Source organism: Phoenix dactylifera, chromosome 8 (assembly GCF_051530095.1).
Source record: "Phoenix dactylifera cultivar Ajwa chromosome 8, Ajwa_hap1_PhDact_Kaust_v1.1, whole genome shotgun sequence".
NCBI classification, from domain to species: domain Eukaryota; kingdom Viridiplantae; phylum Streptophyta; class Magnoliopsida; order Arecales; family Arecaceae; genus Phoenix; species Phoenix dactylifera.
In genome coordinates, this window is record NC_143197.1 from 29,810,497 (window position 1) to 29,952,107 (window position 141,611).

The window sequence follows — 141,611 nt, forward strand, 5'->3', positions numbered from 1 at the left end:
TTCTGGTCGAGATAGAGTTAGCTGGAGAAAATTTCAGAAAAATAAGAAAAAATAAAATACAAATGAATCCGAGAGCTTCCATGTTAGCCCGATTTCCATATATTACCGGTTTTGAAATTTATCAATGCCTTCTAAAATCCCCAGCTTAACTTGTCAACTAGATGACGGCACATGTCTTGCGAAATCAATAGTCAATCAAATTTTCAAATAATTAGCACAATTAGTTATGGTTTGATTGGATCTCAGTATGCCTGAAAAAAAAATATGTGGTGTCAAAGTTACTTCTCATATAGCCACAACAAGGCTACCAATTTTCAAACATTTCTTTGGATGAATTTGAAGTATTGTTAAAATTTCGTTTCCTCCTGGCCCTACATGAAAATATAGAGCAACATGACTCGTACTTTCAGCCTCTTCTTTTCAAAATGTGCTACGAGGGAAGACGGCCAAATGGAGATGTTCAACTTTTAAGGCAACATTGTTTTGCAAATAAAGTAGCCTGCTTTAGATGTTCGGTCACAATCCTTCAGGAACTTAAAGAAAGGTCTGAACAGATTTTTTTTTTTTTTTTTGGTTGCATACCACTTTCTCCCGTCTCCACCGACACCTGCACTAAAGAAAGCAACCTCTTAGTTGCCATCAATTGAGATCACCAAGCAGCCAACGATCCAGCCCTCTTAGTCGTTTATCACTAAAATTTCTTTTCATACTAAAAGGTTTTTTTTCCTGGCAGAAACACCACCATGTTTCTTAAATAGCCAAATAATTCCAATTAGCTTAAAGGATTGGATGGATGACATAATTTTATCTAATAAAGAAAAGAAAATTTTCATCATGCATTTCTATAATGATCAAGGACTTCACTTAGAAAAACTAGCCAAGGAGGTGTTATTCGGTTTCTTTGACAGCGTATAAATATCTAAAATCTACTCAATGCATATAGCATGAGTTCATGCACTACGTCTCCAAAAACTACTCTGTACTATAATATTGGATGGCCCTTCCTTTCTGACTTTCTGCACTGTAATATTGGATGGCCCTCCACTCGGATCCGGCGGCGCACGCGCGAATGGCGAAACGAGGCGGCCGCGGCTGCAACCCCCCTACCACCCCGTCGGGGCGTCGGCGCAAAGCCCACCTTGGGGAGGATAACCGAAGGCAACGAGGGACGATGCATGCACATATCCGAGCAATACCGAGAGGGTCGGGGGGAAGACCGAGAGGCAAGGGGGGTTTAAAGTACTGAGGGAAGTTGCAAAAGAGGCCCGCTACAGCAAAAATTAGTTTTTCCGACTCTTTTCTGCCGACGCAAGAATAGCGTCGGCAATTTTGTGAGCGCGTAAAAATTTGTCGACGCTTGTTAGTAGCGTTGATGGAGATGAAACTAAGACGACCTTAGATAGCATCGTGAAAAGTAAATTGTAAGACAATGCTTCTAAGCATAATCGAACGCTAAAGAGAAACATCGGCGGAATCCTACTCGCTAAACATCCCACTTAACACTAATTTTTTTCTTAAAACTCTGGCTAGATAATGCTTAAAAGTGTCGTCGAACGCCAACCCAGGCCCAGACGATGGGTGAAGCCCGTGGTGTCCGATAACGCTTATAAGTGTCGTCAGACACCATCCCAGTCGCCCCTCTTATAAAACGCCGCGACCCTAGAACCCTGGAAACCCTAGCCGGAAGCTCCCCAACCCCTCTCTCCCTTCTTCTCTCCATCTTGGAGAGAAAATCCCTAGATACCGCCATCTCCAAGCTCTGGATTTGTCCAGGCAAAAATTTTACCAGATTTGTCTTGCACTCAGGATCCCCTTCTCGTGTTGGTGTCTATGTTTTCCCAACCTAGGTTTTTGATTCTCGAGTCATCTTTCTCTATTTGTTTGATCGATTCTAGTATCAGAGGTTTTGGGGTTATATGTCCTGGTTTTAATGTTATATGTCATGCATGTCTGAATTCTTTTCAGAAAGCTCTGTAATTTTTTCAGCCGACGCTCTACCTCCCAACTGATCCCAAAGAAATTCCAAGATCTCTGTTCTCTTCGGTTCCACATTCGAAAGATCGGCACTCGTGGTTCGAAAAGCGATCGAAGAATCTGATGAGATGGCGAGCCCAAAGAGGACTAGGGGGACGTTGCATTCCCCATCGCCGTAAGCTTGTCTACAACGGAGGGCATCGTTGCAGTCCCCATCGCCAAACCCCTTGCCGGAAAGAAGCTCGGAAGCTTGTCCGAAGTAGGCCGTTTGCCCACTTATATGTTTTTTTTATTTTTTTACTATTTTTTGTATTTTTGTGGCATTCATCTCTAATCCTATCCATTTTGTTAAAAAAAATATATTCATCTCTAATCCACACTGTAAGCTTCGGCAGACTTCCGTTTTTTCTCGATGCTTTTCAAAAACGTTGGCAAAATTTTTTTTTTACCCCCACCTACTTAACACTTTTGCGACGCTTTTAGAAGCGTTAGCGCCAAAATTACCGATGCTTATAAGCATCGATAGAGGCTCTAAAAAGCGTCGGAAAAAACTAGATTTTTTGTAGTTACATCTGCACAGACCTTCACATACTCTTGTAATTTAAGCCTTGATGTTCTTACCAAGCTAAAGATTCAAATTTAATTAAACTAATTACAAACACCATAATCAACCAATGGTTAGTCCTAATGGACCCGTGAAGCAATATCCTCTAGTCTATATAGGCTATAAGCCTAGTTTTTGATACCATTTATAACAACCCAGAACCTCGTTTTTTTAACCAAAAAATTGTTATTTGAATTTTTTGGTTTTGCATAAGTATCCAAAATTTATCTAGTGCATAGCAGACGTGGGACTAAACACATACCTACATACATCTTGATAGTTGTTTTGTTAATCTCCATCCTCAATACTACGATCATTTCCAATAAATAAGTCTCCTGTATGAGTATTTTGTTTCAGAATGGTCAATAAAATTTTTTTATTATCAAAGTAGAATTTCTAGTGAGGACTCTAGCAAATTAGTGACCTTGCTTGCATAATTCTCATTCTATTACTTAATTTGTTCTTTAGACAAAAAATTCTCCAACCACTTCACAAGGTTAGTTCATCAATCGCTACCCCCTTGTGTTCCTTCTTTTACGCTTGCAAACTCTTTCGAAACAAATGAGATGATTCTTTTTCTTTACAACTGTCTTGCCCCTTCCGCGGGCGCAATTTACTATCAAGCTGTCCTCTAAAAATGACAATCTTCAATTCCACACTAAACATCTTCTATCAGTAACAAATTAAGATTTCTAATTCATTTACAAAACTTTCAAGTGAAAACTCCCCTTTTTTTTTCCCGGATCATTTTCGTATCACCTTCATCCATTTCCAAGTATGCAGGAATTTTCTCCTATAATTATCATTTTTCCATAAACTTAATTTTGTGTTTTCTTTCCTTTTTTTTTTTGCTAAGAATTTCTTCCTTCAAAATCCTAACCAGTTTTGCTTATCATCAGTTATGCTGGTACCACTATTCTTTCATGTTAAGCGGGCCAATCTCAAAATTTTCTAATTAATTCAACTGAATTGTCAAAATATTTTTAGTTCCACTCTTATATTTGTATGTTTATATGGTAAAATTAGAAACTCCAAAATTGTCAACATACAATATAATTTAGTTCCACCAATCTACCAATACTTAGCCACATTTAGTCTTGAGACTTTATCTTACGCCTTGATTTTTTTTTCTTTTCTGTTTTATTGTTTAGAGAAAAGGTGATAAAAGAAAGTTCCAGGAAAGAGAAAGTACTATTTTTAAAATATCTCTGAAATTTGAATAATTTCTTAAAAAAAACTGTTGGACCACATGATTTTCCTTTTTTCGGAATTAATGTATTACCGAGGGGAGTTAACTTTCAAATGTCTTACAATGTTTTACCAAAATAATTAGAATATGTTGATAGCATGTGTGTAAATATTGCAATATCTATCACATAATTGTTCAAGTTAACATGTGTCAGACTCTTTCAAAAAAACAAAGTACTCTAAAGTGGTGAACTCAAGAGTGGAGGCAGCTAGGAAGCGCAATTTTTGATATCTCGATCACTTGGTGGAGTTGAGTGCAACCTGGACTGAAGTTAGTCATACTTGGTATGTGTTAAGGGCCAACGTTATTATGCAAAAGAGTGACTCAGCCACTATAGTTGGTTGGATCCCGAGGTGCCCTAGAAAGATAGGAGGTATGGCCGGCAATACCATCACCTTCGGGGCGAGGCATATCTATAAGAAGGTGAATGGAGTTGTAGGGGTGCAAATGGGTCAGGTCGGGTTATGAGTGACCTCAACCCAATCTGGTTTCTTATTCGGATCCTAATTTTAGACCCATACCCAACCCAATAGAAGATCAGGTCGAATCCACCACGACAATTTTGGACCCAACGGATCATTCAGGTTGGGTCAGGTCCATGTATAACCCGGACCCAATCCAAAAAATTTGGATCTGCTTCGAATTAACCCAAAATTGTCCAAATTTCAAATGGGTCGGGTTGGATCGGATCTGAATGCAGTAAATCCAGATCTGACCTAGAAAATAGAAAAAAATTAATTTTAAGATTCGATCTGGCCCTATGGGTCCTTCAAAATAAGTCAGGTTGGATTTAATTAAGTAGGTCGGGTTGGGTCACGGATCAATACGAGCCATTTGCAGTCTTATATGGAGCTGCAGAATAGATAGTTGCTTTCTTCGTGGTAGATTACTTGAGTGGTATTTTTTGACCGGTAAAGCGGAGTTGCCTCGGGTACCTCGAGTTGAATTTTGATTTTTTTTTGAACATATTCATAACAGTTTCGTGAGCTGTCCATTTGTAGCAAGTAAAAAAAAAACACCAGGCCAAGTGTTGTCGCCCATAGAAGTGTCACGACAATGCGTACGTTAAGAAACTTTTTCTTTTTTTTCGGTGAAGGTTCAGAACCTTGCTTGCGGAGAGCATGTTGTAGTGCACTGCCGCACTACTATTTCATGCTTGCTCTCTTCCTAATTTTGAGGGGAGGGGTTGACGCCACAACACATGCTATACTTCCATAAGGAGGTTATGTTGTACTCCATTGATAGAATATTATCAGTGAAATCCTTTTGCATTTGACTTCTTCCTCTTCTTCATTAAAAAAAAAAAAGGTTTTCTTTATTACTTTTGCAGTTTTTGCATGCCAAGCTTTTGATAGTTCCTTGTAAGTTTCCATTACAGCAGTTGGTTGTTCATGGTTCTCAAAATGTCTTGAGAAATGTCCTTTCAAAAACTGTGAGAAATGTTCACCAGCCTTAATATTCAGTTGAGCATGCCATTCTATCCAATTCTTCAATGCTAATGCCATGTTCATTGGGTTCTTACTAATTATCAAGTTCATCAGATTGATCTTTGTGAGCATAATTTTAGCAATCACGTAACAACCTGCATTGCTCATAATATTTTTTTTTGTTATAATGATCCTATATCGACATATATTATTATTATTTTGTTAGCATGATCTTATTAAAGTGATTTTAGGAATCAAGTAATAATCTATATCACCCATAATATTTTTTTTTTGTTAGTATGATCTTATATCAGCCTATATTATTTTTCTTATATAAAGTCTGTACACAAGTATATATAACCCTGATATGTACCAAATGTGATAGAGCAGAGAAATAAAATTAATTTTCTCTCTCTTTTTCTTTTGTTTTTCTCTTATTTTGCAAGTATTTCAACATCGTATAGAAGTCACCGATCACTTAATTTGCTATTGCCATCTCTTCCATCTTTGCTATGGTCATCGTTACCATGTTTAGAAGCTTTGAAAACTTCTATTGCCGATTTATCGATCTCTATTTTCTGGTGAATCTACCCCTGAAGATCTTTTGTTTTTTGGTGGATTCGTAGATTTTCTGTTTTCTTGTAGATCCTCTATTTACTAGTGAACCAACATTCGAAGATCCCATTTCTAGTAGATTTGCATATCTTCTATTTCCGATAAATTAATATCCGAAAATCCTTTATTTTCTAATGGATTCGCAGCTCTTCTCACTATTTTTCTTTATAGTTTCAGATCTTCGGTCGTCTCTCCTCATCATCGCTCGGCTCCTTTCTATCCGTCTCTTATTTTATTTGCTGCCTCGGGCTCCTTCACTATCCAGTTCAAGATCTCTTACACCTCTTTCATAGTACATCCGTCTACGAGGATCGTCAACCTTCGGTTGCCTTTTCTCTAAGTTCTATTTTTACTGCAACTATCGTCTTTTATATGTATTCTCATTGTTACATCATCAGATAAGTCAATCAGCCACATCGACAGATACATCAGTCTATTATGTCAATTAGACACATTGATAAATATACCACTTTGCTATATTAGTCAGTCATATCAGTGGACGCATTAGTCCACTACGTTAGTTAGCTACGTCAACATTGCCAAAAACACATCAGTTTGTTGTGTTAGCTTCCTAATATGTTGCATTAGTTTCTAAGATGCTATGTCAGCTTTTGTTCTACCATATCAAATTCAGTATTGTCACATCAGCTTAACATATCGATTTGGCATATCGACTTATGAGTTGTTATGTTAACTCCTAATCTGCTACTAAGCTGCTATAACAGCTCGTGCTCTGCCACATCATGCTCTTTGCACCACGTCAGCTTTTGATCTACCACCATGTCAGCTTCTAAACTGCTATATCAGCTCTTAGTCTATCATGTCGGCTTTTGAACTACTACTTCGGCTCTTGATCTAGTACATCAGTTTATGGGTATTTTCATGGTCTAGTTTTCAAACTCAAATTAGCACCTATAGTACCATCTCGAGTTTGAGGGAGGAGGTATTAGCATAATTTTAAGGATCACCTAACAACCTACATCATCCATAATATTTATTCTTTATTTACGTGATCCTATATCAACATATATTATTTTTCTTTGTTAGCATGATCTTATTAAAGTCATTTTAGGAATCACATAATAATCTGTACCCTCCATAATATTTTTTTTTTGTTAGCGTGATCCTATATCAACCTATATTCTTTTTCTTATATGAAGTCTATACAAGAGTATATATAACCTCTAATATGTACTGAATATAATGGAACAGAGAAATAAATTATTTCTCTTTTTCTTTTGTTTTCTTCTTCTTCTGCAGATATTTTAAAACCTCTCTTTCTTGTTCTCCTATCATACTCTTGGTGTTTGTTTTTCCTCACCTTCTATTCTCCATTTGAAAAGCATGACCTCTTCTATTGTTATTTACAATCCTAATGCTGATATAACGCTATCATTCTTTCTCCACCACTCAGATAACTCAGGCATGGTCCTACTCTTTACTGTTATTAGTTTATCAGAAGCAACAAATTGATGATTTAGACCATATATACAATAGCAATTAATCTGCTGTCAAAATTTTCTGGTGGTGCATGCTGAATCCTTGATCTTAGTATCATCTACAATGTCCATCTCCCATATTTGAAGTCCCTAGGTATAGAGACATTCTTCTGGGAGAGCAAGTTAAAGTAGACATCCAAGATTGTAATTTTTTGAAAAAAGTAAAATTTTAAATTTGATATGAAAATATTATTCTTCCTTGTTTTTTGGATAAGAATGTTTCATCTTATCTTATGACTTTGCTAATTCTTAAGAAGTGATCAGTCCCCGAAAGTAAACCCGTTGCCGGGTCTTTCTGTTCCCAAGCCTCCATTCTAATATACACCATGCATGAGAAAACACGATCATGCTAATTAAGATAAAGCTGCTCTTACCAAGAAAATATTAAGATGAAGCTGTCCTGTGCTGGTTTCCTAGCTAGGCTTCAAACATTTAATTTTCTGCTAATTAATTGACCCAAACTTACCCGGAAAATGGCTGGATCACCACTAATTCATTTGTAACATTGTGCACACTAGTAAGTTGTGAATTCTTTGAATAATAATTTAAAGAAACGAAGCTACTCCATTAAAATTAACGATCCGTACATCATGCACAATCATTATTTCAGCTTTAAGTCTGCCTTTCTCTTGCTTTATTATTGAGTAAAGTCATATCTATACCTCCAATTAGCACCTATAATGAGCTCCAGACAGGCGTTGGTTGCGGCAGTGATTGCAAGGCAACTGAAATAAAGCATGACCTATAACAACATATACATGATGAACTAGTGAGATGAGATGATATTGGAGATGTTACTCTTCAGCTATTGTAGTTGCTATTTTTTAAGCATTGAATTGGCTAGAACCTACTTCAATAATATCTTTCGTCATATCATCACCTCAAATATCTATTAGTTTGTATCTCTCTTCTGATCCAAGCCAGTTATACTCATTTTAAGCAAATATCTAGTTCACTTAATAGATCCTCCAATTAACTAATTTCTCTAGTCATGACCTTGGAACACGAATTGCGTTAGCAATAGCTAGAGGTTTCTGTGCACACAATATTCTAGAAAAGGGCATCTTAAATTAGATTATTTAGTGTTCACTTCGGATGCTCCAACCTTGTCTAATGTAATGTAATGACTTCGACTTCCATGTTTAATATAACCGCCATCTGCTTGGGATCAGTAACCTTCCATGATAAGTTAAATTTATAATTCCGACAATGAAGAGAACATACACTTTAATAGACTTCCTTTGAGTTCAGACAAAGCATCCGTATACCTTAGCATGGCATCTCATCACCTGAAGAAAGTTAACAAGTTCATAGCATGACCCCACCATTTATTCCTTAAATTTTTGTGCACTGGACACCTAGAAAAGCGCACCGATCCATCTTCACTTCCTTTTAATTAAGCTTTAGTCATGCTCAGTACAATATTATACTGAACCAAATTGCCCACAAAGAGTATTCGTTTTGCTGGAGAATTACACGTGGTCAGTGGATTGAACTAACGCCACTCTAGCTACTAATGCCTTCGGTTCCACAATTCACCCATGCACCCACCGTCTTGTATATCTGCAATTAATCTTAATCAAAGACCTAATTCAACAACGTTCTTTCAAACAAAAATAATTCAAAGCTCCACGGATTTGCATGAATGTCTCCCTGGCCAGTTTTCAACAATATTCATGCATGCACTAATTTCTTAAGGGGACGTACACACATCATACGTATCACTTGTAAAAAGATAATTAAGAACAGTCTACAAACACCACCAATAAAATATCCTTATTAAACGTCCGAACATTTTAGAAGTCTTCATCTCCTCATGCAAGTAAATGAGTTCAGGGACCATCTTTTTATAGGACCAGAAACTCAGCAACTACAATTAAGTTTTAGCCTCATTTAGCTTTGAATGATTTTAACTGATGGCACGAGTACTTGTTGATTAATATCACCCGATATATATATATATATATATATATATATATATATATATATATATATATATAGCATGTGAAGGAGACCTGCCCGTAGCTGATGCATTTAGAAGTTCTGGAAGATGTGCCATAGGTCAAGCCATGACAAACTAATTCTTTATATAAGCTAAGCTAACAATGAAATGAAATGCTGGATATCCCCTACACAACATCAACAATTACCATTCTTTAAGACATAGAACTCTATTTAAATAAAATTTCAAGTAAATCCAAACCACTTAATATGTTAAACATAACAGGTAGCTAAAATTAATATTTCATATCAAGTTGATAGATTTGATCAGTTGAGACAAAAGCATCATGATTGGTGCAGGGTCAAATTAATTTTCTAGAACTTTGAGAAGGAACAAGAACGAGGCTTCTTCCATTAATTGGATTCAGATCTCAGATCCAAAAGAATCCATATCTATATGCCGTGAGGACCTTAAAGATGTTGACCACGGCAAACACAAAAGCTTACCGTGAAGATGTTTGACCCCAATCATCAGACTCCCAAATGGCTACCCTATTTAAGCTTACCTGTAGATGGTTCCACCAAAGCCAATGGCACATCCTCCTTCTGCTTATATTCCAAAAATGTCCCTTGGTGATCAGCAGATCTTGTCATCTAGCCTCAAAAATAAGATGTCTTGCCCTACACTGCTACACAAGACAAGAACTGCACCCTAATCAGGCCTGGCTAAAGAATGGATTAGAATAAAGAAGGGAATGTCAGCAAACCAATACTAATAGCAACCACTGAAGAAGAATACCAAGGCAGTACCCTCTGAGCATATATTTTTGAGCCAGGGTACCTTCCTAGATTATAATAAACTAATAGAATAAGAAAGAAAATCACTATATTATCAACCCAATCAAATGAAAAGAATAATGCTCATTATTAATATGAAGTGCTGTTGGATTCCTATCGTTATTAAATCTCATTAACTAATCAATATATATTAATGTCCACCAAAAACTAATATATATTAGCTCTCTACGTTGCTTAAACTAAGCAATAAGGCAGAACCAAATTGTACAGGAATCACCATACCATTAATAATAACAAGTGAAGACTTGAAAATAAACTAATCAAGTACTGGGTTATTCTTCAATGTCATTGCCTCTTTTAACAAAAATATGGCATCAAGGGAGACCTTAAGCAACGCAGCATAACTTATCTTTGGATTAGGGTAAATATGTGCGAGTTGGTTCAAGTTCTGGAACAGTGGAAAGAGCTTGAGATAGGGTGGCGAGGAAGGATGCTGGGGTATTTTAAATGGCAGCGGCGTCGCATACGTGGACGCAAATTCCTCGGTAATATTTAAGTATATATTTCTTTCAAGACGAAGATCCACGTAATAATTTTCCCGGAGGGGAGTTTGGATATGACTAGACGGTGCGGTGCGGTGCAGTGCAGTGGTGCCCCTCTTCTTCCTCTCGACATTTATGAATACCAACACAAAACTTCGCCTACCCCACAAACCAGAAGCCCTTTGAATGGAAAATCATATTAAATATTAAAATTATCACCTTTTAATTGCCAGTCGCGGCACAGTCCTGGCTGACGAGATTTGGAGGGGCCATGCCAAGACAAAGAACTTGATTCATCCCTCCTCAGTGCGGGACGCTGTGGACCGAAGCTTACATGGCCTGACTGCGTCAGAAAGAGGGAGAGAGAGAGAGAGAGAGAGAGGGTGTTCACTATTATTCTTGTGATACGGGCTATTCCACACCCTGCAGGGCTCGCCATCACAGGAATCAGTGGGGAAAGTGGGAAAGAGGAGCTGGAGATCGGAAATAAAGAAGTCCGGTTCAACAATAGCAGGATAAAAGAAGGGGGGAAATAGGTGAGAGAAAAGGACGTAAAATTATTTCCTTGTAATAAAGTTTTTTTTAAAAAAAAACCAGCTACAAGTCACTTTCATTGGGGTCGCCATAATCATAGATATTACTAAATAAATTAAAGTATGGAAAAAAAAAAAAAAAAAGACCAGTGCTTTAGAGAGAGAGAGAGAGGGAGAGAGAGATCTAGCGGCAGAGAAGGGCAGAGAGGTGAAAGGAGGAGGGAAAGAGCAAGAAGGACTAATGCTGCCATGGTGGCAGACTGGGAGAGAGCTCAGAGTAGAAGAGTGGGCGAGGGGTGAGTCAAAGGGTGGGGGGACGCACGTGTGGGGAAAGGCCTCGCGGTCCGGAAGCTCGCAGCCGATCCGTCAGGGGACCAGTGATTTGTTTGTAATGTGCGCCGCCGTCAGCGTAGTTAAGGAAAGGAAAAGCCGGAATGAGGGAAGGATTTGACCATATGAGCTCTAGAAGAAGTTTTAAAAAGTTGAGCTCACACTTCGAACCCCCTAGCTCTTAGGGAATGTGGGAACAAATACAAGAGGAACTCGTGGGCTACATTTCATTGGAAGGGGGAAATTTGATATCACTCTAATCTTTGGAAGTATACTACTGGGAAGGTGATTGCATGTCTTGAGGTGTCATCGTGAGATCAGATAAGAGGAGCCTGAAGATGGTGTCTCAAGTGTTCTCAAGAAAATAAAAAAAAAGGAACAAAGGAAAAGAATAAGATGTTGATTAAAGTAGGATGATGAGATCACAATTATATTAATGGGGACTATAGTGACAAGCAGAAAATTGGAAACGTAAAACAGTTCATCTTAAACTGTGTGCTGAAAAGAAGGGAAAGAAGAAGGAGAGGAATAACAATGTTTGAATATTAGAAAGAAGTAAATGACTTGAGCAATATAAAACTGTATAAAAGAGAGGCACCACAACTTATCCCGTTACGCTGAGCTGAGAGATCAAAGGTGGTTTCTCTTATATGGTACACAAATGATAAATTTATATGACAAATATTTATCCTGTATGTGAAGAAAAGCTTACAAAAATTTAACTCATGGTAAACCATCTATCCAATTAATTTCCCATCAAAATCAGCAGGAAGGAGAAGCCGTTATCGATTATATATTCATATCGTTAAGTTCTCTTCTACTTGAACCACATCAACCACACATCAAAACTCAAAGCAAAAGACAATCAAACAAATCGCCAATTAATTAAACTCACCATTCATCACTTGAAAGAAAGAAATAGAGAGATAGAAAAGAGAGAGATTTTAACTCTCTTCTTTTTCTGGAAATCCTTCCCCACGGCCTCTTCGCAAGTATCGATCGAGAGAATCGCCAATAGCAATAACAATAAAACTCCTATCTTACTAAACCTGCTTCAATAATAACGAAAAACAAGAGCAAGAAAAAGAGAGTGAGGAGGATCTATACTCAAGAAGAAGAAGTGCCACCCGGCGGAGCATCGGATCCCTCTCCGCCCACCGAACCACTCCCCGCCGCGGCAGCGGCAGCGGCAGCAGCAGCAGCAGCGGAAGAAGAAGATGAAGACTCTCCTGCTCCAGAAGTCTGTCCGCTCCCGGCGGCCGAGGCGGGGGGCTGGCGCTTCCGCTTCTTCTTCTCGTAGGGGACGCCGCGAGCCTTGGCCTGGCTTTCGCGGACCTCGCGGAGGTAGATGCGGACGGCGCGGGCGGCGAAGGGGTTCGCCTCGGGCCGGCCGCCGCTCTCCTCGTAGGCCGCTCGCAGGCGGCCAATCAGAGCGTCGAGGGAGCCCCAGGCCTGCTTTAAAGGGCAAGCGCAGGGGCCCGGCGGGTTGGGTTGGCCGAAGAAGGTGCACCCGGCGTTGTGGACCTTGGTCTTCCCGAACTGGTCCAGGTACCGCAGGAATTCGATCACGTGGGCGCCGCTGCAGCGCGCCAGCGTCAGCGGCGGCTTGTGGTTGCGCAGGTACTGCAGGAACGTGTTCCAGTCCCGTCGCTTCTGTGACTCGTACCTGCTCGGCGGCGCCGGGGCCGGGGCCGGGGCAGGGGCCGGAGGGGGGTGACCCGATCCCGGGGTCGGCTCACCCCGGGGGGAGGAGGAGGAGCCCTGCCCCGCACCCGAGTGGCCAGGGGTCGACTCCATGCACTTCTTTCTCCTCTTCTAGCTACTCTTCTTCTTCTTTGGCTTCTCTGTTACCTTTTTTCGCAGAGCTTGTTTCCTTTGCTTGCACTTCTTCTCTTCCTCGATCCCTGCGGAGGGAGGAAGGGGTGTGGGGGCGGAGAGAGAGAGAGAGAGAGAGAGAGAGAGAGAGGAGAGCTGAAGAGAGAATGGAAGAAGGAAGAAGGGTGGTTTGGATGGGACGTTAAAAGGGAAATGTAAGCAAGGAGGGCGACGGAGTAGAGGGGGACGGAGGGAGTGAATGGGAGGAGGAGGGTTCACGTGGTGGCCCCCGGTCTTCGACGTGACTCGGATAGATGGTTACGGGTGTGCTGCACTGTGATGCGGAACAAGAGTAAATGCACTGGGTCTAAATGTGATACAGCTGGAATTTGATATTCATGCTCTGATGATTTAATGAACCCTAATTAACCCGGATAAGTTGGTTTAGCAAATCTTCAAATCCATGAGTATCTAACCTAAATAAGAGGTATAAATGCTGGAAAGAGCCTAAATAGAATTAGTTAGAGAGGTCCTGATATGTTTTGCACTGTTATCAAGAGTTGAACAACTTCCCTATCATGGCATATATCTTGAATGGATGGCTATCATTCAACATGCAGTGCACCATGTTTGCCAATAAATATGCTGCATTTGGTTCTAAGTATGAACGTTAGCAGTCCATCTTCAAGACGAATAATGTGGCGGCTATTCAAAATTGTACAATTTTTTGATGTGCAAAATATACACCACAAAGATCCGAATCCCAAATAAACCATGCTGATGCCACAAATGTCTTAATCATTTTTCTAATTAAAATAAGTTATATTTTTGGCTTATCCAAAATCATAAACCTTACGTCCTTTTCATTTTGATCCAATCTATACCTTGGATTATATGGTAGGGCAATTATGAAAATGACTACATTTATGATTTTTTTTATCATTTTAGCATATAACTTATGTACTAGGATCTATATCATGGTTACAGCTGTATCGATAGAATATATTTTATTAAGCAATAAATTATTTCTAAATTCATAAAATTGTTGTTCATGTACTGCTTGTATGAACTCTGCATCACCTTGAACTTAAACATCTCTATAATTTATATGGATCGATTGCTAAGCTATATCTTTTGATTTAATAAAAAGCTTTTTTCAATTAATTATTTTCCTCTTTGCCATTACAATATCCCTATCTAAATCTAATATGTAAGTTAGATGATATATATTTATACACATAATTAAAATATCATTATAACAATTCTAAAGAATAGTTTTTAAAAATATGTCTTCAAAATTAAATTTGAAGCCTCCAGTATTTTAAGTTTAGTAAATATGTCTCTAATTGGTCCATTACATATTCATCATTGCTGCACCACTCAAGGAAAATCAAGATTCCTCTAAAATCAAAATTCAATGCAATACTCCAAGTTTGGTAACCAAAGTATTTTATTTTGCAATATGATAGATGCCTTTGCTATTACAATTTTTGTTGCGTATAATTATAATACAAAAGCCAACAGCCAATGCTACATGTTGGTTCTGTTTCAATAGCATCATTACACTCAAAAATGCTGTCTATAATAAATATTCTTAAAGATTGAAATGAAAGCAATTTGCCTACCTAAAAAACAATAAATTGCACGATATGACACATCTTTATTTGATTAATGTTTTAACCATGATGGTGTTGGTCAACAAGGTTTGCGTTGCTTCAAACTCAAACAAACCCTTGTCTATCAGAGGAGTCATGTATTTCGAGTTAAATGACAAGCTAATACAAGTGCCTCAAGTTGGATGGTTCAATATAATATCATTCATAGTTATGGAAGTTAAAAACATACTAACAAATCATCTTGAGATTACAAATTTCCACAAATATTATAACAATTATATTTTAAATTGAAATATAAAATTCTCAGAAATGTCAAGTAGTTGATTTCTTTTTAAGCAGTATATTAGTTATCATAGCATAGGGAAAATCTTTACCAATTTAAACTTAGATCATATTGTATCTCACCAACTTAACAATCAATAAGCTCTATAACTCTATCCATTTCAATGAATTTCTACGTGCCTCCATTGTGTTCCTAACATATGCCATGCATGCACATGCCAAATGATTTTAATTTAAATTGGATATCTTCAAAAATATTATTATTCACATGCACGTAATACAACAGTGAATACATGCAACTTAAGTTAGCGGATAATATGTTGGTTAATAATATGGCACTTTAAACTGCTCGCGTAAATAGTTTTCTTTCATGATCTAGGGAACCGCGCGCCCGAGTTTTAGCCAGTGTTTCGCCCATGCATGGGGCGAATGTGCAGCTACCACTGCATCCAAAGCTGTCGATTTGCCTCTACACAGTCAATACGAGATATCTACTGATATCACCTTTGCCTTTTCCTTTCCGTAGTTCGCTTTCTTTCACCCATTTGTCAAAGCAAATCTCCAAGCACTATCCTTTCTTTTGCTGTTTTCATTATCGCTGGTCAAGAAAAGATGTGCACTTCCGCTTAAGATACTTTTAATTAATCAAGCTGGAATTAGAAAGACAAGACAAGTACCGGCTTTAATTAATCTGGCTGCATATGTATTCTCTAGCCGCCTTAACGCTTTTCCATGCAGCTAAATCGACAAGGAAAACAATAGCATTCGCACGTGCAAGGAGAGAGCAACAGGACTCGCACAGATTTGCTGGAATATTATACGTCGGAGAAACTACGGTATGTAGATCTTGGGCATGCATGCAATTCGTAGAAGCCCCCTCTATGTTTTCCAACTTGAATAAGTTCAAAAACTGCTCTCTTCTTTCTTATTAATATTTTTCTTTTGGTTGATGGCAATGTAGACGCTTATTGACATGAATAGTGGATAAAGTTCTACCTCGAAAAGATAATGGCGGATAAAACTTTTTCTTTATCTGGGATGGGTGTCGGCTGGCCGGAGTTGCATTCATGCGCTACCTACGAGGCATAGAGCTCGAGCGTCAGGTTCTCGGTCATGTCCGAAATCCCCACACTAGGTTTCAAACGCCTGGTCTCATCAAAAGAGTTCAGATTGCCTTTCCTTGTTGCTTTTCCTTCTTATCTATATAAAAAACAATGGTATGACCGCAGGAGTGCTGCTATCCTTTTCCTAAGTTGAACTTAAAATATCTCTCTTGCACAAACATGAACTCCTACCAAGCGCATGCTTCGATCCAAAGATTTCATGTGCCTTATGTGTAAGAGTTAAATAGACAGAGAGAGAGAGACAGTATGGAAAAGAAATAGAATTCATTTATTTGAAAAAAAAATAGAATGCCTCAATGTGCGTTATGCGTTAGGCTTTTTTATTTTATATAGAGAAAATTCTTGATTATGAAATATGTCAAAGGACCATTGATATGAATATCAGTTTTTTAATTAAATGTCATATAATTGGGTTTTGATATTTAAAATTAGTGAATGATGCATATTCTAGTTAAGACATAGATGACTCTATTGAATTTAACCCCTTTTTTTCTATAAATCCTTAAATAGAATTATGGAAACAGAGTTTGTCATGGATTATGAAATTCAACAATATGGCATTCATGCATGGATGAAGTTAATTTATTTTCTTTTCTCTATTATCTATTTTATATATATGGAGACTCAACTTGTGCAAATCTCTTAATTCACCATATAGGTACCTATATTAATAATACTAGAATTAATATGCTTGATCAACATTAAAATTTATTTCTTAATATGCAACAAATATTAATGGCATTAATGTGCTCGAGCATCATTAAAGCATATTACCTAATATGCAATAGAAATTTAGTAATTGAAGCATTCTACTTATTATAATTTGTTATATTGTTAAATGGGATTCCAAAAATAATTGGAAAAGGGAAAAAATACGATCCGCAAGATTGGTATTATTGATGGAAATTTCTGCATGAAAGACCTTGTGCAAAGTTCTTCGTATTATTGATGAGAGTTTCTATTCGGCCATCATTAAAGTTTCTTACTTAACGTGCAATAAAAATTTAGCTATTGAAACATATATGCTACTTATTATAATTTATTATATTATTAGATTGCATTTTAAGAATAGTTGGAAAAAAAGAAAAAAAAGTTGTACTCTATCTGCAATACCAATATTAATTACACCAAAATTAATGATAGAAGTTTTTATTCGACCAACATTAAAATTTATTGCTTAGTATGCCAAAGAAATTTGATAAACCTTCTATTTATTATAATTTATTATATTATTATGTATTTCGGAACAATTAGAAAAAAGATGAAAAAAACTATATCACACGCAGGTTATATACTAGTTTGTAAATAATAACCAAAACTAATTTGCTAATTCCATCAATTAATTAACAATGTCAAGCCATGCATTTTGGTCAAACTATTCTATTTTTTTTTCTTTTCACTTGTAGCATGTTTGAGGAGTTATTGAGAAATATAATAGAAGTGCCACCACCAAGGAGCGTTAACTTATATTAGATAGTATTATCCTCTCATATCAGAGGCTAGAGATTTGATTCTGAGTAGCATCGGTCCTCATATCAGACTCCTTCACCTCCACTTAAAAATTCTTGTTCTCTGATAAGGTTCTTTTTGCGCTGGCTTCTCTTCTTCAAAAAAAATTGACAGGAGTGAATGCCCCCCACTGGGGTTAGAATCAACCGGACCACTCTCAAATAAAAAGAGATGCAACCAACTAACCATACCTAAGCAATTGAATATTTGTGCCATATAAAACTATTTCTTCAATGTGCAATTGTCTGCTATAATTTTTTGTGATTGATTTTCCTGACTACGACCGAATGCTCTTCTATTTTTTATTGGGCTCAAAGCAATTAAAGAGTATTCATTTCGTCAGGGTATGGCAATTCTTATTTCTTTACTAAAACCTTGTAGGAATATATTTGACGTCATTTTCACCTTAATCTAGGCATCCAAATGAAGAGTGCAAAGCCATAAAAAATGGCCTTCACTCGCATGTATTTTGACTTGCTGCATGAAAGAAATATATAGGCTGCTACTTTTTCTCCAATCTCAACTATTCGAATCGTTGGCAGTCTCCAAGGTCGAATGAGCACCGATTGGCTCAAAAAATCAATCCGGAAGGAGTCAAATTAATATACAGCCAAGAAACGGCCAGTACATAAAAATCTACTAAGTATAAGTTTGCATGCAATTCTTTTTACAATATGAACGCGTACACTGTGAAGTTTGTAGATAATTCATTCACTGGTACAGAAGATTCAAATTTATTATAGAGACATGGATCATTTGGTCTGCTTCATGGACCACATGCATGGCATGCACTTAACTTCTTTTTTGGTTAACAAAAGTTGTAGTTCTCCTAAAATAAATATAAATCATGAAAATAATGATAAAAAATAGAAAACCTGTAGGAGATATATCCCAAGCCCTATATCAAATTTTGTCTTCAACTCTAGCCGGTATTTTTGAAAAATAAAGTTTTTACTTTGACTAACCCATGTTATGGTCCAATTAAAGGAATTTGCCTTGGGTCGCTATGCGTGTCAAACCACTTAAAGTTGATATAGTATCGTAGGTCTTGAAAAGCTACCAGCAATTAAAAAAATAAGATGGCTCAAATTTTGAACAAACAAGTTATGGTCTTTGGAGTTTTTATATGTAATTTAATTTTAATGCGACAAATCTTGCTTTTGGATTCTGTTTAGATCTATTTGTAGTAGTCAAGCTAATTTATATCAAGTATGGTTATTCTCTTGGACCAAATCCTAAACTTTTATATAAAACCCCCTTAATCAACATTAAATTTAAAAAAAAAAAACAAAAGCACCATTTTCAAAAGAAAATCAGTAAAAATGACCAATACTAGTATCTTAAAGTGAAATTTGAAACTTTGCATTTAATGCATGAAAGAAAGAGATGATCAATATTTCTAATGCAATGTTCTTGTGTCATACAAAAGATTGAGAAATTAAAAAAAAAAAAAAATCTTTGCATTTTGGTTTTATTGTTAGAAGTAGCAAGCATCTAAGGTTATTTTAATCTTCCATATTTGTTTGCCTTCCTATCTGTTATGGTGGACTGCGAAATGGCTCGGCTCTAAGTTTACTGAGATTAATCATGGTATGGAACATAACCGACGATGTGCGAGCCTTATATAAAACCTCAGAATACAAGTGGACCCTAGATGTACATCCAATCCAAAAGTAGAACCTGCTTGATAGGCTTTTAGCATGAAGAAATCTCAAAAACGTTATCTCCAATATGTGAAATTAAAACATGGCTTGATTAATATTTCATTAATTAGATTATTGATTATTGCTTTTGTTTGTATCTCTATTTGTTAGTTTGTTGAAGCCTTGAAGGTCCATAGAGGATATTTTAGCCAAATCAAAACTAAACCCCAGTCACAGGGTTTCTGCCAACTTCAGCTAGTTTCAGCTCGAACTATTTGATCTTAGTCCAGTTTTACTGGTTTCGGCCGAAACTACCCAAATCAACTTAAATATTTTTTAAGTAAAATTTTGATATTTATAATATATAAAGGTTATTTTTATTCTTCCAAATGTATAGTCTACATAATATTGATTTTAATGATTTTCTCTTTTTTGAGTTAAATGATGGGGTAGAAAATGATGTAACCTTGATGGGACGAGGAATCCAAAAAAAAAGGGGAAAATTCTATTACAACATATTTCAAAGACTAATTTGAAAAACAAAATACAAGACAATTTAAACGTATTTAATATTTTTAATATCTGCATATAAATAATCAAAAAATGGCCATTTAACTTCAAAATATAAGAAATCAATGTATTTGTGTTATAATAGAAAATAAGAAAATATTTGAATGCACTGGGCTGGTGGTACTAAGAAGTTTTTAAATTGATAAATAAAAGGAACTTTCTAGTTAACATCTTAAATTCAAGAAAAAATTGTTATTTTATATATAATATGTTCACAATAAAAAGTAGCAATATATTTTCACTTGTATTGCATGAAATACTAGCACCGGTCTAATATGTTGAAACCACATAAATAAAAGAGGCTATACAACATTAACAAAAATCCAAAAATATTATTTAATAACTTCTCTAGCTTTTTTTGTCTTTTTTTTTCCAAATTTTTAGATTTTTTTCACAGCTCCAAAACTTGAGGCACGACTTCGAAATTTTTGAAACGACCGGAATAGAAATTTTACAGCACTAGCCAAAACCGAAACCAAAGTTAGATTTTTCAAACCTCTGATTCAACATTTAGAGCGCAAAACAATTTTATTTTGAACCAGTGCATGCCAATTAATTTGTTAATGAGTGATAGACAATTAATTCCAAATTTTCATCCAAAAGAATGAGAACATTAAAAATCAACACGAAATCAGATGAATAACCTTGAAAAAAAAATGAAGATTAAGTTTGCTTGAGTTTTGGTCCCTCTAAGCAAAAATTTTGGTAACTGATCCTGTTTTTTTAGGATTGTTATTTGGACTAACAAGGATTAGTTATGGTATATTTAGTTGCTTGAAAAAGGTTTCAGAAAATTAAGAATTTTGATAAAAATATTTTTTATTATTTACCCGCATGATATAAAGGAAGTTTTCAAGTTTAACTAAATATTTTTATTTCTGTATTTTTTTATATGATATTTTGATTTACCATATATGACTCGTTTGGCTCGTGGAAAGAATTTTTTCTTATCAGAATTTTTTTTAGAAAGCTAATTCCTAAGAATATGATGTCTAAAAAAAATGATTTTAGCACATTTAGTCGACAATAAAAAAAGTGGCACATTGCAGAGTTACTTATGTTTGGTTGACTATTTACTTTTTTAAGAAAGTTGTGTGAAATATTTATTATATTCTTAATAAAAAAAATTATTCATAAATTTATGGCTTAAAATAATTTTGAAAAAAATCTCAATTCTCATAAGAAGTAGCTTTTTTTAAGTTTTTGTTTTTATAAAATATGAAAAACTTATTTCTATAAGTATACTAGTTTTGACTTAACTTTAACCAAATTATATATACATATATTTGTTAGCCAACCAAACCCGCGTTTCTTCTAGCATTGCTTGCCGCATAAAACTTGTATGTACATGTGTGTGTGAGAGAGGGAGATTAAGATCTTGTTTGGAGGAGCTATTGGCAGTAGAGCTTTTGGAAGCAGAGTTTTCTGAAGGAGAGTTTTTATAAAAAGCTGAAAGCTATTTGTTGTTTAGTAACTACATTTTTAATATATTATGATATTTTAATAAATAAATTAGAAAATATTTTTAGAGAGATAAAAAATATTTTTTTAATCCTCCGAAAGCTCTTTTGGAGCCTAAATAATACAATAGAAGATTGAAGCATCTTTTTGATGGCATAGGCAAGACCCTTCACCATCCTAATTTAATATGCTTTTAAGATCAGAATGATAGCCCACTAAGAATTGGTAATGGTGGTTACATCGTACGATGCATGAAATAATTTATTATTATATAGTATCATTCGCTAGGGTACCCAATGATATTTTATTTTTTATTTTTTATCAGAAAGAGACAAACGAACCCAAAGCAAGCACCCCACTTACGGCTGCCAAACAATTCCTTCCGACCTCATAAAACTCGAAAGAGAAATATTAATCTCCATTGCTTTAAGCCAAATTTTTCTTATTTTCCTTTCTTTTAATATTTTATATTTTAAAGGCAGCCGGCCCTACCATAATCGTTTGTTTTCAATCATTCAAGGTGTCAAACTAGCAATCAAAGGTTTGGCCAGACAGCGAGTTTCCATTGGCTGGTCATCGAGCCAACTTTTTTTTAATAAATTATAGGAATCATGATGAAATTTATATTTATTAAACTTACATCCAAAAACTTATAAAATTTATACTTACATTCAATTACAGAAACTTATAAAACCATTTACATCCCATGCCCGCCGCGGTAAAATTATTTATCTCATATAAAGTTTAAAATTATTTTTGAGTAAGAATACAAGATGCGCATATTTTTTAATATTTTTAATAATTACTATATCATTTAAAATTATTTTAATTAATTTTGATTTTCTTAAATATACTATCTAGATTTTATTTAAAATTAATGATTTAACAAACATTTTATTAAGTTATAGATTACAGTGTTGAATAAAAATAAATTTTATGAGATAAATATAGTTTTTTCAAATTATTAAATATTAATATAATTTATTTTTAATTTTAGAAATGATTTTTGTAGTTTGCTCATAAAAGATAAATAAATAGATAGATAAATGAAGAGCGGGAAGTGATCCAATAGGACATCACAAATATCATATTCAGAATCATATTATTCTTTTGTCAATTCTAAAATTTTAAGTCACCTTGAGCACCTTCTTAGGAGGGAATCGAGTGGAGATTAGGATCTGTCAAACAAAAGAAACAAAGGAACCTTAGCGCCCTTCCATTTCGATCAAAAAAATTGTTATTTTCTATCTAAAATTATACATAAACTAATATAGTTGCATAATAATACAATAAATTTTAATTATGAAATTAAGATATAATTGGAATAATTATCTTACGGTGGAAATGAAATCTTTTTTTTTTTCGCTTCAAACACATGAAGTGACTTTGGTCCGGTGAGAACAAAGGTCACTTAGATAAAGTGAGCTGCATCTCGGCCCACTTACAATAAGCAAAACAAGACGTACTTTTCTTCAGTAATAAGAATCAAATTAAGACTTGTTTGCATAAAAATACAAGTCTTAAGAAATCCCGGCCGCTCGCCAAAACCGTGTGAACAGTGAACTCAAGTTTTGTCGAAATTAAATGTACTAACGGAAGCCCACCATGATTTTGACGTGAGCCGAAAGCTTGAGCTATGGACAAGGGTTGTATCTTTCATGCGAAAGAAAGAAAGATTCTTCTTTCTTCGCACGGATCCACCATTGGATCGTGCCATGGTCGCTTCAAGATCTATGCAGATGGATGAATGAAGAAGTTGGAAGTGCTTTGAGAGCTGTGCAGGATGTGGTCCGACGGCAGAAGGAGATCGATCAAGTTGGGCTTTTTCCCCCTTGAATGAGAAGAGGGAAGTGGGGCTGTCCTTTGCGGTCATGCCATGTCCCAACCCAAATTATGGACTCACGGGCCACCACTGGGCCTGGGGCCACAAAGGCATCTCCGATCAGCATCGGACGGTTGCGACCTGGACCCCTCGATGGTTCGTCCCAACTGCTCTTGAAGCCCTTTTCAGTGGCCGCGCTTGGGAATGGGCGTTAAACCAACTCAAAGGGAGGGAGGAGGGCCCTGAATTCGAAATCCAAAGCCTACTCACTTGCACATCCCAGAGATTTCCTTTGAAAGCACTCCTCAGTCCTTGCACTTTCTACGGTCGCCTCACCCAAGATGGCTCACAATGTCCAGATAAAGCAGTACACTGATGCACCGAGGGGATCTTTGACTCTTTGTTGGAGAGCAAGGATCATCGTACGTGGACAAGACCTTGTGGCTCTAATGTGCGCTTGCACGATACTTGCCTCCTTTGATGGGGCGGGCGTGGTGGATCCCATGCAATAATAGTAAATTGGAGCTGCCAAGGGACAGACCATGAGGATTTAAAGGCACCACGTAGCTGTGCACACAACCAATAACTAACCGGTTTCAAAGGCCTCATTCATCGGGCATGCATCTTGGCGTGCCATTATGAAAACCAGCGGCTGTGATTAGCTACATGCATAGCTATGCTGGTACATGCAGTTGAAGCAGGTCGGGTATTTTCGCATTTGATCTAGTTATCTTAGATTTTCCCGCATTGATCCATAAAAAAAAATAAAAAAAACAAGTGCAAATTTCGCATTGAGGTTAGCCAGTTAGCCTAGGGATAAGCCGGCTCTCTTAGAATGTCTTGATCTTAATTTTACCAAATTTGTTGGTATAGGCGTGTGAGGAGAGAGAGATTTTTTTTACTGTTCTTTAATTTTTGTTTAGACATTGAAGAACATCATTTTACCACAAGCTGTTTATCAAGATCAATGCCCCCATTATCCTGCATCTGAATATTGAATACAGGATAATTACAGAGGTTATGACTGATTGGTTCTTTAATTATATGTCTAGGGCTCCAACATGTTCTATCTTATACTAAATTCAATGCAGAAACATATATAATCCTATGCAGAACGAACCCGGACTGCTTAAAAGAATTTCTATCATTTATTTTTCGAGATTCTTCCAAAGTTCTTTCTTGTTGAAGCTTCCTTTGTTGTTACATTGAAGGACGTTTTGGAAGAAGATAATTTCTCACAAAGTAACAAGACAAGATGAAAAGAGGAATAATTCAGTTACACATAAATGTCACTTTTAGTATGTTGTTCCTCGTAATCATTAAGGTCTACTTGAGATATATAGCCGCCTTGTAGATGACAAACATAGGATTCGCTTGCATTCTTTTAACCAAAGGGCAGAGTAAATAATATTGCATCTATTGATCTTTAGGCTTTTATTTATTGGCCTTCCTTTTGTTAGCTATTGTTTTAAGGTAGACACTCCAATAATTTTATTGAAAGAAGTTCTGTTTATATTTTAATCTAAAGTAGCTCAATCATGAATACAAAGTCAACTGCACTTCGTCCTTTAAAAATATTTTATATATGAACTGTGCGAAGGTCTCAATTCCTTAGGTTGGGGTGTCTGCCTAAAAATTGGATTGGGATACCAAAGCAACATGGCATGGTTTTCACCACTGCCGCTGAACATGGGAAGTCCAGGAGACATATAACCCTCCCGTTGATGCTTGAGAAACGGGAGGGTGTGTGATCCACATAAATTTCATTAAGATGATGAAATCAAGGAAGTACAAGATATTAGAAAAGAAAGAAATGCAAAGAGAGGGTAAGTTAAATGTACCAGATACTAGAAACAAGTAAAGCTAGAGGAGAGATTCAAGTAAAGAAACTACTTCAGCCATTTTGCCATCGATGTTGTTGGTGCATGGCTGAAACAGCTGAATTTGTGTGCTCAAGACATCCATAGAGCTGGTGACTGTTATCAAAATAAGGCCGCTCTGTTCTTCCCAATTGCCATATGATGCAGAATTCAAGCGAACACAGATCAAGTGGATAGCCAGGAATAAATCCCCAGGTGATCAGAGAGAGAAATATCTCTCACAATTATGATCTACCACGACCTAGATATTGGAGCTATCTGAACCTTTCTTTCACCATCGACTTGAATCTACCACCATTTGTGTATTGGTAACCTGAGCTCCAATACCATATTAACTTACTGCTAAATATTAAAAGCTCAAGCTGATAGGAAAAAAAATCAACAATGTATATAAAGCTTAACGAATCCACCTAGACTTAGAGTGTCCCCCATTTCAATTCCCTCATTCCCCTAGCCTTCTCCTTTCATTATATTCAAATCAAACCACCTGGTTACATGCACTGGTACGTACTCAAGCCTTCTCTGAATCCATGTTCTTCAATAACAACAGTCCAACTACCAACGCTACCTTTTTCCCCACCATTCTGAGAAGTCCTCAAAACGGCTCCACTGTACTCCCTCATGTTCCCCGCCACTTTGTTGTAGGTTCATGGATCACCATCGCATCAAAAGTGGCAGGTCAATTCAATCACCCTAACCACCGCTCTTCATTCTATTCTGGTCTTGTTTGAACTCCGCATTTTTCTGTTTTGGAAACACTTTTGTTATCTGTTGTCACCTCAAACTTCTGTTTAACAAAGTAAAGTTCTGTAGATCAAATGCAGAAAAACATAATGAGAAACATTGCCATGTTTTTTATACAGAACTTAGTTTTCATATAGTCACACTGCATTACGACAATTATTTTATGGAAAATGTTATAGATCACCTGTTGCCGACCGCTGCTCAGTTTACAGGAAGACATGGAAGCTGGTGATTGGTTGCATGCAGGTGAGGCCCGACTCATCAACCCCTCCATGTTAGACACCAGTCCGAGACAGCCACATCCTGGGTGAATCAAACAGTGATCAGATTGTTAGCAAGTAATCAATATCATAACTCTTTATCTTATAAATACATGGTATATTAAAACATGAAACTCATGCAGGAAAAATAAGTTATGTTTTTTTCCAAAAAAGTAAAGCAGGGAGTTTAGATATGTACTGTGAAATTACACATTTTCACTCCCTTTACTTTCTGATGTCCATTAGCAGCCAGATGTCAAAACTTCTTAAGCAGCTAAATTCCTCTACCCAAAGGCTCCAAAGGCTCTTAACCAAAAAAAAAAAAAAGGCAACATTAATATCACCAGCAACTTCCAAAATTAATGCAAGATGAACCAGAAAAACACAAAAAAAAAAAGACCAATTTGAGGAGACTAGACAGTTAGCCAACATAAGGCCATTACATTTGTGGTGGCTTGCCACCATTTTGCCAAAAAAAAAAAAAAAAAGCAAGCAAGCAAGCAACCAGAGGATAATAACATTTCTCAATCTACTCTAGTTCCTGATAGTTGCTGCTCAACCCTACTTGAGGAACTTACTGATCATCCAACTTAAGCATAAATTTTTCTAAAATTTTCATTGCCTACAACTTAGGCCACTCCAGCATTTATTGTGCATTGGCCTCTCAATTTGGCATTGACGCTAAATTTCCTGAGAAGCCCCTACCGCAAACACTTTCATATAGCTACTGCAAAACGACTGGGAAATCACCGAGAGTCATTCTTTCATAGTGCATCCCCCTTTCAATTTTACTCCAAAGAATGCGGAAAAAGGTTTAGCATTGCCACTGAGTATTTAAAAGCAATCAAAGCTTGAAGAAGGTAACAAATGTTTGCTAAAAAAAGGAAGGTAAGAAGTCACAAACTTTGAAAGGTTCATCATTCTGAAATAAAATATATACATCAAAATATGGACATCAAAGCAACAAAATAACAGCATGATCAGATAGCATCACCCAGCTTACAGAACAATTGGTAGGCTGGCTCCATTTTGAACAACTTTGTGCGTGTGAATGGTCCGTCTTGCCCCACCAGCTGGCCAATGTCTTCATCGGTAAGCTGTAGATGGAACTACTTTCATTAGGCAACAGGCAACCATTCAGCAGATCTTTTTTTCTGAACCATTCAACCATTCACCCTTACAAACTAATGGGTGTAAACAAATAGCGCGCCCCTCCACTAAAATGGGTTGGCTGTAACATTCTAATATTGTAATAATCAACCTAAAACCTATAGTCGTACCCAAAAAAAAGGGGAAAAAACAGTATGTTACATTCATACCCAAAAAAAAGGGGGGGGGGGGGGGGGGGGAACAGTATGTTCCCGTCCAGCTCATGAGTTGAGCAGTTATGATCTATTTGATTGACCAATCATCTTCCAGGGTGGCCAGGAAATTTTCTGCAGCTCAGTTAATAATGCAAGACAATACCTCAAGGGAAGTTCCTTGATGCTCAGCTGCCCTCTAGATTGGTACAGATGTTTCCAAGCTTCTGTAGTCCCACAGTGACTCCACATAAATTATGTGTTCCCATCCACTCTCAAGTCCTTAACTGGCAAAAAACAATCTCCAGAATACTGTTTGCAACAGTTAAATGATGACTATGAGAGCTGCCATGCTAGCAACAATAAGTTGTTATTAATATTGTTAACTAGATGGTTTTAATGACAGCCAAGAAGCTCATATGGAACTTCTCGGCAATCTAGAATAACCAGTATGACACTGACCCAGATCATGATCTGTCACCTGGTTAGCTTGTGGCTCCCAAACCTGTCCATTTCAGCTTCTCTGGCTTAAGATACCACAGGTTTTGCAATAACAGTCACCAGTTTCATTTAAGGTTGCAGCAAGGCCATCAATTGCAATAGTTGCTCCTAGCCAAGCCAACAGAATGTTTGATGCTCCACAAGTATTGATTTGAACTTTCAAATTTATATACAGGTTAATGTTATAAATTCTTTGTGATGCTTCACATCCACAACCAGATCATATGTCAAAGCAAGACTTTCAAAATCCTTCACATTGATCCAAAAGGATCACTGAACTCGATGTGGACCACTTCGGCCACTATGGGTAAGGCTAGACAGGGTCTAGGAGCGAGATCCACCATATTAGAAAGCCAAATCGTATGCCAAATTTTTGGAGGTTATAACTTGGTCGTACGATGCCAGATTGAGATGATCTTTTTTTAAAAATTTGGTAATATTTCGAGATCTACGATGTGGCGCTGCCCCTTAAAGGGGACCGTGCACTTAGTGATCAGGCCCAAATTCCATTGGGCCCTGAATTAGGAGAACTTATATCCTACACCGCAAGCACCACGTGGCTGTGCACTACGCCAATCACCGCGTCTCCTTCCTATAGACCCCATTCATCATACGCTCGTCTTAATGATTGGCCCACAAGAAAGAGATGCGGTGATTAGCGTGGTGCACGGCCACATTGGTGCACACAGTGTAAGATATAATTTGCTCCAAAACAGGCAAATCAGATTGAATTTTTTTTCAGGAAAGGCTTTGACCGAAAGTATCTTCCAAGTCCAGAAGAATCAAGTAAAGCGACAGAAAGCAGTTAATGTAGAAGGTTGAGATCCACCTCCAGTAAAATTTTAGCTTTTTCGAGTTTATTTCTACTAATCATGTCTAATTTAGGAAAGTGGGTTCTATTAAAACTACGAGAAAAATCCAACTGAAATTGTGCAAGGATAGAACTCATCATTATAAATAGAGGCCATGTACCACAATTTTATCTTCATCAATGAAAGAAAGAGGACGAACACCCAACTTTCGTCATTTTTTTTGCCTTTTAATTTTTTTTGAGAGATTTGAGTTGAGCAGATTGAGGAAACTCTTCTTTCTCTCCGATCAGATTACACATTGACCTTCCTCTAACGGTCATGCAGAAAACTGCAAATGGCATTGCTATGACAAGAGTTGCAAATTGAGGAAAATGGCCAAAGAAAACCCAAGAATACCTAGAACATTGCTGTAGGAAAAGCTAAAAGAAAATATGAATAATGGTGTATCCCATAAAAGAAATGATAAATTCAATCAAAAATAACAGGTGGGGGCAGATTGGCATAAAATAATTTCTTATAGTTCTGAATTCTTTAACATTGATCGTCCTTTGATGGTCATGCACGAAATTGGAGATGGCTTTGTTATGGCAAGGGTCATGGAGTAAGCAAGAAGACCAAAGGAAGCCCAAAAATATCCAGATGCATTGCATGTGAGAGAGGTAAAGAAGAAACTTTGCCTAATAGTTTATCACGCAAAGGAATGATAGAGTCAACCACAAATAACAAGATGGGACAGATTGGCCACTAGTTCATTATAGTTCCATGCATCCTAACAATTACAACAGTATCAGTCCTTCCACAAGTCTCATGCTCTCACTAGATAAAACGATAAACAATCCTCTGGTAACACATCAGTTTAATCCATCACTTAATTTTAATGAGAATGTGTGCCCTGACTTTTTTTTGCTAACTTAAATAGTAAATCTAGGCAAACAGCATCAATTACTCCATAGTCTCTCATGGCACCAAACTGTGACTAGAGCCTCATTTCCACTAAACTTGCATTTTATACTTTTATCAGTTGGCGTAATGCTCAAAAAATTTTCCTTTTACAACATTACATGATTCTTAGATTATCAGCACAGATTCCCTCAGTCTTCTATATGATTATCAGAAGTCAATAAATGTGGCCCTATGCATGGGACTCTTGCACTCACCTGAGCTGTTTCTTTGTAATTAGTGCTCCTATATGTATGTCTTTTATGTTCATAGAATCATTGGACCCACTCTCCCCTTGACACCAACAAGTTACCAATAAGGATAATTTATTGTTTTTTTCTCTCCAAGTTCATTTCCAAGTGACACCAAACCTGTAGTATAGTCTTGATGCTTGGCCTTCTTTAGCATAAAAGGGAGAAGAGCTGATCACTTAATATCCATGCCATCAATAAATTGATATCAGATATTTTTCTGATATTCTAAAATTTCGTGATTTCATAAAATCATTTGGTAATCTAGTTTTATACAGACCAAAACACTCCCATAGCTTTCCAATAATTCTTCTATGTTACCATCAGATATTGGTATATCTATACTTCTGCAACATTTGCAAAGTTTTTATTGTTTCCACTATCTTTATTAAGTGTGGTTTTCCTTGTCCTGGTTTAACAACTATTGGAGGTATTGTTCAACTCACAAAGCTCAGCTTCTCTTGATAGAACCTACAAATCTTTTTTTTTTGGCCATTTATCAGTTGCTCTATGCATTAATCCTGATATCATGTGTCATTTCTTCATTGTTGTTTTGATGCAAGTCTATGTCCAGTGACCATCTTTCAAGCCTTGAGATTCCACCTCTGATTTTCCTTAGATGCATGCTGCATGAATTCAGAACTCTCCAGAAACATTTTTTAGCCACTCAACATACCGAGAAAAATCCAAGCTTTGTTAAATAACTGTGAAAGTTAGGTGACTTGGTGATAACCGCAGATTATCTTTTATAAGCTGTGAAAATTTAATATATTTAATTTTGTTCATGATAATTTAAATGGATCTTATGAATTGCATTTAGATTTGTCATAATAGAAGTTCCTTTCAGTTGTTAGCTTCCTCAATAGTTGAAGGGGGGGTACTTTGACCTGTTTCAAACCCAAGAAAATTGATGTAACTATCAGCTTGCAGAAGACACTGGTACCCACAGCATTGGTTCTCCTGTCATGGTCCTAGATAGTGCTCCATCACTAAATTAAATTATTCAGGCAAAAAGAGTTAATAAAATAGCATACAACAAAAAGACTTAGTATTAAGGCTAACGGATGCTTTCACCAAAAAACAGCTGTAGCTACTCTGGGTATTTAAATGACACAAATTTACATACAATTAGCAACTATTCAGCCCTAAGTGAAATCTTAGAAGCTTTCTGCATGTGAGGGAATGAAAGAGAATGAAGGAACAAAAAACAAAAATTTGCGTCCATAGTTCATAGTAGCACAAGGAACTGGATAGGGCACAAGAAAAGAGAGAGATTAAGTCCAATAAACATTCTTTTCTAAGAAAGTAATATAGAATTGTATATTGAGAGTCAGGGATATCATGCTATATATGCCATTCTCCAACATGCAATATAAGAGACTAATATTAGATTAAAAAACCATATCACACTAATAGGTTATTGCAACATCAAGTCATTCTGATCTAATTCCATCCATTTATTAGAATATTCAGATGTTACAAAAACATTAGTATGTAGGACACCTTTGCCTATCCGCTGCCACCACCACCACCCCCTGCCCGCAGCGGCAGCAAAACAACCAACACATGCATGCACATATACACATATCTTCTTTATCAATTCGGTGTGATACTTGTTTCAGTCGGTTATATAAGTCTTCAAATAAGCCCTCAAGCACTGATTGTTGGGCTGCGTTATATCTCACATGTCACACATATGACAGATTCTAACATATGCACTTCAACCGAGCGGCAGTACACCCCAGACCTCATGGTTTATGTCGATATTCTTCCTTAGCAATATTATATATTCATGGCTAATTAGAACAAATAAACATGAGACCTACCATCAGTGTATGTCAAGTGCTATATGGCACTAATTATGAGCCACACTAACCACTATGTATCTTATGCAATGAGCTAATGAACCAAAAATAAAGAGATCAATTGCAAAGAATTATTCATGCTATCCAATGCTGTGAGTCGATGGTGTTACTTGGAAGAAGTTTCACATCCTAAATTTACAAAGAAACTAAGCGGGGTAAAGTATATGCCAGTTATGCTCTTGCCCCCAAGGTAAATCCAACCAGATGATAAGCCTATTGGTGAGGCAAATGCTTAGGTTTCTTATTCCAAATTAGATCAAGAAGATGTACTTGCCAGAGGGAACGTGCAAAATGGTTGAGTTGGTAAATTCACCAGGAGTTGGACACCAGTGACTCAAGTTCAAATCCCGCTTTCAACCCAATTGAGTCCCAGTTTCCTACTAGCTCCCCCCCCCCCCCCCCCCCCAAAAAAAAAAAGAGCTAAGGCTAGAGGCAGGCAGGGGTATGGGAACAAATTTGTGACCGTACTGTAGAATCAGTCCAGGAAAAGCTCTTTTTGCACAAGTCATGTCTCTGAAAACAGAATTGGCATTAGAACACATCCTGCAAATCCAATCAATATCTCTATCGACTAGAATACTTACCCCACACTTATATTAAGAATCCCCCTCTTCGTTCCCCAATCTCTCAAAGTCATTCCCCCAATGAAGCCCTGTTATGAAAATTTAAACTCATTGTCCCCCGGCACATCCTTTTCAAGCCTCCGCACTCTACTCAGTTGACAAGTTGCAGTCAAGCATCGTCCCACTAGCCTTTACCACTCCATTTGGAACACTCCTCCATATATTAAAACTCATTTTTGGAATCTTGAGATGGAAACGTTGCCTACTAAAAGATAAGCAAGGAGTTTGACGCATCCTTCACCTAAGGAGGTCAAGTTCACCAGCTTACTCTTCCAATTGGTGGTTTCTCTTCCCAAAATCTCAATCAAGATTTCTATATTAGCCCTCCAATAATAACATCTCTAAAATGTTCCAAACAGGCCTTCAGAGCATTCTAAATCAACTCATACGATACCAGGGTATCCTTATTCACTTGCCTTCAATATAATTATAGTACATATGATGTCAGGGAAGAAGCATATGGCGGAGATATATAATTTTTAAGAGCAGAAATGTATAAGGAAAAATGCTTTTTTTTTGGGGCCTAGGGCCCTGCAGAAGCTCTCAAAATCAAATAACAATCAATTTTTCGAGATGGAAATCTTGTTTCTAGAACTACCTCAAAAAAGAAAACAATTGGATTGACAAAGCCCAGAAGGAAGGTCGTAACTTTTACACTTGAACTACCGAAAATGTTGTTGCTATTCACCGAAATAATGCTAAAAATTAAGCTTTTTATGACATTAAATCCTGGATTTTTTTTCTAAAAATTCAAGAAAAGAAGATAAAAATCAAGCCCTAAATTTACTTATAGCACCGATCAAATTAGTTTACTTAGTTTGGATGATATTGAACCCTAAATCGAAGAAAATACCAACCATACGCATTATAAAGAAAAGGAGGAAAAATAGATTCCAAACTCAGAGAGATCAGCAAGAGAGACAAATATAATCAGGCAAAGAGATGCCTGCGAGAAGCCCTTCTTCCAGGGTTGCCTATGCGGATCTGCGAGAAGAGCCTTTATCTAGGGTTTAGAAGGAAACTCGTTTTACATCGTGGAAGCATCGAATGCGAACACGCGCACCGGGGGGGAGGCGTGGAGAGAGAGAGAGATGGGGCGCTTTCAGGAAGCGTGGGGAAGGAGCGATTGTCGTAATCTTATGAACTCGTACGCGATATTTCTAGCGTCCAAGAGGTTATACGTAAATATAAAACCTGCATTACGTTGCCGACTTCATTTGGTAAATGGGTGCTTCAAAGAAACTTATTTCTAGCACCCTATTTGAATAATAAATTACTTATTAGTCCGTAAGTCAGCAAGCTCCAAATCAAGCCACCAAGTGTTAGTTACTTATGAGCTGTTGAGTTACAACATAATTCGCTATATCAATATGCATCGAACGAATTCGATACTAACACTCGGTACGATGAAAAAATTTTGTATCATACCGATACAGTATTAGTAAGATAGGGCGGTACATGTCCGATGCCAAGACGATGAATCTTAGCTATGAGCACCATATAAAACTAACAAGTTACTTTATTTGGATTATCTTGAGGAAAAATATTTTTAGGTTCTTGACCATGCAAAAATTCATTTAGCAATCTCTTATAAGCTTTACTTAAAAAGGAAAATTGACCCACTTTGTTTTTACATGGAGTGTTGGGGAAAATTATTTTTAGTTAGCAGGTTAAACGACTAATTACCTAAAAATCTTCTATTTACATGTTTTCCATAAAGTTGGCACACCTGTAACTCCATTTCATTATGTATACGTGTGTGTGAAGAAAAAAATTACTTATAGCTCCCTGGTTTAATAACTCATCACTTATGACTTTCTGACTTACAAGCATCGCATAAAGTTAACCAAATTAAACAATATGGACGAAGCAAGTGAATAATACATCTGATGCATGTGGTTGTACAGATAAATAGATAGGCATATGGAACTCACCGCCACACTCCCATTTGGAATTTTTTTTACCATCTATTGAATATTTAAATGCTAAATTACGAACAAATGCTTAACTTATAATTTTTATATGAAATTGAGAAAGCCTACCAACTTTCACTTGCACCGCTAAGGGCCTAGTGGCAAAATTGAGTTGCTTGAGGGATGGAGCCTGATGTGCATCCTCAGTCTTCGGTGTTAATTGGGGAAGGAAAAGCAAATGGCTAATCAAACTTACATTTGTAAGTGCTCAATAAGTTGCCATTGTTTTAGCATCCAGTGTTGAGAAGGGTACAACCCGTGTAGTGGGTCAATCATCGGATACTACACCAAGTTCATATCTGCTTTAACTCAGATCTAAATGAGAGACACTTGCAACCATGATTGGGGGTGGAATGCTTAATCATTTAACCTATTTAAATTATTTCAACACACTGTGGACAAGATAGATGGCCTGTTTGACAAAATGGTCAGACTTGAATCTGAATTTTTAATATGTTTAATAAATATGTCGAGTTTCTATTGACAAATTTTTGATATATCGTATATCCAACCCAATTTGTATCTTGTTCGACTCGATCCGATTGCCACCCCTAAGGTTATGTTCTTCCATATTTGACATGATGAATATCATTTTTCCAAACCAATATATCTATAGAGATGAAAAGCATGCCTATTATTCAAATCATGCCTATCTTTACAATGAGCAGGTTAACTGCCAATGGTAAAAATAAAAAAAAAATAACACCATCACCAGCCGTTGTTAATGCGGTCCTCGATGTTTTGAGACCACATATCACATTTATCTGAGTCCTCACAGAAACCATTTGAAACTTCTTCCATAGTTGTCAATAATCCCTCGGTTCATGTCAAATGATTACAAGTTGTGCAGCGTATCAGCTATTATACGATGGTTGTTCTCATCAGAGGACGCAAGGCTTGTAATCAACTAATAATTGTACGCGGTGCATGTGCCTACTATGTGCTCGTGTAAATTGCTAACTGAATAAAAGAACACGAATAAAATAATATAAATGATTGATCACTCTCTTTCTTCAATTCTTTCACTTGGATTCTGTTACCCGCTTCATAGTACAAATAGCCGGATGAAAGAGAACCGAAATGGCACTGAAGAATCCTATTCCTACCATTCTTTGTTCCTGCGTCAAAAAAGATAGAAAGCAGGGCAGAAATAAACATGATACACATTTAAACCCTCTCTGCAATACCAATCAACAGGTAATGCAATTCTTCCCTATATATACAACCCTCACAATGATCTGTCTCACAGCAACAAGCCATTATTCCCGTGTCAATATAGGTCCGAAAGGAAGGAATAAGAGATGCATCTCAAACACAGGGAATTCTCAATCCCCTCCTTATTCCTCCCTCTGTTCCTCCTCTGTTCCTCTGTCCATGGAACCTTGGCCACAGATGCTAGCCTCGAGTTCTTGGACCCGACACTCCCTCCGGCTCTCCCGAGCCAGACCCCGAAATGCTCTGTTCTCGTCCTTCAGCAGGATTTCACCGGCACGGTTGGCACCTCCCCCGTTACCACGAACTACACCCACCCCGTCGACTGCCCCGCCCCATGGACCCGCGTCGTGCTGGAGCTCTCCTTATCTGCCTCCGGCGTCCACGTCCAGAAGGACCGCATCGCTGCTGTCTGGATCGACGGCGCTGAGATCCTCCGGACCAGTACTCCATTCACTATAAACCACAGCGCCTTTTGGAAGGTCCACAAGGACGTCACTCGCTACACCGCCCTCCTCCGCCGGCTCAGTGGCGGCGGCGGTACCGTCTCCATGATGCTTGGAAACTCCAATTCCAAACCCCCGGGCGTCTTCACCGCCAATGTCTCTCTCCACTTCTACCGTGGAGCACTGTCTGCTAAGTCCATCAACAATGGTCACCCAAGCGTTAAAGGTCTCTACCGCGAGCCCGCCGACCATGTCATCCCCATTTCGCAAGAGAAGGCGAGCAACGGCAGCGGCTTTTGGTTCCAGATCAGCGGCAAGTCCGACATTTCAACGGCCTCCGTCGTAATTCCCAGGAACACATACCGTGCAGTACTGGAGATCCTTGCGTCCTACCACGCCGACGACGAGTTCTGGTATGCCAACCCGCTCCAGCCGGAGTACCTGCAGGGCGGCCTCGGCGAGACAAGGGCCAACGGCGGTTTACGCCAGCTGTACGCGACCATCGACGGAAAGTTCGTCGGTGGCCACATACCGTTCGCTGTCATATACCCAGGATCCATCAACCCCTATTTCTGGTCCCCGGTCGCCGCCATCGGAGCCTTCGACATGCCTACCTACGACCTCGAGGTGACCCCATTCCTCGGGCTTGTGGTCGACGGCCAGCCACATGAAATCGGGCTCGGTGTCAAGCACAGCCAGTCCTACTGGCTCCTCACCGCCAACCTCCACCTGTGGGTCGACCGGTGGTCGGACGCCGTGGAGGCGATGCTGGTGGACTACCGAGCGCCGCCGCTGAGAGTGAACCCCCAAGCAGAGTGGAGGAACCAGGATGGGAGCTCGGAGATCGACGCCGAGGGGCTGCTCAGGTTCGTTGGATGGGTAAGCTCGTCCAAAGGGAATGTCACCACCCTGGTGAGGCAGAAGGTGACGTTCAAGAGCCAAGTGGTGGTCCAGAACAGGGGAACAGTAAGACAAGTGGAGATGATAAACAAGGAGGCCATGACGGTGGGGGTGCACAGAGGAAAAAACCAGGTGGTGGGGCGGGTGCAGCTCTTCATGGACGCGCCGCTCCAGGTGCAGACGTCGACGGTGAATGCGGCCGGAGGGGCGGTGCTCCGGAACACGAGGCTGTACCACCAGCTGGAGGAAGTGCTGAAATTGAACGATAACATGGCGGTGAGCACGAGCATGCTGACGGACCGGCAAGACGCAGAGGGGACGGTGTTGATGCATGATGGCATGCCGGTGTGGGGTGGTGGGAGCACCAAGTCATCCTACAAGTACAGAGATGAGAACACTTGCTATCTCCGGACGGTGGACGCCGCCGGTGGTGCGGTCAAAAACGACGTCACAAGCGCGTCGTGCGCAGCGGCCTCCGCCGCGTAGGCCTGGGTTTGTCTGGGTCACTTTTGATGCCTCTTGCTATGGTCATTTTCTTTCAGTCATCCAGCTTAAGATATAATCCTAAACTTCAATATTGTATTATTCTAAATTGAAGTAGAAATATTTATGTTCCTAAACATCAGCATAAAAAAAATTTATCCCACCTAAGGAGACAAGGTCAGATGAGGCCGAGAAATTAAACCTTGCACCACGTCGGTGGTGCACCACAGAAACAAATAGAGAACAAGAGGATAACAAGACAGGGAAAAGAACGAACTGGGTCATAGAGATCATATTATATATCTTGTATTATACCTTGAATTTGTTTTGGGCCAAATCTAGAACGCGCCTGGTACAAAGACTTAAGTCACTACGCCCCTGCCCAGCCGACCAAGGACCCGCCTGGGCATCACGCAGTATAACAGACCACGCAAGGTGAAAGGGCATGAACCTTCAAAGAGAGGGGCCTTCAAACTCATATGCTCCACATTTCTGCTATTATTATTCAGATATGTTACCAAGATTAATTGTGCCTTGTGGTTGACACGAATGATTGTTTCTCAACTAATGAGACTGTGAAGGTAATTATGATAAAAGAAAAGGATAAAAAGAAAAAACATTAGCAAGAAACGTGGGAGGATAATGTCCAGTGCTAAACCTACAAAAATGAATGCTGATGGTTTGTGCCTAGATACTGCACCCTTTTTAGTTACTGCAGCCTATGTATCAATTGGATTTGGCCAATTTTTAGAATGAGACCTTGTAACTTCACATTTTCTACATTTATAAACGGGTCAAACTTGGGTTCGATCCATGGGATATCCACATCCAAACTTGATAAGAAAAATAAATTTCAGATGCAAGTTCAGATCCATCAAAATAAGTAGGCTGCAAATCACTTTCAAACTCGATTAATAATCATTTTGAAGTCTGAATTCAAGTTTGAGATTCAATTTGGTGCATGATTTCAAGGATCACCGGGCTAGTCAAAGATTCACAATTTCCACAAATGAAAGGGCTCTTATTTACAATAGTCCATATATACTAAAAATATAGTCGATTGTGATGAAAAAGGTACACGATATGAAGAGTAAATGATTGATTTTTTTTTAAAAAAAACAATACAAACAGATTTCAGAAACATTGCCCCTTCCCTTGTCTCATGTCGCGTGTTTAATTTGATTAAAATGTAACCAAAATCAAGTGCCAGCTAGGGTTGTGGAAATTAAATGGCAATCGACCAGAGTTAAAAAGAGAATGCATAAAATAAAAGCATAAATTCGAACACGAAGAAAAGGAATTAATCCCAGTCATGTAATTTGTCTCCTAGTTGAGTTGAGCTTGAACCAGCAGTTTATTTCATGAGTGAACAAATGAGCTAAGTTTCATTGCAATTAAGTTATACCCACTTACCTATGTACATGTGTAATCAATCGTACTTGTTTTGTAAGTTTCAAAAAAGAAGAAGAAGAAGAAGAAAAACAAGAAGAAGAAATAATTACGTAGGGACAATTATGACCCACAAGATAGTAACATCTTCATCACATGTAAGCAACCCATGTTAGCTCTATGAGCATGACTCCAATTGATGCCCCACGGCAAAGGTGATAACCGTAGATTAATTGCTACAAAAAACAAAGCGTTTATTATTACACAACTATAAGAACTCTTCTCAGCTACAGCAAATAGCATAGGTCAATCACTTATTATACCTCAAAGGCTGCTTACCAATCCTAACATAATGATATAATCGAGCTACCAGGGCAAGCTGGTGAATGGAACAGCTAGCGACCTAAATCCTAAGCCGAGGCAACCGCAGAGCACTGAGGGCTGGCGACATCGAACTTCACCACGCCGCCGGCAGCATTTACCGTGCGGAGATAGCAAGTATTCTCATCCCTGTACTTGTACGACGACCTTGTGCTCCCGCTCCCCCAAACCGGCGCTCCGTCGTGCATCAGCACCGACCCCTCGGCGTCCTGCCGGTCGGTCAGCGAGCTCGTGCTCACCGCCATGTTCTCGTTCAAGTTCACAATCTCCTGCAGCTGGTGGTACAGCCTCGTCTTCTCGAACACCGCCCCGCCGATGGCGTTCACGCTCGACGTCTGCACCTGGAGCGGCGCCTCGATGAAGACCTGCACCCTCCCCACTGTTTGGTGCCCCTTGGCCACCGCCACCGTCGTCCTCTCCTTGTTTGTCATCTCCACCTGTTTCACTGCCCCCCGGTTCTGGACCTCCACCTGGCTCTTGAACTTCACCTTCTGCCTCACCGTGGTGGTGATGTTTCCCTTCGACGAGCTCACCCACCCCGAGAACCGGATCAGCCCCTCGGCGTTCACCTCCGACTGCCCGTCTGGGTTCCGCCACTCGGCGTGCCGGTTAATTTGGAGCGGCGGTGATGAGTACTCCACCAGGCCGGCTTCCACTACGTCGGACCATGCATCCACCCATAAATGGAGGTTTCCACTCAGCAACCAGTAAGGTTGGCTGTCCTTCACCCCGAGCCCGATTTCGTGTGGCTGCCCGTCCAACAATAGCCCCAAGAATGGCGTTATATCGAGGTCGTAAGATGGGATGTCGAAGGCGCCAATGGCGGTCACCGGGGACCAGAAGTAGGGGTTGATCGAGCCAGGGTATATAACGGCGAACGGAATGTGGCCGCCAACAAACTTTCCGTCAATGGTCGCGTATAACTGGCGGAAACCGCCATTGGCTCGGGACGTGCCGAGCTGCCCCTGGAATGAGGATCGAAGCGGGTTTGTGTACCAGAACTCATCGTCGGCGTGGTACGAGCTGAAGATCTCGATCACAGCGCGGTAGGTGTTTCTGGGAATGGTGACCGACGCCGCGGGCACATGGGAGTCGTTGTTGACCAGAAGCCAGAAACCGCCGCCCTCAGCGCCTTTTTCACAAGAAATGGGGATGATGAGGTCGGCCGGCTCGCGGTAAAGGCCTTTGACAGTCGGATGGGCGGTGCCGATGGTTGCCGGGCGGGCAACGGGGACGGCACCCCGGTAGAAGTGGAGGGAGACGTTGGCGGAGAAGACGCCGGGGAAGGAGGTGACGTTGGAGTTCTCCAGCCTCATGGTGACGGTGCCGGCGTCACCGAGGTGGCGGAGGAGCGAGGTGTAGCGGGTGACATCCTTGTGGACCTTCCAGAAAGCGCCGCCGGGGAAGGTGGGGACGGGTGTGGTGGTGCGGATGACCTCAGCGCCGTTGACCCATACGGCGGCGACGCGGTCCCTCTGGACGTCGGAGACGGAGAAGGAGAGCTCGAGGACGACACGGGTCCAGGGGGCGGGGCAGTCGGGAGGCTGGGTGTAGTTGGCGGTGGCGGGGGGAGAGCCAACTGTGTCAGCGAAGTCGCGCTGTAGGACGAGGACAGAGCACTTGGGGTTGGTCTCTCTGGGGATGGCCGGGGGGAGGGTAGGGTCCAAGAACTCCAGGCTGACGTTTGTGGCAGGAACTTGGTGCAGTTTGAATGAGGAGGTGAAGCATGACGCCCCGGAGAAACAGAGAGAAGTGAAGATAAAGAGTAGAATGAGTGGGGCCGCAGCAGAGCGGCGGTGGCTGTGGTTGAGATGCATCTCTGATGCTTGACTCGGAGCTCTTGTGATTAAAGTGGAATAATGGAGATGGCCTTGGATAATAGTAGAAGAACCATGAGACGCGAAGGATTTCTTGTTGTGAGAGAGTGCAGTCTTTTACTTGGGTATATATAGGCCAGAATTACACTGTTTTTTGGTTTAGAAGAAAGGAAAGGGAAGGGAAATGTGGAACATATTTATCCGTTTTCTTTGTTTGTGGATGAATTAGCCTGCACTTTTACGGCACTTGAGAACAGGGGAAGTGTGGAGGAGGAACTTTCGTGGTGGTTCGTATTTTTCTCTTGCGCTCCAGTTGTGGGTTCTCTTTCTGCTGCGTACGAATTTCATCGACTGGGGCGTCCGAAGGAATCCAAGACCATCGATGGTGGAGCGAATGTATAACGTTTTTGGTTTTACAGGTGAACAGAAGATGATAAATGATAGGATTTATAATTTATTTCTTTTTTTGGGGCTCGTTTGAGATATATTATGAGATACGGAGGAGTCTACCTTCCATGTCTTTTTTAGCCGTTAGCGGACTGTTCGGAACTGGGAGTGCGCCTCAGCTTTCTCTGGTCTATTATAGAGATGGACGTCTATAGACGATTTTCTCATCCTTCTGAAAAATTTCTTCCGGAGGCTCAGCCTTGTGGAGGAAGGGATTAGGACGGCTTATCTGGCTTATTACTATTGACTAGATAGAAATGCCTAAGTCTTTGAGAACAGAAGAGCACATATGAGGCTGGTGGCGGATAGGGCCCTTCTTTATATGGCGGAGGTCTTTGGCATCACTGCGTCGTCGTCCCTTGGGTTAGCTAAGAAAATCTAGGGCTCTCATTCCGCTCTTATAACGTCCAAAACTATGTTCGTCTCCTGAGAGCCCCCATGTTCCAGTTTCTCAAGGTAAACTTCGACGGTAATGTCGGTGAGAGAAGGGGTAGCGGCAGTGCCGGATTTGTTATCAGATATCAGGAGGCCAGATTTGTGGCGGCGGAAGATCAGCGAATCTTTGATCAAACCGTGATCGGTGTCGAGGTCAGAGCCGCAAAGGAGGGTGTCTCCTATACGAGGCGAGTACTGGGCGCAGACCTATTGTCCTTGAGAGGGATTCAGCCATGGTGATCGAGTGGATCCAAGATACGGGCCGTGCTGCCGGTGGAATTCGGTTGATTCATGACATCCGCAGTCTTTTGGGTGAGTGCGCCTTCCATCGAGCTACTCATGTTTACAGAGAGTCAAACAATGCAACAGACTGGGTGGCATTCTTTACGGCTCATCATTCTGGTAATTTTATTTGGGATAACCACATCTCGGTCCCGTCTCCTTTGCATTTGTTCCTCCTTTCTCTTGTTCTGAAAATGAGACAATAGCAATCCCAAGAAACATATATTGAATATCAAACTATATGTATCATTCAGTAAATGTACATTTGGCCTTCACTAAATGTATATTTAACCATATCTAAATTTAAGGTCACTTTAGATTACTAATAGTCCTAGAGAGGAAAAAATGATAAACCCTTTCTTATAATATCAATGATGGAGTGGCTTTTTTCCTCTCTGTTTCCGTGGGAAGATGAAAGGCTTTCTCATGCGCTGACATGAAACATTACTTTGGCAATTGTCAAGCAGGCCATTAAATGAAATATGTGGATTTGATAGGAAATTAGTTTCCATGTCAGAACTGGATAACAAGAAGTGATATTCACTACAATAATATTGATCCGGACAACATGTTCTACGCGATCGACTTTTATAATACTTACTAGATAAATGATCTATCAGACTCTATTAATATACTAGGTTGCTTCAACCATAAATATAGATACTTTACTAGTTTTGATAATCTAGTTATCATAAATTATCGATTTGCTTCCATCTTTTGAATCTTGATCCCATACCGCGAAGGAATCATCGTTTGGAAGTAGTTGAGTTAGCTACAAAGGGACCTTAGTAGAGGGAAGTGCCACTTCATATAGTGCAATGCCAGTACCCGAAGTAATCAATCGATGGCAGTACACCCTATTCGAATCTCTCAAAACAAAATTTGGCGACCACTAACATTAGGATAGAGTATTCCCTTTTAAAGCTGATTTGACTTATTCATGCTCTTAAGTCTTATGAATCATAGCTTCTTATTTTAGTTAAATTCTATCTTGCTGTTCCACTATTTCTACTCAACTCTTAATATTTTGGTCATAAACTGGATCTTAAAATAATTGCTAGCAAGAATAATGAAGGTTTCTGATAAGAAAATGAAATTACCCTACCAAACAGTCAGAGGAATATATTTTACTAAAATACTAAACTCTGAATATGTTATTTAACCTGATTAGCTAAAACAGAGGATAAAATCCCACAATATGGTACACGGACCGGATCACAAGCAAACATGGACCCAATACAACACCAGCCGAGGGACTTCAGCTGCGGAGGGCCGAGAAACCGATCCAACCCAAACCTCAGGAACCCAACCATTTGTGGTTCGCAAGCTGGTTCGGCTACGAGTCCAAAACCGACACACATGAAGCCGTCTCCGCGTCATCTCGAACCGTCCCGCCCACCATGATCACCGTTCGGAGATGACAAGCCTTATCGTCCCTATACTTGTAAGTTGACTTGGTATCTCCGCTCCCCCACTTGGCCACCCGGTCCTCCATCAGCGCCGAGCCCTCCGAGTCCTGCCGGTCCGTCATCGTGCTGTAAGCCACCTCCTTCCCCACCGCCACGCTCGTTGTCTCCTGTAACTTATGGTACATCTTCGTCTTCTCGAACACGGACCCCCCGCCGCCGTTCGAACTCATCGTCTCCATCATCAGCGGTGCCTCGGTCTCCACTTGCACTCTTCCGATCACCTTGTGGTTCTTCTCCGTCCTTACGTTCGTTCTTGACTTTACCTCCATTGATGCTTGCTTTATAGATCCCTGACGATGAACTTCCACCCGGCTCTTGAACTTTAGCCGTTGCTTTACGCTCGTGGTAATGTTCCCTTTTGATGAGCTCACCCAGCCGGAGAACCGGATGATCACCTGCCCGTCGATCGAGGACTTGCCGTCTAGGTCTCTCCAGGCGGCCTGCCGGCTTAGCTTCAGTGGCGGGACCTTGTACCGGACCAATGCTCCCTCGACGCCGTCCGACCATGCATCGAGCCATAGGTGGAGGTTGGCTGACACGAGCCAGTACGGCTGGCTGTCTCTGACGGTCAGCCCGAAATGGTGCTCGGGTCCGTCGAGCAATTTCCCCACAAATGGCGTGAGGTCAAGGTCGTAGGAAGGGTGGTCGTAGGCGCCGAGGGCGGCGACCGGCGCCCAGAAGAAGGGATTGATCGAGCCGGGGTATATGACGGGGAAGGGAACGACCGCGCCAGCGAAGCGCTTGTCGATTGTGACAACCACCTGGCGGAACCCGCCGTTCGCCTTGCTCGATGGCGACGTGAGGCCGCCGCGAGGACCGTTCGTGCGGAGCGGGTTGGCGTACCAGTACTCGTCGTCCCCGTGGTGGGAGACGTAGATCTCGAGCACTGCACGGTAGGTGTTGTTGGGGATTAGGACAGTGGTCAATTGCACGTCAGACTCATTGCGGATCTTGAACCAGGAACCGGGACCGCAGTCCCCGAGCTCATTGGAGATAGGAATGATTAAATCCGCCGGCTCTCTGTATAAACCTTTGATGGTTGGGTGAGCTGAGAGCCGCCCACTCCCTAACTGTCCGTTCGCGTGCGCATTTGTTGGTAGTTTTAAGCTCGGGCTTCGGCCGGCGTCATCGGATAATGCGCCGCGGTAGAAGTGGAGGGAGACGTTGACGGAGTAGACGCCAGGGAGGGTGGCGTTGGAGTTCTCGAGCATCATGGAGAAGGTGGTGGCGGAGCGGAGGACGGCGGTGTAGCGGGTGACATCCTTGCGGACGTGCCAGAAGACACCTGGGGCCATGGGGAGGGGGGTGCTGGTGCGGAGGATCTCGGCGCCATCGACCCAGATGGCGGCGATGCGGTCCATCTGGACGTCGGAGGCAGTGGCAGAGAGCTCCAGGATGACACGAGACCATGGGGCGGGGCAGTCGGCGGGTGGGGCGTAGTCAACGGAGGCCGGTGGGAAGCCGAGGGTATCGGCGAAGTCTTCCCGGAGGACGACAATGGAGCACTTGGGGTTCACGGTGGGGATGAGAGGGGGGAGAGTGGGGTCCATGTACTCGAGGGTCGTGTTCTGCGGGGCGGCGGGTGGTGGGGGGAAGGGGAAGCTTGTGGAGAGGGAAGGAGGAGAGGCGGTGGTTGAACAACCCATGAACAATAGAAAGAATAGCAGAGCGGGGAGTAAGGAGTTAGCTCTGAGGTGATGGTGGTTGGCACTCATCGTTTTTGGTGGACTTTGAATTTGGAATGGAGAAAGGGGAAAGGAGACTGGAGACTAATCTGGAGCTGTGTGGTATGGTTTTAATCTGGCCTAGTGGGAAGGGAGGTGAGATTTTACTTATTGTGGGATTAATTCCATCTGGATGGTGGGATAGACGAGAGAAATATATAGGCTGGTGAATAGCAGAGAAGTAATTGCCTTTGTCTCCTTGTGATGGTAAATTTCGTCGAGGGGAGATGGAGAAGGTGCGAGTACGACCGTTTAAAACGTTTAACTGTTTAGTTTGGTACAGTTTTGATATTTTTACAATATGGGAAAACAGCAGGAGATTGTTTCGATCCTTCGAGGATAATTCCTAGAGAAGGTATCAGGCGTAGCGCGCTTGCATCAATTGTCGTGCATCCGGTGAGACATTCTCTCGAACGGGTGGTGGGTATAGCTGATGGCGTACGAGGGGGCGGAGAAGCTGAAGGCTCCGATGGCTCAGGCGGAGGCGGTCCCTAGCCCGCGACTCCCAAGGTCGAAAGAGGGGAGTTCTTCTTGGGCATCCATGGCAAAGGACGCTCCGAAGCAGCATACATGGATTTCCCACCACATCTCAGAGCCTCAGAGGGCGAGGTGGCGAGACTCAAGAAACTCTTTCCGACGGTCGCGGAGGTGCCGCGTGGACCAGTTGAAGGAATCACGGTCAGTCTGGCTGAGGAGTTGAAAGTCGGACTGAGCTACAATGTAGATTGCCTCCCACTATAGTTTCAAAAATATTTTTCATCTATTATGCCGCGTCACTATCCATATGCCACGTCCTCACCAATCGGCCTTAATCACCTATATAAATATTTTCTGCTATGTAATCGGTCACGTAATCCCTGGTAAATATCAGCAAAGACTTCCAATGAGAGAAAGTGGTTGGAATCCTGAGGAATTAAAATAATTGAGAAACAATTAGGGACTAAATTTGAGATTTTTGAAGTTTATGAACTTATTAAAAATCTGATCTAAACTTTGAAGACAAAAAGCACGATTAACCTTTTTTTCTTTAGACTTAACAACAATAAGGTTTGCGATCTCTTACTCTCTTATTCTCCAACTCTAGCACTTTGATGTAGTTAAGGGTTCCCATACCTACCAACTATTTAAATCAAAGATCCAATTGCCTAATAAGTGGACTCATGAGGAAAATCCATATGATGAAAGATCGTCAAAGGCAATTCAACATGTATCGGTCCAAAAGAAACTTTCACGATGTTCGGGCTTTGCAATGCATCTTGAGTCACCCAAAACAGAGGTAGATGCAGAAGTTGTGAATAATTAATCGAAGATTATCAATACAAACTTTTAGAAAATTGCAAAAATGCCATTTTATGGAACATAATTAATAGGACATTTTTTTTAAAATTTTTGTCCAGATTTCTATATTTCTTTCTTCTACAAACTCCTTTAGCTGAGTTGAAAATCTAGTAGGAGTTTAGAATCATTTTTTTAATATTTATTTAATATTTATCATTTTATTATTTTAGGAAATTTGTATCCTAAAGGAATTAGGAAATTTCCTAAAGAAATTAGGGTAGTCTATTGACTTTATGAGATCTCACTTATAAAATAATTATAATTGTGCTTTTTTGAAATCAATTAATTATCAATAATTTTTTTATTTTTTGCTTGATGTTATTCCTTGCTCGCTATGGTGTAAGATGATGATCATATAAGAAGTGATTGATGCGAGGTCAAAAACTTTGAGCATTCCATTAATTATTCTATTTTTAGATTTATTTTTGTGGATCCCATCCATATATAGACTTTTCTGGCTTGTTTGCATCACATCCTCACTCCATCTTAGAGCTGATTATGGGCTAAGCTTGGGCACAGAAAATATCAAATTTTACATGTACATAAATAGAGTTTAGGCCTGGGACCAACCCATGACTAGCTCTACTCTATCTCCTCCCATACTCTTTTCTCTATCAATCTTGTCAGATCCAGCATGAACTTCCCAATCAAACCCTAAGGGTGTGTAGTGCCCCAAGTACATTCGGTCGGTCATTGACCTTTACACTTGATCAACCAATTAATGGATCAGTGGTATGATAAGAGATCTTTAGCATTTTCTTCAACTCATGCCACTGAAATGAACTTAGCCTTGGAAAATGATGCAGCATATAGAGTCTTGCTACTTGTCAATATGTCATAAAAGAAGAAACAATTGAGTTCGGGATGTTGTGCTACCGGGCATTGGATTAGTCCTATCAAATAGCCAATTCTTTGAAATTATGATGATGTGCAAGGCTAAAGGATGAAATCATGGAGCCGTTCACCAATGGAGTTATTATGTCAAGGTATGATTGCAAAAATCTATCATGCACAATTAGTATGATGAGGTATGATTTTTGTGGAGGCATACCTTATAACAATCCCGGCACACCATCATTTCACAACTCGACTCAACATAGCTCAACTAACTTGTAATCATGAACTAGTTTGATCAGCTACATAAATTTATTTACTCCATTCTGCTCAGCTTAAAACCATATTTTCTAAAATATTTTAAAATATCAAGTCTTTTCTTACTATTTTATCATATATGATTTTTGGTCTATTTCTACCATTTTTTATTCCTCCCATACATACATACATACATACATACATACATACATACGTACGTACGTATCATGTAAGTCTTCAATTTGTCCTTAGTCGATGCTCTTTTCATTTTTTCACAAATAACTTTATTTCTTGTTACCATTCATCTATCTCAACATTCTAAATTCAGCTAAACTTACATGGTGCATATGCTTTTTTTTAATTATCTTACATTCTGTACGATAAAGTATAGTTCATCATATGATTGTCCTATACAATTTTTCTTTCAACTTGGTAGATATTTTATATTCAACATAATATTTCAATTACATTTTTCATTTTATTCAATACCTTAATCTCACTAATAATATCCTCTTCATTCTCCCTTTTTTTTTGCTAAATAATCAACTTATAAATACCAAAAATGACTATTCTTAAGAACTTCATGATTTATACTAAAAATATATTTTATGCATTCTTTTTTTATTTTATCGATCTATTTTTTTTTTTTTTTTTGATTCAATACACTTTTCTATAATTTCAGTCAAATGCCAGGCGGCTCGCTCAAGCCCAAAGCGTTTCGTACAGATCCGAGCCTAGTTTTTAAGCCTGGCGGGATAGGCCGGGCCTGAAATTTGAGCCCATCCATTGAATGGGCTGGGCTCGGCTTTGCATTAACCAGCCCAATCCCAATATTTGTATAATATATAATATATAATATATTATATATTATATAATATAGAATACCTTCTTCCTCACCTTTTTCGCCCACGGCCTGTCTCCTCTCTCCGCCCCGGCTCTAAATCCATCCCTTTGGTTGCTGCCCAGGGCATTGGATCCATCAAGGCCGATGACATCGACAGCTATGGTGCGACCACAGTCACCCTGGGCGACGGTGAACTCCATGGCCTTGCTCTCCGCAAGGGTCCGAAAGCCCTCTGCCTTAATCGATATGGTGAGCGAAGAGGTCCTCGCCGTCGTCATTTGGCACGATAAAGCCGAACTCCTATGCCCCGTTCCATTGTCCTCCTCGGTCGATCGCTCCTGTTCGCCATTGGAAAGGAGGAGGCGGAGAAAAAACCATCGTGGATGAGGAAGCGGAGGTCCGAGATCTGGCCCAAAAGCTTGAAACCTGATATGTAGTGGGCTCAGGCCTAGGAAGGAGGTTGGATGTGGACTCAACTAAACGTCATGAGCTGGGCCAGAGCCGTCTGTTGAAATTAATTATTAGTTAAGGGTTTCACATCACATGAACCGGCCAGTGTAAATGGAATGTTTTCTCTTTCCTGGTTTCTTTCCCCCTTCTACAAGGCACCCGATTAAAGTCGGAACCGAATTCCCTTCTGTCGCCGCCCCATGACTGAGCGCATTCCAGAACCTGCCATGGACAATGGTCGATTACCTTAGCTATATAATATCGTTCAAAAACAAAGCGTCGAAAATTGTAATGCGCGACAAGCCCATGTATTTTCCCCAACGCCTTCAATGAGCTTTATGACAACATCACAGGCCTTGTATGCTACCCTTCTATCCCATCCGTCGGCTCTCTCTATAAATATGGGAGGAGGGGTACAGATGCTAATCCAAGGGCCTCCGCGAAAGCCCAACCCCTCCCCCATCTCTCTTCCCCTCTCCCCTTCTCGCCTCCTCTCAAAATCGCTGAGCGCAGGAAGGAAAGCATAAAGTAAACGGAAAAAAAAGGAGATCAACCGTGCGACGGCGAAGAAGAGGAGAGCCCTCTGATTCCCCTTATCTCCTCCTCCTCCGATATCGCTCTTGCCGCGCCGCAAGATCCCCTCGGTACGTTCTCCATCTCCTCCTCCTCCTCCTCCTCTCGCTCTCTTGATGGCGATCGGGTTACGATTAGGGTTAGTGTTAGGGCTTTTGGTGCCGGTTCTGCTCGGGATCCTGTCGGTGGTTCTGGCGGCGGATCGCGATGTGTTGTTCTTTCGTCGTTTCTTGCTGTTTCTGATCCTTGGAGTGGGGTTTGTGGGGGTTTTGAGCAGCGCGCTGCTCTATATGCTTCCAAGAAAGAGAGTTGTGGAAGCCGAGGTTGAAGACCAGGTCGCCGACGCAAGCTTGCTGAAGAAGACGAGGACGGACTGCTTGATCTCTTCGGCTTCTACGGAAGCGGCAGCGGAGGAGAGCAACCACAGCGAGCCAGCCAACGGCATGGACATGGAGTGCGACGCCAACGGGAGCAACCCTCCGGAGATCGACGAGGATCTCCACAGCAGGCAGCTCGCCGTGTACGGCAGGGAGACGATGCGCCGGCTCTTCGCCTCCAACGTCCTCATCTCCGGGCTCAACGGCCTTGGAGCGGAGATTGGTAAATTTGTGGATCTCTTGATATTTACTTCTTTCTTTTCTTTTCTTTCTTGGTATTGATCTGATTCGGGATGAAATTAGTGAACTTTGTTTTGCCTAGAGTCCGTTTCTTTATTCTAGTGATAAATATAACTGTCCGTCGATCTTCTCTATTTTAAGAACAACCTTCATTTCTTGGTTGTTAGCCTGACCGCAAAGCCTCTGATGTGGACGCTATCCTTACCCTTTTCTTTATTTCCGGGTTTTAGTTCAATATTTTCTTTGTTGGGATATTTCTTCTTGGGCTATTGCCAATTAGGGCTCCAATGATAACGGCATGATGTATAACAGTGTGGTTGATCATTTCTTTTTTGTTGGAGGAATGTTAAGATTTGCTACTACATGATGCTGATTTGCATGAGTATAGGTTGAATCATGAGCGTTCCGTGCTCTCTAAGATTATTACTGACCTGGTCGATGATTTCTATATTATGGTATTTATCTTTCCATATGCACCATTTTTGCGTGGATATAGCTTCTTTAGATGCTGCTTCTTTTCTGTTGGTTTTTGGGATGGGTGCTTACACCAAACCAATGGACCAGGGTCCGCTGTGCTGTTAGCGGGCTCGGTATACGAGTCGGTACGGGCCCGTGTCGTGCTCTGCCGGGCCTGTACCGACACAGGAGATTGTGGGAGAGAGAAAAAAAAAAGAGCGAGCGGGGGAGGGAGGGAGGCCGGTACGGCTCGGGATGTTCCTCTCCCTTTCCCTCTCACTCCTTCCCCTGTTCGCTCTCTCTTTTCTTCTCTTTCTCCTTCGGTGACGGCGTTTCGGTTTTTTTGCCGGAACCGTCCCGGTAAGCCGCCGGTACGGCTCGGGATATTCCGAACCGGACGGTTCGGGATGGTTCCACCAACCTTGCAGCGGGCCTTTTCTTTAACTTTTCTGTAATTTTGATCTTGTTGAGGTATTCGATCAATGTTACTCTGGTTGATGATGATACTTATGGCAGCAAGGTGTATTTCATGTATTCTATGTTCGTTTTACTTAATCTAAATTTTTTGGATCCAATACGCTTTTCCATAATTTCAACATATTATGAAATAAATTATTAGTTAAGGATTTCACATCAAAGAAACTGGCCATGGTAAATGGAATGTTTTCTTGTTCCTTTACTAAAGCTATATTTCATGTATTTTATGCTCGCATATTTCACTGATTTCTATATTATGGTTTTTCTCTTTCCATAATATATTTTACTTAATGGAATGTTCATATATTTCACCAATTTATATAATATGGTATTTGTCTTTCCATATGTGCCATTTTTGCGTAGATGTAGCTTCTATTAAAATGCTGCTTCTTTTTTGTTGGTTTTTGAGATGGATGCTTGCACCAAACCTGTGGAACTTTTCTTTATCTTTTCTGTAATTTGGATTTTGTAAAGATAGCCAGATCATGATATCTATGGCAGCAAGGTATCAGTTGTGAAATTTGTGCCGGTTTGTGTCTAGATTTCTGTTGGTCAATGTTTAATGGGGTGACTTGGATTTCATCCAATATTATTTTTCTTCTGCAGCAAAGAATCTTGTTCTTGCTGGTGTGAAATCTGTGACCTTGCATGATGAAGGGAATGTAGAAATGTGGGATTTATCCAGCAACTTTTTCTTCTCTGAGGGCGATGTTGGTAAGAACCGTGCTCTTGCCTGTGTCCAGAAGCTGCAAGAGCTCAACAATGCTGTTATAATTTCTACCCTAACTGAAACTTTGTCCAAAGAGCATCTCTCTAATTTCCAGGTTGGTCTCTTTCGCAATAAACAGCACTTTATATATTTTTAGCTGTGGTCCCTGTTATAACTTTATATTGGTGGCAAATTTCTACGAAACTGATACTTTGTGGTCTGCATTATCTTAGTGATCATTCTTGTTCACATACCCATGCTGCCATCTTGCTTTTACTATATGGAACCTGTATTTGTTGCCTACATAAACTTCAGTGCCGCCTAAACATTCTCTCTAGAAATTTTAATGGATATAACAGAAGCATCCTATGCAATTTTTTGAAGCCTGAGGTATGACAGAGATAGAAATGCTATTAGGTTATGACTGTATGTGTAGAAGTACTTACACATGATGTTTAGTTGAATATTTCTAAGGAACTGAACCTGAATTTTCAGAATGCGTCTGGTGACTTTTTTGATCTGTGCATCATGTGACATCCTTATCCAGGTTACAATTGTCGGTGCAAATAAATTAGGTCTCCAAAATAGCTGTTTATTATGGATTGGCATCGAAATATGGAATGACTCTTGATATGAAGCAATAGAACGTGTACTAGATTTTTATTATAATAATATGATAGAATTACCTATTTTTGGAATTCAATCATGATGTTGGTGATATGCTAATTGTGTTTTAGTGATTACAACCATCTAGGTTGTCTTGATGCTTATGGTGTTTGTGCATCTCCTGTTCATTTGCTGATAGATTCTGTAAAATTTACAATTTTGTGTATATTTGGCAATTGAGCTACAAGGTATTTCACTTAGTCTTTTTTTTTTTAGTCATGGACAAGTTAAAATTGTTATTTCAAAGTCTATTCAGGAGTTGCTTTTTTTCTAATAATATGCTTTCTAAAATCATTTGATGGTTGGAGCAGTCTTCTTATGACTATAACATTTGACTCCACGGATTTTGAGAAATCAACAGGATTTCCATCTTTGATGTGATCGTCTAGTGTGGATACTCCTACCTGCTGGTGCTGCCGCCATTACTTGATGATTATTTAGAATATAGACCTAAATTGCTAAGAAGATTATCTGTTTGAGTTATTTATAGCCATTGGAATTGAATTGATAAGATTTATTTAATTACCAACATTATATTATAATTATGACCATTCTTCTTACAAATGATAAATCATGGAGAAGGATCTGATATATAGGTTGTTATATTTCTTTTAATTTAGTTATATTTGGACTACTTATGGATTTCTAGCTGGCTCATAAGTTTTCCTTTTCTTTTGCTTTTTTGTAACATTTTTTCGTCATTTTATGTTTAACTTTTGATATAACATTAGAGATGTTCCTAAATAGGAATGCTTGGTGAATGAAGATTTGTAAAGTTGACCCTAAGTAGCTGGAATAGCATTGGATGTTAATGCTTAAGGCTATGAGAAAATTCCTTTTTTAACCCCTCAATCATCAAGTCCAAAATTGCTAGTCCTAATGCATAAATGATGTCATGAAGTGTATAAATGCTTTTTATTTTTCTTAAGTAATTCAATTTCCATTTTGAATTGTTGAAGAAAACAAGTTTTTACTTTCTAGTATCATTATAATTGTCATATTTGGCTTGTGAAACTATTGCCTTTGGCATATCATTGCCAAATCCATGATTAAAATATTGATGCTTCTTCCCATGTGCATAATATAAATTTTATTAGAAATTTTGGCAGTATTAGTGAGGAAACAAGTAAACATGGTCAAGCTCAGTCAACCAGAATATAAAAATCCTAGAAGTTGACTTGAGTGTGGCCCCATTTGAATCTAATTCAAAGTTGTGCTGTGAGCCTAATTTCATTGAGTCTTGAATCGAGGATCATTTAGCCTTTTGATGAGGGAGAGGGAGATGGCAGATGTTGAGAGATTGAAGATTTTACACATGATTTCACAAGTAATGTTCGCACGAACAATTATGGTGCGAGTAGTAATTTGCCCAATTAAGAGGTTAATTTTTGATGTTAGGGGATCTTTAGATCAAATTTTGATTATTGATCGAGTCATCAATTGTCTTTCATTTTTTTTCTTTAGTTATATGTAATTCTGCTATTAGTACCAGATCAACCCGAACCGTCTAGTTCGAGGTGCACCAATCTAAATCGGTGTGGAATCGGGTCAGTTTGGCCTTGCGGTTTGAGAACCTGTGAACTTGTTTAAACTGCTAGGTGATGGTTTTGCTCGGTTTGGAATAGTTCGGGTCAGTTCATGCCATCCCGTGGCCAAAAAGAGGGAAGGCCACAAGACGCTACTCTCCTCTCTTTTCTTCAAGAGGGAAGAGTGGGTTTTGTGAGGAAAACATCATATATTTTACGTAAGATTAGGTTCGTAATAAATTTTTTAAATCTTTTCATTAATTTAAAGGCATCAAAAGTGAGATGCTCTTGATCAAAATCAGCAATTCTGTAGAGAATGACAAAAGCTAGGACATGTAGATTTTTACGGGGAAAAAGGATCTTGTTTGTTCATCTAGAAGAGGGATGTTGAATACACACAACCACAAGATTTAATATTTGAACAAAAATCTTGCCAACCATTAATAACCTTTTTCATAAGCTATGTGATGCCCTTAAGTAAAATAATTCGTGTTGCGTAGTTGAACCATTAACAAATAAATTCACTTTTTGTAAACAGTGATTGGAGAAGGCAACCTCTCACATATTAGCATGAAGAACAAAATGCCCCTAAGCGGTAGCCTTTTGTCATTTAGGAACCTTGAGTTCTATATTGTTTTAACTCTTAATGAGAATAATGGTTGCATAAACAAAATTAAAGCTTAAGAAAACTCTAGACTATTTGGTTAGACCAATGCCTCTCTAGTAGCTGCTAATTCTAAACCGGTCCGTGACAATTAGAGAGAGATACGGTTGGAGCAAGACAATAACTAGACCTTTGGGTATCATGTCCATTTATGTATCGAGATAATGTAGTCTATGTAAATATATGAAATGAAGGCAAAAAAGTAGAGTGAAAAGTAAGGGAAGGATGACTAAAGTCAAATGCAAGAGTTCAAGAAGAAGGCCACAATTGGAAGAAAGATATGGACAATGAAAACGAGGGCATACAACGATATGCATTTGAATACCGAGTTATGTCTATATTTAGTTATTAGAATTGCATGTACTAAGCAGTCATACATTCTCCTGGGACCAATATAAAATAAAATAATATTAAATGCTCTTAAAACCATAATTTAAAAATCTATAAATCTTAAAAATCAAAAATTGAAAATAAAAAAATAGTGAATCATACCGAATGAGTATGCATCTGCTATTGCATGTTGATATGGTTGGGCTCGGAACCATATTGTAGCTGTACCTAACTGATATGGTCTTGTATACACACATTAAATTGATATGGTTGTGGATCTTTAATTCAGTTATTAGTTTTTGAGTAGAGGGGCATTTTAGTCATGAAAATTCATTAAAGTCCTATTTAATGTAGCTGGTGTCCTATGCTAAGACCAATGAAAAAAGGGCTGCTGCATAAGGGTGCTCTCTCTCTCTCTCTCTCTCTCTCTCTCTCTCTCTCTCTCTCTCTTTTTCTCCTTCTATGATGGAATCCAGGTGCAAGACTCTCCAGATAGAGGCTGTGCGATCCTTTCTATCCTTCCTCTTGGCCTTTTCCTTTTCTGTTTTCAGTGCCCTTTCTTCCTTGCTGTTAGAGCCTTGTTTCCCTTCTCTGCTGGTTGGAAAACAATACCTGAGTCATTTCCTTGTTCCAAAGGTTGTTGTGATAACCATCCTAAAACCAGGGGCTGCTAAATATATCCATGGAAACAGCTGGCCTGTTAGACGGATCACAATTATCTGATCTGTTGCTAGACTCCATTCTTTCATTCCTTATCTGCATCTTATAAATTTCTTTTACTTTTGATTTTCTTTTCTTTCTTTTTTTTTGGTTCCTCGTGTTGATCCAAATCAATTCTATTGATATGTAAACATCCTGTTATCCAGTTATAGACCTCACAACTCAGATCAATCATTCAAGAGCCCTTCAAATCCTTTTGTTTGCCTTTTAGATTTCTGTCCACTAGTTAAATGCTAGTGTCATATCTCCAGGTTCATCTTCGCATTTGTCATCAGTTTTGTGGGTCATATCTCCTGGTTCAGTTTTGTGTTGAAATTCCAGCTTTCTTAGTTCAGATGTATGGAAAACTCATGTCTGAAATTGGATTTGCAGCAACCTATAGGTTGGTAGTTAGAGTTGGTTGAAATTTGATTTGTTTCATAAGTTGTATACTCCAATTGATTAGGTTAGGGTGACCTAGAACCCACCAACCCTCTCACCCGCAATGTGCATCCCAAAGAAATTAACTCACACCAAAAAAAGAAAAGAAAAATGAGTCTGTGCTTGAATCGTTGACCCAAATTACTATCGGTCATACTTATTGGCTTGATGTGCATGAGAAATACATTACTTTCAGATCATCACTAATATTTGGATGGGGTATTGTCGAGCCATATTATTTTTATAATATCTAACAAGTCAGTGAACCCTGTGATCCATAGTTCAAATTGTGAATGTGCTACTTGGTTTATATATACACATTACACACGTTTATTATCGATTCTATGTTCTATATTACTGCAAATTTGTTAGAACAAGGGGCACCGTGTACTGTCATCATGGGGAGCATGCATGATAGAGACTAAGAAGGTGGTATACTTTGTTACCATGAGACTGAGTTTTATTGGAGCAGTAGTATTGGCAGGGACTTAGTCATGGTTAGACCCAGATTCATAGTACATGTGTTAGACGGGAAATAAATTGAAACCTAATTTACAACCCTATATCTATACCTGGTAGTGGACTGAAAAATAATTGGGTATTGGTTCAAGTGTTGGGCGGTAATCAGGTTTCCCATATTTATTGATCTGTTCTTTGTTATATTTTTAAAAATATTTTGAAGTTTATAAATGCATGACAAATATGTCTCCTGAGCAATAAGAATCTTAATGCCATTTATCACCATTCTTTTACATGGGGGTCTGATATTGTCGGTGGTGATTGAATGGGCATTACATATGCTCAGTCACACCAAATATTAGTTACTGCCAGCTTATGGGGCCTACATGTTGGAGGGCTCTATTGATGTGGTGCATATGAGCCAAATCATTATGCTGACTGTATGGTTGACTAATGAATTTAATTGTTTGGTTGAACCAACACATTGAGGTAATAAAGTATATGCAAATAATGCTGCTCGCACTTCTGGTAGAAATATCTTTGTTTTGTCATCTTCAAACTGCTGGAAACCTAGGATCTTTTTTTTTTTAAAAAAAAACTTTCTTTTTTCATGTTGTTTTCAGATTACCTGAATAAGGTTATAGGCAATCATTGAGCTCAAAAATCGCATCCTAGTGCATCATGTAATTGAGTCAGTTCATAATTAGTCAGAGATTGACAATGTATGTACCTTGTAGCTAGGCTCCCTCATATCTAGTTTTCTGCTATGGAAATTGTGTATTTCATGAGTTTACCTTGTGATATACTCAGTGATTTGGAAAAGTAATCATGTTTTGGCTTGGATATTTACTGCATTTTTTAAAATGTTTACTTTAATTTGAGGCTGCTGCTGTATAGTCTAGTGTTATATTTACATTCTGGGTAATATTTCATGCCTAAATAATCCATAGATTAAGTTCAGGAATTTCATACAGTGATCTGCCTTATGTTTTCCTCATCACTCTACCCTGTAGTTCTCATATAACATTCTTTCTTGCTTAATGTTATTTAACCTGGCTGCTAAATTGCCTTCTCTTTTGTATATTGGAGTGATCCCTGAATGTACAATCATCACCAAAATTTTGTTGACAAACCTTTTTTTAGCTGCATTAGACCATCATCGATGGCCATTAGATCCACTTTTTAAGCGACGCGAAGTGTGAAGTCAGGACTTGTTACAGTTGTCCTAGTCCTGAGAATAGCTTCATTATCTTGCCCCCTGTTTCTCAAGTTCTGCATAGCACTTTTATATTTAACCTGTCAGTAGGTATCTGGTTCACTTTAGCAAACTGACCGAGCACACCAAGATTCTTCATGCTAGGCTTCTAGTGGCCAAATATTTGTTGCGATTATCGAAAGATGGTGCTAGCTGGATCCTTGACATGCAGTCCTCATCCTTTTAATATGTTAAGAATTATTCTTCTCTTTCCTATGTTCTTAGAAAATGTTAGCAACCATTGTTTTTCACAAGGTTAGTTATTTTGTTATTGAGTCATGGTGCTTTTTGGTGTCTTGATAAAAACATAATGCGTTAATTTTTGCCTTGTTTATATCTTTCAGTATCAATGCCAGGAAATTTTTTGAGAAAGTATTTTCCACTTCAAACAACTATCTGATCCAGTTGGTATCCATTTCATTATTATTATTATTATTTTGGCCTCGTCATATCCTTTTTGTGACCACCTATATATGCTTAGGAACTCTGATCATTTGGTAGCATTTATAAATGAATGGTAATAATTAATATGACAGATTACTTTCACCTTTAATATTTGGTTCTTGTGGAAGTAATTTTCTGGTCAACATGTTTAGGAAATTTGAATCGGTTTGGAGTTTGTGCTTAATACATTTGTTTCGTATCATTGTCCAAAATTTTATGCATATCCACAAGTTTGACGGTATCAAACATGAGACTTGGGGCTAGGTGGATTGCGCAGACACCACAAATGAACACCATTATAGACTGCTAAGAAGATAGTTATAATCATCTTTTCAATATTTTGGAATAACTAACTAGATTGCTCAGACCACAAATGAACACCATTATAGGCTGCTAGCACTAAATAGTTATAATCATTTCTCATTATTTAAGAATAAATCTGTCAACTGGCTCTTGGTTACATTAACTGCAAATTGATGCAAATATGTTGCATCTATCTTCATATTTATACCATATCCATCAGTTGTGCTTGATAATGTCATTGAAGTCCTTCCATCACTAAACTATTGTAATGATTATTCTGTCGTTCGGAATTAAGGCATTCTATGGCCTTTTAAAAAAAAAGCAACCATGCCATCATTTTTTCAATTAGTATTGTTACTGAATTTTTGCATCAGAATTTATACTTCATGGATAAATCACCCATGAGCTTGTTTTGCAGGCAGTGGTTTTCACTGATATTAGCTTGGAAAAAGCAATTGAGTATGATGATTACTGTCGCAGTCAGCTGCCTCCAATTGCCTTCATTAAATCTGAAGTACGAGGCCTTTTTGGGAGTGTATTTTGTGATTTTGGACCAGAGTTTACAGTGTTTGATGTTGATGGAGAGGAACCACATACAGGTATTATTGCATCCATCAGCAATGACAATCCTGCACTTGTTTCATGTGTTGATGATGAGCGGCTCGAGTTCCAGGATGGGGATCTTGTTGTGTTTTCTGAGGTCCAGGGAATGACAGAGCTAAACGACGGAAAGCCTAGAAAAGTTAAGAATGCAAGACCATTTTCATTTACTCTCGAAGAAGACACGACACAGTTTGGCGCTTATACTAAGGGGGGTATAGTTACACAAGTAAAGCAACCCAAGGTCCTCCAGTTCAAATCTTTAAGAGACACTCTCAGGGATCCAGGGGATTTCCTTCTCAGTGATTTCTCCAAATTTGACCGCCCACCTTTACTGCACTTGGCTTTTCAAGCATTGGATAAGTTTAGGTGTGATTTGGGGCGATTTCCTGTTGCTGGATCTGAGGATGATGTTCAGAAGCTAATTGCTTTGGCTGTCCGTATCAATGAAAGCCCGGGTGATGGTAAGCTGGAACAGATTGATAAGAAGCTTCTGCACCATTTCTCCCATGGTTCAAGGGCCATTTTGAATCCTATGGCCGCAATGTTTGGTGGTATTGTTGGGCAAGAAGTTGTTAAAGCTTGCTCTGGGAAATTCCATCCACTTTTCCAGGTGAAATTTCAGGCATCTTATATCCTTTTGTTGTGCAAGTTCACCTGTATGCTATGCAATTTTTTGTTTTTTAATTATTTCCTAACACATGCTATGCAAATCTTTGCAGTTCTTTTACTTTGATTCAGTCGAATCCCTCCCTACTGAACCTCTGGAGCCTGGTGACCTAAAGCCAATGAACTGCCGCTATGATGCTCAAATCTCTGTGTTTGGATCGAAATTTCAAAAGAAACTTGAAGAGGCCAAAATATTCATGGTGGGTTCTGGTGCTCTCGGATGTGAATTTCTGAAGAACCTAGCATTAATGGGAGTTTGTTGCAGCCAGAAAGGAAAGCTAACCATAACAGATGATGATGTCATTGAAAAGAGTAATCTCAGCCGTCAATTTCTCTTCCGTGATTGGAATATTGGGCAGGCTAAATCCACTGTAGCTGCTTCTGCTGCCATGGCAATCAACCCAGCTCTCCATATTGAGGCTCTTCAAAACAGAGCAAGCCCAGAGACAGAAAATGTGTTTGATGATGCGTTTTGGGAGAGCTTGGATGCTGTTATTAATGCATTGGACAATGTGACTGCAAGAATGTACATTGACTCTAGGTGCTTATATTTTCAAAAGCCACTTCTGGAATCTGGTACTCTAGGTGCCAAGTGTAACACACAGATGGTCATTCCTCACTTGACTGAGAATTATGGGGCCTCCAGAGATCCACCTGAGAAACAGGCTCCTATGTGCACAGTTCACTCTTTCCCTCATAACATTGATCACTGCCTAACGTGGGCCCGATCTGAGTTTGAGGGTTTGCTCGAGAAAACACCGAATGAAGTCAATACTTTCCTATCCAACCCAAGTGCATACGCTTCTGCCATGAAAAATGCAGGTGATGCCCAGGCGAGGGATCTACTTGAACGTGTTCTTGAATGCCTTGACAGTGATTGGTGTGAAACATTCCAAGATTGCATCACTTGGGCACGACTGAAGTAAGGCTCCTATTCTTTTCTAATGGAATGTTTTATCATATATTACAATCTTGCAATGAATGCCTTCGGACACAATTTTTCGTCTTTATATGATGATGTCAAACTGCAGATAATGTTTTTCTTCTTTATAAGAACCCACAAGTCTTTATGAAAATTTTGGCACTTAATGAGTTTTATTTCCTAAAGGCTTGATAACATGCATACCAGATTTGAGCCGTTAATTTATTTTTTTTAATTCTATTTTTTCTCTTTTTTTGGTTAAAAATGGCCGGTTCCTTGTTTACATTTTAGGTAGATCCCACTAACTCTCAGTGCCACAAGTTTTTCAAATCCCCATTATTCCTCATATTCAAGGCTTGCAACTTTTTCTTTTGCTTCATGTGTTTTTTTGTTTCTTTCACGAAGTCTAGAATTTTTTAAAAAATTCTCAGGTTTGAAGATTACTTTTCTGATCGGGTGAAGCAGTTAACATTTACTTTCCCTGAGGACTCAGCCACCAGCACAGGTGCACCATTCTGGTCTGCTCCTAAACGTTTTCCGAGGCCACTGCAGTTCTCATCTAGCGACCCCAGCCACCTCCACTTCGTAGTGGCTGCTGCTATATTAAGAGCGGAGACATTTGGAATTCCCATTCCTGACTGGGCCAAGAACCCAAAGAAATTGGCTGATGCTGTAGATGCGGTTGTAGTCCCTGATTTTCAGCCCAAGATGGGAGTTAAAATTGTAACGGATGAGAAAGCCACTAGCCTGTCCACCGCCTCCATTGATGATGCTGCCGTCATCAATGATCTCATTGCAAAGTTGGAAGAGTGCGCTAAGAAGCTGCCCCCTGGATTCCGGATGAACCCAATTCAGTTTGAGAAGGTTGCTTTCTATTTTCACAAAGCTGCATGACATTTTTTTCTTGAAGCACGTCTCAAGAATCACACATATTTTGTAGTCAAAACTTGTAGAACTTGTTGAAACGCACATATAGTTGTCTCTCCAGCACTGGTTACTGCATTTTGAGTATCAGCTTTAAAATTTTCTCATTTTAATCGAATGCTTAGCTTTTCTAGACTGCCTCTAGTCTTTACTTTCATGATTAATGTTTTGTTGATATTTTCATGTCTTTTAAATGATAAACCAGCTCCATCAAGTTACCTCGCCCTTTCAAACTTTTAGCTACAAAGTCTAGTTTTTCTTATTTGCATGCAATTTCTCCTTGCTTTCACGGTGCTACAAATGGTTATAGTTATAATCTTTTGTTTTAACTCGCAAATATGGGACTACTGGGTTTCTTTCTAGGTTTGGTCATTGCATCTCTATATGCTCTTTCCGTTACAATACTTTAACTTGTCCCCATCATTCATGAATTTTTAGTCATTTTCTGTAGATTCATATTTGTATTCTGGGAATGGTGTTGGATTTCCATGCACGATTTAGTTTCTTAAAACTGATACATTATTCTTTTATTTCACTTGGAAACTTCTTAATTGCAAAGTAAATGATTTTCTTATTTACTGAATTTTTCAGGATGATGATACAAACTACCATATGGACTTCATAGCTGGTCTTGCTAACATGCGTGCACGGAACTATAGTATTCCTGAAGTTGATAAGCTGAAGGCCAAGTTCATTGCTGGGAGGATTATCCCAGCCATTGCCACTTCCACGGCCATGGCAACTGGTCTTGTCTGCCTCGAGCTTTTCAAGGTTCTTGCTGGTGGGCATAAGCTGGAGGACTACCGAAACACTTTTGCTAACCTTGCTCTCCCTCTCTTCTCTATGGCCGAGCCAGTCCCACCCAAGACCATTAAACATCGGGATATGAGCTGGACAGTCTGGGATCGCTGGATCATCAAAGGTGATCTTACACTCAGGGAGCTCCTTCAGTGGCTCGAAGACAAAGGTCTAAATGCCTACAGCATCTCTTGTGGTACTTCTTTGCTTTACAATAGCATGTTTCCTAGGCACAAGGATCGGATGGACAAGAAGGTGGTTGATGTGGCAAAGGAGGTTGCCAGAGTGGAGGTGCCACCATACAGGCGCCATCTGGATGTCGTGGTGGCTTGTGAGGATGATGAGGATAATGACATTGATATTCCACTAATTTCCATTTACTTCCGGTAAATTCAGTCTTTCAGATCAAATGAAACCTGACATGTTAAAATCCTATTTTTCCTTAGTCTGTTTAGTGTAATGTACTTGGAGAAATGGAGGATGATTCTCATTATCTTTAAGACTTTCAGTTGTATCGAGAACAAGGCATGAGAACTTTATCTCTGCTATTCCCTGCAATCTTGTTTGCCTGAGTTAATATATACTTTAAACATTGGAAGAGTAAACTTAGAATTGCTTTCCTGTTTCAAGTTGTATGTCTGCTTTTGTGGCTTGATGTTGCATATATCATGCAATCTTGTTGGATGAATATTTGTTGGTTTTGTTTTCAGCATGATATTTTTGTGTCCAAATGAGTTGCGTACATGCTTGCAAAATTGATTCTCATGATGGTAAGACTATTTCACTTGCATTTGTTTCAGACTGGTCTTTACGAGGCTTGTGTGCTCTTCCTGAATGTATATTCTAACTATTTGAATGTTGTGCAATGTATGGGCGTAATATTTATGAGGAAGGATTTGAAATGTTCTCCTCATAAAGAAATGTAATCTGTTGAGCTTTATATTATTTCTGATCATCCAATCATGCGACTAGAGTTAAACCAGAGGCACCTGAAATTAGGGGCAGCACTTGGATTAGGGCGGGTCAGGGTAGATGTGGGTTGGGTCAAAAGTTCAAACCAACCTGTAGAACCTAATTTGTTTATTAATTAATTAATTTGATTCGTTCCCTATAACTTGTTTATTAACCAGATGAATCTAGGTTTAATAAGTTATAAGTGAGTTTTTAATGGGTTAAATGGATTTAAATAAATTAAATAGGTTAAGCGACTCAGGTTAAATAGGATATAAATAGGTTAAGCAGATTTTAAATATATTAAATAAATTTTAAATAGGTAAAATGGATTAAACATGTAATTTGATTCAACTCAATCTAAATATTAAACTGGTTAAACGGGTCTGACTCCGATCTGAATGCCGAATAGGTTATACAGATTGAAAGGCTCGTTGAGATGTAGAGTTTTGTCTGAATCGGATGATGCAATGGTAGAAATGCTGTGGTTGGTGAATTGTGCCGAGAATCTGCTGATAAGTTGGCAATTTAACGAATTTTACCAGGTAATGCATTCATAATCAATGTAAGGTGGGTGGCTGACTATGTACCGAGTCTGCAGTGATATGCTGTTGGTTTTATACATGAGAGTATGGAAGCGCCAGCTTGTCACGACGAGATTCTTGCACAATTGCTTGTAAATATGCTGCCGTGATTTCAGCTACATCGCGCTTGCGCCTGGACGCAAGCGATCCGAAGTTATGAGAGGACCCGCTTGGAGTTGCGATTTGTTTCATCTTCCAACACCCTTTTTCTTCCCAGTTACACGAAATTTTTAAATTTTCAGTTTATAATTTATATAAATTGAGCCTACAGGTTGTATAATTTCCTTGTCCACCCAGCCGGCAAATTCGCGTTAGTTCTGCCAACTTCCACTTGATTCTTGGTGCACAAATGGGAATCTGCTATTCTATGACCTGCCCGCAGGTCTTGGTGTAAGCTTCGGTAAGCGGACCCAAATAACTGGCTGGAATGGTGGAAAACAAGTTTAATCCTTTTGGAATGTACTCTACAAAAAACTAGCTAGAGAATCTTGTTTAGTTTGCAGGATGAACAAAAGAAATAAAAGCAAGCAAGAAAGAAAGATTTGCTGGCCGTAGGATGACGTGCGTTAATTAATTGCGTGAGGTTGCTGAAGAAGATGATGATGCTATGCATGAGGAAGAGGTTGCTCCCCTACTCAGCAGCAGCTGTGACATGGCATCGTAGCCCATGGACGTTGCCATCAAGTAAGGCGTGGCCCCTCTCTTGGTCTTGGCATCGACGTTGGCTCCCATATCTATCAGCAGCTGCACAGTCTCCAGGTGGCCGCCCTCCACCGCTAGGTGGAGCGGCGTGTGCCCTTCGACGTCCTGGCACTCCATCTCCATGCCAAACTCGATGAGCAGCGACACGACGTCCCGGTGCCCCTTGATCGCAGCAGAGTGAAGTGCCGTCATCCCATACTGGTCATGCCCATGGACTCCGATGCGCTTCTTCAGCAAGGATTCGAGGCGCCCGAGGTCTCCTCTCCTTGATGCTGTCATGACCATCTCCCCACGTTCCAGAATCTCCACCACCTCTAGCTGCGTTGAAGCATGAACTGCTGCGTCAGCAACTTCTAATACTGCTTCTTAGATGTAATTATGGGCACTTGTAGTACTAGAGACCGTACGTAAATTGAAGGCCTTGGTCAATTTAGACGTACATTCTCCACCCAATAATTTTCGAGTGGAATAGCTGCCGAAAGCCAGAAGAGAGCACCGCAGTGCTCTTCATTTCCGTTGGGATAACGGGTTGAACGGGAGAGAGAGAGAGAGAGATCTCGGACTCATCCGACACGCTACTGGTTCGATTTGCTTGTACGGATGCGGAGGAATAGTAAATGGGCTTCGCATACAAAACAAAACGAAAGGAAACAAAGGGAGGGAATTTTGAGAATAACTAATGCAGATATTAGTCCCACTTGAGATTCTCGGAGAGCTAATATGCCGAGTTTCCAACCTCATCATAACAACTAGCGAAAAGGAGATCATTTTCTAGGATAAATTGTACATCCACTACAACTGCAACTTGCTGATATATAAATGATAAGTGAATTTTAAATTCATAGTTTGACACCACGAACATACAGATTTTTATAAGCGCCTTTAAATAGAGAATTCTACGGGGGCTGGGCACAGACAAAATATTTCTCGTGCCAGCGCAGAAAGATGAAATAATTGATGCCGTAGATATAAGAAATATAAAATGCATAGGGGGTTAAATGCATGTCCTTCCGTGGAAATTAGTTTGATTCACAGACAGATAGACAAATAACTGTGAAAGTTCACGGTTAATACCTGTTGAAACGGTGAAAGGCTACATGTAGGGGTGGCAAAATATGACCCGACCCGCCAACCCGATCCGTGTTCGACCCGCCATAAACAGGTTTGGGTTTGGCCTAAACAGGTTCGGGTCGTAAACAGGTCGACCCATTTAACCTGTTTATTAATTGGATCGGATACGGGTTTTAAATGTCTGATCCGTTTAAACCGTTTAACCCGTTTAACTGTTGGACAGGTTAAACGGGTTAAACGGGTTAAACATGTTAAACAGGTCTAAACAGGTTAAACAGGTCTAAACAGGTCGGGTCGGGTTGGATAAACAGGTTACCTGTTTATTAAACAGGTTAAACGGGTCGGATCGGGTTACCTGTTTAATAAACAGGTCAGATTCAGGTTTGCAATTCCTGACCCGTTTAATAAACAGGTCGGGTTCAGATTTATGGTTTTCTAATCCGACCTGTATTTGACCCGACCTGTTTATGCTTGACCCGACCCGATTGCCACCCCTAGCTACATGCCGGGATGGCAGGCCCTCTATAAGCAAAAGATTATGGGCATTATGTCCAACGATAAGGATTTATTGTTTCTTACGGTAAAACTACCATGGTTTGATGTCAAACATTTAGAACGTTTGGAAAGAAAAAAATACGTATACAAATACTGATCCCTAACCGGAGAGTGAGTTATCTATCCATAACGTATAATGTTGCTTACTTTTTTACCATTTGGTAGACCGTTAACTTGTCGCACGAAAAAAATAACCGGTGTCAGGTGAAAGAGTCCTACTCACATGTCCCTTGTCTCGGGCCACGTCGAGCGGTGTCCGGCCCAGCGCGGTGGCGATGCTCGCGTCCGCCCGCATTTCCAGAAGCGCCGCCACCATCTCCGCGTCCCCGTTCACCGCCGCCCGGTACAACGCCGTCCGCCCGTCCCCGCTCCTCGCGTTCTTCTCGGCCCCCCTCTCCACCAGCGCCCTCGCGCATCTCACGTGCCCCCTCCCGGCCGCCGCATGCAGCGCCGTCCTCCCCTCCCCGTCCCTCGCGTCCACTCCCCACTCTTCTATCGCCCTCAAGAGCTCCTCGTACTCCCCTGCCGCCGCCGCCGCGTGCGCCGCCGTCCACCCCCTCGGCGGCGGCGCCGCCGCCGCCTGGCCCTCCTCGTTGGGCTTCTCTTTAAGAGGCTTGGAGGAGGGGGAGGGGGGGAGGTGGAGGCCGGAGTCGAGGAGGAGGGGGCGAAGGGAGGGGTCGGCGGAGCGGAGGAGGGCCTCGGAGTCGGCGGGGGGGAGACGGGGGAGGAGGGAGGGCTGGCGGCGGAGGAGGTGGCGGACGGCGGCGGCGTCGCCGAGGGCGGCGGCGTGGCGGAGGAGGAAGGGCCCGACGTAGGCGACCTTGAGGCGGGTGTCGTGGGCGGCGTCGAAGGAGGCGGAGAGGGAGGCTTTGATGAGGAAGCGATCGGAGGGGGAGCGGGGGAAGGAGGGAGGGGGGAGGGGCTGGGGGCGAAGAATGACTTGTAGGACGGCGGAGGAGAGCGGGGGTAGGACGCCGTTGGGGGGGTTGACGTGGAACTTGTGGGGGGCCGAGGTCTGCACCTTGAACGTCACGGCCGCCGTCGGGTGCAGCGACTGGAGGTGGAGGTCCGACCGGCACTTCACTCCCGTCTTGAACTCGATCACCACCTCCGTCTCCGCCACCTCCACCAGCTTCTCCACCGCCGCCATTCATCCAAAACTAAAAACCCAACCCAAACCAGAGAGATTGAGAGAGGGTGAGAGATGGTGTTGGGAAAGGAATCGTGGGAGCAGACCCTCAAATCAAGTGTCAGGAATTTTTGTCGGGTTGTAGGAAAGAGAGTGGATCTGGAATTGGCATCGGAAAAGATTAGATGGGAGGCCGAAAAGAGAGGGAGGTAACAGGACAACCGAGTGAAACGAATAGATTCTGCGGTTAACTCCTCGGTAACAGTCTATAGATTAACGGCAAGAACAAGGAAAGATCTTTCCGGATACGGGGACTATACAAAGGACGGGATTCATCTTGGCAGCCAACCCTTCGTGGCAATTTGGATTCATAGCAAATTTTGATCAGAATTTCAAATTCAAGATTCATTGTTAATATAAAAAAAATCATGTTCATTGTAATGCACGTGGTGGTATAGGAAAAATTATTATAAATCACCTTGTAAAATTTAATATTCCACCGATTAATTGACATTTCTCCTCCAGAGATTTGGAGGGCGGAGGTCTCGAGTTCAAATTTTATCCAAAAAATAAATTCAAAATTCCTCGCTTGTTCTCAAGAAAATTTTATAATTATATAATTAGCAAATATGCGCTATGATATCCAATCCCTCACTCTTCTCCGCCATGATAGTTAGGGGCATTTTCTTGCGATATAAACTTAGTAGGACCCAAAAATTGGCTCCACTCTTTTCCAATTCAAAACAAATATATGCTATACAATGTTTAGTTGGCACACAAAATAGAATAGCATGCCATATTTTGCTATGGTCACTTCATCCTAACATAGCATCATACGTTGCCTAACGGTTGATTTTTAGTATGCAATAATTCTTTGTAATAGTAAGTTCCTAGAAGCTCTTACACGTAAGAATAGAATTAAAATTAGATGTCACTATCAATAATAAGTTTTAATATAAAATATCATTCTTCTATTATATCTAAATTTGATGTGATGTGCGTGAACTCTCCGTATCTCTCACTAAAAGTACGACCATATAGAATGAATAGAACTTATTTAGTTCGTATTTAATTTAGATGAAAGGAAAAGCAAAAGTGGACTCGATCTCGAGAATTTATACTTGCTTAATCATTCGCATATTAATTCATTCATTTCCTTGTCATGGTTGCATGCCAAACTATAGCCCTTTTTTTTATTTAAAAAAAGAGGAGGGGCTAAAATGGGCACCCAAATTTTGTTGAGCTTATGAACAGAATGAGGTTTGCATGGAGATAACTAGAAGATGGTGGTTAGTTTTTTTTTTTTTTTTTTGTTTGGGTGGTAAAGTGAATAGAAGACAATCTTTTTATCCGGCTGTTTCCCTGACAGCTGCGAAGTCTAGTCCAGAAAGCAAACTTTGATGCATGCATGCCATGGCGAGGCTGTTCCGGCATTGCTTTAGAGATCTATGGACGAAGATCATTTGCCCAAGTCAAGCAAAGAGCCTCGAGATTTGCATGTAGGGGATTGCTAATCTTCAAACAAGAAACTGGTGCCAAACTTGGGATGTGAAAGCACAAGAAAAGAGTAGATGAGGACAGGTGGACTTCGGCAAAGATTGGCAGAGCACACAGCTTGGTGGTGCAGGCCACCCTGTGTTGAATCAAGTTTTCTCTTGTAATCTTGTAGGCAGGGGAAATTGCCATGTTCTAGCTACCCGACCATGTCTTTCCTTCTATAGCCTTAATAATTTAAACGAGGTTACAAGAATAGTTGCACACATACCCTCTTAGTAGGATACCATCAGGCATAGAAAAACTTCTTTTCAAATAAAAACATGAAGTGAAGACATCTTAGTAGGATACTATCAGGCATAGAAAAACTTCTTTTCAAATAAAAACATGAAGTGAAGCCATGGAGTCTAGGAGGCTGGTTTCACAACATTGATCATAATTCAGCACTCTTTCTGCCATGCTTCCTTGTTTCATGCTTTCAATATCAATTTGCCAGTTTTATTATTTTGGCTCAAAACTTGTATGATTTTGCACCACTCGGACTTGTATCTGCCGGCTGACATTCAGTTGCACCGGGTCTTGGAAATATGTCTTAAACTTTAGAAGACAAAAAAGTATGATCAATTGAAAAGTAAAGAGATACTTCATATTCAATTGGAGTTTTCAAGAAAAAAGAAATAGAAAAATAGTGTTCTTATGAAAATAAGATTTTCACATTTTATGTAAAAAAAAAAAACTATATGAAATATAGAAGAGTCCAATTTCTATCGACTGAAAATTAGAATAATTTTTTTAAAGTGCCCTTAAATTTTTCGATAGAATATGATAATATATTTTTCCATGTTATTAGTATAATAAATATTTTACATATATTTTTTAAAAAATAAATATTCAACTAATTATAAGTCAATATGGAACGCGCTATTTTTTTTTGTTATCGATTAAATATATAAAAATTATTTTCTCAAATATTATATATTTAGGTATTAATATTTCAGAAAAAAAATATGACATTGAGAAAAAAAAAAATCGCGATCCGAACGGTACTCCTGAAGGTGACGTCTCGCAATAACCTAAAGCTTAAAAAAAAAAAAAAAAAAAACAATGACCACCCTTCAAGCTAGGCCCAATCAAATCTGTCGCCTATCATCGATCCACTGTTAACACGTGAGTTGCTTTGGATTGTGATAAGTCGTCCCCTGCGAAGATGGCACGCATCGCATGCTCCTGGGGTCCTCCATGAGCATCCGATTGTCACGCTTACGTTCTCCCGACTGCTCTCTCTTTTGTCTCTACCGTCTGGAACAAGGCATAAGGTTTCCTCCCCTTCAGTGCTCTGACCTTCCAAACCTTCGCACATATACAAACTAATTTTCTTTCATCTATGCTGAATTGCTAATATCTTCATATAATTAATTTATGACGGAGGGTTCTTAGCAATTAATTCAGCATGAATAGAATATAGCAGGAATAGAGTTAGAAGCTTGCAACTTTGCTTTCGCCTTGTAGGTTTAATGGAGGAGGAATGAACGGTAGCTACTGTTGGCACACGTGCCAAAGCAAGGGGTCGGTAGGTCATGTGGAATTTGTTTGCCCAGCTAAGCACCACATGGTCTCTTGGGTCAGGGCTGGGCGTGGACACCTTGCCGGTTGTCATCGTTCAATGACATCGGGCTTTTGTGGTGGAATTATGTCCCGGGTCTTATGGGACGAGTCTTCGTTACGTGCATGTTTAGTACCGTAAAATACTCTGCATGTTGATCGGTAACCATAGTATTATTCGTGTAGGAATGGGGAGGCTCTCGTACAATCTCTCAACCGTGTGTTAGAGAAACCAATGATGAGGTTCAGAGAGTGTGCGAGATGAGCGGTGTGGCAGCTATCCGAGCATGCGCAACTCGTTGTAGTGTAAAATATAAACCATAGAGGATCTGGAGCCGTCAAAATTAGGTGCATTAAGCCTAAGCTTTTGTGCTATCTAATAGAGAAAATTAACAAGATATGAATATTGCACATTATTTCCATTGCATAGCAAAAGGACAGGATTCAGCAAACAGCACGTGTGATGGATGAGATTTAGCACTGTAGCAAGATATACTTATGAGCACATCAATTGTTAGCGTACATTCTCTAAGTTTGACGCCGCTAAAATTTGAATCCGGGATCTTTTCCGAGAAAAAAAGTCCTTATGAGAGGTGCAGAATATATTTCCTTGGATTCAAGAGAGAAATTAGCTATTGATTACTCGAATTTTAACATAATATTAGGATCCTCGTGCATAATATTTTAACGAATATTTGATGGATGGCTGTTGATCATCAAATGGTAAATATTATTTTCTCTTTCACAGCCTACGAATCCTCCTCAAGTCACAAGTAACGAGGTGAACCGGGTTTGATAGCAAGACATCAAAGCGGTTTATATGGGCTTGAAAGCCGCTTTAACACCGGTTCCGGGGAGCCTAGTAGGTCCAAACACTATTGGGCCTCGAGTGTATTCGACAACTCGAAGCCTTGATCCAGATCCTAAAATATGTTAGGCCCATGGACGATGCTTGGGCTCCGAAAGCGAAATGCCCAAAATAGTTGGGCATTGACTTGGTATTTGGAGCGAACACGCTCTCCCAGGTCCCAGGTCCCAGGTCCCAACGAACCCAACCCCCGCCAAAATCGCTCCTTCTCCCTCCCGCCTCTCGCGCCTCGAGTGAGCCCGCGAGAAGAATACGCTCCCACGCCGCTCTCAGATCGAGATCTCATTCCCTTTCTCCTTCCTCTCCGAAGAAGAGAAAGCTCAAAGAGAGATCAAGAATTCGAAGAGATCCAGAGGGAGAACTGGCTCTTCGTCTACGTCGCCCACGCCCTCCTCGTCTTCTTCGTCATCCCCTTCACCATGTTCTACTATGAAGGTGACCTCGACAAGTGTTTCTCCCTTTCTTTAATCCCCTATTCACTCCTCCTCTTGACCTGCTTACAAGGGGCCCAATGACTCACATAATAAACTCTCCTACATCATTTACTTTCCACCGCTATTCTTCTTAATTTCTTCATTTTTTTTCTTTTATTTAAAAAAAAAATGAGAAGGAAGGGGGAACCCATCCATAACTCTATACTGCTATTTGATTTTAAGTAGCATGAAAATAGAGAAGCATGAGAATGCTAGAAATTCTGGAGAACTTTTTGCTTCATTTTCCATATGCCATCTTGTTAGCTAATTGACATTCTCGCGACGGTCCATACTTAAAAGTATGATTGGTGGTAGTTGGTGATTTCCTTTGCAGTGTGATTCAGCTCAGGAAATATTTGGCCACACACTGCAGTTCTCTTCGCGGAATCAAATACCTGTACAAGTCAGCCAAAATTTGTCACTTTAGTTAATGACTCTAGCATGAACAAATAGAAACAAGTGACTTAATTGTCTACAGGAGAATGAAAACATAACCTAGAGTCCTAATTGTATTTGTTTTAAATGTCTTCCGCAGGGTATAATGTGTTCCAATGGTTACTTCTTTTTTTTTGGCAATACTCACTGTCATCTATCATGCAGTTTAGGATCTGACTTTTTTTGAAAATAACTATCCAATTTAGTTTATTTGAAGTTTGCTGTACCTTCGTTGTATCCCCTCAGGGTTGGAAAAGGCAAAATCCTAGTGCTTGGTTTCAGCTTTCTGAGTGAAACTTGTGCTGGTGTACATTGGTGGCTCTGATCCATTCAATTTATTAAGTGGTTCATTATGCAGGAGTGGTACAATATTTTAATATACTTGACCCATTCCACTAAAACTTCCCAATTACCAGAAAATGCAAGCCAGGGCTGTTGAAGATGTTGGAGTTGATCCCGGTGTTGATGCCGCATTGTTCTGCTATAGGCTTTCATTTCTTCATCTTTGAAATTAAGCTTATGTATTAGTAGCTGGCTAACCATATAGCGTAAATTTCTGTTATTTGAATTGACAGAGAAAAAATAATCTTTTTTTTTTCAAAAATCAAATATTAACTACATGTCCTCCTTTAAAAAAAATACATGTCTATTTCTTGTATCCCTGAATTTTAAGTCTGTAATCCTGCATACGTTCATTTATACATCTCTAACCGTATACGTTCATTTAAGCGCAATTGCTGGTTCCAAGAAGTTTTTTGGAAAGTTTCTTTTATGCTGCCATGAGGTAGTCAACCTACTTTAGATCTGTAGAGCAGAATTACGATTATTTCTTACAGGTAAGCTCATCCCTGATGTCCGTGGGATATTTCATATATGGAAGGAAGATGCAACACAATGCTTGAAACCAAGATTCGCTATTTCAATATCGAATTCAGTACCAATGCCATATTAGCACAGTATCAGTACAATACGGTATAGAGTTTTTTTGGCATACCAAATATCGGTACGTCATCCGTATTTGATATCGGTACCGAACTAGTACAGATACATTGGAGAGTCCCAAATTAAACCAATGGAATTCTGTCCGCTAGAATAAGAAAAAAAGTGCTTTCGAATTGATCTCATCCTTATAATGATAATTTACAATACCTCGCTCCTTATACGGGAGCGGCTCTGGCTGAATATTTTATGTATCGTGAACGACATATTTTAAAATAACGGCCCTATTGTTCCGATGGAGAGAAGAACCTATAATTAGCTTTTCGGGAAATTTCCAAACGAACAATTTCAACGAAAAGATGAATAGGTACACTTCGGTTCGGACTGGTACGGCATACTATGCTTGAAACAGTATATCTCAATGCAGCACAAGCACACACAAGTTACAAAAAAACCATTAAAATTGTAATTGTGGTATCCTCTGTATCTTGGATTTGGAAGATCAACAACCCCTCCAAGACGTTGAACTCGTGTTTTCCACCAAATGCACATGATATCATCTTAATAGGGTACTATGGATATGATTGGACTGTCCAATCTCCTCCTCAAAAAATATTAATAGGAAACCGAATCATGTGTTTGATTTCCCCTTGACTGATGATTTGCCTGTTGATCAGTTGCCTTACTTCATCATCAAATTTACTTTTTTCGTTTTCTTCACAGCTAAGATAGAAACAGTAAAACAACAAGAGCAGGAAAATAGAAAAAGATAGATTATGATTAATTTTTTTTTATACTTTTTGAGGAAAATAGACTATGATTATTTACCTACTAGTTCTTACTTTTGGGAAACATGGTGGAATAATGAACAAGCACCTACAAATTCTCACCATTTTCCAAGCCAACCTTCTGGGATACCACAATTATTTAACTAATACCTCTACTCTTTGATATTAAGCCACGAATTGCCATGCCAGTTTCAATTTTTTCCTTTGATTCATCTTCGCTTGGGATCCACATCACACATACCTATCATGGTGTGCGGGTCCCAACCAGAAACATGCAGCAAACATGTCAGGCTGGACCAAAGCATACAGAAAATCGCTGTCGTGAGCACATGCGTCGCACATGCTCCATGCCAAAGTTGCATTCATTAATTCCATGTTTGTACTGGGTCACGTCATGAAACGGCTTTTCCAGGTACAAGGTGAATGATTTGGTAAAGGTTTTCAAGAGAATTTCTATGCGTTTATCCTCAAAGATATCCCTTTCCATGCACCCTATTCATGTTATCATGAAGTGCTTTACACTCAAAGCAAGCACCAAAGATTGCTATAACAATTCTTTATTCATTTAGGTCAATTTAAAGTCCGTCGTGCATGAAGTATCATCTAAGGTCCAACCAAATCAATAGAAATTGATCATATAAACCACAAGGTTAGTACTCATACGAGTGGAAACAACTAGGCCACTATCTCTTTATCGACCAAGCCATGGAAGGGTTCTATCTTTCGCACGAGAGAAGGATTTATTTTTTTTCAGTGAATCCATTATTGGATTGCGTAATAGTTGCTTCACAATCTGCGCACACAAACGGATGAAGAAGATCAGAGTGTTTTGAGAGCAGGATGTGATCAAGCTGGGAAACCATGTAAACTAGTTTAATTAGTAAAGGCAGGGATATTTTTCTTAGAAAAAGATAAAAAAATTATTAGAAATAAATTCTGGGATTATCATGGAGATTTGTTTTATTAATTCATTACTATTCTTATTCATTTATTTGCATTGCGGCCTGTCTTAATTGTGAGATAATTTTTTAAATAACGAGGTTATAATCGTGCAAGTAGGAATCGTCGCTTTCGTGGAAGTCTTATTTTGGTCTCCCCGGGCAATGCCCTCCCTAAAGTATACCTGCAGCTTTTTGCATCTCATCACGTGCAAGCAACGTGCACCTTTCTGCCGATCTAATCCATCTCCACCCGATGGTCAGAGGTCAATATGCCCGTAACCAATGCGTTGCTTCGTTTCCAAGTTCCAAGATATAGAAGAATTTATTCATTCCCATTTGAGCAACTATAAACCCTATTCTTAGTTGTCTTGGTACAAAGTACAAACCTTCTTACTTGCACCTTGAGCGGCACTCGTGTACACTCTACCTCATGTCCATTATGTTATCATCATTCAAGTTAATCAAAAAAGGTATAGGTTAAAGAATATACCTATAAGAATCCATGCAGACGTGTATTTAGTTTTACATTAGTTATTCGCTGAAAAGATATTAAATGTTTATACAGGATCAATGAACCCAAATAATACCTTCCGACTAGCTATTTTGGATTAGGTCTTGAGTTATTACAAATAATATTAAAGTAGATTCGGTCCATAACTCATGTAGACTAGAGAACACTGAAGTACAGATTTATTGGGGCTGACCATAGGCTGATCGTGATATTAATGATTAGATTTAAATGAATTTGAACCCTTAGCCTGACGAGGACGTCAGGATTTAAATGGGAGGAGTATGTGAGGATATGTGCCGACGTGTATTTAGTCCTATATTAGTTATTTGTTAAGAAGATCTTGGGTAGGCTAGCCATTTTGGATGAGACCTCGATTGTTACAATACCAATAGATACAACTTATAACATGGTAATCCAAGCATCAAAGTCATAAGTTGGCATTTGGAATTAACAAGGAAGAAGGAAGATACACACTAGGAAAAAAAGGCAAACTAGTTGAAGAAGTTGACAATTTGAGGAAATTCATCTCTCTTGCATGGTTTGCATATAGGCCATGTATTGATCAATATTAGGCTGCAAAAGGCAACATAATTGATAACAAAACCTACCACTTTACCTAATGGCAATCCAAGTCATGAATCATGCACGATGCCGGCGAAATTATTGGAAACCCATTACCCCCTATAATGATTCAATTCTATTAATTCTTGCTGAGCCAAGTTAATCAAATGAATTATTATCTGACAAATGGAATCATGCAACAAAAGAACTTGTTTCCGATAATTCGGAGAACTGTCCTTGTGGCATTATGCTTTTCCACCACGACACCAGAACTAATTGGCTCTCAATACTTTTGCTCTCTCGCTAGCCTACAAGATTCTCAGCTCCTCAGCAGGTGTTTTTCACCTGGGAACCCCCACCCCCGAGTTTCCTCAAGGTCAACTTCGACGGATCGGTCATGGATGCAGGTGCGCGAGGAGGTGCGGGTTTCGTGATACGGGATTCGCATTCCAGAGTGGTGGCAGCAGGAGGCTGTCAGGTTTTCGGCACGTCGGTCCCCGGGGCAGAGCTACGAGCTGCCTGGGCGGGTCTTCGCTATGCGAGGCAGGTACTGCAGGCCGAGGCGATTGTCTTGGAGGGCGACTCAGCCACAGTTATCAGCTGGATCCAGGAGGAGCTGAGGGGTGAGGGCCCAGACCACCCCTTGGTTCGGGATATAGGGATGATGTGTGGGGTTGGGGTGGCCATCCAGGCCAAGCATGTATTCAGAGAAGCCAATGGGGCAGCCGACTGGGTGGCTGCCTTTGCGGCTCATCACTCAGGGTATACTTTTTGGGTGGGGGAGGGGGAGCTGCCACTGGCTCTCCGTGAGTTAGTCTTTTTTGACTTTATTGGATGTATTCACACACGTACTGTATGAATACCCGTTTTCAGCAAAAAAAAAAAAAAAAAAAAAAAAAAAAAAAAAAAAAAAAAAAAAAAAACCGCCGCAAAAGGATCTTGCTCGAGCCTGCTAAAAAAAGCAACCCTGCAATAAATACATTAAAAAAATATATACCAAAATTTATGAAAGATTGGAAAATAAAAGGGCGGGCGGAACGCGGAGGAATAGAAAAACCCCACCCTGCGACGCCTCCCCTTTTCATCCACTCCCATCACCCTCTCAACCAATGCCGGAAAAAATAAATAGAAAAACTCGCCTTTCTCGCCTCCGTCTCTTTTTCTCTCTCCGCCGCCGCTCGCTCTAGCTCGCTTACTCCTCCGCCGTCGCGGTCGCGGTCGCGGTCGCCGTCCCGGTCGCCGCCTCTCCGATGTGGCCGCGGTGGCGCAAGGGCTCGCTGCACGAGGAACCAGCTGCCCCCCCGATCCACTCCTCCTTCTCCTTCCCCACTCTGAAGGACGTCCACTCGCTCCTCCGAGACGAGGAGGAGATCTCCTCCGCCGCCGGTAACTCCCCCCGGAGGCCCTCCGTCTTCCACCGCGTCCGGATCTCCGCCGCCGCCCTCCGCACCTGGCGCACCCTCCCGGACCCGAGCCCCGTGCCGGCCGGCCAGGAGAAACGTATCGTGCTCTACTACACCAGCCTCCGCGTGATCCGCAAGACGTTCGAGGACTGCCGCGCCGTGCGGTCCATCCTCCGGGGGTTCCGCGTGGCCGTCGACGAGCGGGATGTGGCCATGGACTCCGGATTCCTGGCGGAGCTGAAGGTGCTCCTGGGGCGGCACCGGGGGCAGCGGCTGGGGCTCCCCCAGGTGTTCATCGGGGGGCGGTACGTCGGCGGGGAGGAGGAGATCCGTCAGCTCCACGAGTCCGGCGAGCTCAGGCGGTTCGTGGAGGGGGTGGCGCCAGCGGCGCCGGCGGGCTGCGAGCGGTGCGGTGGGTTGGCGTTCGTGCTCTGCGGGAGCTGCAGCGGCAGCCACAAGCGGTACACCGAGAAGAGTGGGTTCCGGAGCTGCACCGCCTGCAACGAGAACGGGCTCGTCCGGTGCCCCGATTGCTGCCTCCCGTCCCTCTGATCCAGATCGGAGGGCTCTGATTGCCGTTCTGATTTCCTTTTTTTCTGGAGAGCGCGCGAGAGAGGAGGAAATAGGCAGTTGTAGTTCAAAGGGAAACTACTCTTAATTTGGCTTACTGTTGGGGTAATATTACTGGCTTTGGGTTTTAATTTGGGAAGTTTAGTTATTATGGAGTACTCGGTTCCTCCTCCTCTTGTGTTTGTGTGAAGTGTTAATAATGGGAGATTTGGCAATCTTTTTTCCTTTTATTTTCTCCTGGTATAATGTAGACTCGGGAGAGAGGAATAAGAAACTTTGGGAATGGGCAAACACTTAAGAGGAAGATACTATATCAAGATTAATGGTGAACTAATCATTTAATTATGTCTCCCCTTTCTATTTCTTTGGTAACTAACCAAGTTCTTCATGGTTCTGTATCCTTTTGAGTATTTGGAGAGAGGCATTAAGTTTGTATAATTCTGAGCCTATTCAAGTTTATGTTTGGGGATAATAATGGTCAAGCACTTAAAGGATGGATTTCAGAAGTTTATTGAAGGAATGGTAAACTTGCAATGCATAACAAACTTAGAAGTAGTCTAAGATAAATCCCTTGTTTGTCATTTCACCTTCTGTGAAAGTCTTCTGCTATGTCTTTGGCCAATGCTGCTGGTCTAAATCCCAGTCGGTGGAAAATTTTTAGCAAAAGACAGTATCTTCAAGACAGATTTTTTGCATGAAGCCCTAAATATCAGTTGACAGATATAAAGTATTTCTTGATGGCTGCACAGTTTTAAATTTTGCAATTGAAATGTAACGTTTTAAACTATTTATCTTCTCTTTCTAACTATTTAGACTTGGGAGGAATCCAAAGTATGTAATTTTATGCAGTAAATATATGAAATGGTTTCACATGCTAGGCATAATATGAATTGTTGTTAAAGAACTATAGGTAGGTTTCTCACTGAAAAAGAAAGGAAAAGGAAAGAGAGAGAATCTAGGTAGAAGAGAGAGGATGGAGAGTGGTGCAAAATTTGTGAATATTGTGAGAACCCACAATTTTTCGTATCACAGAATTATTCTTATTCCAAGCTATAAATGAAAAGAGTTGCGCTGTTACGCGGGCTTCTTGATTTGCCATCTGGGCTGTTTGAGATTGCAAACATTCATATGATAGACTTTTTGCTAGTCCAAAAATGATATAACCTTGCTTTACATAGACAACATCAAACATTCATATGATATACTTCTTGCTATTCCAAAAATGATATAACCTTGCTTTACATAGACATCATCTAGTCCTTTGGATTTCCATTTTTTTCTTCTTCTCCGTGTAATTAAGTCTTAAGAATGTAAATTGGGGCTTGTCTTGATGGTAAGTCTTCTTTGCTTAGCAGCAAAAAGTTCTGGGTTCGATGCTTTAAGTGGTTCAATCTTAAAAATCAAGACCTAAATAATAACAGTGCAGGTGGAGTGTGTGAGTGCCTCCCTCCATTTCTCTTACCATCTTCTCTTGCAAGCAGGACTCTGTTTCTAATTTTATTCTATTTAGTTATCTTACTCAGAATAAATATTTTTTATTCTACTTAATTATTTTTTTTAGAATAGTTATTTTTGTCCTTTAGTAGTTATCAAAGTCTGTCTTTTAATAAGTGTTGATGCTCTATTTAAATTAATGAAGCATCTCCATAAGTATGGTGTGAGAAAAAAGAGAGTAAGAGGTATTATCTTTGGTGAGGCGTGGGAAGAGTTTTTTGTGTGGCTCAATTTTATTAATAAAATATTTTTTATTTTTTTAATTTTTTTAGGACTTTTTTGTATTATTATTTCTTAGTATTTGTCCTAGATTCTAAGCCGTTGCGCCTGGTCTATTTGAAATAATATGTCTATTTCAAATATCAATGTCATTGTGCTTCTACAGGCGAATGGTCCCCGTTAGATGGGCCACATGACTTTGTACCACTGATGTTCCCTCCTTATCAAAACTTCGTAACCTTTTGGTCTTTCTCCGCATGCTCCCATGGCGATCCGTCGGGAGAAAGTAATCTAGGATGGATCCAACGGTTAATGATGGGCCGATTCACTGTCACATGGCGGGACCTATGCTCTTTATTTATCTTTTATTTGTGCAGGCCCATAAGGTGGGTGGAGGGGTTTCATCATGAAACATTGTGGAGCCCACAAAGGCTCCTCACAAGCGCAGGTCGGTGGGTGGTTCCATCCCTGTTTGATATCTTGCTTTCTAAGCCTAATTAACAAGTGGTAATGCTTCTCACCTGGAAACCAGTCGAGCATTTTTATGGAGATGTATGTGGTGGAAGAGAGAGAGATGCTTTTTTCAAACATGTTTCCCCACTGATTTTCTTTCATTTTTTTCCCTTCTTATAGCACTGTGTTTTTTTTTCTCGTTCTTTTGATGTAAGTGATTAAGCTCAATCTAATCTTTCCTTAAGGAAAAAATCTTGTGCATTGCAGTTCCAAGTTGATATTTGCTTATGTGTTGACTCACTGATTTGTATGGCAATGTCCGCCGATCCTAGATGATTCGGGTCCTTAACCACATTGTGGAAGGATATGAGTCCAAGTAGCTTGATGAACACCTGAATTGGTCTATTCAGATCGGGCTTATTGGCTAGTTTTCATGCAATCTATTTAATTTGTTAAGGGAGTGCTACCCTAATGTGCAGTCCACACTACGTTTAGACTGAAAAAAAAGAAGAAGAGCCACCAAGGTGGTAGCTCAGTGAAACTGGGCGTAGTCTTCTAACCACAGGGTTCCAAATTCGAATCGCTCCGCGCGTCGATTAAAATGTGGTGACACTACTTGGACTTGGGGTTTAGGAGTGCTTATTAGTCCACTAGTAGCTTTGGCTGTGACATATATAACGTACTCATCTTCGGATAGGAAGGGAATGAGTAAAACAGTGTCTACCCACATCGAACATTCTCCTGACGGGGTGGGAGCCCAGTGGGGGCTGCTACGCGGGGATGGGCTTGTTCCTTCCTCCCCCTACCCCTTTTTTTCAGGAAAAAAAAAAACAAAGAAGAAGAAGAAGAAGAAAAAAGAGGTATTGGTAAATTGACCTGTGAGTTTTAGATTATTATGAGACCAAACTATCTTGATGGATGATGTCATTATGCTTATCTCTCAGATCCTGTTTGAAATAGAAACAACAGACCAAAGAAACAAGGGCTACAGGTTTATTCACAAAAGGAGTGTCAATTACTCAATTCCTTTGGTCCCCCATGGGTTCATCTAGGGTCAGTCACTGGTTGCGGGCAATTCATCTTCCATGCAAGTCGATATCACCTTCCATTTGTTGTGGCTTGAACTGGAATTAGTATTACTAGTGACCTTCGAGTAACCTGAATCATCAAATGACCTGATTGTTCTAAAAATAGGCTTGATGTTTTTGTGCCAGATATGAACGTAAGACTCAGGAGCCATTTGGCATCTCTTTTATTTTCCTCAAGGGTTAAGCTTAAGCCCAAATCTAAAAGCTCTTTGTTAACCAGGTTAGGCCTTAATCACGCAATTAGACACCCCAATCTGATGCACTTGTGGAGCTTGAGGGCCTAATCATGCTTTGCTAGCTGTCCCCAAAGATTATTGTTTAATGGTTTCTTGGAGGAAATAGATTAGCTAGTCCTTGCAGTTAATGATTTTCCACCAATTAGTATCTATAAATCAAGAAAATCTGCCGCCATGAGTAGATTAATTAGAAAGAAGTTTGTGCAGTTCTAATTACAAAGAGGAGAGCTGATGAGGACAAATGGCCATTACAAATATATAGAGCTCTATTTTTCCCCCCATCTTTTTCTCTTTATAATAATACTACATGAACTTTCTCTCCAGAAAATAATGCTAGCTGTATGATCTATGAGATTTAAGAGATGACAATCAGCTGCATAGTCTTTGTATCTCATGCATTCCTTTTCTAAACTCATTTATTAACTCACTAATTATCTTTGGGGACGGCCTCGTTTCGCTTCACAGGCTCACAGCCAGCATTCTTTTTACAGCCTCGTTTCGCTTCACAGCCAGCATTCTTTAAACACGTGTCTGCTATTTTTGTGCACCCGAGATGGCAAACCTCTGGGACCCACCTTACGCACCAACAACAACAGCACACGTCACAGCATGCGCAGTTTGCCGTCGAGTACGAGAAATCTGACCTACGGCCGACTACAGATGATAAAAATAAAAGAACGTGCCGTATTGGACCCGCCAGCTGCCACAATTCTAGAACTCAGACCTTTCATCACAATTCTTCCACCACCATCCATCACACATTGATGGAAGTTAACTTCGAAAAAACTCAAAAATAGATGCTTCCAGAAGACAAACACCATCCAAAATGTTACAAGAGCAGTCGTGTCTATCTCTCATTATATCTCATTTAAAGTCAAACAGAACATAATTGAATGTGTTGATACTAAATCAAAGGTGATATTTGAAAAGAATATATGAATAATTATAATGCCATCTGCTCTTTTGTAATTATTTGCTCCTTTGACTTAAAATTGCATGGCCATGGATAATAAATATGTGAACGAGCAAATAATTAGAAAGATGACTCTATATATAACTTGCCATTCTTTTCTTTTTTTTAAAAAAATAAAGCTCCATGACGAAAAAAACAACTATTGTAAACATCTTGTATTATCTCTCTTTTTATTTACTACCATGATATTTTGAAATTTGAGAAGCATCACTGGCTTCATCAACCATCTAGATGCCACATATTTTGGTGTATGTATGTACAAGTCCACAAAAAAAACCGTATGAAAATAATTTTTTTACGTAAACAAAAAAAACAAAAATCAAATTAGATCATATCCATCAAATACTACTTTCATTCGCATTTAACTAATAAAAATTTAAATTATATGAGTCATGTGACGACAATTTCTTGATCATGAAGGTACAATTTTGACCTACGTGACAAGTTTTGGTTGGTTAATCAATTAAATTCATATTCGTTCATCACTATCCTAAAAATACACCTTCAATAATAAATTACCTTATATCCTAATGTTAAAATATTATATTACTACCGGTGCAGAGGATCTCAGCCCTGTCACGTGCATGACACGTCTCACGTGACAGTACTTGTTCGCATGCATCATTCCGTGTATTAAAGTAAATTAAAAAAGAGAAGTGGCGGTCAACGTGTCAACGTACCCAAGTCCACCATGGGGTTCGGGTTGTATCTTTTGTGCGAAAGGACGATTGATCTTTTTTCGCGATGTAAACCGTTGGATTATAGACGCACGGCTCTCAACCGATCATTGCGCGATCTAACGGTGGATTCGAGCGAAGGAAGGGGAATCCTTCTTTTGTTCGAAAGATACAACCGCCGTCCGTCACCACCTTCCCGGAAACTTACCCTGGGGCCCCCTCTCCGTCTCATTCGTACAAATAGAGGAGAACCAGAAACCAAAGACAAGGCATTGATGGAGATATCAATCACCTTTTGGAAATTCCCACAGAATTATCGAGACCACCCTTTGAACCGTATCAATGATAAATTCCAGAGTCCCAATTCCGCGTGCCAGCACAATACCAGCTCCATAATTCCACAAGTCTTTCCTTTTGCCTATTTTTTTTTCTTTTAGCCGTGGCCGAAGCGAAGACTCAGTTTTCTTTGAGAGGAGAGATCACAGCGGAAGAAAAAAAGAGTTCTTGGACTGAAAAATGGAGTGCTGGAGGCTTCGAACGGAGTCCTTCTTGCTGTGGCTCGCTCTGTTGCATCAAAGATTGGAGATTTCCGTTTCCATCAATCCTGAGGGTAGGATCTTTGATGCTTAAAGAGTTGTTAGGGTTGGTTTGCCGGAAAGCAATTTGATCGAGTTTTTTTTTTTTTGTTACAATTTTTTTTTCTGGTTGTTTCATATATGTAGGAAGGGATCTTTTGAGGTTTAAAGAGAGGGTAGAGGTCGATCCCTACGGCGCTCTTTCGAATTGGAAAGAAGGCGATGTTGATCCGTGCTCTTGGTTCGGGGTCGTCTGCTCGGATGATGGAAGAGTCGTGGCTCTGTGAGTGACATTCCTGTGCCTTTTTGTTACTACTTCTAGATGGTTTTTGCATTATTTTGTTCCGAATTTAGCAGTCAAGATTTTTTCTAGTTTGCTGGAGTAGATAATTAGATAGTCAAACAGGCAATATCCACCTTTTTTTTTTCTCTCAAGCAAATTAGGTTTCTTTTTGTAGCCCTAACCTTATTTTTTTAGGTACAAGATATATAGATTTTGGACTGCCTAGCTATACAATTACATGTGTCACCATGGAGGGCCATGGCGATGATCCTTTCCTTGGTTCTGAGGCCAGAAGGGCTTTATTTAACAAGAGCTACCAAGGACTTTTCAATCTCAACACCTGAAAATCTCCAACTTTAGGATCAGGAGTGGTTGAATCGCTTGCATCAGGGGAAAAAAATAGGGCGAGTGGTTGAATCACAGTGATACATAAAGAGTGCAACCATGCAAGTGCATAGGTCCAAAACCCATGAGCTAATAATCAATAACCAAAACACTCAAGCGAAGCTCAGGATTGTTACAATTGGTGTTTTTTCTTCTGTTGCACATGGTGGCTTACTGGCTATTTCTTTGCGTGTGGCTTTAATGAAATATCGAGCCTTCTTTCAGGTTATTACTGGTCTGATAAAGAACTTAATCGGATGGCTTCCTGAGAGACTGATAAGCCTTAAAAAAAAAAAAAAACTAGTGTTTCCTGATTTGTATAAATCCTTTGATCTAATGTGTAAAAAACAGGGAACTTTTGAGCAATGTTCCACAAGGTAGCTCTCTCACTGGAAATACTGTTCTGCTACTTGAATTCTGTTTTTGAGTCTCTGTCATGACAACATTTGTTAACCGCAAACCATTATTCCTGAAGAATTTTGATGATGGATGCGTTTGATAAATTTGTTCTAAAGCTATCTGAGACTTCAAGGGGGATATACCTTTGCTTAACAATTTCTTCTCTGTGCTCTTTTTTTCTATTTATTTAGTCATACTTTTGATAATTTCACCTTTGTCAGTGGTATATAAGTTTTGCAACATATTGTTTTTGTTAGTTAGTTTTACGCTTGTGATGCTACTCTTCTTCAGAACTTAGAAGATGTGGATTGCACTAATCTCTAGCTAGTAGATACTTGTTTCTTGTCTTCTTCCAAAGTAGATAATTAGATGTTATACTAACTAGCCCTGCAATAACCCACTCACATGGGATGATTGTCTTCCTTGTCTTGGTAGGTATTATTTTCTTGTTGATGCCAACCTTGATTGGATCTATCTTGCAGAAGTTGTGAACTTGTCTGTAGGGAGGAAAAATGAAGTGGTAAAACATACATAAAAAGATGTAGTATAATTTACAACCATCAACTATATAACATATGACCATAAACCATGTGGAAGGAAAATGATGGGACGCCATTTCTTTAGTGAAGCAAGGACATCTGATAGTCATCAAGCATTTTATCACAGCCACTGTAGTCACTAACATAAATATGATTCGTATATCAAAAAAAAAGAAAGAAAGTGTAGAGCAGGTTTTTTAAATATCCTACACCAAACTCTAGATTGGAGGATTTCCAATCTTTGGTATAGCTCAACTATGATGAATGGGCTTCTGGCAAAAATCAGGGTCCCACTTATATATCTTACACGGATAATATACCATGAGGGAATTAAAAGACCTAGGTTTAGCAGATTTGAACCAGAGTTAGTGAAAATTGAAGAATACCAGAAAAAATTAAACAATTAATGATACACTTCCAGCATATACATGAAAAGATGTGGAAATGAGAAACTTATGGATGACTTATGTGTTTCTAGGCCTCAGGACAAAATTGACTATAAAATATATTAAAAAGCCCTCTTAGTTAATTTCTAAAAGTAAATCAATAAATTTTCAATTGACATTCCTGTGGTTTAAAGATGTACATGTTTGCTTACCTCTATATACATTTACTCTCGGCTTTTGAGACATTTCTTGGGCCCTCTTAGGTCTCCATTAGACTTTTCTTGCTAAATGCCTTTGGTTATGGATGGCTTGTACCAATGGCCTTCTATTCCCCAGTTTAATATGATTGTGCATTAGCATTAGAGGCAATAAGGAAGCATGGCCACCACGTGTGTCTGATAACTCCCACAACTGTAAGTTTTTGAGGAGATGAGGTGGTGCAAGGAAGATGAGAAATTGTGGAGGTTATGCCAGATTGTGGCTTATCAAGTCCATCTAAAAGGCATTTTCTGGTTCGTAAATCTTGATATCAATGGGGTGTCTGATTTCTTCTACTTCTCTCTCTATTTCTCCTAGATCCACCAGGTTCCCTTGCATGTGGAGATATCGCACGGATATGGTAGACAAGCATCCCATCGACCCTTAGGAGATTCATAGATTACTTATGTAATCTTTATATTAAGTTTCATTTCTTATTCTTTTTTTCTTTCCTTCATTCATTAAGATATTATGGCATTCCATTGTCAAAAATTTAGTTTCAGTAGTTAAATTGCATATCATATTGCGGTTGCAGGTAGTGGCTTCATTTCATGCTTTATGAAATGCATATAGTTTTTTGTTCTGGATACGGGTATCCTGTGCTAACCATTTGGAGTGATTTTTAAATTGACTCTCATGCTTGGATATGTTTGTATTCTTCCATTATGCATTTTGCTTTTGAACTGAATGACTAAAAGCTATTTTCCACTGGTTCCTCATCACCATGTTGTCTTTCATATTTCGAATCTAGTGCAAATAAAAGTTGTTAGAATAAATGTTTATATTAGCTATCTTTTTCTGAAATTTGTAATCTTCTTGTAGGAACCTGAAAGATCTTTGTCTTAAGGGGAAACTTGGGCCTGTGCTTGGGAAGTTTATCCACATGAAGTCGCTGTAAGCATTTCGAAGCTTGTTTCTTGATCATATAGAGTTCATATTCTTTAACCTGTTCTTGTGGTCTACTAGAGTCTATACTTCAGGTTGTTTGTTTGCCATTAACATCCTTTTCTTTCATTCTTTTTTAGTTTCATTTTTGTTCTAAGCAAAATGTGACATCAAGTGTTTTGGTTGCACAAACTTGTCTTAGATTTAACTTGCAGTTATGGTGTTGCTGCTGATCCCCCTTATGAATGTGTACTTGTTTCTTAGCTTGTGGAAAATGAACAATTTCGGTACTCTGACATGGTCAATTTGTAATGTAAGCATTTTATGTAACATCCGGACCCTGCAGATGATTTCTCGTGTTTCCCAGAAATATTAGTATGCAAGCAAAGTTTGAGAGAATGTCCGAACTGTATTTCAAATATTGACTTAAACTGTTAAGGGTTAGCTATGGGGCATATCCTTCGTGACAATGCATAATCTTTTGGGTTTAGATAAACAAAATAGCAAATTTCATTAAAATGGACCAATTTGCCATTCAAGTGATTCGCTTCTGCATAATATTTCATAGCATGTCCCAAACTTTCCTTTAAGCTGATGATAGATTAAATAAATGTGCATTGGTTTTCAAGATTTTATAGCATTTCAGAGTGCCAAATTATTTGGTCATGTGTTTTTTTGAGCAGCTATAATTTTCTCAGGTGTGACCATTGTAGCATTTCTTCAAACAAAAATGTGCATAAATTTTTAGCAAACTTAAAGAAGCTTAATGAGCTGGATTTGTTTAAGAAGCTGCTGGTTTTGAATATGTCCTTAGTTAGTTACCTATGTTTGATAAACTACTTATAAGATTTGCCAGCATCCATTCTCTAGAGCTGAGTAGCAGCAAATAGGTCCAGTGATGGGGATACAAAACCAGTTCTGTTGTTTGGTCATATGTAGCGCATGCTTAAAACATGCCCAGCTAGGAGGGACCTGCATAAAATAGATTCAGCACTAAAGGGGTTACGTTGATCAAATGCATAGTGAGATGTTTTTATTATTCATTAGCTATAGGCTGGCAAGGCATGAAGTTAAGGTGGTTAATTCGGTTGAAGATCTGAAACTAGTAGGAGATATATGAAGGATTATAAAAAAAATGGAAGTTTCTGAAATAGAGTTCTGCAATGGAGTTTATGGTCGTGGTTGGAAAAGAATGTTAAAGACAAATCATAAAGTAACACCAGAATTGCTGGGAATAGGGTAGTTTTGATATGGTTGTTATCAAAGTCCGCCGAACCGGTACCGTACCGACACATGATACACTTGGGCGTGCCGGTTCGGACTAGCATGCTCAATTTTTTTTTGAGCTTTTTAAGTTTAATTAATTGGTAGTTAATCTTTTTTAACTTTTTTAATGATTTTAAGTCTAATTTAATGTTTTTTTATTTTTTTATTTTGGTTTAATCTAAATGATGCATCTTGTTGTTTTAAGGTACTACAAAACATAAAATGATTAGTGAGATGTTGCATGCTACAAGAAGCAACATGAAATATCCGGATCATTAGCATAGTCAGGAGGCACATCAACCCACCCCTCTAACCAAACGGCGTTGTAGTCTTGGATGTTCATCCCATAAGGAATGCACTCTGGGTTATAAGCACTTTCGGATCTTTTGCTGAAGCTCTGGCTCTGAGAGGTGTCCTCTGGTTGATAAAACGGTTGTGAAGGGGCCCATCCGAATAAGCCGGCAGCAAAATTCAATCCGTAAGATGTTTCGAGCTGCATAGGATAGTAACCACTGAAGAATGAATCGGACGCACCATATCCATATCATTATCCGTATGGGTTATAGGCTGCCTTTGGATCCAATATACGACTTGAAATCTGACACATCTATGGATTTTACACGTGCGATGTCATCTGATATGTCTATGAACCTGATACGTATTAATTTCAGCTCAGATTCATGTGGAACCCAACAATAGATGCTACATATATTTTTTTAGGCTCGCGGGCATGCATCGAAGGTTACTTATCTCTCCAAATTTAAGCATAGGCCGCTATGCGCATGATCGCATCAAAACTTGAATAAATGGACACCAAATTTTGTTACAGAGTAGCTTGTATGCCCCTGAATACGCTTCTGATTTTACAATTTTTTTGAATTTTATTTTTTTTTTATTTTTTAATTTATTTAAAATTTTATATAATTTAAAAATTAAAAATTTATATGTCATTGTGTAGATCATCTATAGATTTATGACATATCATAAAATCAAGTCCAAATCAAAAATTTTGGCATGATCTCTCCTTATTTTGCAAATTTCAAGCTATTTTTTGGAGCCAAAAAAATAAGAGAAAATAAGATAAGAAAGAGGAAGCACACCTTATTTAGGTTTGGATTTTTCTTCAATCCCGCTGAATCGGTATGATTTTGCAAATTGTGGGGAAGGGGAAGCCATTAGAGTCTAAACGTTACAGAGAAAAAATGTTGGGAAGAGAAGGAAAGGGGGAGGGGGCCCGGTTCCGAATTGGGCCGACTCGCTGCGAACTGTCCGCACCGAGTTCGAACGGAACCGGACCGTTCCGAACGGTTCGGGATTGGTCCCCATTTTATTAGGCAAACTGACCCGATCCCTGATCGGGGCTGTTCGGTCTGGTTCGGCCGACCTTAGTTGTTATTATTATTAATATGGCTTGATTATATGCAAGTCTATATTCTTTGTTCTTCTGGCTACTTCTGTGCATCAGCGTTATAGAACATAGACAAAATGAGATGGAATATTACTGGGGTTTCCTCGTGAAGGTCACAAACTTTTATTCACTTAAAATTATTTCTTAGTATTCATAATAGAAGTCTTTGAATACCATAGGGACATAAACATGTAGGCCATGATTTGTTTTCACTTATGAAAATATAAAGCATTCTTGGACTAATATGGAAACTGAATATATGTGCCATGTACTGCACATATCTTGACTTTCTTTGTGGGCCATGTCATGCATTGAGTGGAGGCCGCAGCATGGGTGGGATGCGAGCAACATATGGTGTGGGTAGGTTACAGCAATATGTATGTCTAGCACCCCATATTGTTTAAATTGATTTTCAATAATCTTTTAGCTAGTTACCATATGAGGTCATTTCCCATCTATATTTCATATGTAGCTATCATGCATGATTCTTTTTATAATTTGTGATTCCGGATAATGATGGTTATGTTCTTACTTCTTATGGTATTTTTCCAACTTAACCCCCTTCATGCAGCAATTTATACAACAATTCCTTTTCTGGAATCATCCCTAGAGAAATTGGTGAATTGCAGAAGCTGGAGATATTGAACTTGGGACACAATGATCTTGGTGAACCACTTCCACCTGAGCTTGGAAGCATATCATCGTTACAGATCCTGTGAGTGGAGACCATGGTGCAAGTTGATTTTCTACTGAAGTTTTTTTGTTCCCAATAATAATATGATTGCCAATTTTGTTGTTAACATTGCAGCGTACTCAGAAACAACAAATTTGTTGGTGACACATTGCCTGAAATGCATCAGCTGAACATTATCTCTGGGATTCAGGTTGATGAAGAACTGTTATCATCAAGCCACAAACAGGTTACAAGGTAGGTCATTTCGCCACTTTATCAATTGGATATATCTGCACTAAAATTTGAGTTTGTAAGAACTTGCAGCTTTTATAGGATTAGGATTAGGATTAGGGATACACACACACATACCTGGGACAATTACACCTTTATGACTATATATACAGCAACCAGCCATTCAAATTGAACTTTAAGAAAATGAAAGACACATATTTTGATGGCAAAGACAAGATCTGGTGGGGATTTTCTAAATCAGCAATTGGTATAATAATAAGGTAAGTGGCAATACCCTCTTTATTCTTTAATGTAGTATTTGACTAGTGCACATAACATTCATATCAAGGTTTGTGAAGCTGCAAAATCATTAACAATTTTGACAAGGGTCAATGAGTCATTGGGGCATAGCATGATTAGAAAAGAAAGAACAAACTTGTCTTGCTCTGTAAGGGTATGTTATAAATTGAACTGGTGCCTTAAGCATTTTATCATATTAAAATTATATACACAACTCAACCATGTCAACTCTATGTGAATACTTTAGCTAGAGAGAGAGAGAGAGGAGAGAGAAAGACCCCATGGGAAAATAAAACAAATTAAGTTGCATCATGTTGTGAGAAGAATCTAATATATAGTAGCCTGTCCTCTGGTGATAGTCCCTGATAGAGGGCGGGTGTGGACAAAAGTGGTTGGAAGTTATGCTTGTCAATGAATGTGGATAGTACTAAGTAGTCGGATTCTATGATTTGTCTTTACTGGTTTTTATTGTTTATGACGCTAATCATGTTCTGCTAGTGGTCAACCTTTTTTTTTGACGTGCAACCACATAACTCTCCCTCTTTGGTAGATATGCATGGGAGGATTGCATTGGCATCAACACAAAGCACAATTTTTGGCATACTGTCTTTAACTGAAATACAACTTTGTAATATGATGATAAGTAGTGATAAACAGTTTGTAATGGTGAACTGGGGCTTGCCCTAGTGGACCCTCTGTTTAGCAACTAGATATTCTTGGCTGGATTCTTTGGTGGTACATCCCCAAAAATCTGGACCCAAGTAATTATTGTGTCAGTGGGTTTACTTCCCTCCCTCCTTCCCTCTCTCCCTCTCCCTCTGCCTCTCGCTCTCAAAAAAGGCTTTCCTTGCTTGCTTCCTAAATTTGATTTAATCTGTAATAGGAATGTTGAAAATGCAACCATACGGAGACTTCTGCGAGAAGATTATGGTAGTCATAAAAAGCCTAATAAAACAGACCATATACGAGATACTGCATCACGACAACCACGATCACTGGGACCATATCCACGAGCAACAGTAGTTCCACCATCCCCACCACCACCACATAAAGCTCCTTCCCCTGCTCCAGATTCCTCTCCTACCCAGCCTTCATCCTTGAAATTAGCAACAACCCGTGGAAAGCATGTGACTTGGATAATACTTGGGTCAATTGGAGGAGCATCTTTTCTGCTGGTTTTATCTGCCGTATGCTTGCTTTGTTACCGAGCCAACAAGGTTGTCACTGTCATGCCCTGGAGAACAGGTCTAAGTGGGCAATTGCAGAAAGCATTTGTGACAGGTTGCTTTTCCTTCTGAAGGATTTTAAGACTTCTTGTAAATTTGTATCCACATTCACGATTTTGAGTACACATGCAGGCGTACCTTCACTCAGACGCTCGGAACTTGAAATAGCTTGTGAAGGTTTCAGCAATATCGTTGGCTCTTGGTCAGATTGCACATTGTACAAGGGAAAACTGTCCAGTGGGATCGAAATAGCAGTGACATCTACAATGGTTACATCAGCCAAGGATTGGTTAGAACAATATGAAGCTCACTTCAGAAAGAAGGTGATTTAACAATCTACTATCATTTCCTTGCAGATATTTTCGTTACTTGTATGCAAAGATTAAGTATCAAGTTTTGGCTTTGTTTTCAGATATCATTGCTGTCCAAAATAAACCATAAGAATTTTATGAACCTTCTTGGCTATTGTGAGGAAGAAGAGCCTTTCACCAGGATGTTGGTGTTCGAATATGCTCCAAATGGAACGCTTTTTGAGCATTTGCACAGTGAGTATCTCACTTGACTATCCTCTCTATTTTGTTGTATGGGCAAACTATCGCATGCTATCTGACACAGGTCGGTGACTACTGTCATTATGTTGGACAGGCCTGGAGGGGCAACACAATGGCTCTAGCAATCCTTCTGCAATGTTATATTGCAAGTATAACATCTAAAAGGGAAAAAAAAATCAATAGTTAAAACAGGAACATATGTTTATATTAAGGACACTGCATTTCTAGAGTGGTTCATATATCTTAATAAGGCCATAAGACATTCTGAGAGTTAAACATTTCCTCTTATACATTGTGCCAGTCCATCTTATGTGAACTGTCCAAATAGCAAGTTTGTGAAACGATTCAAATAAGTGAAGCAATGAGAAACTCAAAATGCTACAATTTTTGTCTGTGAGATACTGAAACAAAATTTCCAGGTCTTTTGAATGGAAACTATTTGAGAGACTGGGACCATAAGCAGATGTCTTGTTAAAATTTTAAAATTACCAGGAATTTCAAATTACAGCCTGGCAAGTAGCCTTTTAAATGTGCATGTTCCAAGAATTTGTGAGAAATTTATTAACTGAACCTGTAAATGCCCGAAAGTTTTTCCTAGAGAGAGAAAAAAATTTGAATAGTCCAAATATCTTCCATTATCCAAAATGTAAGGCTTCTCTGTAATTCAGTTTCTGTGTTAATTTTACCTGATTGCATGGATTTTAGATTCTGATTTGTGTCAAATTTGGCGGTGTTTGCAGTTAAAGAAGCCGAGCAACTGGATTGGGCACCACGTCTGAGGATAGCCATGGGAATAGTGTACTGTTTAGAGTACATGCACCAGCTTAACCCTCCTGTAGTTCTTAGAAATTTGAACTCATCATCTATATATCTGACTGAAGATTATGCGGCCAAGATTTCGGAACTCGGGTTCTCTGATCAGGAAAAAGAACATGAGTCAGTATCTGTTGGCTCAGATCAAGAAAGCATTGTTTATAAGTTTGGGATAATACTGCTGGAAATAATTTCTGGGAGGCTTCCATTCTCCAAGGATGATGGCTTGCTTGTGCTCTGGGCTTCAGGTTATCTTACTGGGAAAAGACCCCTTAAGGACATGGTTGATCCAACCCTTCGATCAGTCCATGAGGAAGATATCGGTGCACTGTGTGAGGTGATACGGTCCTGCATAAATCCAGAGCCGAAGGAGAGACCAACAATGGCGGAGGTTGCCAGCCGGATGAGACTAATTACAGCAATGCCACCAGATGAAGCAACTCCAAAACTATCCCCATTGTGGTGGGCTGAGCTCGAAGTTGTACGTTCATAGGCTAGCTAGAGAAGAAGTAGATGATAGTTAATCAGAATTTCCTTTTTGTTTTCTTATTATATCATCTTAGTTTTTTATACCTCGGCATCAGCTGCTTGTATATAATCCTTGGATTTGATTAAAGATGTACAGTCGAGATAGCAATCAGCTTTGGTTTGTTCTGCTTTATGAGATATGCAGAAAGCTCAGAAATCGTATAATATATGGAGACCTTCTATGAAGAAATTATAAAAATATATGAAGCATTGATATGTGTTTAGCTTCTGTCCGTTCATTTCATACTGGAGTTTTTGATCAGTTTCACCTTTGTCGCATAACTCCTTATTTGCAGTTATTTTAGTTGATTGCAAACATAAATCATCATCCGAATGTGGACGGTCATGGAATAGGTCGTAACATCAGCTCAACCAAGGTGAATACAAATTAACTGGGTCTCTGCGTCACCAAGCCTCTCTCTGTTGTTGTGTTCATGAGCGGCATGCTTACACTACCAAAACCATCAGAATTTTATATGCAATGTCTTATCCATACGTTCAGGTTCCTTGCATCAATCATCGTAGAAGGAACTCATCCAATCCGAAAACACATCAATCCAATCCGTGGAAGGAACTCATAAATCATCGTGGAAGGAACTCATCAGAATTTTATATGCAATGTCTTATCAACCACTCCATCGAATCCGAAAACAATCCAAAAAACGCCACCTTCTTTCCCAGAAAATAGTGGAAGGAACTCATCCAGCATCACATCAATCATCGTGGTGCATGTTCGAAATGCATACGACATGCAGTTGTAAGACAGTGGAGAAATATATTTCTTGTTAATTTTATTGATGGTAAGGAAGAGAGCACAAGAGAACACACGGATGCAGGCATGAAGTAACAAACTCTAGTGTTCCTGCGAGGAGATACGATATCTGCCTTGTTCCAAGAGCAAGCCTGGGAGTGATTGGAGCCCTACTTCTGCGGGGATCTCGCCAGCCTCATAGATTTGACGCTGCTGCTTGTATGGTTGGTGGATTTGGGAGATTTATCCGTTCCCAACCTCACGGTCGTTCGAGGATCAGCATGAATAGTTATGGCATCGAAATCTACCATGTTTCTCCGCATGAGATTCTGGAGCAGGTGAATGCAGCCACAGGGGACGTTCGCACCTACTCTGTATCTCCGTAATAATTCCGGCGGGACGCCGGCTGTTTTGGCCGTCCGTTCCCGTTCAACTAGAACGGGGGTGGGATTCTCCCAAATCTATGAGGCATGGGAAGAAGAGGAAAGAGTAAATAAAGAAAATAAGAAAAGAAAGGAAAGAAGAGGAAGAGGAAAGATAGGAAGGAAGGGAAAAAAGGAAGATTAAAAAAAAGGAGAAAATAAAGGAAAAAAAAGAGAAAAAGGAAAGAAGAAAGAAAGAAAGGGATAAGTGAAAAGAAGAAAGTAAAGAAAGAAGGGTAGAAGAAAAGCCAAAAAATGAAAATAAAAAAAAAAGGGAAGAAAGGGAAGGGGGGAAGAAGAGAAAGGGAAAAAAGAAAGGCTTTTCAGATTTAAAGGTCATGAAAGGCTATTTAGGAATAGATGGTAAAAGGGAAACCCTTCATGTATATCAAAAAAGGAAGCTCTTAAAAGGAATTTCCTCAAATATTTGCATACGTATTGTCCCTAGCAGGGCGCAAAAGTTTTGGCTTACCATGCCGTGAAAAAGAAAAAGTAACAAAAGCTGAACCCATTTAAGCATATGTAAGACATACACAATTGTGCATAGGAACTGGCCTCTATGGGTGGGGACCAGACATAAGAGCTAGATGTAAAATGGCAGGCAAACAAAGGACAGGATGTTGTTCTTTTTTTTCATTTGATGAAGAAGGAGGCGAAGCCACCTTATTTTTATTAAAAAAATAAATTTTACATAAATTATTTATAAAAAATACAAAAAAAAATAAAATAAAAAGTTTTTACAAAAGGTAGTAACCTATAAGTAAACCTATTAAACTATTCAACAAGCTTAACAATTTGATAAGTATTTTGAAGGATCTCTTTATCTTCAATGTGCAACTATAGAAGCTCTGTATCCTAATGTCAGTCAGCCTTTTTCTAAAAAAATAGATCATCGTCTCTCAACGTGCGACGTCAATGCTCTAAGATTATTCCTAAGTTTGAGATGAGGGTCAATCAGCTTCTCTGAACACAAATGCTTCTAACTGAAGAAGGTTGATAAAATTTTCAGCAAAACACAATAGATAGAACTTGATTTTTTTTAAAAAAATCTGAACATTTCACTCTTTCCATATTTTCCAACAGACAACGGCAATCGACTAATCCACAGTTTTTCTCATTGGTTGTTGAAATTTTTCATTTCTCCATTTGGTCTATAGATCATTAATGTTGGTAGGCCTTCCTCTCGGATTTAGTTGTACTTTAATTGTTGTCTATAAACTACGGACAAATGGGCGCCTAATTAGTAGATGGAAGATCGTTTCATTTTTTTTTCCATATAGCACACATCTATCACTAGCGTGCCATCCTTTCTTAGCAATAATCTCTCCTATATGTAATCGATTTCTGAGCGCAAGCCATATAAAAATTCTCACTTTTTCTGGTAAAGCTGCCTTTCACAGGCTCTTATAAAAAAGACAACGAAGGCCACCATTATTAAAAAATTTGTAGTAAGAGTTTGCTGTAAAACAACCTCTTTGTGAGAGTTTCCACATGGGGACATCGCCAATTCGAGATGGTCTTACATTAGAGAGAGCTTTTTTGAGGGTATATAGTTGATCTATCTGTTGTCTTGCAAGGCGTCCACTTACTTTAACTTTCTAAGAGAGTGCTCTCTACGACCACTACGAGGCAACCATGCAGTCCTGTTTTACTGTATTAGCATAGAGCTCAGTAAACAAAGAGAAGAGCTTCAAGGACCCCAGCCAGCTATCCTCCCAAAAGCAAATGTTCGTGCCATTTTTCAATTTAAACGATAGACAGATCCAAAAGGCTTCAAGATATTTGCTGATGTCTTTCTAAATAAGGGATAGGCTTATGAGGGTTTTTCTAATCCTCATCCCAAATTTCTTTATCTGATAGTAAGCTCTTTGAATAAGCTTCCAACAAGAAGAGTCATTGCCCTGCAAGAACTTCTAGGCCAATTTTGCAAGAAATGCTTGGTTCATTTGTTCCATATTTTTTATCCCCAGCCCTTCTTGTAACTTAGACCTACACACGAAATCCTAATTCACCAAGTAATGGAACCCACTAACTTTGTCCATTCCTTTCCAAAGGAATGCACGACACATCTGGTCAATCCTGTTAAGGACCAATTTTGGTAATCTAAACACCGACATATAGTAAGAAGGGAGAGCTGACATCACACTATTAATAAGGGTAAGCCTACCCCCCAACGAGAGAAATCTTTCTTTCCAAGTAGCCAATCTTCTATTGATTTTCTCTAACAATGGAAGCCAACTTTGTCTTGTAAGTCTCTTATCAAATAGTGACAGGCCCAAATATGTAAAAGGTAGGGCACCTTTCTTGCAATTCATCAAAGTAGCCATTACATCAGATTTCTCTTCATGCATATTAAGGCCAACAATGGAGCTTTTATGGAAATTTATTTTCAACTGTGATGCCCCTTCAAAGGCTAGGAGAATAGCTTTCATTGCTCCAATACTTTCTTTTTTGCGGCACAGAGCAGTAGAGTATCATCAGCAAATTCAAGGTTTTTAATGTTGTGAAAGACATCAATTTCTCCAATTCCTTTAACTAGCCCTATCGATCCTCCCTGCTTAAGAAGCCTCGCCAAAACATCAGCAACATTTGATCCAATTTTTTGGTTTACCATTCATAAGGAGAGCTACTACAGCTGAAGATAGTAAGCAACGAAACCAATGGGTGAAGGTCTTCGGAAAACCTCTTGCTTGAAGAGCTTTTACCAAAAAATCCCAGTCAAACTATCCAATGGGTGAAGGACAGGATGTTGTTCAACAAAATAAAGTTGGCTTTTCGTACCCAAAAAAAGACTGGCTAATGTCTTCGTGGACAGCCAACTTTGAAACTCCAGAGGCACAATTGAGCCGAACGCTGCATATATACAACTTCATATTACTCTACGCTACCTTCGCTTGAACAATCTCTCCCTTTCTTTCCCCTATCTTCTGAGAGGTGCAATCTTTCCCCATCTCTCTCTGAAGAGGCACAACACAGGAAGCTTAACAAGTCCTGAGTGCTATACCATCAATGTTTTTAGATGCTGAACTTCTGATATTGTGGAGTCGAATAGTATTCCTATCCATAACACAAATTTCTACAACTCAAATGATGCATGTCAAAATTTAGAATGTCAGACAAAATCAGGTCATGAGTGACCTGCTTCTGAAAAGGGGAAAAATTTATTAGGCCTGTTGCTCATTTTGTTTAAATATATCGGCCTCCTCATGGCTTTTTATCAATCTAAAAGTTCTGGACTAATTCATTTTAATATTTTAAAGAGATGCGATAATATAATGCCGATTGCTTCAGTGAAAGAAAGTTTTGAGTAATTTAGTCAAGAACGAACTTAGGAACTCCAAATCCATCCAAACAAGTCACTAGTATTCCAGTCATACTAAAGATGCAATGCAAGCTTAAGTAAAAAAGTTTTACAACTTTTCTCAAAAAAATTGTTTTGCAGCAGATTAGAGAAAAAGACTATCAAAATTTCAACAGAAGTCTGGGTCTATGGTCCTTTCAAAGGGGCCAATTTGAACATGTCTGACATTCATCTTTCTTGCGTCTGCAATGACTGAGGTCTGCATGCCACTTAAATGATCACTTCTCTCTTTCAGATCTTCAATATCTAATGCTTCATCGGTTTCTTGGGTGACCTCCAATAAGGCCATGCACCAGACATGACAACATCAAGATGTTCGAATACCATTATAGTTTTCATCAAATATGGGAATTACTATCATGAAATCTTCATCACACAAGATTGTCGCGGGGAAAAAGACTGATGCAACTCCACCAATCACACAGCAATCTTTTACAGGATAAGATTACTTGTTCTTCATCTATGATCTTAGAAGTCCAATGGTTTTCCGAACATTTCATTTATCTCATCCATAGCCTCCTTGGTAAAAATGGTTGGCTCAAATAAATCACACTCCTTACCAAAGTTAGAGGAAATGCTTGTCGAACCTTTTCCTTTTGACTCTTCTAAATCATCATCTGCCAATATAGAGAAGCCATGATTGGCTGGTTTCTGATTTAATGACACATTACCTTGCTTCTTTTTCGGTTTCTCACCCCTGACAAAATTTATTGGCTTTCCAAACATGCTGTTAATCTCGTCCATAGCCTCCTTCAGGTTGATAGTGGGATCAACCAGACCATGGTGGCATGCATTTTCTACTTCAGGTTCACCAAGAACAGTTGATCCAACAAATCTTCTAATCACCGTGTCTTCTTTTAGTCCTGAGCTGATCATATTGAGATTATCACAACTGCCAAAATTTAGATGATCTGGATTTAAGAAGACCGATGCATTTAGAGATAGAGCAGGTTGCTCTGATTCTTCCAAATACCTATTGTTCCCTTCATCATTTTTATCATCACATTCATCATCATCATCATCATCATCAGCCAATATTTTGAATGCTCCAAAGAATGGTTTCTGTAGCTCTGCCTTCATTGATTTTTTTGATGTATCTGAACTAAAGGGTTTGTGATGCTTACGAGTCTGCAGGTTGGGTGGTTTCTTAGCACAATTCTGGTCACGTTTTGGGTTCTGATGACATAGGTCTGGCCCATCTTCGGAGCTTTCATCAATGTACACCTCAAATTCACTCCTTTGCTGGTTTACTTTTGGTGTACTTCGATGTGATCTCTTAACAACTGGCTCTGGTTCCAGGGGCTCCCGAAACATACTGCTTATGGCATTCATAGCTTCCTTCATGTTGATTGTGGGATCCACTAAACCATGATGACAGGCATCTTCTGCATAAGACTTGCCAACAATAGCCGAATCTACAAACTTCACCACAACTGTTTCATCACTACAAAATGGAGTTTGCCGATCCGAATCTGCAGTATTTCCTTGGTACTCAGGGATACTTTTGACATTTGTTGACACTGGGAATTCATCTTTAAAATTTGTAAAACCTGTACAATTTGAGCTTCCTTCCATCAGATTAATGTTCTCAACTAATTCGTGATGATCTGCAGGGTTAGTGTTGGAAAGAGACTGCTGAGATGTTCTGTCTGGAATAACCATGTGATAGTTGCTTGGAGTCAAATCCCTAATTTCTTCAGTCCCTATAAATGAGCAATCCTCAGTCTCAGTGACAAACTTCTCCATTATAAGTGACATTCATAGTGCATGAAACGAGTAAAATCGGAATGCTTAAACTCATGAAGACACAATTGCTGGACTGACATGGCATATTACACAGAACCTTTTTGTTCACTAATATTACTACCTTGATGAATATATTTAGAAGTTGGTCTCCCTTTGTTGGTGACAGCTTCCTGCAGCTGCAATACATTTGTAAGTAGCTAATAAAAGCAAAAGTAAACTAAAACCCATGATGCAAAAGGAGTAATACTTTAGCTTTCCGTTTCTTGTACAGCATCAAGCGATGAAGAAATTTTTCATAAGATTTCCGTAACTCACCAACTGGCTCTGCAAGGCTATTCAATAGTTTAGTGTGAACATAAAATCTAACAGTATCACAGAGTGAATATAAAATATAACAGTATCATAGATATAACTCTTCAGTCTGATAGAACTATCAAAATAAATGAACATGGTGCTCAATAAAGCGAACACCATAGGAATAACTTTCTTGGGCTGATCTTGATATCGGCCCACCACCCGGCTGAGTCCAGCCCCTGGGCTGACTCCTCCAATTTACTACTCTTATGTGTTTCTTTAGTTTTCCTTCTTTGGAGTTTAACTCAGGTAAGTTTTTCCATACGTTTCATTTCTTTTTTGAAAAAGCCAATAAAACAGTGAAAACCAAACACATTGTAAAGGGAAAAAGATCCAGCCAGTGAAGCCAATAAGTGAGCGTTCATCATCCAATATGAACATTACAAACTGAAGCAAATCATTGGTTTTGGGGTACATGTTTGATACATCAATTAAAGGACCTAAAGTTCTTGCAGGAGATGATCGAAAAGTAGCTTGTAGGTAATGTCTGGATGTCATGACATGAGTGCTTTATTCACTTGATTCTTCTTCAGCTGGACAAGTCCTTGGCAGAAAGTAGATGTTTGACATCTTGAATGGACTTTATATGATAATGACACACAAATTACACAATCCATGGTTAAAATCTTTCAAACTGTTTGCCAGACAGTTGCATATTCGCAGCTTGCTAACAATTGAACCCCATGAGTTTCCTCATGTATCATCAAAACCTTAGAATTGCCCAGTTAGAGCTTAACAAGATGAACCAGAAATCAGATTATCAATGGCTTGCCTTGCTAAATTATTATTTCTGCAGCACCTTCTACTCTTTCTTCTAAAGCCTCTGGGTCTGAACATCATGACCAACAGAAATAGAATTTCAAGGGACCACTGGCTCATCTACCAGAGCTCAAAATGTATTTGGGATGTTTCTTGATAAATCCTCCCCTGGATCTCAGGCTATTTTTTCAACTAAATTACATTTAAGCAACCAACCACTGAAGACTTCAATTTTGAGTTGGTCTTGAGTGATGAACTCACATCAATAAAACTCTGTATTAGATTATTTATAGTAAGTAATTGCAACATGTCAGGAAAGCAGGAAAAGAAAATAAAAGTCCTATGTAGTTTCTATATCTAAAATTGGAGCTATAGGCTGAGAATTGATAAAGTATGCCTCGTTCCATGATAAATTCATATTTCTTTAGCTCTTTGACTAGTTTTAGCATAAGGAGTCTCCCTTTCATTGTGTCATTGGTCCCCTCCTTTTCTTACACCTCATATCTACTATTGGATTTGATTCTTGAGAGCAAAGATTGGATATCACTAGGCCTTGTTGTTTGTAGATCCATCTACAATATTAAGACTCACTCAAACAGCTCAACAAAGTGCTAAAAATCACCACCAGTGGCTTATGGTTTTACTTGATTCAATGGTTGGATTTGCTAAAAATGTCTATTGTTTGTTTTTAACTGTTGCCTTCATTGACCAAAATTGCATGCTATATAAAACTGAAATGAAGTATGCATTTCTCCGCAGCATATGAAGCCACATCCATCTTTTCTTGCCCTATCTGAAACATTTCTCATCATTGGTATATCTATAAACTAATGCGGGCCTCTTAACCAGTTTGAGAGGTTCATTCAAGCATGCTAATTAAGTCCATCCACCGCCACCCCCCCCCCCCCCCCCCACCCCAACTCCCTTAAAAAAAAGACTAAAATATCATATATTCCATGGAACACATGATATTCAAGGGGATTAACCAACTTACATTAAAAAAGAGAGCACCTTTGAGCTACTTGTGATAGATTTTGCTAGTTACAAGATCTCTTTGTTGTGTCCAGTCTGCCTTCTTTCTCAACAAAGGTATATTGCTTATCAAAATCACATGCACCTTTGATAATCACTTAAATTTCTACCTACATTTATTAAGCAACACTTATGGCTTAAGGCAAGGCAATTCCAAAGTAATCTCCACCACCATCTTGTTGCTAGTTTGGTTATTCTTACCAAATCCTAACTTGATAACACCTACACCTGAGCAACTGATCTCTCTTCTTGTCTCAAATAATTAAGCATCTTGCATGATCATCGTCCTAGCAACCATTTCTTATCTCATCATTTTAGTTAATATCTATCATTTCAAATTGCATCTAAGATTAAATTATGTCTTTTCCCCTTCCCCAGCCCTTCAACAGATAGCTAACAATGTCACCTTCTTAAAGCTTCCTCAGACTACCAGTGCACATGCATATTCCATCCCAACCAGTTCTCCAACTTTTGCTTTAACTAGTCTAGAGTTCCACACTATGAATGGTGTAATATCTAGCGATATCCTTCAGCACTTTAAGGTCAAGACTCTCATATCTGTGATTCTTATTCTATGAAATTCAGACAGAATTCAAGTTTTATTGCTGCCCTATGAAACTCTTGTGAGCCTCAAACACAAATTTGGTGATGACACGACATGCAAAAGAAGCCTTCCGCTTCATCTAATTCAATCTTACTTTCCTAGAAGTATCCCTGTGTACGATGAGTTCAAGATGTCAAAGCAAACATATCTTAGTAACTCTAAACCAGCTACTTTGACTATAGCCTGGACAATGTATTGGTCCCTATTGATAGAAAAGCTCTAAGACCTATCAAGAATGGCTCGGCATCTACAACTTAAGGCTTCAGAAAGCCAGTGTCAAGATTGTAAAAAATCTTCAACATTATCTTCGATAGTGTGGGATGTGATGAAGGATTTGGGTTCTCTGATGCCAACATGAATAGTTCTCAATTTGGTCCTGTTTATCTTCTCTGGTCCTTACGTTAATCATTTCGTGGAATATTCAAGTGCTCAGCCTTCAAAACGAGAGCTTCAAGAAACCTTGTGATGAGTTCAAACTGTGAATTATTGGCTTCACAAGAAACCAAAATATCTGCACCTTCCTAAACTTCCTTAATTCAATTGGTTACCCAAGATTGGACTCATGTCAAAGTCTAGATGCAATTGGAGCTTCTGGAGGTCTTCAGTAAGATGGAGTACGAGGTCCCTATCTATACTAATTACTTAAAAATCAATTCTCTCGCACTTTCCTTCGCTGAAGTAATTTCGGAAAAATCTTGGACCTTCATAGCAGTTTATGGCTCAAATCAAAGATCCTTCATAACTATCTTCTGGAATGAACTTGGTTATATACGATTTTCTTTTCTGGGACCTTGGGTGTTAAGGAGGAGACTTCAATGTTAGAAGGCTATTATCAGACAAGAATGGTAATTCACAGAATCATTAAGATACCCTTCAATTTAATTATTTTATCAGGATAAATGATCTTTTGGAAACGGATATTAAAGGAAGAAAGCACACTGGGAGCAATATGAGAGAATCACCCACTTTGGAAAAACTAGGTAGATTTTTGTTTGACCTTAACTGGGAAGGATTATATAATTTCGCTGTTGTTCAAAGCAGTATCAGAGCTGTGGAACAGAAGGAAAAATGAATGGAAAATTTATCTGAGGGGACCTTTAACTCTGACTGAAACTCAGAATGGATGGAACCTAGTAATATTCTAAACATTATCAGGCCTAGTACTGGACCAGATGTCCCACTCTGGAGATCTAGTAAAAACCGATCTTTCACAGTGATATTCCTTTTAATCCTTTCTCAATATGGAGAGTAATCAGATCTCCTATCCACTCTTCCCTTTGGAAAACCACAGCCCCAGATAAAGTTAGAATTTTTATGTGGTAGGACATGATACACATTGCCGAGGTACTAGCAAAGAAGAGGTGGAACATTAGTGGAGGATGTAGTTTCTGCAACTGCTGAGAATAAACAGTCAACCATTTATTCCTTCAGTGCCCTAACTTGAAGCAGATCTGAAAAAAGGTAAAAAGTAAGATCGAATTCAAAGGACACCCGCCTGCATTACTGCCTCTGCGGACTCTACCGAGGTAAAAAAAAAAAAAAGAATTAGCAATAGAAAAAGAACTGCTTGGGTAAGCTGGTATTGGCAATCTGCTGGACAATTTGGAAGGAATGCAACAATCGAGATTTCTTGAAGGAAAAAAATTGTGTTGAGGCTACCACTGTAGCGGATCTGCATCCCTTCAAGGACTGCAGTTGGCTCCCAGAGTCCAGAAAAGCTATCACCTGTTATGGAACTCTCTAAACTCATTATTTCCTTCTGCTAACTAGCTGTTTTCCTTTCTTTCTCCTCCTAACTTATCTTGTTGTACATATTAACTTCTATGGGCGGGCTGTTGCCCTCCTTAATCAAAAAGGAACGATATCAGATAAAATCTGAGTTCACTCTTCTAAACGAGATTAATAATTATAGAAAATTAGCATATAATTTTATCAGGAGCGGTCCAGCAAGAATAAAAGAAACGATTTCTTACTTTTGAACCCCCAAATGGTACATCTTCTCCGCCTCTTCAAACTTCTTCTGCTTCTCGTAGTATAGAGCATAGGCCGAATAAAACATCGATCGCTTCAATCCGATCTGATTCCTCTCCATCCTTCTCAAAATCACTTTTGCATCATCCACGTAATCCATCTAAATCAAGCATAGTAAAAAAAAAAAAATTTCATGAATTGTAGCTCAAGGAAAATAACAAACACAAAAAAAATCACGAAAACAAGATTCAAAGCAATCCACTTCCAAATCCATTATCAACAACTACATAACCTGTAAATAGAAAGCCAAATAACTTTGGAAAAGAATTAAAGTGGGAAACTGCCCATTAGGTCAAATCTTGGAAAGCACAAAGAAAAGAAGACCTAAATGAGATTTCTTTTTTCTTTTTTTTTTTGCCGCCGTACAACGGTCATAAGCTTGATACTCCATTACCAGTTCGATCCAAACGCGAAGGTACCGAGAATCGTTGCGGTATTTCCGGTCGGATTCGAAGGTCTGGGCGCATTTCTGGAGGAATCGAGGGAGCTTCTCCTTGAGGATATGAGAAGGCAGCGATTCTTTCATCCTCCGAACGCCGCTGCATTCGACATCGGGGCAAAGCGATCAAAGGTGGAGTAAAAGAATCAATAGAAAGGGGAAAAAATAGAGGTTAAAAATCGAATAAAAATTCCATTTTTTTCCTCTTTTCTACTTCCATACTGAAGCCATGGCCGAAGGGGATCTGAGCCACTGTAGTTTTTGATGTCGGAGACCAGCGAAGAGAGAAGCTCCTTCTGGAAATCGGCCGCCATGGATTCCGAGCAGAGAGAGAGAGAGATGGCCGCTTAAATTTCAAATGAGAACCGCCCGGTTCTTCGTAACTCGGTTGAGGGACCGAAACAAGGGTACAAGACCCAGTCTTGGCGTCCCGGAGTGGCAATCTGAGGAGCGAGCTAATCCTGGGCCGGGCCTCGGGCCTAAACTCACAGTCAATCTTTAAGCGGGCGGGCTTCAGGCCGGGCTTGTATAATTTGACTGGTTTTGTGCCTAAGGCCGGGCTTCTATAATTTCGAAAGTTGAAATCGCCTAGTGCGGCAGATGACTCATGAGCCATTTGCACTGCACCATGCCACTCAGGGAATAAAAATCCTCTTATGCACTAACCAGAGAAATCGCATACATTAGGACCGGACTCTTACTACCAATGGAGTCCGTCAATTCTTTAATTTTTTTTTTAAAAAAAATAACAAAAGAAAAGAAATCACGTGCATGAAGAGAGGTTGTCTACCTGTATTATCTCTTCTTCCTTATCAAGCCCTCTCCATTCGCCCTCTTTCTCATCAAGCCATCTCTCCCCTCTGTGCCTTCCTTTTCCTCCCCAAGTCTCTTTTTCCTTCTCTAAATCCCTCTCTCTTTTACAAGGTCAAAAAAACTTAAAGTATGTATCAAAAAATGGAGGAGTATGTATCAACTAGTTATGTATTGTGCATTGATAAATACCATATTTTGAAAATTATGTATCAATTTATTTAAAAGTGTGTATTAAGATATTAGATGATTATTTTATTAGGTCAGTATCATCTGACAATATAGTGTGTACTAATAAATACCATGTTTTGAAAACTGCGTATCGATTTACCTAGATGTGTAAATTGAGATACTGAATGATTGTTTTGATGGGTATGTATCATTTGACCATGTATTATGATTAGTGAACAGTACGTTCTGCAAACTGCGTATTAATTTATTTAAAAGCATGCATCAAGTCGCTACTGGGTGTGTATCAGAGAAGCTTACATTATGTATTTGAAAGCCGATGACTGTATATCACATGGCCATATAGTGTATATTGGTGAACAACATATTCTGAAAATTATGTATTAATTTATCTAGATATGCATATTAGGATGCTGGATGACTATTTTGCTAGATGTGTATCATTTGACCATATAGTATTATTGGTAAATACTATGTTTTGAAAATAGTATATCAATTTACTCAAAGGTATGTATTGGAATACTGAATAATTATTTTGCTAGGTATGTATCACCTAGTCATATAGTGTGTATTGATGAATATTATGGTCTAAAAACTACATATCGATTTACATGTAGGTGTGTATTGGGATACTAGATAACTATTTTGTTAGGTGCATATCATCTGGCCATGTACTGTGTACTATATTTTATCTGGCTGCCTTATATTTTTTTAAGTCATGAAAATAACGAACTTTGTTAACAGGAGAAATTCTATCCCATTTGATTTTTGGATTTTCTTTTCAAGTATGCGTGCATCTGAGAATTTTAGTTCACTCTCGAGGGCATAAGAGAAAAAGGCCAAGTCCAATGCTCGTCATATCACTTGATAATCTAACACAGTCCATGTTCTTGGACTTGCAGTCTATGTCCCGTGCATATCTTAATGTGGATTCAAGGATAAGTGTTGCATCATATCACGGAAGAATAAAAAAAAAAAAAGCAAGAGGGTCTTGTTCCTTGAAATCCTGTGATCGGTTGAGGCTAAACAAGGCGAGGCCGACGATCAAAAGGCTGGCAAAGAGAGGAAGAGTAAGGCTTAGTTACCAGATCATAAAAAAAAAAGCCTGCGGAAGATCTCGAAATTGCAGCTCTAATTCAAGGGATCTTCGAAGATGAATACTAGAGAGTGGGTAAAGATCATTTTTATAGTCAAAATCTGGTGTTTAAAGAGAAAAGAATGGAGACCTAAATCCCTCCTTCCACCGGAATTGGGGAGGAGACTGCTTCTTCCATCTCATGTGCGAGCCGCGTGAGACGCAAGAAATTTTTCCATCTTGCTTTAAGCTTCATAGCCCCACATCCCTAACCTGAATATTAGAACCAAGATGTTCCTTCTGAAAATCGTGATATTTCCATCAAGGGACAGGAGCTAGGTTTTCACTTTTCACTATACACGTACTTTAGATATGCCCTATTATACAGTTCTAGTACTAGGGTAAGGCATCCAAGTTATTGTCTCCACTGCTCGCCAAAATGTTCATTGGAACTCATAAATGCGCGCATCTCTGATATAAATTGCATAAAGGGTGTGCCTATAATTTACAGAGTATGTGCATCTACAAATTTCAAGCAAATATTATAAAAGAAGTCCCCACCTAATGCCTACCTTAACCATTCATACACCAAATGTAATTATTAAATTGTGCAAACAAAATAAGAGATAGGTTATGTATAGTTCCATATTAAGCTATGAAACTGTAATCAAACCACTAACTATTAAATACACTGAACAAGAAATGAGACTTTACAATATAACTTTTTGCTGAACTTCAAGAAATGAGACAAATCCAATTCTGATATCGTCATGCTCTCACACCAACCTTCAACATTAAAATGGCAACTAACTGGAATCCAAGCACATAGATTGTGAGGTAATTGCATATGCCAAGAATTTAGAATTGGCCTGAGAAAGCTCCGCAGAAGCCATTCCACAGGGTTCTGCAAGCTGCAGTTGTTCAGTACCATCTGGCAAACACTTCCTTCTCAGTTTCGTAATTACTTCCATGTCTAATTCAGCCATTGCAATCCTAATAATTTTCTTTATATTTGATCCAAAGAACAGCAAGTACATTTACATGGGGACGATATGCCGTACACTCTGACACATATGCATGACATCCATTTGATCTCCAATCCAGGAATGTAGATCGATGGCCTCAGCAGAAGGACCAAAAGAGAGCCTCCTCACCTAAAGCACCTGTTTGTGTTGCGACCTCTCCATTAAGGATGTCAACCTGCTAAACCATGGCCCCCATTGGGCATTGGTTCAGGCTGGGTCATCAAGTCAGGCCTATCCAAAGTACCTGCTTCGCTCAGATTTTGCTCAACATCTCTACTCTCCATCCAAATGTATTTGCAGCATCTCAAAAATGGTGAGGGCAGTGACTAGAATGTTTCAATGGAGAATAAACTCAACTTCTTTCACATCATTTCCAAAAAGGGCCTGGAGAAAGTAGAATAGATATGAGAATTTAGACTAACTTCACTTCATTAACGTTTGGAAAACAGTTAAATTGGACACAAATCAGGTGCCCGCACCTAAAAGCTAAAAACATTCTAATATTCTTGCTATCATGAGGATTCCCGTGAATTAATGAAGCATGGCTAATTTGCAGATGCTAGCATCAGCTCCAAAGGGCTTGAACTCTGAAAATACTACCATTGAAAGAAAAGAAATTTAATAATAACCCATATATCAGATGACAATTCTGACAGGCGGAGCATCAGGATCAGCAAAAACTAAAAATAAAGGTCGCATAGTTAACTGGCAAAGAGAAATAAGGGCCATCCTTCTGCAGCAAATGATATCCGTAAACAATCTCAGCGCATATCCAAGCTACTAAGGACCACGAATGAGTGGATACATTAGCTAATAAAGTTCCCATATCAAAACCCATTAACATTTGTCTGCAAGTGGCAAATCACTGCCACATTGGCACAAAGGGACCCGGGTAAACAGAAAGGGGTATGAAAAATGACAACATCCTAACATACTTGTACCTACCTTGAGACTTTGAACTGCTTTCCTATCACAGAAAACAGTATGATGAAAAGAGGAACCTTCATTGCACTCCAAGAAGTGGCTTCACCTCATGAAACCAGAACACGTCCAATCATTCCCTGAGTCCAAGTTGCTGTCTGCTTCAGTTGGTCATCATCAGATGCAAAACACTCTCCTAAGAAATCCTTATGGAAAGTACAATCTCTGAAGAAGATCTTTGTGTTTGGACCGAGTGTGTCTGCAAGATCCCCCATGACAGCAACCGCAGCTTTAGTCACTCCCTCATCCCTGAAAACAAATTAAAGAAACTCAAAATTCATAAAACTTATAAAAACACAGATAGGCACAAATGCATGTAATAACATGTATTAGGAGAGCATATATACCTATCCTTGTCTTTAAAGATTGCCTCTGTAAATTGCAAAAGATGGCCTGCATAAGGAACCATCAGCTCTGCCTTGGAGTTTTTAAATCCCTGAAGTACACCAGAGTAAGCATCAAATATGCCGCGTCTAAGCTGGTTTCCGTAATCAAGCAAATCCTCATCGCCACCATCCATCTGAGAGCACAGTTCAGCAGCTCCTTGCAGCATTGGCATTGTATAGGGCAGATACTTCTCAAAATGCTCACCGATGGCAAGGGCAATGTCCCCCAAACATGAGAAAATGGGAGGCTTGACAGACCGGTTGAGCAAGGAATTTGAGAGGTTCCTGAGAAGATGAGTCATGATACCATCACAATAGGGAAGGATCTTGTCATCCAAGGCTCGGCAGATGTCCCCCACGACGCCAACTGAGATAGAGCAGACCTGATACTCCTTAATATTTTGCAATCCCATCTCTAGATACTTGTAGAACTCTGGCATGTATTTAGCAAATTCTGGACCAGTAGCATAAGCTAGTGCTCCAATGGCAAGCATTGCTTCTTCATGCACAGTAGAACTACGGCAAGCAAACACTTGGAGAAACAGGATCATCATCTGATCAGCAGCCTGCAGAATGATTGACTTTGTCTCATCAGAGGCACTCAGCTTCTGAATCAATACTTGGAGGACACCACAGAGCAAAGCTTGAATATCAATTTGCTTCTCCCTGTCACCCGAGGAAACAACTTGGAGCTCTACAGTCTGGCCTAGTCTGGTCATGATTGTGTGGAGTAACTGGGCAATCATATTTGAAGTCTCAGGTATACTGCTGCACCTTATTATATCATTCAAGGTTTCATATGCAGAAGCCCGAAGCCTGGAACCGTTAGAGTCTGTGCGATCAGCAGAGAAAAGGAGAGCCGCAATGATGTCAGGAAGGTAAGGTGAAAGGACAGAGGAACTTGACCCTGACCCCTCATCCTCATACCCCTGAGCAAGAAAGTAAATGGCACCACAAACCTTTTCAGCCACGTTAGGGGCATCTTTGATACTTTCCAACAATACAGACATGATATGAGGAAGATTTGAAGATGTTACAATTGGATAGGGACTGTTTGGAGAATGCAAGAATTCAAAGATCCTAGCCAAAGCCCATGCAGTGGTGTCCTTCACATGGCTATTCTTGTCTTTCATTGAATTAAGAAAGAAATTTAGACCAGCATGAACCAGTGGAGAAAGCTTTTCAATCGATGGGCCTTCAAGAATGGACCCAAAAGCATAGGTGGCTGCCTCTCGGCTTCGCCAATCAGGTTTTACTATGTTATTCTCCACGAAGGGCATAACAAGGGGCACTATCGCATCTCCAACAGTCCTTGCAACAAGTCCTAAGCAGGTCCCAGCAGCCATGGACAAATTCCAGATACCTTCATCTTGATCTTGATCCTCCTCCTGCTTCAGAAGAGTTTCTAGCAACAATGGAACAAGGAAAGGAAGTGTTTTCTCTATAAAATGAAAATGGTGATGCTCCGAGCCTGCACCATCGGCTCCCCCATAGACTTCTTGAATCTCAATCTCTTCATCACAAACAGAACTCCAGAACTCAATAGCTTGAAGGGCAACAGGTTCTTCATCTGTCTTCACAGCATTTGCTGTCAGATTGAATAATGTCTGCATATACTGCTCCAGCACCTCATAGTATGTAGAAGATATAGAAACAAGGCACTCAAATGCTGCCTGCCTAATCTCCGGCTCTTTTGATACAGCAGTCTCACATACAACCTTCAAAATGAAATTCCGCTCCATCTCATTGTCAAAGTTATGCTGAGCGAAATCAAGAGCATTATATAGTGCTCTAACAGCAGCAAGACGGACTTCAGAGCTCTGTTCAGTCTGAGACATACCCTGAACAACAGCAGTAAGGACTGCATTTACTTGGTCTTGCTCCAAATCCTGAGAAGATATCTCCTCACAGACATAACCCAGTGCCTGGAGGGTTGCTTGTTTCAATGAGGCCGGTGTCTCTAGCTGGGTCATGTTGGATAGCAAGTGGCCAATGAGCTCTGGCCATTGCTTTCGAGGGATCTCAATGGAAGCAATCTTTCCAATGACTTGTGATGAGGTGTGCCCTGCCTCAGATACAGATGACCCAAGGGTCCGGAATAGAGATTGCTTGATCTGGGTTTTTACTGAAGCATCAATATTTACCCACCGTTGTGTCAGCTCTCCTTTCCTAATTAAGTCCTTTGCATCCAAAGAATTCTTAAGGATAATGCCAGCAAGTCTTCGGGATTCACGAGGCTTTTTCTCACTTGATAGCTCAGCAGATAAGGAGAGGAGAAAAATGGGGAGATTCTGCTCCTGAAACTGCTTAAGGTTCTTCTCTGCAACAGTCCTCACATCAGCATCCGGAGATTGGGCTGATAATAGGATCTGGGTGATCTCCATTGCCATTGCTTTGACACTAGATAAAACATGCAAATAACCCAATAATCAAAATGGAAAAACAATCAGTTGTGGAATTCCAGACAAATATTAATGAATATTGCTATAAATTAAGGATGACGTGCCCCTTGAGGAGGTTAAATTTGTAGTTGGCAAATGGCAGTCTAACTGCTAGATGGAATCATACAACCGACTTTGTATTTTCAGTAGTGGTTGAAAGACATAGAAATTCAGTGTCAGTGTAAAACAGCCACATATCAACATTACTTAAATCCCAACAGGAGGATAGAACCCTATCTTTCCCAAATACAGCAACATGAAATATCTAGAGACAGGAAAATGGAAATTAACAAGTATAAAAGTAAGCAGACTTGAAGGTCTAAAGTTTCACCTCTGCCACTGTTATTAAGCTTGCAAATACAACTTCATGATCACTCAGTCAAAGATAGGTCAGTCAACTTCATGGTCAGATCGGTTGGTGGACGGCTAGCTTAAATGTTCACAATCCAACTCAGCAACTCAGAAATCCAACTCGTGATCTCGGCAGAGTTTTTCAGCAGTTAAGAATCAAAGTCAGCTGAGTGTCAAAAACTACCTCGTAGAAAGTGTTATATTTTTTTTATACTTTATACACTTACATTATGCAGTTGTTATAAAATATTTTTGCAAATATTTCTTTTTAGATTTTCATTATGTTTTCTATCACAATGTCTAATGTTTTTAGATTTTCATTATTGTATTATTTGGATTTATTCCTAAGCTAATTTTATTAACACATGATAGAAGACTTCTCCCTTTTCCTGAAAAAAGAAGGCAAGCATGAAATACTGCATCAGTAGTTTTACCCCTAAGTTCACATTGAAGTTAACATTTGAAATATCAACCCAAACTTCTTTGGTACTTGAAATTTCAACTTCACTGCTCTGACTGAAGTTGGCATTTCAATGAATCTTCACTATGCACTGTCCGTTTCATTAAAGCAAAAGGAAAGGTTTTATCTATAAAATAAATTCAAAAAACATTTATTTTGAAAAAAAAATGTTTGGATTAATTTATATCTTAAACATCTTGGATGGATTTACAAGTTAACTGTCCAGTTTCTGACACATTTTGTTACTGAATTAATTCGAATAGATCAAAAAATGACAAAATTTTCAGTTTTACTATCAAGTAGTTCCTACTTCCTACATACGAAAAGCTCAAGAAAATGCGAACAAATATCGAGCAGAACAAAGTTCAATATATAAATGAGACGTGCAAGATAATTTATTAAAAAACACATATTTTCTTTAAAAGAAATATCTCGTTAGCACAATAAATGCCGATATATATAACTAAAGAATTCAGCAATGCATGGCAAAATACATTAACCAAACCAATCCCTAACAGACATCACAAAAAACTAAATCGCAGGAGAAAAACGATTGTCTGAGATCCAGATCAAACATAATTAGGTTAATGCCATAGAACCCATAAATCGGAGCAAAATCAAAAAGGAAAAAGGAAACGACTAATAAAAAGAACTAAAAGCACTCATTTAAACCAGCCAAACAAAGAGAACTCGGAATAATAGACCAGATCGCGACTAAAGGAGATCCAAGCAACCCTAGCGTAATTCCTAATCGCTCCCCGAGCTAGTGGCTACTACAGTGTGGCCAAATCAATCCAAGGGGAAAAAAATCCAGCCGAACAAGACGCATCGGATCTAGATCGAACACCAAACCCCAGATCAGAGACCGGAGAGAAATACCTCAGCTTCGGACCAGCGGAATCTCGCGATTCCTCCGAGTTCCCTTCAGCGAATCGAGGAACAGTATCGAGGAATAGTAGTAGAGGCGAGGCGAGGCGAGGCTTGGATCGGTCTCTCTACGGATCGATCGGAAAGCGGAGGAATGATGATGACGGATGGGTAGCGTTTTGTTTGGGGGTGTTTGTAAGGGTTTTTTTAAATGAGTCGGGAGAGCGGGATGGAATACTCGCAGATTGCGGATTGGCTTTATAAGGGTGTCCGCGTGTGGACTGCCTCAAAGGAACGCTAGTTTTTTTGTGGAATCGCGTGGTCGCATGTGTGCAGATACTCGTGTGTTCGATCGATTCGTGGATGGAGGGCTCTCGTGGGCTGATCTGGAGACTGGAAGTGGGCCCCAAAATGACTCCTCGGGACTTAACTCTTAAGTTTCTCGGCCTGGGTTCTGGGCTTAGACTTTTAATGATGATTTCGATCTTTTGATTTATTTTTTTGAATCAGGGGCTATTCTAGCGTTCATATGCTTCTACCTAGCAACCAAATATTCTATACCTATGCTATGACTGATTATACACCGTATGAATCTTTTCGACATGATATTTTTCTATAATTTATTTTTTTTTGAGTTGCTTAATTTTTGGGTGGCAAAGCCAAGATGTTGGGCAGAACTTTACCATTAACAAAGTACAGATTAATGTAATTATCCATTGAATGTGGAACTGAGAATGTGGAATTTACAACAAGTACAAGCATATTGGATGCGTGCCAAGTGCTGGTTGATGCATCACATAAAACATTGTAGAAATTCTAAAGCCACGTAGGTAAGCAGCCTATTATTTGTGAGAACAAGGTCTTGCTGGGATCAATTCAGCTGATGTTATTGATTTTGTTTTTTTGAAAAAGGGTTGATCTTTCTATATATTACGAACTACAACCTTTAGGCATATACGTTGAATTTATCCAATTGAGCCTATCCAGGTGTGGCCTATACTAATATACTTCGGGATTTATTTTAGTTGTTTAAATTTGACCTGGACTCCGATTCAAGATGAGCCTGTGATAAAATGATGGGATATATCTTGTGATAGTTGCAATGAAGCTAAATTATATGTAATTGGAGCGGAGAAAAAGCCCATTTTAGTCTCATAACTGATTCTGATATTGTTTCTGATAGGTAAGGCATGTTATAAAAAAATACCCTTTGGACTTGGTCTTCAACTCATTCGATGGTGCCTGTGAGGTTCTTCCAATTGGAAACACTCAGAGTTGGATTTGAAGAATTAAGATGCTATCCGTGGGCGGCAAGGAGCATATCTGAATCTTCTTCTCGTGATTACGGTGAAGTTGATTTCAGAGTTCAAAACATCAATAGCTTCGTCTCCATGTAAGATTTATTATCTCATATAGTCTAATAATTTAAAGATGGCGGAGGATCCATTGCCAGAGTACTTGCAAATTGCAATGCCATGGTGTCCAACCAAAGGTGATCAAATTTGCTTAAAGAGAAAAACACCACCAACAAGCTACATATGCTACATTGCAGAAGCCATAAAATCTAAAATCAATCTCTCTCTCTCTCTCACACACACACACATCTAACGGGCAGTTTAGCCACCCGTCATACAATCTCAAATCTAAACAAAGTCACCTTTTTTATCCCGAGTGCCAACCATACATAAATCAAGGGACGACTGGAAAAAGAAAAAAAATACATGTAATTACTAGTGTCATACGGTCCTCCAATCTGCATTTGCAAATAAATTTCGTACAATTTTCTTCCACTGTTACATGATTAAACGTCGCCTAGTCACACTCAACATCAAATGCAGCAATAAATTAACAAGAACTTAAAATAATATTTTATATATATATATATATATATATATATATATATATATATATATATATAAGTATCATCTGCTGTTGGAGTCCAGGACATTAGAAAGCCAGGACTCGGTAGGGGATCGGAGCTGAGGAAGGCTCCAAACCGTTCTTTTGCGCTCTGAAGCACCACCACCACCACCTGCTCTGTTTTGGCTTCTGGCACACTTACTTCCTAATTGTTCTGGAACGCAGATTTCCTTAGCTTTCCCCCTATCAACACCCCGTCCTCCTTTTCTCAATCTACTAATGTCTAGAAAAGGCAGTCCCCATCCTGGAGAATGGCAAGCCTTGATGCTTAGCTTGTCGTCACATCCACCACCATCATCTTCTACGTCAGAACTCAGTCCATCACTCAAGCCTTCCATTGTTTTCCGGGGGGAAGCACTAAGATTAGCTCTGGAGGTTCGGCATCTGCCTAGGCTCTTGAACCCGCAAACCATGGGCTTCAGGCTCCAAGGAAAGAAGAACATTAACCCACAAGCCTTCGAAGGTACGTCGGTTCGAGCCTCTGCATGCGGAAAATACGGCACCTGAAGCCTAGCATCATGCGCCCGGTGCCTGGTTCGCATCTTGGTCGGCTCCCTCTGTGATTGATGAGAGCAAGAAGGAGGAGCTCTCCGATAACAATGTTTACGAGTCGTGGTAGCAGAAGAATTGGCTAATGCAGTGGCGGCTGGAAGAAAGCGGTTCATGATGAAGCTGGGTGCTCGATCGACCGTTGCTTCGATATGGCAGGAGCTCAGTCTATGTGCGATGGCCAATGACTCGGACAGAGAGATCTCCTCCAATGCGTCCGAGAAAACATCTCCATCCTCGGTTCCATCACTGCAATTATCGACGTCGCTATCGTTGCCATCATCATGACCATGACCCTGGTGTTTTCCATTGGCATTACTATCTTCTCCCGAGGGACGCCATTGGCTAGGTGGGGGCTTTGGGGGGAGAGGGCCGTTGTCTCCGTTCGAGCTTAACCCGGCCCTTCCTGCCTCCTTGGGCACGCCGGGAGAGCTCTCCCACACAAAAGGGACCCCCTGGCTTGCATCGGTGGAATAAACTCGTATTGAATTGGAGTAGCTCATACTGATAGTGTCTGCTGAACTGGATGAACGCCTCGCCGATTTGAGAGGTGCGTGGAGATCCAGCTGCTCAAGAGGCCTCTCTCTTGTGTTTCTTGTTTCCATAACATGGGAACTCCTTGCAGGTTTAGAGAGCTCTACATGGGGGAGGAAGAAGGCATTGAATTGAGATGGGTGTAAGAGAGTAGCATGAGCAATATATACCTGATCGAATTCAAGTTAGGGGAGTTGAAGCGTGTGGAGTGGTTATCGGTTGAAGTAGAACCAAGGACAGTGGTTGGGAGGTCAAGGCATGCAAGGTTCCCGTGAAGGCCTTGAAAGATATGGGAAAAAGCTAATGAAAAAGAGACGCTCCCCTTGATAAGTGGATACGTGACTTTGAGCATGCCATCCGTCAGCAATCTAGTTGGAAGCTCTGCTGCCATTGGATTTTTGGGAGATCTGATGGACACCAACTTCGGATTTCAGGATCCGATGTCAGCGCTCTGCTCTCCAAAGATCGAGCAAAGCGTTAACCTTGCTGGTTCTTTTTTAATCGAAATTAAAACTTTGCCTAGTGAAAATGAAGTTTATCCTTAAGTAGTTCTAAGCTTATGTATTCTAACTGATAATTAAACTGAGATAAAAGAGATGCTGTGAATCGTGCTAGTTTGAAGTAGCAGCAATAAAAGTTAAAAGACTTAAATAAAGTGATAGCACGATGGTATATTTTCTCCCTGGAATTAGCTAATCACCTTGGATGAATAAATGCTCTCTTAGGAGCATTGCTTATATTTATCCTATACTTCTAAGAAAGAGAAGAAAGAAAAGTTCTTTTTTTTTAATCGTTTGTCTCTTAGAGAAAGATTTTATGTCAAAATCCATGTCTTAGCCCACTTGCTTTTGACCTCACAACCCATCTTCTCTCTTCTTCATTGCATCAGTACCTTTTTTGTAGACTATAGAAGAAGTATGAGTGAGAATCCTATTCAATTCAGGGTTAAATTAAGCTGGAGATATCTAATTTCAGATCACAGGCCATCTATGATTCATGATGGTCCATGATGCAATAGATCTTGTGCATTGCATAGCATGCCATCCATATATGATCTGAGATTCATTGCATCGTAACCTGTCATGTGCATCATAAATTATTTTTGATTTGAGACTCAACCTGAAAATGACTAATTGAATCCTAGGATGAAGAGGGTTCGAACTTATACTATAGACAATTCGATCCATCTTACTACATTACTTTCAGCAAAGATGGCCGCAATAAACTGAACCTATCTCATCCTAATTACCACCAATTCCTGCCACTGTAACAAAATAGAAAAATAATCATATGTGTGTAGCTATAACAGAGGATGAGATATAGAAAGCTTTAAAAGAAATGCAGCCGGATAAACCACTAGGATTAGATGGTTTTCCACCTCTTTTCTTTAGAGAATTCTAGTGCATTATTAAACGAGATGTTATCCAAGCTGACAAGGATTTTTTCAGGTGCACTACTATGGCTTTCTCCTGGAATGAAACCTTTATTGTCCTCTTACCCAAAAAGTCTAACTCTAAGCAAGTGAAAGATTACTGTCCTATAAGCCTTTGTAATACGATATACAAATTAATAGCCAAAATTCTAGTAAACCGTATCAAACCAATATTACCCCTCTAATCTCTTCTACTCAAAGGGCATTTATCCTGGGCAGACAACTCACTGAAACTATTTGACTAGCCCAAGAAATTATACATTCATTAGAACATGCCATAAGGTCCAAATCCCTAATGACTATAAAAGAGGATATGGAAAAAGCTTTTAAGAGGATTAATCGGAATTTTGCATAAACAGTTCTTAATCATTTTAAAGTCCATCCTACATTCATTACTTGGATAAAAGCATGTGATATAAACCCTACATTTGCTCTTCTCATAAATGGTTCACCTTCTTCTTGGTTTAGACCTACCATGGGATTGCGTCAAGGCTGCCATTATCCCCTTATTTATTTATTATGTATTCTGATATGCTATCAAGATTGTTACAAATTGCTGAAAAGCATAAGGTACTTTGTGCCAATCAACCAAGGTGAAGAGGCCCAACTTTATCACTTACAGATGATAGTTTGCTTGTGGTTCGAGCAACAACAAGGGATACTATATGTTTAAACGTATTAATCGACATATATTGTGCGCTATCAGGTCAGGCTGTCAATCTTCAAAAATCACCTAAGTTTAGTCCTACTACTCCATCATCAATCAAGAGACAGATCCATCAACTTCTACAAATACCACTAAAGGAGGGGGTATGGCACTACTTAGAAGTTCCACTTTCTAGATCTGCACTTAGACCAGTTAATTCCACATATTTGCTGGATAAAGTGGGGGCTATAAGCAGCTAGCAATGGAAGAATCTCTCCTTTGCGGGGGGAGCAACCTTGCTTCAGTTAGTCCCATCCTCAATTCCTAGTTATTCTATATCTTCTCTATATATTCCATCGTCTGTGTGCAGGCAATTGGAGAAAGAGCTCCTGAGTATTCCTTTGGGGTCATTCAGCAAATTGCAGAGGTATTCATTTATTATTATGGGAGATTGTTTACTCCCCCAATCAATATGGAGGTTTGGGATTTCAAACTTTGCAATCAAGATAGCAAGCTTTCTTAAGCAAAGTAGTTTCTCAGCTAGTACTTAATGATAATTCACTGTGGGCACAAATTATAACATCTAAATACAAATTCCAAGGCACATGGACTACTTACCATAGGCCATCAAAATATTCTCCAATTAGGCGCCAGGATAGTAGCATATGCACCCCATATACAATACAATTTTATTTGGAATCTAACAGATGACACATCAGTCAATCTTTTACAGGATCCTTGGCGTTCTTCACTTCCTCTTAATTCATGGCACACATATAATAACATGAATGTTGATTTGTAGGATAAGAAACTGGGAGACTTCATAAACTCTGACCGTAGTTGGAAAAATAACATATTAGCCACAATATTTTCAGCTGAAATGATGCCTCAAATACTTGCTATTCCATTAGCATATGGAAGGTGGACTGATCAACAAATTCATCTAGGATTTCTAATGTTTCAGCTAGAGATTTTAATAATCTACAGCACACAATATCTTTTGCAGGTAAACTCTCTTCATTATGCTGTATTTGTAAGCTTTTTATTCCTATGACAGTCAAAATATTTCGCAGAAAATTATTGTGGCAAAGAATACCTGTAAACAGATATTACACACCTAGGGCATGATAAGGGATGATCAGTTATATTGTAACCTATGCCCTGGTGATATTTTTTGATATCCCTATGCTTAGCAGTACTGAAATCTTTTGGCAGCATTACTCAATGGACTATGCCCTTGCTCTTTCCGGTATGGGATGACATAATGTTTGATACCATGGTAGAGAACAAAATTCATATCACCCTAGTATATGCGGCATGGATGTTATGGAAGGCTAGAAATTATTGATTATTTCAAGCCGCTGTTTCATCTCCACAACAATTGGTAAGACAATTAAGATGATATTTATTCTAAGGTTGGTTTTATAACACAGTTGAGGCATCGGGGTGTTACTTCTTCACTATCTTATTCTAATTCTACTTATGTTCATTGGATACCCCCTCCCCCTGGTGTTCTGAAAATCAACCATAGCAGAAGGTAAACAAATATCAAAGGTTTTAGTTCCCTATGTAGAACTCCTAACAGCATGGGCCGGTCTTGCTAAAGCCATTCATAGTTGCAAAGCATCATAGGTTGAATGATATCTTTGATTGGAAGTCAGCTACAATCATTTTTCAAGCATTCCATGTGTACGGAGAAGCTAAAAAAGCTGCTAACTGGATTGCAACCCAAACATTTGACAGTCATGAAGTTTCTTATCAGGATCAGCTCTCTATTCCACCGGTTTTCAGATAAATTTTGCTTGCAATGTGATAGCTGGACAGTATGAAAGACACTAGTTTTTTCTTATTATGATGTACCGACAAAAAAAAAAATAGAAACGAGACCATGCCATTCTCTTATTTTTGTTGGTATGGCCCACGATAATGCCTCAAATGGGTGGGCTTCAGGGATCAACTCAAATGACCGATCATCCCAACTAGGTTGGGCCGCTCGGCCCGCTCCTTGACCCACAAAGCAAGGAAGGTATAAAGAAATCCAAGCACCAACCTAACTATCGTACATAAATCGCACGAATAGAGCACCAAAATCCGCACCCTATTTTTCATTTCTTCAAATAAAAACCTCTCGTTTTCCCCCTGCTCTCATGGCAGAACCCTCGGAGAATGATCAAAACTCTACCGTCGAGGAAAAAAAAGAAGAAAAGGAACCCCAAGGGACCGGGAATGGAGGAGGAGAAGGAGAAAACGATGACGAGAATGGAGAGGAAGAAGAATACGAAGAAGAGGAGGAAGAGGAAGGTGAGAAGAAGGGCGGCGGCGGCCCTCCGTCTGAGAGGGAGAAGGTGGAGAGCCTCTTCCACCGGCTATCGAGCGGCCCCGTGAGGCTTCGGGTCCACGACGTGGTGATCAAGGGGAACGCCAAGACCAAGGACTCCGTGATCGAGGCCGAGGTGCTCGACGCCTTCCGGTCGGCGTCCACGATGCAGGAGCTCTTCCAGGCCGCCGGCGTCGCCAACGAGCGGCTCCGCCGGATGGAGGTCTTCGATTCGGTCAGCATCACTCTCGACGCCGGCCCCTCGGAGCTCCCCGGCACCTCCAATGTCATCATCGATGTGGTGGAGGCCAAACCACTCACTGGTGATATTGGCATCTTCACCAAGCCGGAGGTACGAATCAAGATCATTTTTGGTTGCTAATTAGGAGTAGATTTAGTAGTTTCTTTGCGATTATGATCATTTGTCTTTATTCGTTGCGGGTTCGTTTGAGAAATGAGGTTTCTTTTGCTAGAAGAAAGCATTGCGAAGTTATTCGATACCAAAGGTTTGATTTTCTTTAAAGAAAATTATGAAAAGTATATTATTTGAGGATATATTATGTTTCTTGAACTTATCTTCATCCCATCTCTAGATAGGGTGAGAAATGGGCTTTGGGATTGAGACATGGTGAAGGGGTTCGTGCAGTTTGTTGCTACTTTTGCTTGTTTTTTATAGATAAACCCTAGAATGAATTTGGAGTTTCAAAATATCTTCTACTTTGACTTGGTTCCTTTGAATCATGTGCGAGAACAAGTAAAAGGACGTTTTTTTAAGGTTTGCTTGCAGCACGGGCCAAGAAAGCATCAACTTTCCTTCCTTTTAGTGCTTTTGTTAGAAAATGATCAGAAATGGTGTAGTATGGTTACGAAGGAATGCTGGAAGATGCAAACAACAAACATGTAGTTGAAGTTGGCAGCTTAGTAGAACTTACCGTTGGGAAGTATTGCTCTTTTGAGCTGGTTAGTGGGTCTAGTGTGGTTTTTTACTATTAAATTCTGCAAAGCAGTTCATCAACTGAATGATTTTGACTTTTGAGAGTTGTGGTTGATTTTCCAGCAGTCGTTGCATCACAATCTAATTGGTGTAGTGCCTGTGTGTAATCTCCATAGTCAGATAATCTTGGCCACTGTTATAGATCAGTTCATCTGAAATGGAAAATGTGTTCAAACAATTTTTAAGTACTTCTGTGCATCCTTAGATTATCATATCCTTGTTTTTCACCAGTCAGTCCATATATAAAATCCCTAGTTCTGGGCCTTCTGGCCTGTGGTCATATGATGTATATTTAGTGTGGATATGTATTTCATGCATTACAAAGAGGACAACCAGTCTTTGTAAATTTCAACAAGTTTAAAAGGAAAGGTGGCTAGGTCTGAAAGAGGGTGAAATCCTTTGCTACCAGTGCCACTGCTAAGAATTTGAGAATTGAGACGTCAAGTTTGATGCTGCCTCTAATTGTGTGACCAGTTGACAAGCAGTGATTGCTCAATTAGTTACTTGTATATTTTTCCTTACCTCCACTGATGCAAGTATAGATCAGCAAATTAAACTTAAAGGTCGTAAGATGGATCAAAGATTTAATGGTCCAGTTTGAATGGTTTTTGCATTTAAGTAGGAGATGGACCAAAATGGACTGTAGGGAGGTGATTAAAAGGGAATGCTGAATTGAATTCTTGGTTTGACCGTTAAAACTGTGTTCTGATTATCAAATTAAAGGAAACATGCATTCTTGTCCACTAATTTCAGCATACAGCTTCTGAACATTCTAAAGGTAGTTCTTGGTATATTTGTTTAATTTTAGTTTTCATATTTGGGTTGGATCAGCCATGCAACTTTTAGCGAGCCAATTAACTTTTGAAGTTAGACTTTATTTTTTTCGTTAAGAGGCATCTGAGTTTATAGTACACTTTTGGTGGCTTTTTGGATTTGAGTGGATAAGGAATCCTAAGAAATCTCCAAATGAGTTATAGTTCTCTAATATATAGAGTTCATAAAAAAATAAACATTGGATAGGTATTGAGAATATAATTGGTTTCTGCAATCTTTGCATAAACATGTGATCGATGTGATGATATTGGCTTAAACTTGGAATAAACTATTAAGCATATTTCTCTCTTTTTATCCATGGGGTGGTTCTACAGTAAAGACATTAACTCTGTCAACCCTAGTCGAAGATCTCCGTTCTTGTCTATGGGACGTGGTGGCACAATTTAGTTGTCTTCTTCATATTTAGCATTCTCTGTTCTGGTTTTAAATCTTTCTTCTGTTCTTTTCCTTTGGATCTTGTTTCCAAAATTAGTCTTAGGTCTCTGGAGTAGGGGTGGCAATCGGGTCGGGTTAGACATAAATGGGTCGGGTCACATGCAGGTCGGGTCAGAAAATTGTAAACCTGAACCCGACCTGTTTATTAAACAGGTCAGAAAATTACAACCTGAACCCGACCTGTTTATTAAACGAGTAATCCGACCCGATCCGTTTAACCCGTTTAATAAAAAAATAAAATTTAATCTGGGCGCCTACTTCGCCACCCCGCACAGCCGCCTCTACACCCAGTCCTTCCACCCTATTGACCGCGCCACCGGCGAGCTCCTCCCCGTGAAGGCGCTCGTCTTCATGACCCACGGCTACGGCTCCGACACCGGCTGGCTCTTCCAGAAGATCGCCATCGCCTACGCCACCTGGGGCTGCAAAGTCTACTGCGCCGACCTCCTCGGCCACGGCCGCTCCGACGGGATCCGCTGCTACCTCGGCGACATGGAGTTCGTCGCCACGGCTTCCCTTGCCTTCTGCCTCTCCGTCCGCCGTGAGCATCCGTCCCTACCGGCCTTCCTCTTCGGCGAGTCCATGGGCGGTGCCACCACCCTCCTCATGTACCTTCACACCCCGGAGCCGGGCGTCTGGACGGGGCTTATCTTCTCCGCGCCGCTCTTCGTCATCCCGGACGACATGAAGCCCTCCCGCGTCCTCCTCTTCCTCTACGGCCTCCTCTTCGGCCCGGCCGAGACGTGGCAGCCAATGCCGGACAACAAGATGGTGAGAAAGTCCATCAAGGACCCGGAGCGCCTCCGGATCATCGCCTCCAACCCGCGGCGCTACACGGGGCCGCCTTCGTCGCCGGGTGCTTCTTTGTGGTCCGACTGGCCGTCAAGTGGATGATGCGGCACAAGCCGGAGGTGGGCGAGTGGGTGAGTGATGTCGAGATCAGCATCATCCTCGGGGGCGCGGTGGCCGCCGGCTTCATCTCGGGGGTCTTCGAAGCCTTCGCGTACGAGCTTTGAGGGAAGGAGACTCCTTCTATCGCAGACATTGTCCATGGTGGAGCCGTGGAGCCGTGGAGGGCAAGAGGATTTGGGGATGGAGGAGGCCGGCGCGAGGAGCGAGGGGAACAAGGGGAGAAGAGGGTTTTATAATTTTATTTTCACCTAGGGCTAGGGCTTCTGTATTTGATTTGGTTATTCAAACGATCCATTGGGCTGAGGCTGTGACTTGTGAGGCACTTGTTCTCGATAATAAAAAAAGCCTGGCCCATATATTAAACGGGTTAAATGGGTCAGACATTTAAAACCCATATCCGACCCAATTAATAAACAGGTTAAACGGGTCGACCTGTTTACGACCCGAACCTGTTTAGGCCAAACCCAAACCTGTTTATGGCGGGTCGAATACGGGTCGGGTTGGCGGGTCGGGTCATATTTTGCCACCCCTACTTCGGAGCCCACTCATGTGTCATCTTCTAAAGTAATCTTAAGCATCATTCAGATTTATCCTAATTTTTGAATGTCCAGAAGCCGTAGGCCTAATGATTCTTTAGCCATGAAAGCTCTAAATTCTAAATGCTAAAAGACTAGTCTGTTTATATCAACCCATTTTAGCAAAAATTGACTATCCATCATCTAATATCTTAAGCCAAACTCCAATATGAACCCACAACCCCTTTTATCACATCAACTTCAGGCTAGAGCTTTGGCACCTTCGTGACACAAATAACATATAGAATAGACATACTTTGATGAATATCTCATCCAAGTCACATGAAGCTGAATAGCTACTTAACTTGATTGATTAGAGAGGCTGTATATGTTGAAAGGAAGAAAATCTCATGAATATCTATGGATCAAGTCATCATTTGCTTGCTATGAAGCACGGACATGGATACGACACGATGTGGATACACCAATATGGGAAATCTTAACAAAAGGTAGGGCACAATACAGCTAGGATATGTCAAGAAATATATACAGGCATGCATACATATATGCATATATACATATACTTACATATATATATATATATATATGTATATGTATATATTTGTGTATATTTTTTTTTATACCTTCATGCATGCATACATATATACACACACATAATTCTGTGAAAGTTTTTGAAGTAACAAAAATAGGATTTAAATCAATGCATTTTGATGCTGAGTTAAGCCACAAGTGCCACTTGGTCATAGGCTTTCTCCATGTTCCATGCTCAACTACATATTATACTCTTCAGCTGACACCTTTTCTGAAATTGATTCTTTCCAAAATCTGCCTTCCTCTAATAGAGCATCTGTGAGATATGACAGTCAAGGATATTTGCTGCCATGTAATGCAGAAAAATGATCATCTGTCAGAAACTGACATGATTCAGCATTCAGACATGATACTTGTTACCACCATTTTAGAAATGCACTCATTACATGTGAAACTAGGTATACAGAAGATGACAACTGTGGGGAATGTGTTCTCCAGGGGCAACTGAGTTTCCTTCTTTAAAACTGGAAACCAGATATTCAATCTTTAGATGCGGGCAAGTGAGCTGAGGAAAGCAACCATCATGGACATTTACAAGGTGCACCCATTATAAATAACACCAAGGAAGTTGCTGTATCTAAAATACGACCAGCCATGGGCAACATTTTCACCGAGGGTCAACTTTAAATATAGCAATTATAATTGTGAACTGGATCCTGTTTTGCTTTGTCTTTTAGCTCAAGTATTGTCAAGATGAGATCATGACTGAGAACTATGAGAAATGATTATAAAATCCTGAATTTATCTATTTTGCATTGCCACATAGGGTTTGAAAATCTTACTATTCCATTCATTAGAATGAGTGCTACATTCTGCATATATATGTGATATATATACCCCCCTATCTCTATCTGTGTATGTGTGTTTGTGTGTGCGTGTTTCAAAAAACCTCCAATTCTTGACATTTCTTCCAAAGTGCCTGGTGTCCCAGCATGTGATGGTCTCTCATATGCATTGCGTATGTCTTATTCTCATAATATGATATTGAGGGTTCTCCAACGTGACTTCCTGATTGTTCAACAAAACTTGCATCAAGGAGTCATGCACCTTTTCTACAATTTAGAAGGGATAAAAAAACTTCTTTCTTTTTCAGTTTGCCCTTTTTGGAAGATTATAAATGCACTTGTTCTTTTTAAGATTACGTTTGCCTCATGATATATGTCAATTTGTTTATTAAATCTTGATTAGGATGACATTCGTCATAAATTAAAACACCATGCATATATTATCGAATGGGATCAAAACCTTCTGCAGGATCTTGTGTCCCATCATTCACATCAATAAAAAATGGGTAAGTCATGTGACCACAACCGTCCGATAGATATTGCCTTCAGTTAGATGCGTTGCATGTGATAGAATCAAAGTCATCTATAAACCCGGTCATATGCATCAGTCCTACCAAATACTTATATATTTCTGCATAAAATACTTTTCATAACTCCGCAACGACACCATCATATGATGGTTCACCTACTGCCAGAGGATAATCTACTAATTTAATCTATTTATGCGTTAAAAAGATCATAAATCCATCCTTATTTTACAGTTGCACTATGATCTAAAACGAATACTTAAAAGAGACAAACACAAGGAGTACATCAATAAGGAGGACTGTGGAGTGCATGTAGCAAGTTCCTTTCCGAAGACGATAATGCCCAATGCACTCTCTTCTTTTGGATACACTTCCCTCTTCCATGGACATGGATGCATGCATGAACGTTCCCTTTTAGGTAGTTATAATTACTCCATATAGCACATTATCTGAAACGGTAATTGTTAACTCATTTTTACTGGTTGTCATTTGTATCTTTCTCTCACATTTTTTCTAGTATCTACATGAAGGATCTTTATGGAAATTTTGATATGCTTTGTCTGAATGCTGTTTAGCACGTTGACAGTCCCTCTCACTCTGGGGTTTGCATTTACTTAATGAAGCAGGAGGCATTTACTTAATGAGCAGGAGACTTCAGTGGTGAATTGTAGCATAGATTCACTTGATGTATGTTTGATGTTGTTAAAATGGTTGTCCTTTTACATGTTTCATGATTGTTTTAGCATGCTTTTGTAGGCCAGATCTTGGTCCCTTGAAGGATCACTTAAGTCAAAAAATTTATTTGGCTATGGTGATATTTGGGATGCTTCCGGGGCTTATGGTTGGGACCAAGCATCAGAGATAAGTGCTGGATTGTCCTTGCCCAGACTCAAAGCAATATCGACTCCTCTTGTCGCTCGAGTTTCATTACTTTCTCAAGATTGGCTGAAGTACTCATCATATAAAGAACGTCTTTTGGGCCTATCTTTTGGTCTGCTTTCCACTACACGCCATAACTTGGCTTACAATCTTACATGGCGTACCCTAACCGATCCAACTGGCATGGCATCCAAATCAGTAAGGAGGTTGTTAGGACATAGTCTTCTCTCCTCAATAAAATACACGTATAAGATTGATCGCAGAGATTCACATTTGAGACCAACTCGTGGATATGCTTTTCTCTCTAGTACTCAAGTTGGTGGTCTTGGACCAGATAGTAAGAGTTTACGATTTATTCGGCAGGTACAATGCTCTACCTTTTCTTTATTTTTAAAATGAAGTTCCCTGGATAAATTTGATTGCCTTACATTCTCTACAAATCTATTGACAAAGTTTGAACTTGTAAAAATAACTTATTTGTCACACGAAGGTATGCTAGTGTTTAATTGTGGGTCATAGACTGCAATTTTCTGAGGTTGATTATGTTCTAGCTTTTTATTTTGGATGTCTACAACTGTGAAACAATACCATACTACTGCAGATATTGTGCATGTGCTTCGTGTACGTGGGTTGGAACCCGTTAATTTGCAAACAATTTTAGTCACTAGCTTTGGACTTCAGTCAAGGATGAAATTCCTTTGCATTCTACTGCCTTACAGTTTCTTTTTTATGATGGTTGAGTTTCACAAAGCTCATATAGATATGTATAACAATTGTACTTAATTTGCGGTTTATTCTCTTGAAAGTCACTGCTGTATATGGTCATGCTAGTTGGGATCTGAGCTAGATGATAGTGATCTTGTAGCTCACAATTTCCATGTCTCTTGATTTTTTTCTTGTTCCCAAGTCTCTTGAGTGGCTTATTGTGATTTTGTTATTATCAATGAAGAGTGGTCTAGGTTTTATCAAGGAATCTACTTACTATTTTACATGGACATGTGAATTGTGTAAACTCTAGTTGAGATGAGCATTACACCTTTGTCACGCTACCTTCTTTGATACACTAATGTGCGAAGCTAAATAGGTGCTTTCCTCAGACTTTGTTTTCCTGCAGTTAAGGATTACATAACTTCTGGAACTAGTACTTGCCCTAGTGGTCAAACCCCTCTACTTAGCATCCAGAGATTGTGGGTTCGATTCCTAGATAGTGGCATGGTGCATCCTAAAAAATATGGACCTGGGTAATTATAGTGTGGGTGGGTCTTCCATCTTCTCTCAATGAGAAAAGTATTTGATAACTGCCATATGCAGGGTATTATAAAATCAAAATTGACATTTTCTAGCCTTGGTTATATTTTTTGATCCTTCATTCTCCTTTTCCTCAGAATATATTGATAATTTACAACATGTATTCTTAAAAGAATATGAAAGTTAAGGAAGTAAGAAATCAAATGATGTACTGGTAAAGTTAGAAGGAAACATATACATCAAAAAGAGTGTAAAACATGTAAAAATTCTAGTTGTTGGGGGAGATAGAATGCTGAAGATGGCATGGGTAATCCGACATTCATGTTGACAAAAGAGTTCACCATGTTTTCATGTTAGCCTGCATTTTACATCTCCACTTGAGGTCGACAAGCAAGAAAATTCATGACCAGAGAGTGGCTATGGCACTATTTGAAGACCTTCTAACAAGTTTAAAACCTAGCCTACTTGAGTTGGTAGAGCAGTGCAAAACATTCCAGCACAGAAGAAATTAGTAGAAGTTTAGTAGAAGATAATTCGAGTGAATAATTTGAGATGATGAAGTGGATGAAGCAATTTGAAGACATCATTGTGGACAAGGACACAGAAAAGCTTCATTTCACATATAAAGCATGAGATTATTTCTGGTCACAAAGTTAGAAAAGAGCAGAATGCCAATTCATATCTAAAATATAAAATATAGATAATAAATGAACAAGTATATAGTGCTATACTGGGTCACCTGCCAACCCGTTCCCAGCAACCAAATATGGCTTAGGCCATATATAACCAGGAAATGGCGAAAACTGTTTAGACCATCGATCAAGGTGGTTGGCTGTTCAAATTAGCTGGTCAGATGGCCGATAAACCATACCAGTCCCTAATCTCAAAACCTGAAAACCCTATATCAAGCCCTGTCTACCTTGCTCTCGTTCCGCTTTTGGTGTTGCAGCATGTCTCCGATGGTGACCAGGGCATTGGACAAAGGATGATTGATGGTGGAGCTTCAACATTGTAGAGGGTGAGGGAAAGGACAAGAATGGAAGAGGTGAGGGATGACAATTGGGCCTCGGTTGAGGGAGGGACTGCTATAGAGGATTGACTTGGAGGTGGTGCAGAAATGGAGGATAGTGATGGTGAAGTGATGGAAAGTGTAGGGTTTTCTCAAGTCAGAGGTGTGCTCGAGTTGGCATTGGAGGAATAGCTGGATGCAATGGTGAATGATTGGCATGTTTGTGTCAGCAGCAGGTGGCAGCAGAGGAAGGGCTCGACAGCAAATATGAGGGCAGGCTGTGGGATGTGAATCATTAGAGGTGGAGAGTTGTTTGGAATTTCAGCACTAGTATATTTGGCCACTGATTAACCCATGGTTGACCTGTGGCCAAACCATGAACCTGTGTCCAGCCCACCTGAGTGTTTTGGCCTGTGTTCCTTTGGTTCAAAGCACTGATATTCAATGCATTATTTTGTGTTAGGAGGAAAAGTAGGGGGAGGAGGAGGGTGCTGTTCAAAAGGCTTAGCTGAAATGAGCATCTCCTTCTCATAGCGTATGATGGGAGGAATTGGATAATATAGTAAAAGAATATATGTAAAGACACCTACTACGGAAATGAAGTATCTGTCTAGTTTGAATAGATTAATAAGAAATTTTGCGATGTTCTTTTTGAGTCATAGTGGAGGGTTGCATTAAGGGGGAACTAGTCTTGGTCTCTTGGAAAGTGTTTCCTGCTCCTGTGGTGGTAGGGTATCATTGGCTTAAGTCATTTCCTGTCTGGGTGGACTGTCTGCTGGCTCCAATGTTATTATACGTTTCATTTTCTATGGTAAATTTTATTCATCAATTGAGTAAATAATGCTATATATGTCATGATAGCTCTTCATGAATTAGGTTGATAAACTTAATCTCAATGAAACAGAATTGTGTCTCAACATTGTCTGCTCTCTTCATACTTTGAAACAGGAGTTCGATCTTCGATGTGCCTTTCCTTTGGGATTTTATAATTCTGCTCTCAATGTTGGAGTTGCAGCAGGTGTCGTTCTGCCATGGGGAAGGGGATTTATGGACTTGCCCTCACCATTGCCTGAGCGATTCTACATGGGTGGTCATTCTTCTCCCGTTTGCAACTTGAGTGGGCCTGCCTCATTGTTAGGTTTCAGACCAAGAGGATTAGGCCCAACTGACTCACGAAGGTTTATCCCCAGCAAATCTGATATAGATGATTCCTCTGCCTTTCCTGGAAGGGATGTCCTGGGAGGCGACCTTGCTGTCACTGCATTTGCTGATGTTTCATTCGACCTACCCTTAAGCCTGTTCAGAGAATCTGGAATACATGGTCATGTATTTATCAATGCTGGGAATCTCGCTAAATTAACAGAGAACAAATTCAAGGATTTCTCATTTCGGAAGTTTGGGGAGTCATTTAGGAGCTCTGCAGGTTTCGGCATAATATTTCCCACGAAACTGTTCCGCATGGAGGTTAGTCCACTAAACATACCAATCCAGATTTTAACCAAACTAAGAAGAATGAATTTTCTGTTTCCTAACAAATGAGTTTTGGGTTTTACTTGCAGATAAACTACTGCTATATACTGAAACAGTTTGAGCATGACCATGGAAAGACCGGCGTACAGTTCAACTTCTCCTCCCCATGATAGAAGCTTTCTTAATGAAAAGATTCACTTTTCCTCGGTGCAGAAAACTTACTGTTTTATTGACAACTTTCGGATTTCCTCTCGAGGGAATAAAGAAAACAAATGAGTTGAAAGGGAATTTACCCAAGTATGGTGGGACGAAGGTGGCTATTCTCATTTTCTTCAGCTATTCTCATTTTCTTCAGCCATTCTCAATGCTTTAAACTTTCTGTGCTTCATATTTTGCCTACGTTGTTGAGGAATCAGCACTATGATTCAAAGCTGAATTTACCCTGACTGAAGGGTGAGCATAATACAATTTATCTTCCCTCAGGCTGCAATTCCATTTTAATTTCCGAGTCTTATTTTTTGCAATTATTAATTCTTGCTGCAACTTATTTTTATGCTTAACTATTTAGGTTCTTTAATTGCTATCTAACTTCTCAGTCTTGTTAGTTCGTGCATTTATTATTTCTTGCTGCATCTTATTTTATAACTAACACTTTGTGTTCTTTGATTACTGCAACTTTATTTTATTCTGGTCAGATAAACTGTTCTGCAATAATGCTCAGAATGCAAAGCTTAAACTGAATATTAATAGCAGTAATCGGCACCATGGTTTTTTTTCAGAAACAAACAGAATACCTGTTCACTTCATTGAAGCAAAACATACCTATCTTGGTCCATTAATTTCCTTAGGTCTGCGAGCTGGTGGCTGCGAAGGCAGGATGTTCTGCCATGTAATCGTAGTTGCTGAAGGAAATTAACATACCAGTGCATGGTTCCATGAATAATTTCTTATAGATATTTGAACTACAATTCGACATCAGAGGTGGCATAGCCTTTTAATTCCATATGCTCGTAAAGCAATAAACAAGAGAAGAGGATGTTCAACGATGTATGCTAAGCTCACTTGTCTTCCCTTCCACATCTGATGGCTGATAACGAATAATGGGAAATCACACACAACGCTTTCACTGAACCATCAATATCTAGGAGAGAAGAAGTAGCCTACAAGTCATGATTTTAGTAAGGCTTGTAGTAGTTTCGTGTCAAGTTATATACAAAAAAAAGAAGAAAAGAAAATTATAAACTAGTTTGAAGGATCCGTCATAACATGGACGTGCCACATGAAGGCATGATAGCTTTGATCATATATGGCGACATGCATGCATGTATAGATGATGGTGAGGGCATGGCATGGGCATAAACGTCCTTTCTCATTCACAGGAGTTGAGGCCATGACATGAAGGCATGATGGTGTTGATCATATCCGGTACATGAATGATATATTATCGCATGAAACATTGGTGAGTTGACCTTCCTAATTGGGTGTGCGAGTGAATCTTTTCTCACCAAACTGGTTATTAAAGTTTCTCACAGGGCCTGAACCACCGGAGCGTTTTAAATCCACCTCCCTCCCGTTGAAATACTTTTTATTCTCCTACCCCTGCACCTTTACGTATTTAATACAGGCTAACTAGAACTGCCTTTTGGGTTTCCTTGAGCTGAAGCTACACAGATGTACTTTTCTCGTGATATCTTTCTCTCTCTCACTAAACCTCATCACTCTCTCTCTCCTCCCTAAATTTTTTAAAGGTTGGTAACCTAGTTGATGCTGTACATTCATTGTCTATAATTGGCTTTTCCCAAAAGAAGTGAGATGAAGATGACTCGAGGATGTGGCTAGAAATGAGCAGTGCTACACATAATCACGGGCTTCTATGAGATAATTTGTACGCCAATCAGCGCAGGCACACACACAAAGAAGATTGGAGGTTGTCGGAGCTGAGTCAGCCTGGGATCCTATAATGCTTAAGCCTGCAAAAAAATTGTGGAACATCAGAGGAAAGTAAAAGCTATAATAAAGAGAGTAGAAAGTATTGTATTGAGTGCTGTATGGTATATCAAATCTTTTTTTTATAAACGCAAAGTCATGTCCCATTGGTGTTAGACTCTTAAGCTGCAATTCAAGTAAAAAACAAACTTTTAGTTTTTCCAGCTCAGAAAGATTGATCCAACTAATTTTTTTTTTTTAGTGCCACATATCTGATCGCAATTGGTAGGTTGGGTTTGGACCACGTTGGATATATATAGATGGTTACCAACATGTAACATATATCCGAAAGAACTAAAATGGAGGCTACCGCGTGTACCCCTTAATTAGGAGACAATTTAGAGGTTATAATTGATTTTAGTTTAATTAAGCGTATCTATTTTTCAGCTCTCATAGAACTCAGCTTTGCTCAAGCACTGGTGCCACCGCTGGAATGGCAATGAATGTTCATGTCGAAGTCCAGGCTGGCTGCCTATCATATACATGCATGACACGTGCCCAATAATAGCATGTCCCCAAGTTGCACGCGTGCAGTTTCTTCTCAAACACTGCAGACTTATCAAAATACCATCAAACATGATTGAGGGGAAAAATAAATTGTATAAGCACAAGACTGGCGACAACAAAATATATATAGAACCCGAAGCTCTCTTATATGTATAATGCCCCATTCTTTTCTTAAAAAAAAAAGAAAAAAAAGAAACAACAAAAACATAGCATCAATGATCCAATAGATCATTCAAAAATATATTTAAATATCATAAAGTTATGAATTTATGAAGTAAAGCATATCATAGCTCAATTATTTTGGAATAACTCAATCAAATGACTTCGCTTGGATGATAAAACTTCTCAGACAATTTAGGGAACATACTGCAACTAGAGGGACGGATGCGCATGCATGAATCTTCCCCTCAAACTGAAGTAAGTGGGAATCAGGCCAAACACTCTCACTACACCTCACACCAACCGAAAAGACGGTCAAGTACTACTAAAGCCATGGCCTAATGCTGACAATTTGATCCGTGCCATCCTATCGACTTTGTGCTTTTCTTTGCACAACAGCTTGGAACAACCCCCCATCACAGCATCCGAATCGAGTGCCATGGAAAAAAGAAAAAAAAAGCTTCTTCCAAGTACGGTTAGCCGCTATTTTTGACGGTCCGAAAGGCCATTGATTCCAACTCCTGGAAGTTTGTGGTTCCCACCTCAGACTTCAGTTCGTCTAATTTTGCTGGAACTGAGACCTTTCTCATCAATTGGATCCACTTGGGCCGGTGGAGGAGGCATAGAAACAAACGTGACCGACTCCCTAAACAACCAATGCGTTGAAGAACCAGTTACCTAGTGGAAAAAGATCACTCCAAGACAAGTGGCTTAGGTTCGAGGCTGTGAGGTGATGACGGGGGAGTTGCCGCATGGCATACTTCTGTAGCAGCTAGTGGCATCCCATGGCTTTGTGCGGGTGGCGTGGGTCTGGGACCCTTGTAATAGGAATAAGAATAATTGTTATATAAATTAGTATACGCAATTGATGATTAGATATTAATCTTTAGCTTCTTTGCAGGTGGGCATGCACTGACGTGATGGAGAAACTCACCAGTCTGTCCACATGTAGTGATACATTGCTATCAACAACAGTGCACAGCAGAAAACAAGGGACCCCACTTCATAGTAACATTAACATAAGATATGAGATATTATTATGATAGTTTTTAAATGTTGGATTAGGTTTTAGTTCTGGAAAGAGAGTGTATTCTTAAGGGATTTCTTAAAAGATGACAAGGTGGAAGGCTCCACCAGAATTTGATTTAGAGAGGAGCATCGTTGGAGAATATTAGTTGCTAAAATAATAATAAGAAAAGACGAACATTAGTTGATGGAGTCAATGCCTTGTTAGCATTACGGACCAGCCATTCGTACAATGTGAGAGAGAGAGAGAGAGAGAGAGAGAGAGAGAGAGATTATTTAATTAAGGTTCAGTTCACATTGGCTCGATATTCTATGATTAACATATTTCTAAAAGGATGACTCATATATATATATATATATATATATATATATATATATATATATATATATATATATATATGTCTCACTAAACATGAAACACAGCTAATCTAAATGAACACTTTTAATCTTATTTTCCTTCCTACAGTGTAAACTAAATGAGCAGCCATAGATGCATTCGGACTGGAAGCGGAAGAAAGATGACTTTAAAGCTAAAGAAAAGAATCTCATGATTCATTATCTTAATGAAACCGACTGGGCTCTGCCCAATCTTTTTTTGTTTTTTAATAAGAAGAACAGTTGGATTTCACATGAGACTGGTGCGATTGAAATTGATGGTTGGCAAAAGGAGGTGGGTGTTTGGTTCAAGTTCGCTATGCCCAGTTCTTACCCACGGCAGCAGAGTGGTGGTATACGTGTTTCAGATACAGTACATCGATCGTATCCACCAACCTTTCTTTTGAAAAATACTGGTGCAGTATCCAGAAATAGTCCGGCATTGGTTTAGAACTGTACATATATCAAAACTCTTCCCAGTTTTGCTCAATTCCCACCTTTTTTAATGATTAGGGCTTGCAAGGCTTCTATTTATCTCAGCATATATGGTGTCACCCTATTTGATCAGCCCGGAGTGATAAATGACTGTTTGAAGATTATGACCCTAGTTTAATTATTCAAATGAAACAAAAATGTGAAATAATGCATCAAGTTTCATAATTCTTGAGAGAATGGAAATGGCAAAGAGAGTATCACTAGTTAACATTATTTAAACTAGAAATAAGAAACGACTCAAATATTGAGTCTCCACCCAAACAGAGGAGCGAACAATCACCAGGTATGGACCTAGTTTATCATAAGTCGAGCATGGCTCGTTAAGCCAAAATATTTGAATGAGGTCTAGTCCAAAACAGGCCAATTGTGAGAACCACACTAGGTACGTAACTCATTAAAGAAACTCTAGTTTGGATGCATTCACGCCGTATTATGGTCTTAACAAGCCATTTAGTAGTCCAACAAAGTGGCTCGCTCCCTGCTACATAGAGTGGTTCAAGGCCCGGTTCTCTTACTCTTTAAAGTGAATGTGGAATCTAGCTAGCTTGGAGTCTCACATCAGGATATGGGGTTGGTCACCAAATCAGGATACCATATTTTGGGCATGATGATGGGGTCTCACATCATGTTCCCCCTCTATTTTATTTTAAAAAGAGTAATATCGTGAGGCACTCCTATGCACCGAAAAGCAGTTCTCCTACCTTGTGGTGCATGAGGATTGGTGCAACTTGTGCGATTTTGTTGCTGATTGGTTGATTTTATTGCAACTAATAAGTAGTATTCTAATATCCAATGAACTTTTCATGTAGGCTCTTCTAAGAAAAAAGATGGAAGGGATCCCATGACACCGGTTAAGCTGCAGGAAAAATTAAACGGACGAGGTCTATCTAATGCTAATTAACACAGGTTCTCTTTGTCCCTCTTCTTTCCAAGGCCAAGTCAAAGTCATAAAGTCTCTCTTAACCTATCTTTGGCCCTTTACAAAAAAAGTTGGGTTTGGACTTTGGACTCCATCTATCCCATAGACCCGTTTGGGTCATGAGGCTGGTTCTGGTCAAGCTTGAGTTGGCATTTGTTGGAAGACTAGTTACATTTCACAAGTCTTCCCAAAATAGTTTGCGTAAAAAAAATGCAACCATAGTCACAATTTTGGCCGGATTATTCAAAAAAGATGATGAATTATTCGTGACTTTCATACCGATCAACTTGTTCCGCATATTTTCTTAATACCAGAAAAAAAAATCCGAAACTCTTATGCAAGTTTTCAAATTTTTTTCTTGATTATAATAGAAATTAACAAAATAAAAATTCTTAAGCATGTGCATTATAAATATTTATATTTAATTTTTTTAAAAATATTTTTATTTTTGTTTTTTTAATTTATTTCATATTTACCGGATTTGTCCAGAATTCTAAAGCTTTAAACTTATGATTATGCATGCAATTGGAAGTGAAATATAAAAATCTACACTACAACCTTGCGGTTGCACTCCACAGTCCAAAGAAGGAATGATTTAAGAAATGGTCCATAGCACTCCCACGGTGTTCCTGAAAATAAAATCTAAACCTAAATCTAAATCAGCCTCCAAAAAGGAAAAAAATCTAAATCTAAATTTAACTTCTGACAACGGGTTATATGCCAAAAAGGAAGCATATCCTCATTATTATTGGTGGCAAGGAAGAACAATTCCGTGAGATGGGGGTGTGGGGTTTGGGTCAGTATCACCGACAGCTAGCGTCTAAAATAAGTCGAGGAGTACCGCGAGCTATCGCACACTGAGTTACCCACCGCTTTGTTGGAAACCGTTTTGAAGCGCCAGCAACGTACACAAAAAAGCTCATGCTAGCTTGGTAATTTAAACTTTAAATAATTTTTCTGTATGAATCAATTATTTTGTGACACATGGCAGAGAAACGGTGGTGCAAAGAGACGGGCATCCCCTAGAACTGTTTGCCTTTGTTGCTCCCTTATCCACCTCCCCGCCCTCTCTTTCTTGCATGTTTCCCTCCCTGCCATCCAAAACCACGCATGCATACGCATATATGGGAAAACCTATGCCACCACATGCCCATGCATGCTTCCATGCATGAATACATATAGTAGACCTCATCACTGAGAGAAGAGAGAGAGAGAGAGAGAGAGAGAGAGAGAGAGAGAGAGAGAGACTTGTCTTTTAGTGCTGTGGTTAGGGTTTTTTTGTGGCTTCTATCTTGTTTCTTTCCCACCACCTATGTTAGTCAGAGAGGATGACATGAGAGTGGGCTGATAAACTCAATCCATCTGGCATGCTTGAGGAGGTAGCAGGGCCGATGCGGCGGAACTTCTCCAGGCAAATCAAGGTTTATTCTTGGGGAAAATGAAGACAATTGAACAAGAAGGTTAGAGTAGTTCTATGGTTGTTTTCTTTGCCTATAAGTTCTAAGAGGGAGGTGGTGGTGGTGGTGGTGGTGGTGATGGGAAGTATGAGTTCTGAGAGCTCGAGGAAGAGCCTTTCCAAAGTTGATGAAGTTGAAGAAGATGGCGGGAATAGCTTGAGATATGGAGGGAGCTCGAGCAATAGCACCGTGGAGGAGAGCGAGCGGAAGGCAAGCTCGGGGGCTGTAAGGCAGTATGTCAGATCCAAGAACCCAAGGCTTCGGTGGACACCGGAACTCCACCTTTGTTTTGTTCATGCCGTCGAGAGACTCGGTGGCCAAGATCGTGAGTAGATCATCAGACATCTTTCAACATATTAGTTGGGGAAAACAATTAGTTTTTCTTGTTCCAGTTCACCCTCTTTACATTAATTCTTTTGTTTGCCCCCTTTCGAGGTGCAGGAGCAACACCGAAGATGGTCCTTCAATTGATGAATGTTAAGGGCCTAAGCATAGCTCACGTCAAGAGTCATCTACAAGTAATTCTATCCACCCTTCTTACAAGAGAACTATTAAAGCTTATTTTGGAACTATTTCTTTTCCTGTAAACTGAATTTTTGTTGCTTGGTGTTTGATGGACATCAGATGTACAGGAGCAAGAAGATCGATGAGTCAGGCCAAGGTATGCTAGCTTCTCAACATGAATCTTCAGGAGAACCCGATTAAGATTTTATAATTTGATTTGTTAAATCAATTATCCTATTTCTGGATATTTTCCCCTTATAATTGCAGTTATAGCGGATCCGAAGAGTGCGATGCAAGGAAGGGAGCAGCATATAAACAATCTTAGCCATCTTCCCATGCTACATAGTTTTCATCAATGGCCTATTCCCAACTCGAGGTCTACATGAGCCAATTGAAATACATGCACACACCTGATCATTAATCCTGATTTATAATTTATCTAACCACCCAACGGCAACTTCTTGCAAATCTTATCAGATTTGATGGCACTTCTTGGGCTAGCCATAGAAATTGGATGCACAATCAAGTCCTCAGCAGGGCCATGAGTTCCACAGTGGGACCAAGTTCTTATGGTTCCATAACCGAGATGTTCTTCAGAGGAAGTGACAGAAAGAGCAATCAGGATTTCCACACAAACAGCTCATCTTTGGATCATCGAGCTAGCCATGAACTCTACGAAGCAAGCAGGCTCCATGATTATGGATTAGGAACTACACACTATAGACCACAAGAGAGGGAAACCTACTTCATAACCCAAATACAAGAACGACCGGCGACAAATCCACAAGGGCAGAGCTCTGTGAGATGGAAGGCTGATGATCATGGGCCCGATCTGAATCTCTCACTCAGCATTGGACCAAGGCAGGAGAAGAAACAAACGTGGGGGGAAGAAGAAGAAGAAGAAGAAGAAGTGGATAGCAGCTTATCACTCTCCTTGTTTTCTCCTTCAAGGATAGAGAGATGTTCTGGGGATGTCGAGAAGGCCTCGAAGCATAACAGGTGGGAGGAAGAAGTTGGTAAGGGGAAAAATGCAAGGGCGACGAGTACTCTAGATCTGACTATATGAGTGCAATGTGGTGAGATCCTGTGGTACTTGTCAAAAGGGTAAGGTAATGGCCAATACTTGCTCCTTCACTTACTATTTTGTCCTCATTATGAGGCATTAGAACCTTATAGGACATTTTATGTTCCATCCATAAAAAAAAAAAAAAAAAAAACATTTTATGTGCCTTTCTTGACACCTTTCTAATTTCCAACCCAAGAATCCCATGGAAGGTTAGGAGAATAAAATGGCTGGATGCACATGCTTGTTTGACTGCAAGTCTGCAACTTGGATATGACCTTTTTTATCATGTGAATGAATGATGTATTATAAATGTTGAAAAGGTTAGGCATCATTGACTGGATTACTGCTCCTTGGTCTCCTGGGTTTGCCTGCTAAGCTTTAAGAGTTGATAAAATAGCCGGCGGTACATACTGTTCCAAGGCTTTGATCAAACATTTCCATGTGCACGAGGGACCACACATGAGACAACATATGTTCCTTTTCCTGTTAAGCCTCCCATTTTTCCAGACATGCATTTATGTCTTGGCTTTTTTTAAAAAAATAATAATTCCTAACCGTTTCTAGCAAAGCATTGGTTGATCATTTGCATCGCATTGTTTTTGGAACATGTGGATATAGGTCTTATATGAGTTGGCTTTTGGGCTTGGTTGGGCTCAGCTAGGCCGACCAAGATTATCTAACATTTAGATGAGAGAGAAAATAGGTGGAAGAAAAGAAGAAACTATTGGTAGTTTTTTTTCTCTCTCTCTCTCTCTCTTATATGGGTTTCTTACACCATTCACGTCCAGACTCTTCTAGAAAAATTTCAGCGTTTCAGAGAGAGAAATGTAAAGGAACAACTCTCTCTCATTCTTTTCTTGCACCATAAACATCAATTTTGTGTTTTTCCATTGTGATTGAACACTCGACTTTGAGTACATTCTAGGAGTGGATAAACATGTGGTTCAACCCCCACATCCTTAGAGTTTCACTTTTGCACTCTTTCGAGATAATTCTTGAAACTTGAAATTCTATTTAGTATTTTTTATGTTATCAATAAGCTTAATATTTTGTTGTTTTTAGTGAATGGTTCCTAGATGTAGTTCAGCATTAACATTGTATATTTTCCCCTCTTCGCCAAAGTGGCAAAATATTTTTAATGATGGGCATGGAGGATGGTAAAGGAGATAGAAGCTTAAAACTTGTGGCGATAAATTTGTTCGGCCGTGTCCTTCCTATATATTAAGGTATAAAGGTTAGATTTCTAACA

The 141,611-nt window shown here is 39.8% G+C and overlaps 12 protein-coding genes, 1 long non-coding RNA gene and 1 pseudogene across 37 annotated transcripts; 7 read left to right on the forward strand and 7 right to left on the reverse strand.

The window, feature by feature from the left end:
* Positions 1-5,450: 5,450 nt before the first annotated feature.
* LOC103718039 (protein LIGHT-DEPENDENT SHORT HYPOCOTYLS 5-like) lies at positions 5,451-13,565 on the reverse strand. Of its 6 annotated transcripts, none has more exons than XR_015968395.2 (2): positions 10,869-13,563; positions 5,451-9,995 (listed from the first exon to the last, which is right to left on the reverse strand). XR_015968395.2 is itself a non-coding variant. In XM_088703481.2 (2 exons), the coding sequence occupies exon 1, from the start codon at positions 13,307-13,309 to the stop codon at positions 12,620-12,622; it is 690 nt and encodes a 229-aa protein (XP_088559607.1). In that variant the 5' UTR covers positions 13,310-13,565; the 3' UTR covers positions 5,451-8,931. The 6 variants fall into 6 exon arrangements, 4 of the variants coding, with proteins under 4 accessions (XP_088559607.1, XP_088559606.1, XP_038980880.1 ...); XR_015968394.2 differs by having other exon boundaries at positions 5,451-8,931; positions 9,876-13,563; XM_088703481.2 differs by having other exon boundaries at positions 5,451-8,931; positions 12,620-13,565.
* Positions 13,566-25,057: 11,492 nt separating this feature from the next.
* Positions 25,058-33,679, reverse strand: LOC103718048 (uncharacterized). Of its 3 annotated transcripts, XR_003387822.4 has the most exons (5): positions 27,706-27,847; positions 27,242-27,335; positions 26,438-26,544; positions 26,163-26,281; positions 25,058-26,041 (listed from the first exon to the last, which is right to left on the reverse strand). It is a non-coding gene; the product is annotated as an uncharacterized LOC103718048 (long non-coding RNA). The 3 variants fall into 3 exon arrangements; XR_016396294.1 differs by lacking the exons at positions 27,242-27,335; positions 27,706-27,847 and adding an exon at positions 33,477-33,679; XR_605769.5 differs by lacking the exon at positions 27,706-27,847 and having other exon boundaries at positions 27,242-27,380.
* A 731-nt stretch (positions 33,680-34,410) lies between these two features.
* Positions 34,411-37,646, forward strand: LOC103718796 (peptide-N4-(N-acetyl-beta-glucosaminyl)asparagine amidase A-like). Its single transcript, XM_008807776.6, has one exon. It carries the CDS (start codon positions 35,805-35,807, stop codon positions 37,545-37,547), a length of 1,743 nt encoding a protein of 580 aa, XP_008805998.4. The 5' UTR covers positions 34,411-35,804; the 3' UTR covers positions 37,548-37,646.
* A 1,484-nt stretch (positions 37,647-39,130) lies between these two features.
* LOC103718804 (peptide-N4-(N-acetyl-beta-glucosaminyl)asparagine amidase A-like) lies at positions 39,131-41,227 on the reverse strand. The gene has a single exon (XM_008807788.4). The coding sequence runs from the start codon at positions 41,129-41,131 to the stop codon at positions 39,344-39,346; it is 1,788 nt and encodes a 595-aa protein (XP_008806010.4). The 5' UTR covers positions 41,132-41,227; the 3' UTR covers positions 39,131-39,343.
* A 2,404-nt stretch (positions 41,228-43,631) lies between these two features.
* On the reverse strand, positions 43,632-45,479 carry LOC103718811 (peptide-N4-(N-acetyl-beta-glucosaminyl)asparagine amidase A-like). The gene has a single exon (XM_008807799.4). The coding sequence runs from the start codon at positions 45,477-45,479 to the stop codon at positions 43,632-43,634; it is 1,848 nt and encodes a 615-aa protein (XP_008806021.4).
* Positions 45,480-49,412: 3,933 nt separating this feature from the next.
* LOC103718056 (ubiquitin-activating enzyme E1 1-like) lies at positions 49,413-63,349 on the forward strand. 3 transcript variants are annotated; one of them, XM_008806708.6, is made up of 7 exons: positions 49,413-49,856; positions 50,063-50,385; positions 51,942-52,159; positions 59,250-60,044; positions 60,154-61,022; positions 61,454-61,886; positions 62,538-63,349. In XM_008806708.6, exons 2-7 carry the CDS (start codon positions 50,076-50,078, stop codon positions 63,132-63,134), a joined length of 3,222 nt encoding a protein of 1,073 aa, XP_008804930.2. In that variant the 5' UTR covers positions 49,413-49,856; positions 50,063-50,075; the 3' UTR covers positions 63,135-63,349. The 3 variants fall into 3 exon arrangements, with proteins under 3 accessions (XP_008804930.2, XP_038980882.1, XP_026664906.4); XM_039124954.3 differs by having other exon boundaries at positions 49,555-49,856; positions 49,936-50,385; XM_026809105.4 differs by lacking the exon at positions 49,413-49,856 and having other exon boundaries at positions 49,869-50,385.
* Positions 63,350-64,702: 1,353 nt separating this feature from the next.
* On the reverse strand, positions 64,703-67,977 carry LOC103718067 (uncharacterized). Its single transcript, XM_008806718.6, has 2 exons — positions 66,831-67,977; positions 64,703-65,299 (listed from the first exon to the last, which is right to left on the reverse strand). Exons 1-2 carry the CDS (start codon positions 67,755-67,757, stop codon positions 64,850-64,852), a joined length of 1,377 nt encoding a protein of 458 aa, XP_008804940.4. The 5' UTR covers positions 67,758-67,977; the 3' UTR covers positions 64,703-64,849.
* Positions 67,978-77,358: 9,381 nt separating this feature from the next.
* LOC103718077 (uncharacterized protein At5g39865-like) lies at positions 77,359-78,638 on the forward strand. Its single transcript, XM_008806728.6, has one exon. It carries the CDS (start codon positions 77,599-77,601, stop codon positions 78,301-78,303), a length of 705 nt encoding a protein of 234 aa, XP_008804950.1. The 5' UTR covers positions 77,359-77,598; the 3' UTR covers positions 78,304-78,638.
* Positions 78,639-83,648: 5,010 nt separating this feature from the next.
* LOC103718087 (protein MALE DISCOVERER 2-like) lies at positions 83,649-94,365 on the forward strand. The gene is made up of 9 exons (XM_008806741.6): positions 83,649-84,071; positions 84,184-84,319; positions 87,108-87,179; positions 90,416-90,559; positions 90,653-90,772; positions 91,932-92,329; positions 92,407-92,597; positions 92,687-92,819; positions 93,566-94,365. Exons 1-9 carry the CDS (start codon positions 83,978-83,980, stop codon positions 94,129-94,131), a joined length of 1,854 nt encoding a protein of 617 aa, XP_008804963.4. The 5' UTR covers positions 83,649-83,977; the 3' UTR covers positions 94,132-94,365.
* A 4,348-nt stretch (positions 94,366-98,713) lies between these two features.
* Positions 98,714-106,078, reverse strand: LOC103718818 (Mad3/BUB1 homology region 1). Of its 12 annotated transcripts, none has more exons than XM_026809136.4 (6): positions 105,888-106,078; positions 105,621-105,765; positions 105,169-105,326; positions 100,694-100,778; positions 100,568-100,622; positions 98,714-100,403 (listed from the first exon to the last, which is right to left on the reverse strand). In XM_026809136.4, the coding sequence occupies exons 1-6, from the start codon at positions 105,977-105,979 to the stop codon at positions 99,169-99,171; spliced, it is 1,770 nt and encodes a 589-aa protein (XP_026664937.4). In that variant the 5' UTR covers positions 105,980-106,078; the 3' UTR covers positions 98,714-99,168. The 12 variants fall into 12 exon arrangements, with proteins under 12 accessions (XP_026664937.4, XP_026664936.4, XP_008806032.4 ...); XM_026809135.4 differs by having other exon boundaries at positions 100,544-100,616; positions 105,888-106,069; XM_008807810.5 differs by having other exon boundaries at positions 100,544-100,622; positions 105,888-106,068.
* A 1,225-nt stretch (positions 106,079-107,303) lies between these two features.
* On the reverse strand, positions 107,304-114,500 carry LOC103718095 (importin subunit beta-1-like). Of its 4 annotated transcripts, XR_015968399.2 has the most exons (5): positions 114,263-114,500; positions 110,093-112,531; positions 109,710-109,994; positions 109,244-109,360; positions 107,304-109,148 (listed from the first exon to the last, which is right to left on the reverse strand). XR_015968399.2 is itself a non-coding variant. In XM_008806761.6 (3 exons), exons 2-3 carry the CDS (start codon positions 112,519-112,521, stop codon positions 109,796-109,798), a joined length of 2,628 nt encoding a protein of 875 aa, XP_008804983.4. In that variant the 5' UTR covers positions 112,522-112,531; positions 114,263-114,500; the 3' UTR covers positions 109,382-109,795. The 4 variants fall into 4 exon arrangements, 2 of the variants coding, with proteins under 2 accessions (XP_008804983.4, XP_089781216.1); XR_005511214.3 differs by lacking the exon at positions 109,244-109,360 and having other exon boundaries at positions 107,306-109,148; XM_008806761.6 differs by lacking the exons at positions 107,304-109,148; positions 109,244-109,360 and having other exon boundaries at positions 109,382-109,994.
* A 6,881-nt stretch (positions 114,501-121,381) lies between these two features.
* LOC103718104 (uncharacterized) lies at positions 121,382-132,350 on the forward strand. The gene is made up of 4 exons (XM_008806774.5): positions 121,382-122,000; positions 128,019-128,504; positions 131,347-131,862; positions 131,958-132,350. Exons 1-4 carry the CDS (start codon positions 121,479-121,481, stop codon positions 132,036-132,038), a joined length of 1,605 nt encoding a protein of 534 aa, XP_008804996.3. The 5' UTR covers positions 121,382-121,478; the 3' UTR covers positions 132,039-132,350.
* LOC103718520 (caffeoylshikimate esterase pseudogene) lies at positions 123,863-124,955 on the forward strand (annotated as a pseudogene).
* A 6,190-nt stretch (positions 132,351-138,540) lies between the features above and the next one.
* LOC103718836 (uncharacterized) lies at positions 138,541-140,552 on the forward strand. Of its 2 annotated transcripts, none has more exons than XM_008807831.6 (5): positions 138,541-139,117; positions 139,234-139,310; positions 139,417-139,453; positions 139,564-139,672; positions 139,774-140,552. In XM_008807831.6, exons 1-5 carry the CDS (start codon positions 138,871-138,873, stop codon positions 140,360-140,362), a joined length of 1,059 nt encoding a protein of 352 aa, XP_008806053.5. In that variant the 5' UTR covers positions 138,541-138,870; the 3' UTR covers positions 140,363-140,552. The 2 variants fall into 2 exon arrangements, with proteins under 2 accessions (XP_008806053.5, XP_026664016.4); XM_026808215.4 differs by having other exon boundaries at positions 138,547-139,117; positions 139,228-139,310.
* Positions 140,553-141,611: the final 1,059 nt, after the last annotated feature.

Excerpts from the sequence above, each read along its gene's own strand:
- LOC103718039 (XM_088703481.2), bottom strand. The coding sequence starts at position 13,309 with ATGGAGTCGACCCCTGGCCACTCGGGTGCGGGGCAGGGCTCCTCCTCC.
- LOC103718796 (XM_008807776.6), top strand. The coding sequence starts at position 35,805 with ATGCATCTCAAACACAGGGAATTCTCAATCCCCTCCTTATTCCTCCCT.
- LOC103718804 (XM_008807788.4), bottom strand. The coding sequence starts at position 41,131 with ATGCATCTCAACCACAGCCACCGCCGCTCTGCTGCGGCCCCACTCATT.
- LOC103718811 (XM_008807799.4), bottom strand. The coding sequence starts at position 45,479 with ATGAGTGCCAACCACCATCACCTCAGAGCTAACTCCTTACTCCCCGCT.
- LOC103718056 (XM_026809105.4), top strand. The coding sequence starts at position 49,902 with ATGGCGATCGGGTTACGATTAGGGTTAGTGTTAGGGCTTTTGGTGCCG. Across the intron at positions 50,386-51,941 it reads CGGCCTTGGAGCGGAGATTG|CAAAGAATCTTGTTCTTGCT; the intron begins GTAAATTTGTGG and ends TTTCTTCTGCAG. Across the intron at positions 61,023-61,453 it reads ATCACTTGGGCACGACTGAA|GTTTGAAGATTACTTTTCTG; the intron begins GTAAGGCTCCTA and ends AAAAATTCTCAG.
- LOC103718067 (XM_008806718.6), bottom strand. The coding sequence starts at position 67,757 with ATGGCGGCGGTGGAGAAGCTGGTGGAGGTGGCGGAGACGGAGGTGGTG. Across the intron at positions 65,300-66,830 it reads TGGCCCGAGACAAGGGACAT|CTAGAGGTGGTGGAGATTCT; the intron begins GTGAGTAGGACT and ends GCTTCAACGCAG.
- LOC103718077 (XM_008806728.6), top strand. The coding sequence starts at position 77,599 with ATGTGGCCGCGGTGGCGCAAGGGCTCGCTGCACGAGGAACCAGCTGCC.
- LOC103718087 (XM_008806741.6), top strand. The coding sequence starts at position 83,978 with ATGGAGTGCTGGAGGCTTCGAACGGAGTCCTTCTTGCTGTGGCTCGCT. Across the intron at positions 92,598-92,686 it reads AAGCTCACTTCAGAAAGAAG|ATATCATTGCTGTCCAAAAT; the intron begins GTGATTTAACAA and ends CTTTGTTTTCAG. Across the intron at positions 92,820-93,565 it reads GCTTTTTGAGCATTTGCACA|TTAAAGAAGCCGAGCAACTG; the intron begins GTGAGTATCTCA and ends CGGTGTTTGCAG.
- LOC103718818 (XM_008807810.5), bottom strand. The coding sequence starts at position 105,979 with ATGGCGGCCGATTTCCAGAAGGAGCTTCTCTCTTCGCTGGTCTCCGAC. Across the intron at positions 105,766-105,887 it reads CCCCTTCGGCCATGGCTTCA|CGGCGTTCGGAGGATGAAAG; the intron begins GTATGGAAGTAG and ends TGTCGAATGCAG. Across the intron at positions 105,327-105,620 it reads TTCGCGTTTGGATCGAACTG|ATGGATTACGTGGATGATGC; the intron begins GTAATGGAGTAT and ends TGCTTGATTTAG.
- LOC103718095 (XM_008806761.6), bottom strand. The coding sequence starts at position 112,521 with ATGGCAATGGAGATCACCCAGATCCTATTATCAGCCCAATCTCCGGAT. Across the intron at positions 109,995-110,092 it reads ATCTTTAAAGACAAGGATAG|GGATGAGGGAGTGACTAAAG; the intron begins GTATATATGCTC and ends ATTTGTTTTCAG.
- LOC103718104 (XM_008806774.5), top strand. The coding sequence starts at position 121,479 with ATGGCAGAACCCTCGGAGAATGATCAAAACTCTACCGTCGAGGAAAAA. Across the intron at positions 128,505-131,346 it reads GTTTACGATTTATTCGGCAG|GAGTTCGATCTTCGATGTGC; the intron begins GTACAATGCTCT and ends ACTTTGAAACAG. Across the intron at positions 131,863-131,957 it reads CGAAACTGTTCCGCATGGAG|ATAAACTACTGCTATATACT; the intron begins GTTAGTCCACTA and ends TTTTACTTGCAG.
- LOC103718836 (XM_026808215.4), top strand. The coding sequence starts at position 138,871 with ATGGGAAGTATGAGTTCTGAGAGCTCGAGGAAGAGCCTTTCCAAAGTT. Across the intron at positions 139,118-139,227 it reads GAGACTCGGTGGCCAAGATC|GTGCAGGAGCAACACCGAAG; the intron begins GTGAGTAGATCA and ends CCCCCTTTCGAG. Across the intron at positions 139,311-139,416 it reads ACGTCAAGAGTCATCTACAA|ATGTACAGGAGCAAGAAGAT; the intron begins GTAATTCTATCC and ends GATGGACATCAG.